Raw genomic sequence first — 115,891 nt, 5'->3', positions numbered from 1 at the left:
GCGTTTACCAAAGACTTCAAAAACAACAGCCGAGTGAAGGCCGTGTCACTCAGTGCAGCGTTCAGATTTTCCTGCTGCTTCGGTTCCACGTTTAAACACTCTTAACAGATTTCACAGTGGGAGTTCACGTTGTGTGCAGATGTACTCATTATTTCTAGCATTGCCATGGGTCTGGCACGAAGGACCTGTAAATTCAGTGAATTGCCAGATTTACTGCTGGGAGCTACAGAAACGGTAAGCACGATACCACTAACACAAACATCGAGCTAAAGCATTTGCTGGAAATTTTACCTGCCTCGGCTACATTGCCTAAGAAAATGTGTTTCTGTTTTACCGAAAGGATGTTTAGAGTCATGGTGGCGTGAACAGCAGAGATAGGAAGGATTTATAGCAATACGTAGGGAAAAAAACCCATCTATTGCCCTATGAAGTGTGCATCACTGTACTGTTCTTAACGTTCAAAACCAGAAAGAGTCAAATAACCCAAAAAAAAGAGCAGGAAAAAAGTCAGTATTACCTCAGTGGAAGGCAAGGAGTATCTGGAAGAGGAGAGTATTCCATACCTAAAAGAAAGAAAAGTATGTTAATACCTGACAGGAATTTAAATTGATTTTGATTAGAGGATGAGTATGGGATACATCCTCCATGGTAGATTCCTTTAATTCTCTTGCCCTTGATAGCTGTATTCTTGGTCTTTGCTTTCCAGCTACTTTGGTCACCTCTCTTGGAGAAATCAATTCCTTGCAAATAACCACACAAAGACATAGTGCACGTGCTGTGTTCTTCCTGCCCATTTAACCTCCAACTTCTCCCTCCACTGTGTTTTCATTTACATCCATTCATACAAATGCTGGCGCTCCTTCCTTTGGTATGAAGAGCGGTTTTGGAGCCTGCTGCTGTGCAGGTCTGCTCTTAAACCTTACATTTTAAATCCTAAATCCTACAAGTTATGATACAGCAGGAACATAGGTTCCTATCTGTCCGTTAGCAGCAGACTGACCTGCAGTTACAAATCCCTGAGCAAACACTGGCCAAGCAAAACCTAAGGTGGTGCAAACACTGGAAGCAGTACAGTCCAAATGTTGGTTGCATCCCCTTAATTTCCCGACCGTCAGGGGGAAAAAGGGATTAAATAAAACATCTAAATGAATTCTATAAGATAACTGCTGTTGCCTCCGAGCTGCCTTTGCAGAGCCGTTTCCAGTGCTTGCCTGCGGGAAGGCTGCAGCAAGTCCAGCAGGATTTACACTTGTCAGTCACAGGACCCGTGGAGTCCCACTCACCTCTTCTTTTCTGAAATGACATTCTCTCCCTCCCGCAGGCTCAGCTGGCTCTTGGTTTGCCTGGGACTCTGCTGTGCAATAGCAAATCTGGAGTACATTTCCCAGCAAACATGACTACCTGAGGTAAGGGAATGGCTTCCTGGGTCAGGAAAGGAGCGTGTGCTCCGACTTCCAAACAATGCGACTCCCTTTGAGCCTTTACAGGTACCCTGAAAAATCTCATGAATATAGCAAAATCCATCACTCATATGTTTAAGACAAGCTTACTCACGCTGATGCTATTCAGACTTCCCGTCCACAGCATCTGTCTCACGCTGCTCTCTGGGCAACAATAGCACCGTTCAGTATGTTCTCTGCTGTCCCTGCAGACCCTCACGCTGCAATTAGCTATTACACTAATGAGAACAACAGAAAACAAGAAAAGAGTTTGGAATAATCCTTTGTGAGATTACACATTGAAGGCTACCAAGTGAACGATTTTATTGTTCTAATGTTTCCTTCCTTATGTGGGGATTTTATTGATGAAGGTTTTAAATTATCTGAGAAAGCTCTGCTCTGTTTCCACTTGATTGCTACCAAGTGTCCCATATCTATTCCAAGTCTTTTATCTCGACCACCATACACCAGCAGAATGCTAAGGGAGTGTAAGCTTGGGACTGTCCTCCTCACTACAAGAGCAGACGTGCAATACGGCATCTGCTGTCATTCAGTTACACACAACCATTGCTATATATTCTCTGGAGAAGAGAAGGCTCCGAGAAGACCTTATAGTGACCTTCCAGTACCTGAAGGGGCTACAGGAAAGCTGGAGAGGGGCTGTTCACAAAGGCGTGTGGGGATAGGACGAGGGGCAATGGGTATAAACTGGAGAGGGGCAGATCCAAACTGGACATAAGGAGGAATTTCGTCACCATGAGGGTGGTGAGGCGCTGGCCCAGGGTGCCCAGAGAAGCTGTGGCTGCCCCATCCCTGGAGGGGTTCCAGGCCAGGTTGGATGGGCCTTGGGCAGCCTGAGCCAGTGGGAGGTGTCCCTGGATATTGCAAGGGGGTGAAACTAGGTGATTTTTAAGGTCCCTTCCAACCCAAACTATTGTATGATTCTATTTCAATCAACGCACTGTGACTGCCAACACGTACAAACTGTCTTCTCTGCAAACAACTATGAAGCCACAACCCTCTTTGTAGGCAAAGAGGACAGAGCAAGCGCTTTGGAGAGAAGGCTGCAGACAAAGGATGGACCCCACACCGCAGAGGGATCCTTCATCCTGCTCTCTGGTGAGCGCTGCTTGCTCATGGCACCCAGCTCCTACATGAACGTCAGGAGCAAGAAACGGCGGCCGAGCCTGGCGGGCTGCCAGCAGCACCCAGTGTGGAACGTGCCCTCGCAGCTGTACGCAGGGGCCGACGCCTTCCACCAGCATCGGGGGGAGGATGGAGTCATCTCCTGCTCCTACAGCTGCTGAAGTGTAGGAACACCCTGAAAACCAAGGGACCTAAGGAGACCAGGATTCCTGGGGTCGGCTTCTTAAATGTCAGTAAACAAATGCTGCAACAAACAAAACACAGCCCTGGTGCATGACTTGGGAGTTATTTCTGCTGAACAGAAACCAGCCTCTCATGAAAAGGGAAAAAAAAAAAATCAAACTCCTCCATTTTCACACGGGAACCAACGTTCTCTGCAGCTTGGTACAAGAAAATTACTTTTAAAAGCAAATATGACTAATCACCTGCTACAAACCCTAGTGAAAAGGAACCAGGCTGCAGCCTCTGCTTTGCTCTCAGACGGGAGCCAGGATTGCGCTTGCAAACACAGATGGAATCCAAGTTAGTCCTGGATTTCCACACATGGGAAGAAATACCGTTATGGTTGTACCTGGAAGCGTTTGAGTCTCATGCCCGCAGGTCCGATGGGCTCCTGTTCCTCGGCAGGGTGAAGGGGCACCTCCAGCATCACCACGACTCCGGCACTGCCCCTCCTGGGGTGGTCCTGTCCCTGCTCCAGGTCAAAGGCAAAATGAGGCTTGAGCCGGTGGGTACCAACACAGCACGGGTCTCTTTGGGATCAGGGATAACGCCTGGGCCAGCCCGGAGAGGGAGGGAGAACAAGCAGGTGGTGACCTCCTTCCCTGCTTGCACCCAGAGCTTCTGGCCCCTCAGTGCCCCCCCAGCGCCCCCCCAGCTCTGACCCTTCCAGAGGTTCGGGGTGCCACAGCACAACCCAAAGCAGCGCCGCAGCCTGCTCTGTTTCCTGGGAGAAGGTCCCCTCCCGGCTGTCTCTCTGTGGGGCAGAGAGAGCCTCCCAGCCCAGCCCTGGGGTCAACGTGCCGCCACCTCCCCATCCAGCAGCAGGATGGACGCTGCTCACCCTGTGAGCCCCCAGGGCTCCGCACACCCGTCGGGATTGCAGTCGGATGGGATTGCAGTCGGACAGAGAGGCCTCCAGGGAGACCCTGAGCTGGGACTGCCGCTTCAGAGAGGAGCAGGCTGGACTCCCCGTGTGTGTTTCTGTCCACTTCAGCCAAGAGAAGAGGAAGAGCAGGAGGGTGTCCTTCATGGGCACTGCTGGGTGAAAGGTCTGCACAGACACTGATATAGATAAACCCGGGTGTGAAAGGCAAAGGAGATCCTGGGCATGGACAAACCTGAGTGTGAAAGGCAGAGGAGATCCTGGGCATGGATAAACCCGGGTGTGAAAGGCAAAGGAGATCCTGGACATGGATATACCCAGCTGTGAAAGGCAGAGGAGATCCTGGGCATGGATAAACCCAGGTGTGAAAGGCAGAGAAGATCCTGGACATGGATATACCCAGCTGTGAAAGGCAGAGGAGATCCTGGGCATGGATAAACCCAGCTGTGAAAGGCAGGGGAAAGTGGGTCTGGAGCCCACAGGGGTAGGAGCACGTAAGTGGAGAGGAGCAGGCTGATATGCTGGTGCCAGACACAAGAGGCAGGAAAAGTGTCTTTCAATTGGGGCTGGAGCAGGGAAGTCTCCTCAAGATAAACTCTGTCCTACAGGCAGGCCTCCTCCCAACGGCTCTGCTCTGTATGCAGTGGAGAGGAACACAGTGACACTCTTGTGTATACTCATATCCTTAAATTTGATTACAAGCATTAAAAGACTATAAACAAGAGACTGGAACAGTTACTGGGAAGCCACACACAGCATCCCCGCACAGATGTACAGGGACTCAGCCCTAAACAAGTGATTGAAACAGCTCTGCAGGGAAAGCCAAGCAGAGGCCATGGTGCAAACTTGGCAACCAACCTCTGAAGCAACAAGAACCCAAATGTTCCCACTTAGCTTTTGTAAATAAAAAGAGGAATAATAAATTAATCAGTTAAAATCATCTTAGATCACAGAAAACATCACCCTATCTGGAAGGAAACAATAGAAACGAAAAGGGCATTGGAAAACTGTGCCCTCCGTAAATGTGTGCAGGTGTGCAGGTCACCTTGGCTGATGGACAACAGGATCTCTGGTGATGCGATACAGCCCTTCAGACCTCACTGGCATCACGCTGTAACAAAGCCAGAGCTCTCTCCAGCGTCACAACAATGCAAATGTCCCACGTACTGCCACAGTCACAGAAAGAATCCACCTCCGTACTTTAATAGCCATGCACCTGAACTTTGGTAGAAATATTAATGTATATGTTTTCTTCCACTCTCAAATCACTACATCTCTCCATTTGAGAGAAAAAAACTTAGCACCCGAGCACTCATTTTTATTTTTCAAGAAGAAAAACCCCTTTGTTACCCCGCGCCCCACTGCCAGCGTGGGACGCTTCAGCAGAGCACTGTATAGTTTCATTGTGCAAAGACACCAGAGTGGGTTGTCTTGAAGGTGGTTACCAAAGGCCACTTGGCAGAGTGGGCAGTGGACTTGAAACAGCGTGTGGGGTGCATACGTCGTTCTTGGAATAATCCTGTTCTCATTACTCTACAAAACTTTTCCTTTGTATATAGCAAGTCAGCTTGACAATACTGAAGCCAACCTAGAAAGTTATTTTGTTTTGCTCTGCCAGATCAGATCGTTCTGCTCTAAAAAATCAGGTAAAGCTGAAACACATTGTAATGTTTACGCCTCAGCTCTGTAACATTTTAATTTGAAACAGTTGATTTCAAATGTTGTTAGATGACAAAACCACTTGGGCCAACTGGATCTTTCAGAATTATTTTCATCAGTGCCTGGTGAATAAGTGTAAAAAAGCATACAAGGTCACCGTGAAGTCACTCCGTACCTCCATGTAATGGAAACCAGATCCAACCAACAAGTAGTGCAGGGTAAGAAACTCCCTGTTTGCCTTCTTGGCTCGCAAAAGGAAGAATGAGTTCATAAAACAAGACATAGACTGGGACTTCATATAACGTCAGTTACTTCGGGTCTCGGCACAGGGTTGTCAGGGAGATTTTTTTTAATACCAGAGAACTGAACTACATTTGCACCTACCTCTGTCTTGAGGGAGCCTGCCCGTTGCCTAGAGTTCAGACAGTCGGAGAGCTACTTACTATCAGTGGTCTCGGTCTTAGGAAATGAGGCATTGGTCCTTAAAATGAGATAATGAGGTACCTGCTTGAAGTACATGTTCAAACCAGCCTCTGAGCTTACCTAGGGTACAAGTGAGTTGGAATGGGTGGTCTCATCTGGAAGTGGGAATGCTGGAGGGTCCTCACACGGAAGCAGCAGCTGCTGCTGAGATGGGGAATCTCCAGCTCTCCAAGCGACCGCACGGCTTATCTCCCGTTTCAGGATGTTTGATGAAGCAGGATTGCACCTTTGCCCACAGTTCATTCAAAGTCACTTGGTGTTAAGACAGTTCCCCACACTGAATGTCACACTTCAGTGCTTCTGCTAATCACAGCTGGAGTTGCAAAGGAATTTTCACGGCTATGCTACGGTCAAATAGGTTTTGTTTCCATTCCTAAAGGACAACAGAAACTGACTGCAGATGGAGACAGGATGCCTGACTGATGTGCCTTCCTCATGGTCTCAAAATGATATAAACCACATGAGCAGGTGTCAAAAAATAGGTTCTTTCTCTATGTAACCCCATCAAGGGTCATTAAGGTTTTTTTCCACACTCCTTTAAACATATATCTTGCTTGGATCTTGAAGATATATCTTCTACCATCAGTTCTCCACTTTAACTAGAGATTGAATTATTAACGACTTGGAGCATTCTGAGAATGAAAAACTTTAAGTATAAAAATTTCAAGCTCAAAATCTCAAAGCTGTCTGTGAAAATGCCAAGTGATCTGATGATCATTTCTGATTTAAATGGAAGGTCTCAAGGCATATTATCAAGCAGGTGACTATAATGATCTCTAATTATAATTAAACCTCAGTTCCCTCTTGCTGCTCTCCCCCAGATTCCTTCCCGTGACCCACAGCAGGTTCCTGTGTTGGCCAAGCCAGAGGCTGCAGGCTGGGGAGGCTTTGCTGTTGCTGCTGGAGCCACAGGATGGTTTCAGCCATCTAGCAAAGACATTTTTTCTGGTATTCATCCCAGGATAATATTTCCCTTTTCCCATCAACATTATGGCATTGCTGACCTGAACTAAGGTTGTGATACATGGCAATTCCCAGGCTCTTCTGAAAATTAGTAGCCAGCCAGCACTTCCCTGTCCCATATCTGTGCTCTTCAACAGCTCCCGTGAGGGGCAGGAATTGAATTTTCACCTATTGCATTGCATTTTTTCCAGACTATTTATTTAGTTCCGTTTTGAATTCTAGCTTTGTTCTCCAGCCTCCCTGGATCCCCCTGGAGGGGGGCTGCTGCCATGCCAAAAAACAGGGATGGAGCTCCAAGGGATCTTGATCCACTTCAGTGCCCACCAGGTCCAGCAGCTTTTAATTTGCCAAGGACTGGATTTGTTGCCAGTGGAAAAATACAGAACGAGGTCCTGAGCATCATATAAACAGTAAAGATCAGCAAGTAATTTGGTATTTATCTACATACTCTTAAATAAAACCTAAATGGATTAGGATTTAGAAATTCCAAGTCATAGATTTCAGGATGCAGTGCTTCCGAGTCACTTTCCCTCTCTGCCTTTCATTTTCTAAAAGGCTTTTTTTGATTTATGTATTAGCATGCTTATATGACTGTTTATTTGCTGTTTTAAAAAGGAAGTTAATGTAGTTTCTAAAAATGTATTTAGACACTGCCACTACAGATCTTGGGACAGGGAGAGGGTATCATGAAATTATTTTAAATTTAATAGTTTATTTTTTACAACAAAACTTACAAGTTTTGTCTTAACTCGGTTAGAACTTTCTCAGATACATCAAGATCCTCCTTCTCCATCTTGGCACATCTCATAAGTGAGCCTAACTCACTTTCTTGTCCACCACTGCATCCCTAACTCTGGGAATACTGTCTCCAGAAATGCTTATATTCGAGGTGGCAACAGCAAAGCAGACAGGAGGACAGGCAGGTATCTGACCTCCCATTGGATTCCAAAACCAGTTCAATCAACTACAAACTGTCTGAAAACTAGGAAATTGGTTTCATGATTATTCCTAATGCTCTAATTAGCATTTCCAACTTCTTTTGTGGAAAAAAAAAAAGTGTACACCACGTTTACAGTGCTGCGATGAAAAATAACTCATTTTATACATATTTTAGGCATTTGAAATTTCAATTTAACTTCCAGGTTCTTCTAATCAACATCATTGTAAATTCTTCTGTCCTGCAAGACAAAGAAAGTTACGTTTAAGAACGTGGCATTGCGAACCAAAGGAAGCATAGATAGCGGGTGATTCTGTACCGTGATACTCACTTCTCTCAAGAGAAGACAATGTAAACCATCAGAGCACAGCCCAGTATCCAGCCAAGCGCGAGGAGGATCGGGACAACGAGACGTGAAAGCGGAAATTGGGCTGAAAGAGAAAATATGGTGTCTTTTAGAAAGGCCACATTACATTGACACCGAATTCACTAAATTGAACACATCAAACCCATGATTACGACCGAGTAAAAAGATACCTGAGAGCTTGGCCTGTGGTATCTATGATTGCTATTTTTAGCACGGAGTCACCGTATCTTGGCAGGCCTTTCCATGGAGAATACATAGCAAAAGCCCAAAGAGATTTCCACTCTACAGCCTCTGCAATCAGATAGGTGCAAGGCTTAGCACTTCCAAAAGAAGCCAAGTATAGGAAATATGGTTCTGTGCTTGGTCTCTGTAGGTCATCAGGAGAACATCTGTACTGGACTTTATGGGCAGTGGCAGATTCAGGATTCAATCCCTGGCATATACAGCACCTTCTAGAAGTTCCATTAAGTTGGCAACAGCAAACTGAAAATACAGCGGGTATTTAACCATGCACACATTGAAGATCAGCCTGCCTGGGGCCACAGCACGAGTTCCCACACCCCACCCAGAGGGGAGTTTGCCGGGAGCTGTGCATCAGGGATTCACAGCTCATCTCTGTGCTTTCTGCGCCCCACTTAGCCCTCTCCCCTCAGCAATACAGGGTAGGTAAGGTTGATGCAATTACCCATCGTAGGGGTATTCCCCACTTTCATGTAAGAAAATAACACAGGAGTTCCCAACATCAATGTCCCGCTTGCCTGGCTGAGTTGGGCCAGGCACAAAAAATGTGACATCCTGCCTGTATTACCCACTAGAACACGCTGGAAAATCGCATGGAGAGGTGGAATCCAACACAGGCGATGATTCTTTAACAGAGGGAGCATGCAGAAAGGAGTAGCACTTTATATAAATGTGTTTCCACACAGAACCAGAATTTCGAAGACTCTTCTATCAGTTCCCTGCAAATAGCAGAGGCTTTCCAGAAAGCAGCATATCAACCTTTGAGGATCATATTACTTACCACTCTATTACATTTTAAAGCACTTCTTCCTGCAGTTAAAAGATTTCCAGCTTTTTGAAGGGATTAATGAATAATGTAAAACTGTTCACAACACCTTGCACAGTTTAGATCAAGCAGACAGACACTGGAGGGATGCTCCATAATTTAAGGCTTTCCACATTGCTCTTAGAGAGCTATGCACAATACAAACATCTCTCACCATGATAGACACGGCGTGTCTACCAAAAGGGAAGGAGTATACATAGAAAATCTATGTGTGCAGCCATCAAAATATAGAACAGATAAGCAATCACATGGCAGAAAGGTAAAATCTTGCTCTGAAGCTGTGTGTCCTTTTGCCACAGGAAAATCCTTTACCTCTCTAATATAAAGACTGTCATTCCTTTGAGGCTTTGTAAGGCAGAGCTACTTCTGTTGGAAATCATTGCTCTTTACTTTCCATTTTTTCTGAAGGTGGTGTTACAAATAAAGGGCTCGATGCTGCTGGGGTACATGGGAGGGCGTTGACGGAGTTGCTGTTGTCTACTGAATATGGTGTTTTGTTATATGAGATCCGGTTTAAAGGCAGTAAGATAAGAGAGGCAGGCAAGTCCTGATGGATCAGCGGGAATGCTGTGCCCAGCATTTGTCATGAGGCAGCACGCAGCTGGCTCTGACAGATAGAGTTTCCTGAGAGGCATTGGGAATAATATGTTTCCTAGAACAGAAATGACCATGACATCATTTGCTCTGATCTATTCTATGTCACAGGACACATACCCTAAGATCTGAGTTAGAGTAAAGCGATTCCTTGGAAGACTGTCTTTTATGCCACAAGCAGGACAGACTGAAGTGCGAGATGTGCACAAACCTCTGGGTTGGCCGAGCGAGACATGTGAGCAGCTCTCCCTCTTGCAAGACCTCAGAATGCAGCGACAAACTCCACGGTCCCAACAGACAGTCCAAGGAAAAACTATCCTGAGTCTAAATCTGAGAAGCAGCGTTTCCCTCGCCATGGAGCAACGGCTGTGCGCACCCACAGCCAGGGAGAGAGCATCTGCATTGTCAGCTGAGGTGGAGATGGGGTGCAGAGGGACCAGCAGCAGAGGAACAAGATGCTTCTGAGCAACTGTGCTTTGGAAAGAAAGAAATCTTTACTGACACCTGCAGGTAACAGGGGCTAAAACATGGGGGTTCATTATAATCACCATTGAAATGACTGCACAGGAAAGCAGAATACCAAGAGAATGTGGGTTATGGCAGTCACAAGCTGTGCTTTCAAACAGACTTGAGGAAACAAATCCTGGCTTCTGGGGTTTGAGCCAGAGCCTGCTGACATCAAAAGGCCAGTTCTGGATAGCAGAAAAAGTAAAAGAATCTTACTGGGACCTGTGTACGTAAGCTGGCATTCCAGCTACAAGTTACTTTATTTTTCCCGATTATAGATATTTTTTCTGCAATTCCAACATGAATTTATCTCAAAATAAATAGAGAGCAATGGTCAGAGCAGCAAACACCCGGCACTTCTGCTGTGCTGCAGCAGGGTTCCTCTGCACGTCATAAACAGGCTCCCGAGCTCTGCACTTCTGCAGGTTGGAAGCCCTGGGAACTACCCACCTTGGGATGCCCGAGCACCACCGTGAGGCCAAGGATCCCTCGACTATAGGATACAGCAGCACAGGTTTCCAAGCTAAATACAGCTTGAATATACAGATAAACTTCATCTGATTGCTATCTTTTTGTTCTGGAGTTTACTCTTTATTAAGAGCTGCAAGCTGGCTTGGTTTTGCCATCTGTAGTTGGTCAAAACTCCTTCCAGCTACCGTGAGCAAAGCATTACCTGTGGTCTCACTGAGGTGCCTTTACCCCTGAAATGTCTCAGTCTGACCACACTGACACAGACACCCCACGATACCAAGTGGAAAAGCTCCCATGTACCTTGAACAGGCAGAGGCTTGGCAGGTAAAGAAAGGAATGTTTCCCTGCCCAAGCCTATCAAGCTTGAACCCACAATCTTATGTCCCCTGCTTCAGAGCACCTCAATTTCATGGATGTTTTCTTTGGTTTGTATCTCATATAGGCTGCACATGCACACCCTCCCTCCCCAAACCACTGACACACGGCTGGGTGGCAGTTTGAACCCCACACTAGTCAACAGGTGAGGAGGGAACTCATGGACATGCCCAGGTGACCACGTCTCCGCATGTCTCCAGCTGCCAGCCCCACAGACAAATTTTTCTCTGTTCCTTATGTGCTGCCAAGGGAGGTGGCGGTGCTCCGAAATCCAATTAAACAACAGAACTGACGCGGACGGGCTTTTGTGTGGATGGCATTTGCCAGTCTCATATTTAGGAACCCCGTGGATCCTGCAGTTCCTCCTTTGAGGGAGGTTGCCCAACCATTTCTAATCTGGGGGCAGGCAGCGGTCAAGCTCGGCTGCCCGGGTGTTACGACTCCCGCTGCCGCTCATGGGCCGGTGCTGGCGCCAGCCTGGTCCGTCTGAGGGGTTGTGGCCACACAGCTTTTATTTATAACAAAACAAAACACAAATACAACACATCGTACCAATGCAGAATATGGTTAAGCACTAATTCCTAGTGGAACACCAGCATCAGTGTAATTTCTGTGGATATCATTGAAAACAAAAATTAAGAAACAGGAGTCAGCATCCTGTTGTGTCCGAGTTCAGGAGAATTCCACTATTCTTCTTAGATACCAGTGGTAATGGTGCAAAAAAAGGGAGATAAAAGTCTAGAAAGCTCTTAATACAGCTATAAAGATGTATAAAAAATTACATTCACAAGGAAAAGTACTACCTGAATGTCTGTGTGCACCGCTAATACCGAATTTAAACTTAGAGTCAATTCACCATCCGAAGCTCTTACAGTGAAGTAAACAGAAAATGACCATGAATATAAAATGCATTTTTATAAAACTCCTTTTCTCCTTGGAGAAAAAGGAAACATGCTTATGATGAAATGGCCATTAGTAAAATTTCATTTTGCTCTGCCGCTTGTGCTTTGTGGGGTTAAAACCTAGATTATTGTATATTCACCTAACACTACACTCCAGTTGCAGCTACACAGGCAGTGCATTTAGAATGCTGTCCGATATAACTAATTTTACACAGTTCCATTTAATTATGTTAGTCGACTTAAAATTACAGCTACAAAACCCCTAAAGACAACAAAAGTGGTAGAATTCAGAAACGTGGGATGAACCCAAGCTACTTCAAACTCCTTGCTGTTAATAGAATTAGCTTTCAACCCACTTACACTTTCTTACACAACAGTAAAATACATACTGGATCATATGAAAATACAGATCACTGACTACTTTCACACCACATTGCTGGGGTTTATGAGTTTTAAGAACACATTGTGACATTGCCACGTAACTGTGCATCTTACCTGGTTCTGCCATTCCCCTCTCTGCTGGTTTTATTGGCAAGGTTTAAGGTTTGCCTCTGCAGTTGTTCTTGTGAGCCTTGGGATGCTTTAAATAGAGCAATATTTGGAACGTGCTGCAGCTGCCTTGCTCACTGATGCCAGTTTTTGGCTCCGTGCATTCGGTTGTCTAAAAAGGCAGGCGTTCAACACAGTTACCTCTTCCTATTCCTGCACATCTGTTTCAGAGAAAGCCGAAGAAAGAAAGAGGGGTCATTTTTTGAAGAGGGAGAGAAACAAGGGTGAAAGCTGCCTTATGGTCTCTTTGCAGCCATGAAAGGCCACACAAGAAGCTCGTGCGGCGTTTATGTGCATCCACGTATTTAGTGAATGACAGGGATGTGGTTCGTGTTTCGTTGCGTGTGTCTTCTCTTGTTGTTCTCCTATCAAAAAGACAAACCAAGTCCTGTGCAGTTATACTTGTATGTGTATTTCTATAGTCATTAGTTACCTCTCAAGCAGCACCGGGTATCTCATACTCAACAAAGCACGGAGTCAGGTTAATCTTCTTCCCTCTGAAAGGTGACAGCGTGCAGTCACAAGTTGTTGTTACTCCTGCGGGTAATTCAAAGGAGGAACATTCCTAAAGTAATCTGAGAATGATTTTTTTCCTATAAACCATTGCAAGCTGCGGTTTCTAATCCAGAAGAGAAAGCACACGGAGAAGAGTGCCAAGTCTGAGTGGAAACTGCACGTTAGCTCGTATCACATAAAAGGAGAACTCCATATAAAGATCCCTCAGAGCGATCCTGGCCACAGATTATGACCAAAAAAAATGTAAAAAGCCACTCAAAGTTCATTATGGAAATGAAGTCTCCAACAGAACATCCAGAGGGGCGCACGGGCACATCACATTATAACAAAAAGTCCCTAGCTAACGCTTTTTTTCAGAGGTCAGAGGACGTTTTATCTAACTTTCAGCAAGCTTACACACAATCCCACTTCAGAGCTGTGCCCAGATACTAAATGAAATGGGGAATCGGTCTGGGAAGGGACACGAATCACTGTTCAGAAGCCATTCAATAAAACAAGCGCACAGGGTGTTTTAAAGAGATCCAATCTGGATGTTCGTGTAGTTCAGAGGAATTGGTTGAGGGCTCCCACAAGACAAGACAGTGCCCAGAAACCCATTGTGCACATCTGCTACAAGAAATCATCCCGTTTGTATGGACTTGTTGAGTAAAAATTAAATATTTTACATTAAAAAAAAAAGTCAATTCTCACCTTTCTTCAGAATTGGTTCCTCTCTTACAGCGGCTGTGGAGATCACATCTTCCTTGAGGATATTACATTAGGCAGCCTGAAGGAAAGGAATTAAGCCAAGGTTGGATTCTATATATTTTCTGTCCTAGATGCTAGAATGGAAACTGTGAGCCCAAGGCTACATAGGACCTGTGGCCATCACTGGAGTACTTTAATCTGGAATGCACAACAACCAAAAAGAATGGCAGAGGGATATCCCAGGGAGGTGGTCGAGTCGCCTTCCCTGGAGGTGTTTAAGGAAAGGGTGGATGAAGTGCTTAGGGACATGGTTTAAGGGAGTGTTAGGAATGGTTGGACTCGATGATCCAATGGGTCCTTTCCAACCTGGTGATTCTATGATATTGTAAATACAATTATTGGTATTGCTGTGACAAGTATCTTAGAAACAACGCTACCACATGCAACGTGACTGAGCAGCATTCAACTCTGGCAAAACTTTTCTGGAAGCAGTTTTACATTGGTGATGAATTTAAGCTTTATAGGGATTGGTTTCATTGCATACTATAAACAGTCCCCATTTTTTGGTCTGTTGAGTTCGGCACACAAATTTTAAGATGACAACAACAGAAAAATAACTGAAGCCAAGCCATGTCAGCTAAAGAAGCTTTCAATTTCTGTAATCGATACCTTGACCAACCTGTTCCTCAGTCAGTTTGTGCTCAGCCTCATAGGTTCCTGTGTTTCTGTTTGTACAAAGAGATACTTCAAAGCAGGTACTTTCAGGCATTATTTCCAGTTCTTTAGACACAACAGAAACATTCAGCTTTGTTGTCTGCCCACTAACACCAGTTCCATACCAATAAATGTCTGATCAGAGCAGGGACTCTGCTGGCTGAAGGCTCAGACTCTTGCTTCCTCTAGCACAGGACTTAAAAGGATTTTGTGGGACTTGAAACTCCTGTCTACCAATTAACAGCAATCATGTCATAGCATTTTTTTTTCATGAATTTTAACATAATCTTAAAACCAGCAGAATTTCTGGGACCTGGTACTTTCAGGAATTCCCCGCTGGTGGCTTCCCAGCAATTCTGACAGCACTTGCAGCTCTCCAGACACGTGCATTTCACAATAAAGGTTCAATGAGTCCCCTCAAAGGTTCATGTTCATCTGCCCGGGGAAACCAGTCAACAGACTTCCACTGGTTTCTAGAGATCAGTTTGATCAAGTGAGTATGACAATATAATAGCTGAAATGGCGAGTTCTCTGACTCCCAAAGTCTTCTGGTACTGGATACACCTCGTATGCCTCCACTGCTGGCTTTTGCCACTCCTCTGCATTCTTGAGCAAGACAGTTCTCCTTAAAAATATGTTTGCTTTTCCCCGAGCACCACGTAGGGAAAGTGATTCCATTGCTGCTGATCCAATATGGGTCAATCCCATTGCTGATCCAATACTCTCAAAATAAAACTCAGGGCTATGTAACATTTTATTATGCTTTGCACAATTCAGTGTCTCCTGTCATTTTGAGACACCAAAATGAAATGTGAGCTTTACATTCTTTGTCTAGCTTTGCTATAGAGCAGACTTTTGGGGATAGGATCCAATTTGTTGTAAAAAGAAATACGATTCTGTCCTCTGTGCAACAGATACATTGAAAAAAAAAAAACCCACTTCTCTGATACAATAATTTCATTGGCTGCATAGCTGGTCTCGTAAGAATCCTTTCTGCTTAGGTTCTGCCAATTATATATATACAGATCTGATCTAATGGAAATAATTTCTATCAGGAATCACATACTCCTAACAAGACAATTTGACCTTCAAAGATTGGGATCTTTCCAGGTCCAGTTGCCTTCAGCAGGAACAGTCATTGCTGTTCACAACAGTTTTTCTAACTGCTAAATCCAATTTAGCTGCAAGCATAGTGTTATTCTGCAAGACATAAGGATATAGAAGTTGTAACTGCAGCGAAGAATAATGTAACAATATAGAAATCATTTTAAACAACACATCTTCTGTTTGGAAGAGAGAACGAACTGCAGACAAAAACTCTCAAATAGACCTCAGTCCAACAGCCAAAAAAAGTAGAGGGATATTTCCAAAATATAAAGAACAAGGAGAGTACACAATGCTTAAGAAAAAACTCCGGAGAATGATTCGTGACAAGAAGCATCTACTTTTTTTCCCTGCTGAAAAGCAATACACAAGAAAACAATTCCTTGATTATTGTTTGTGTTTCAAATGCCATTATATTTTTTTGTATGTTTTCCCTTCTGTGTTTCTGCTGGGATGATGAAATACCTGATATGCAGAGTCAGACTCCAATGGGTGATTGTGGTTAGAAATGAGGTCTCCCTTTTAAGTCTTCAGTTCACTGAGGTACTCAAACATCGCACTTAAAGCAGCCTCGCTGACTTCATTCCCATCAACGGCTCAAAGCTAGGAATGCACTTTAAAAGCTTCAAATGCCTTCAGTACTTTAAGTGAATTAGGGCAAAAATCAGAAGGAGGAACTAAGTAAGCCGGTAGGGCTGCAAATCTTTCTGGAATAGAAAGCAATTTTAAGGGGAAAACCAGTACTGATGATCTAGAGAGTATTAAACTCCCTTCTTCAGATCCATGCAGGGTTTGCCAAAAAAAAATTTAAAAGAAATAAAAAAAGGCAGAGGTTGTGTTGAATTCATTGGGTTGAAGTAACAAATGCCTCTGTTCAAACACCCACTGTTCCCCAGCATGACCGCACACGTCACTGGCTGTGAGGAGGGGCGAGAACCCTCTTTAGGCTCCGCGACTGCTTTTATGCCAAAGCTTTGGTGAAGAGCTGGAAGAAGCAATGACCCTGGATGTGCTCAAGAGCGTCCACCTCATATCACAACTACAAAGCTCCACCAATCGCTCGTTTGCCTATTCCTTCAGTCATACAAAGGAGATGTATGAGCCCGCCATGGGTTGAAAGACCTGACCATCCTTGTCCCACGCTGTTTTACTGCTTCTGCACCAACATCGCCGGGGAAGACCTGGGGAGCCATCGGTGCTGCTGCGTCAGCAGGTGCCTTTGTCACCTGGAACACAGCACGAAGGGGACAGACAGCTGAGTGCTCATGGGCAGTTAACAGGCAAGGAAGCAATTAAAGCCAGAGTCCAATCCAAAAGAAAACACACAAAAAATCAAGCCTACAGTAATAGAAATATACCTGTACAGCTCTTTAATGGGTAGGGGGGTTATACAGAAGCTTTCTTGGTGGCTGACCTAACGCCTGGGCCACGAGGCTTAAAGACACATTGCCTCAAAATGCTGTTGGTAATTTGTTTTCCTATAGCAACAATGGGCACAGATCTAATATCAGGAACTACAGCATCTCCACATCCCTCAACCCACTCCCTGTCTTGTGTCTGCACACACCAGGTATTACGGTCAGCAGGAATATGGGCTCTGTGTGTTTGGAGATCTCCATTTCATGAGCTTCAGGTTTCCTCTCCCTGCGTTGGTCCTGCTTTCTTAGACAATATACGAAGGAAAGGTTTAGCCATAAACAATCGCGTATCACCTCATTAAGAGGCAAACTCTTCCCCTTTTGTACCAGAGAACAGATTTCTTCACGGCACAGTCCCCTCTGAGGAGTGCTGGGAATAGAGGAAAGAAAGCCCATATCAACTGCTTGGTAACAACAACTTGGATGCATTTGCTACGCTGCTGAATTTGAGTGATTTGGTGCCTGATGTTTGGAAAGCAACACTCAGAACACCTCATTAAAATACCACCAATTTTGCAAAGGAAATTGGCAACTTTTATTGTTGGAACAGCTAATAAGTTTGCAGTACATTCTCATCTTTGTAATTTCCCCAGTACCCAGATATCAAATATTAGACTGTCAAATGTGTATTCTTATTAGCCGTACATCAAACACCTGAAACTCGACACCCAGCATTCAGTACACCGGCAAAGAAATGCTTTCGGCTGTACAACTTCTATAGGATTTATATAAATAACTGTAGGCTCACTGCTTTATATTAGATCAGAGGGATAAATCAACTCATCTTCACTAAAGGAATGCTCCAAGTAATAAAATCTTTACAGCTTTGTAGTATCAGTACTGCTTTTTTTAAAAAAAAATTGCATTTCTTTGTTTCAATTGGGCCTTTTCCTTTAAAAAAAAAATCTGATTTACTAGCAAACAAAAAAACATGCTTATGTGCCTTGAATTGCTTTGTTACTTTGCCATTCTCTTGTGGCCTGCAGACTAACATGTGAGAAAGGATCAGATTATTGCATTCACGAAATGGGTATACGTGTGGAAAATTTGTCTAATGAGATGCATTTTATGAGTCACGCCAATCCTAGCATTTGAAAATTGCTAGACATTACTTCCACTCATATTTACATCACGAAAACAAAGACTGATTGTTGATTTATTTGATAACTATGTGACTGAAGACCTGAAAAATTCCATTTATTAAGGCACTAAATATTTAATCCCACACACAATTTCTTAGGTCTGGGGCATACACATCATCGCTCACCAGTCGAATGCTGAGAGATCCGATAGAAAAAGCCGTAAATATACTGGAGAAATGGCACTATCCGTGTATTCATCTCCATGTGCTCTGGGACATGGTTTAGTGGCAGATAGGAATGGTTGGACTCCATGATCCAAGAGGTCCTTTCCAACCTGCTGATTCTATGATTCTATCTGCAATGTCATTTCTGGATTAGTTCCCCACTGGAGCCTCAAACCAATGTTGATAATGATGTGGGGTTTGTCTTTGTACAGTTACACTTCAGTGTAACTGAGTGGTTGGTAGATACCTTTTCTGGCTGCCACAGCAACAATTGCTGTGAATAGATTGTCCTGGTAGATAATTTATGAGTTTAACCTCTGTTGGACTTTTAGTGCTGAGCTTTACGTGACTGGAAGGTGAGCTGCACTGCAAAACCCTGCATGAGAGGCCATGCCAGACAGCAAACCTGTCACTGCAGTGGCTGAAGTCTCCACGAACACCGTAGCCTGACCAGAGTTTCCAGCCTGTCGAGACCCCCTGGGGATGGCAGTGCCCGAACAAAGAGCCAAGAATACATAACCACAGATGTTTGGAGACAGAAAGCAGCTCTGGAGCCCCATCCAACCAAGCGCTGCACACCTTCACCTGCCGCTGCACTGAATGAAGGGCACACAGGATGCTGAGCATCCCCCTGGAACAGCTCAGCAACCGAAGCTGCCCAGCTCAGAGTCAGCGATTCCAAAATTCCAGCCTTACCATGCTGTATTTCCCATGTGATTTTTCTGCTAAGCTTCCTTCTGAGGGTGGATGAGGTGGGGAGGCAGCTGTTCAGGAGGCCAGGAGCAACGTAGGACGCTCCGGCTAGGAGTACCAAGAGCAGCCCAGGAACTGGAGATCATTATTCTCAAGCACTTGGGTTTTATCATGATGCCCTGATTATACCCAGACAAAGAGATGGAAACAGCTGAGCATTAAATTACACTTTTGGTTGTTCTCTTGTTCTAACTCCTAAAAAACAAATAACTGAGCTGCTCAGCTGGGACACGTGTTCCAGTTCTTGGTCCAGCCCTGAATTTCCTGGTTGAAAACAACTTATTCGACTGAAGATATTGCATTCAAAAACAAATGCTGGCTTGTATGATTTCAGCTCATGTGCTGAGCAAAGTCATACACGGGGTGAAAACATTTTTATTTGACCTTACTGTGTCCTCTGAAAGAACATTAGATCATGCCAGCAAGGAATACAATGGCAAAACACACACTGGCTAAAGAAAAAAGAATATATTCATTAACATAAATTGTGAAAGACTTTCTAAAATGCTGTGTTTATCTAAGATTTAAATAAATTATTTCTTGATCTGATCATTCCAGTTAACCATAAACACAGGATAAAATGGAACAAGACGATTCCAATGTCCTCTTCAGAACAAAATTAAGGATTTCTTCAGAATCTTTTATTCTACGTTCATTTTCCTATGTATTAGAAAACTACAAGACAACCGAGTATGAGCCAGCCCTGCAGTTTGTGCCCTGAAGTCACTCACCCTAAACTGCACCTTCCTCAGCAGAAACATCTACACAGATACTGTGTTCTTACCCATACATATGAGTTCTTCTTTTCCTTTTAAACTGGAAAAATCAAGTCTGAACAAGGTTAGCAATTACCGAAAGGGGACAACATTCAACACCAGAAGAAAACAACTTCTGATAAAGCAAAACTATTCTGAGATCATAGAATCATAGAATCACCAGGTTGGAAAGGACCCACTGGATCATCGAGTCCAACCTTTCCTAACACTCCCTAAACTATGCCCCTCAGCACTTCATCCACGGATTCCTTAAACACCTCCAGGGAAGGTGAGTCCACCCCCTCCCTGGGCAGCCTATTCCAGCACCAAATGACCCTTTCCATGAAAAATTTTTTCCTGATGTCCAGCCTGAACCTCCCCTGATGGAGCTTGAGGCCATTATCGGCAGAGACACTGAGCTGTACCCGCTGAGGCTCAGCTGTAAGGAAACAGCCCTGACACGAGCAGCAGAGCGCTCCGCACACTGTGAACTTACCACTTTGAACACAAACTGGATCCACCCCATCTTGAGGCAAGATTTGATGCTGTCCCCCTGCAGGGACTGGTTCAGGGGGTCACCGCGTCCTGCAGACAACTAGTCGAGTCATTTTCTCCCTCCTTTTCCAGGTGACTCCAGCATCAGTTTGCCTGGAATCTCTGCCTCCGTGATGACCACCTTTTACTGTCCATCTGCTTGTGGGAGAACATGAGATGGATCTTCATTCGTTTCCTTTTTAAATGAATCCTTTGTAATGAGGAAAAAAATGCATCTTCAAAATTAGCAGAACAAATAGCTTAATTCAAAAAAAAAGGTTTACAAGCCTTGAAAAGCTGTTAAAAAGCAGGTTTTATCCAACTCAAGTTATCAAAAACATTCAAAAAATGGGCACTTCCATGCACAAATCGATAATCTTACTTCTAAGACCATGGCCAGCTTTACTAGCAACATGTACTGTAAATAGCAAATCCTTAAAGAGGTGAAGAACACTTGTGCTACAGTTCCCTCTGGTGACAAACAGGATAACTTCAGGTTCAGCAAGAGCTTGGAGGATGCTCCGTTGCGTCCCTCCAGTGTGATGTGCACAGAAAAAAAGGAGTGGAGTTGTTTTTAAGACACTAAATATGCTGTACTTAAAACTTTTCCCAGGAAAAATATATATTTAGTGTTTGGGGGCTTTGAAAAAGCCGAGTGTTTCCTCACTCTGGGGCGTCTTGGCCTCTGTTCAAATGAATCCTCCCCGCGAGCCTGGAGATGCCAAAAAGGGATGGAACAATGGCATTTTGGCTCCTCCTCAGATCACTTGAGTAACTGGCACAGTATCTACAGGTAGAAATACAGATTTTGGTGTTCACTTGACTTTAAGCCTCCCCCACCTTTCTCATTTCTGTGAGTTCTTTACTGTGAACGTATTTTGCCCCAGAGCTCACAGCGCTTGCTGGGTTCTACTCTCTGCACCTCAGAAGCCCGTTCTGTTACTGAATCACGAAAATAGGCATCAGCAATTAGCCTCCTCTTTCCCAGAGCAGAATAGAACGTACACACCAGTCAAATGTGGCCACAGCAGCAGGTTCAGGCTGCTTCCTAAGCGGCAGTCGCACAACCGCACATGTTCTCTCACCTCATTTTGTCCACGGTACACAAAATCCATGATGTGTATTTGTTACCACTCAGGTTCGACCGAGCTGTTGGGCTCATAAGAAGTCATCCAACTTTTCCAGGACTTCAGGAGTCAGGTCCCACTCCCCAAAATCTCCTCTCCTGCCACCCTGCTATGACTGCATCAGCGTGTGAGCTCTTGCTCTGGGCTGGGTGGTGGTTGCCAGCAGATGGCAATCCCTTCCTGCAGCGCTGGGCGGACAGACCAGGCGTGTCTCAGGCATACAGAGGGTCTGGAAGACATAGATCCGAATGAAAATTAAGTATTTCAATAATGAATTAATTAATTACGTGTTATTTACATTTGGAGAAATATTCTTTTATGCTGGATTTTTGGACACAAATGAAATCTTAGGATAGGAGCCTACAGATGGAAAATAAACAGCCAGTTCTCCCCTCCTCTCTCATCCATCTAAGTTCACAAATATACACTCTTAGCAAGGTTTTGTTTCTTAAACACAAGAGGAAGGATTCCTTTTCCTTTCTCTCATTAATAAAACAGCTGCAGGCATCGGAAAATGATTTAAAATAATCACTACATGAAAAGAGACCCCAATTTAACCAACACTTGGAAGACAGCTCTTTCTGCAATAGCCCCACCTTGGGAAACATTTCCATAATCTCAGAAACGCACCCCTTTCATTCCTCCGGTTTAAAGTTTATTCATAGAATCGTCGAATCATAGAATCACCAGGTTGGAAAAGACCTCTTGGATCATCGAGTACAACCATTCCTATGTGCCACTAGGTTGGATGGGCCTTGGGCAGCCTGAGCCAGTGGGAGGTGTCCCTGCCCATGGCAGGGGGTGGAACTGGATGGGCTTTGAGGTCCCTTCCAACCCAAACTATTCTATCATTCTGTGATTTACCGATAACAAGTTCACCTTTGGTGAGTGCACCCCAGAATTACTAATGTATTTTCACCTAAGGACTAAACCGTTTGGTCATTCAGCAGCTGCTCTCAACTGGTTAATTTTTCTAATGAAAAGCTTACAAGATCACCAAACATTGAAATATCCCATGTGTTATGTGAACAATTAGAGGCACCACCAACTGCCAGCAATTTAGAGCAAACTAAAATCCCAAATGAAGCACAACTTCACTTACTTTTCCAGAGAAACCGATGCTGATAATTGATTCAAGCACCTTCTGTGAATACCAATATAATCTCCCCAGCAAATAAATTATTCATGGAAAATGAGAATTGTAAACTTCCAACGCCTCTCTTTATACAAGCGTAAACATGGGAATGAAATAGAGGAAATAGTTTAATTAAAAAAATATTTTGAATTTTTCAGATATTCTTTAAGTGGACTTGTTTATTTTTTCTTGGTAGCTATTTCTGAACAAGCAACATGAAGTTTAAACGCTGTCAAACGTCAAAGGATGTTATTTTTCTAAATGAATCCTAATTACATTAGTAGCATAGGTAATTACATTGACTTTGAATTCTCTATATATTATGTGATATTCAAATTAGGGCAATTAATAGTCAGTGTCATGTGTATCTTTATCTTTCTGTATTGATAAATTAATATATATTGCTTAATTATTTAAAGTCATTAGATTAATGATCTATAATGTACCGATCATTTCCTTGATCACTCTTCCTGCAGCTCCTTTGCCCTGTTCCTACTGATTGCAAACCTCACGGCATCAGGTCCTCCTGCATCTAATGCAGACCGGTGGCCACACCCCACATCCCATAACACCACATCATACCTCAGTCAGCAGCGTACAAAGAGTTGGCACGTCAGCGCAGGATTTGGTAGCGTGGCTCTACAGGCTTTTAAAATAAGCTGAGGGGAATTAAATATGATCCCACAGAAATCCCACTAAAACTGTCCTTCACACTCAGCTTTAATTAATCTTCAGACATCACTTCTGTGGCTCCTTGTAGGAGCTGAGAACCACCACAAACCGAGCCACCCTCCTGTCCTTGCCAACACAGCTTCACAGCAGCACCCACAAAAGAACAATTCTGTCCAGAACCCCACATTCTGCAGGTGTAACGGTCTCCTTGTGGAACAAACCACGGCAGCATGAACTATAAAATTCAGATTTTTAGCCACATCACGTCATGGCCTCAAATAGGGCATCGCATATAGCAATGACAGCACAGAAATCCCAAATCAAATAAAGTCAAATAGTCTTAAAAGGCCATTCTTTGGCCTTCGTCCTGAGCCTGACAACCATCTACATGCCAACAGAGAGGAAGGGGGGACCTCAAACTGGCCACGTGTCATCATGTGGAAACAATTCCCAGTCACTATGCGCCTGGACTGCATTTATGGCAGCAACAGGTGAGAAGGGCTATTCCTTTCACTCATTGTCACGGCCACGTGGGCATGAAGCCTCTTGATTGATTTGGAGGGCTAATGACTGACAATGTGTCATGTTCCAGGCTTCTGCCCAAGGCTTGTTGACATGTAGTATATTTTTAGTTGATCTATTTTTAACCTAACTTCTGCATTGCACTTATTGCTATAAAACCCCCGAACTTCATTGCACGCTGCTGTACTGCCAGCTGGCAGCCCCGTCATTCCAGGGATGCTACTCCAAAAGCATAAACTTGTGTATTTATAATCTATATTATAGACACAAGTCGCTAAGATCAGAGTTTTGGTCCTTTTATGCTATTGCCTGGACTCTGAAATTGGAGCGATGACATAAAAATACCATTCACAAGCAAGACAACTAAAGATATTATCCTAGAAAATGTCACGCTGGGTGTGCTGGCACCTTGCGCTCGGTCGCTGGGGCGGCTGCAACGCAAGCTGTGACAGCACAGCATGGCACATCTGTGTTCCTGTCCATCCCATGATGGCACTATGTGATATCGCTGCATGTGAGCAGCTCCGTAGGGCTCCAGTAATGCTCGGTTCCTCTTCTTGAAGCACTGTTGAAATGTCAGTGTAGGATATGATTTATGGACCTGGACGTTTGTAAGACAGCCCAGCCTCATTCCATAGAGGGTAAGAAAAAGCCTGGGGAGGCAACAACCGAGGTTTACATTGCATCGAGACTGCAGAACAAAGTGCGAGATCACCTCTGAGCTGAATGACAACTTTCTGGAGGGTCCTCAGCAAACATGAGCCGTGGCGCTGCACTACCTATGTAGTTCATTTATTGACTTTTTAAAGCTTGTCAGCTATTTGGGGAGGCTAAAGGGAACTTTCTGCTATTAAAATAAAAAAGCTTGGACAATTCACTCCTGACTAGTGAAAAACGCTGACAGAAGGAGCCATTTTCAGAGTTCTTGAATAACTTTTAGCTAGACTTTAAACCACATCTAGTTCATTTTACCTTGGCAACTCATTTATTTGCTTCCTTTTCTGGCTGGGGGAAAGAGCTTTCCCTTCTTCATCTGGGTGCATCCACCAAGCTTATCACAATAGTGGCCGACCACAGTAATAGCCAACCACGGCATAGCAGACTTTTGGCATTCCTACCAATTACAACTCCCAGACACAGGACAGCAAATGATTCCATCAGAGAGGCAGCCTCACCTTTAAATACAGCACCTGGAAGTGTATTTTAAAATTTAGCATGAGAAAATATTAACAAATATCCAGTATTGCACTTATCCCTCATTTAAAAGGCTTAAGATAACATATCCTCTTCTCCTTGCATAAACCAATTCAAGTTATATAATGTATGTGGATTTGCTTTGACCCGATTCCAGATGGCAATATATTATTAAGCCAAGGCTGTACAACTGCAATTTGGTGGAAAACAGGTCAGGATTTTATTACACGTCAAAGCTCTCAAACTGTTCCGAATATTGCAAATTAAAAAGGCAAGTAGAAAATAACCCTTGTGTTGGAGTGATCTTATTGCATTACCTTGCTCATGAATTTATATTGGGTGCATATTTTATCAGTTCTTTTGCTACTTTTCAACATCCGTATGTGCAGTTTGTTCTGAGAAAACATGGGACAAACCAGGGCTGGGATTGCACGGATCCCTGGAGGTGTTCCAGGCCAGGTTGGATGGGCCGTGGGCAGCCTGATCCAATGAGAGTTGTCCCTGCCCATGGCAGGGGGTTGGAACTGGGTGGGCTTTAAGGTCCCTTCCAAGTCAAACCATTCCATGATTCTATGATCCAAGAAGATGGCAGCAGTAGCCTCGTAGCTCCTGCTCTCCTCACAAAGTGAAAGGGCTTCAGCTCAGATCACACAATAAAAAAAGACAGTTTCAGGTGAAGGAGAAGCAGAACGGCAATGGAGGGGTGCAGAGCAAGATCCAACATGCAATGGGCTTGAAGGCTTGCTGGTACCAACCTCGTCCCCAGGCAGGACATAGAAGTCTGACTGTCAGGCGGATATACGGTTCTCAAAATTCATTAAAAAGAAGAGATCAGATCTTTGGAGTAAAACAGGCTTCCTTCCAGCAATCTGAGGAACACTGTTGCCTTTTCACTCTCTATCAACATCTCCTTCGAACCAAAAAGCATGCAGGAAGTCAGACTTAATTTCCCCTGCTAACACAGGGCCAGTCCCCATTAAACCCATTAATTTCCAGTCTCATCCTTCTCTTAACGCATGATGTCAATGCCGCTTGTGAACCACATTACTGGGGTGTTGTTTGGACAGATTTAGTTTGCCTTACGCTATTACATTGCTTGGCTTCTTCCTGGCCTATATGAATCCTCTCTATACTATTTTTATAGCGTAATTAGTGCTGTTAACTAACTTGCTCTTAACAGTAGCTTCCAGCAAACCCAGATCATTTTCTTTCTATTCAAATCTCTCTCTCAACTTGTCTTCTGAATTATTCTTAGCGGCCTAATTTGGAATGGTCCCTCTACACATTTTGATTTTTGTATAACCTACACTTGATTTCTGCCCTACAATATTTGTAGTATTGGGTTTTTAACAAGAAAAAAAAAATGCCATTTTCTTCAATAAGCAGCAAAGTTGATCGTCTAACGTAAAACCAATAATGAAAGCATATAAAACCTGGAATGCTGTCACTCCAGGTCCAGTAGGCAGTGGAATGTACTACTCAAAGTACCCCATTCTCTCATACTGTCTAATAAGGTAAGAAGACACCAAACACTATGCACCCTCTTTTCTGCAAGCCACAAGCAGCACTGCAGTTAATTTTGATGTCTTCTCTTAGAAGCTCCAGTGGGTCCCATGTGAGGGGAACACAGAGACTGAGCTGCTCCGCTACGCAACCCACCTGAAAGTACATCTCTGTCCAAAACAGAAGGAAAGACAAAGCTGCTCAGAATCAAAGGGGTCTGTGTACGTACTGTTTTGGGCTGAGTTCCATGGGAGGGAAGGAAGACAAAGCTCAGCAGCGACAGAGGCACATAAGGAGACAAGAAGCAGCCAGAGAGCAGCTGTGCTTGGCCCTGCGGGAGGAGACTCTGGAGAAGAAGGGCTGGATGAACGAGTGATGAGTAAGAATTGATTGTCACTTTCTTTGTGCTTTCTGGTTAATAGAGAAATGGTATTGCATCACAGATGCATAAATATAACCCGATACCATTGCTGACTTTTATTTTTCAGGGGAAGAGCTTGCTAGCCCTTCTTCCCCCAGTTTTGGCTATAGCTACCCAGCTGAAAAAGGAGAGGTGACTGTCCTAAATGCAGGAGCAAAACAGCACCAACCCATACCTGGCTGCTTCTCAAGGCATGGTGAGAAGAGCCTTTCCACATGGTTTGTGTCTTCTCAGCAATAATGGAACACTTGACTCCCACACCGAGGTTCTGTCAGGCAGAAAAAAAAGTACAAAATATAATACCTCAAGGTAGCAAAAGAAAGGCTTTAGTAGCTCTATCGACACTATCTTAAACAGTAAAGTTGACTTTGGAAAACACTGCTGTGCTGAAGCAGATGGTTTCCCACGGAGAAGAAGCAGAGTGGTAGCACCTCATGGCTTTGTCCAGTTCTAACAAACCATACTTGAAATTGTACAATCGGTGCAGAATCCCACCCTATTTTCAAGTACTGCTGCTTGTTCCTTGGCTTCATAGAAAAGCATTCATAAAAACCTTCCCTCTGCAATTAAAATGCTTGCAGAGTAAGCGTGGCTCAAGTCTGTTTAAACAGTTGTCATTTATTAACTTGTTTTATGGCACTAGCACTATTTCTACAATGAATTAGTCATTTATTTATTCCTGACATTTATTGTGCTGTCATAAAATTCAGCATTCTGTAAAATACAGAGAAAATAAACCAGTTCTTCCGTAGCTACTAAAACTTCACGTGTAGCAATTCTCAGAACTAGGTGATTATTGTGCAGGATGAAATCTTGCAGAACGGTAGTGCTGCAGCGGAACGGATCATCCTTTCCAAATAACCTTAAAAAATCCTGTTCAAACTCCTCCATATTCATCATATTCATTATTTGTGTCTCCTGATATGAGAAAACTCATTGCATCACAAATTAATGGGTTTTTCATTGCCACAAAAGCATTTCCCCCAGTGCACATCTGGAGTATCTCTGCATACACCGCTACAGCAATGAATTAACCCAGCCGGTTAAGGATTGTTTACACCACCTTGTTTGTAGCAATGCTCTCTCTACACACAGTTCAGACTTGCATGTTCTCGTGCGGATTTTTTTTTTTAATGCACCACCAAATAACCTTCTCCAGGAAAAAAATATTCACTGTACAAATTCAGTAAAACATGCTTTGCTATTTAACCATTCCTTCCCTGGCTGGCACAGGGGAAAGGTGCTGCTGCGATTCCCGTGAAGCACAGTCTGAGGAGTGAGTCAGGTGCTGGATAAATTAAACTAAGGATGAGGAGCAGAAATTTTCCTCCTATGGCCTCTGCTTATGGGGCAGATTTAACTGCTGTTTCACAGAGACTACTTGCTCCACCTCCCAGAAACATTTTCTCTTCCCCATTGGCACCTCAGCGACCTGCTTTGCTCCTGCCGCAGCTTTGCTCCAGGATGGGAAGCCCAGGATGGCTGGAGGGGAGCGTTCCTGCTGGCGACTAAAATTACTGACTGCACAGACCTTCAGCTCTTGAGAGGACTCATCAGCAGCTGCCTCGACTGTTTCACAAACACACGATTGATTGAAACTTGGGCTCTCAGTTTGAATTAACAGAAGAGCTGCCATACCTGCTGCTGCGATTGGCACATACCTTTCGTATTCAAAGCAGTGGCTGTGGGAGAGGGGCTTTGGAGAGTTAGCCTGTGTTTTCAAATGCAGATTCATTCCACTGAATGTTAATCGAAAGCATAATATTCTGCATATACCACTCTTTCTTTTTTCTCGTTTCCAGGAAGTTAAATGATTTGACAAGGGGCCAAAAGACACTACCATGTCTGAGGTAGTTCCAGCTACACCTGGAGAGCTTCTGCTTTGCTTTTACGAAGCTCCCGGTCTGTATAGTTATAAAAAAAAGTTGAAAAATAATGATCAGATGTTACCTTAAATGCTCCCATCCAGAATGCAAAAATAAAAATGCTCAGAAACTCCCAGGCTGACAGCCCACTGGAGCGTGACTCCGCTTCTTTCCGCTGCTCGGCGCCGACTCCATCCCTCTGGATTAGGGGATGCTGGACACTCCCCAGCTTGCTGTGGGCAGAGCCAGCATTCGACACATCTCTGTTGCAGCCCAGGATGCAGATTACGCTCTCATGCATGTGCCGATTTTATTAGGTTTTAATAAACTGCTTCCTTTGGCTGCTTCAAACCACACAGCTGGGCGCTGCTTCACGCCTGCCCGCACGCAGGAATCCTGCCCGGGCGCTGTCGTCACCTCCATACTCCTTGCTGCCCTTGCTCCAATCAAGCAGCCACCAGCACCGCCCCAGCAGCCCCGAACCCCCGGCAGCCACCACTTGTGCTGCGCTGGACTAAAAAGCCCCGATAATTCACACCTCTCCGAGGGACAAAATGGGACATAAGCTAAGGCACCAGGTTCAGAGCTCCGGTAAAGCCAGAACTGGAGGCTGTGATCTGATAATGAGGCTGATCAAACTGAAGGTAAAATATATGCCGTGGAAAGCTAAAGCCACCCCGCAGATTTCTCCAATACAGACAAAATTTTGCTTTCATTTATAAAAGGGCAAAGTACAAAATCTCAGACTGAAAAAACCAAGACCCACATGAAAACCAAACCAAACACCAACACCTCAAAACATCCTACCGTGCCTCTGCTGTCCACTTCATCCTGTTCCACTTCCAGTCCTGTCAGCATGGCTTTCAAATACCTGTTAAGCTCATTTGTACCCAAAAAGGCAAGCAGACGGTTTGACAGAACAGCTTCACCACTGTGGAAGAAAACAGCAATAGGATTAATTTTTTACTGAATCGGTTTTAGGATTATTCAAGCCTTTGTTTGTTTGTTTGTTTGTTTCTTTATTGTGAATGAAATTGCACAATAACCGGTTTGGATTCCCCAATTACTTTTCCAGTGGTCTCTCCTCTGCAGGAGGCCCAGGAACACAACCTCTTGCCAGCTCTCATTTTCACACACCCCATCAGAATCTGACTGTGGCCTTTTGGTTTTGTTGAAGAGACCCTTCAGGCAACTATTCTCTTGCCCAGAAACTTTCCTTCAGCCTCTGTGATGGAACAGGATAAGGAAACATAGAATATACTTAGGGATATATATTTATCCCTTGAATTCTCTCTAGCATTTGTTAACTCATCAATACCATCACTTTCAAGAAAGGTATTCCCACTGCACCAGTAGAGATTTTTATGGCAAGCGATCAGGTCATTTTGACTATTTTGGGGAAGAAAAAAATGTTTAAATTCATACCTTCTTACACGCTTTTCTTTTACAGCTTTTCCCAGCAATGTTCTCTCGGCTGCCTCCTCTCTGTATCATATTGTGATGAACCAAGCTGCAGATAACATTTGATCTATGTGGACAACAACAAATTGTGTTTGCAAAGGGCTGGAGAACCAGATTTTTCACACTACACAAGATAAAGCCTGGCTGCTCTCAGCCAAACGCTCAATTATCTAAATTGAGTTCTAACTATTTATTAACAGACCTTCTATTCATCTTTTCGTCTCAATTTCAGAGTTCTCCAAAATCTCTCCCCACGTGTGAGACCGGGCAATCTGTATGCACAGGCTGTGCAATTGAACAGATGGATCTGACAGCAACGGCATATTCTTCCACAAAAATGACAGGATAATAAGTGGGGATCTTGTTAAACTTGGCTACCGTTAACGTATCTGCTTGTTTACCAATATTTCACAGCAAGTCAGACTTACTGACAGGGCTTTACTTGCCAGTCGCCTAAGAGACTGGCAGCTGCTTTTTCTTCAGCTTCGAGAAATAAAGCAACAGGACTTTCTAGAGGTAATCTGGCTTTGTTTTCTTCAATATCGCAGCTGTCATTGATCAGTATATGGACTCAAACACATCGAGAGAAGCAATTCAGAGCAAAACCACAAGGCAAAGCTCTTTCTTAAAGGTAAAAAAACAGTCAAACTTTTTTTTTTTCTTGGGAACAAAAGCATCAACTGTCTTAGCACACATTTGTTTTGAACAGAAGGACGGAGTTCTATTTCAAAAAGAGTAGCAATGCCAAGTTCAAACACAGAGGGATTTAGAGGGCATGGAATCTGATAAACACCACAGCTGAAGGTGTTCCTCCTGACTTGTGCTTTCTGTTTTTCAGAGGAATTGCATTCAAGGATGTCCAAAAGGAGTTTAAAAGCCTTTTGGAACATTCTTCCCCATTGCTTACAGGAATAGCATAAGGCAACACAAATCCTTTTGGATTCTTTAGTGGTTCTGGTCCAGGCTCTCCTTTCTCTGTTATTACCCACTGAAGAGTAGCGCAGCCTCTCCGTTTCTCTGGACCCACCACTCAAGCCACCATCATCACGCACACACAGTGCAGCGTAAGGAGTCCCTTACCTGACTGCAGAAGGGCTGTGCCTCCAAAACAGGAAATTTTCTTCGCGATTCAATGAGATATTGGAGTATTAGAAGCACATTGAGACAATACATTGTCACAAAAGAATGAAGATGAGGATGTAACCTGTTCTTTAGCATCCTGTGCACAGGTGTTGCAGCAGGTAATTCCTGCCCTTAGAGTTTTAATTCCAGTTTTCAAAGTTCAGTCCACATTCAGAGGAAGCCATAAAGGCTTTAATGAACTTACACACTGAGTAATCCTGCTTAATTCAGTGTATTGTGATAAAAATATCCAGTGTGCTTTCTGTTAGGATTATTTTCTTATGTCCAAGTACCAGTCTGTTGTACTCTTATAAAGATAAAAGTCTGTTACTCTTAACCAATGTGCATCTTTAAAAGTACAGGCAAGAAGCACGTTTCCTCCTGTAAACATCCTGAGAGAATAGGAAAGTACAGATGGGTTCTCTCAAGCCTTTCCACACTACTCCATCTCTGGAAATGATACAATTCCAAAATGTATATCCATTCAGCAACTGCAGTCTCTGGACTGTTGCACCTGGCAGGCTTCAATAGATCAAAACCCCAGAACTGCCGTGCTTACAGCACCTTCTCCACAATTCTTTCACTTCAAAAATGAAAATACACTCAATATGTATGGCCAACAACTAAGAATGTTGGTCTATTTTATAGTTATTCCTTGCTTAAAGCTTTACCTTCAGAAGCAGAAGTTGGTTGTTGCTTGTATTTATTCATCTTGCTAAGCATTTAGCATCTCTATTAAGCGCAACAGAAGGTGCTGCCAAAAATGTCACGGAGATAGAAACCATTTAATTTGGCACTGGATTGAATCCCTCCATGCGATTCCTAGCAAAGACCTACAGCAGAGAAGGGCTTGCATCCTACTGGCCTGATAATGTCAGAGTTGGAATTACTGGCAAAAGAAACACACACTTTCACATCTTTTGAGTGAAAAAAAAAGAAGTGCTTTTCAGCAAGGAAATAAAAGGAACATGTGTGCATCACTTTTCCCTTCACTCCTGCTGTCAAGTCTAGCAGTATTCCTGCTGCAAAGCTGGCTCAGTACTCTGCTTGGCACAGAGAGCGTGGAGACCAACCAGAGGCAAAGGAGACTGCTGAGGATTGATCTTTCAAATGAAAAACTATATTAATGAGTAAATCTTGTTTTATCTCATGAAAGCGTGTATTGGCTTCATGAAAATCCAGAAAGATGAATTCCTCCACAACCTTCTGTCATGTTGTGCATGGGGAAGGGTTAGACTGCAAAGCTCCCATGGCTCCACTGTTCCCCCAACTCCAACGTGGGGTAAATTGATGCAGCAGCTTTAACTCACACCTGCCTGGCTTTATTTCTGTGGCCCGGAGATAATTTTCTCCTTGTCTGTTTTCCCTCTTGAAGGATGCTGGCAGCCTTATCCCAAAGTGCTCTTAGATTTAGGTTTTCATTCACAGCAGATTCCCTGCCTGCTTCAACCTTTCTAGTTGAGGACAAGATCTCTGGAGAACAGCAGACATTTCTTCATCCGGTGAGATAGTAGGACAACAGGTTCTCTCCGCTCATGCTTCATAAACATCCTCAATCTCCATGCACTCTGTGCTCCAGCTTGGGAAAGCGAATGACTACCCAGTTAAAACCAGTCGCCTTATGCCCCTGCGCGTTCGGCCAGGGATGGACGCCTCCTCCAGAGGGCAACACGCACCCGAGTGGGCTGAACCATGCCCACCGACTACACAGATCAAACCACAGAATCATAATGATTATCTTCCAGGATTAGGAATTCAGCTGATGAATTCCAAAGCCTCATTTGATGCAAACGCTGTGCATAAGTAGGTTCTCATTCGAGCGATAGGAAAAAAGTGGGAGAGCAGGTCACTGTATTTATTTAAATGAATTCAAAACAGCACATGTGCTCTCACCCTTAGTAAGATAAGGCATATAATTTAAATATTTAACATCCAAGTCCCAAGAAAAAATAAATGCAAGGATCTTGATTACCATCTTCCTTACTCAGCATTACCCCAACTTGAAGATCAGATATGGAAAAGTAAAAGGCTCCTCAAACATGTTTGAAATCAAACTCCCATCTCCAGTGCTAATCTTTTGAACGTCTTTAAATGGATTGACCCTGGATAAGCAGTGAAGAAACTGACTCCCGTGCCAGCATACATCTGGGGAAACACCAACCTCAGCAGTTACACCCCAGATCCACACTGACTTAAAGAACCCAAATCTAGCACTTGACTGTATACCCTTTTCCTACTGACCTTTGGCCTGAAAGAGGATCCACTTAGATGCAACTAAATTTTCATTTTACTGGCAAAAATCTAGTAATGCTGAAAATAAAAGAAGTCAAATTAACATCAGTTGCAGGCACTGTAACTCCTTGCATCCTGTTTTCTCAGCAGTGTTAGTTTTCAGCAGAACTGCTCCACTGAATTTAGAAGTGTAACTTCAGACTAATACATCTTGAACTGAAATAAGATTTTGGCTATAAATGTTTAAGATGTGAAACAATAAATTAAAAGAACGAACCCACTCTTAAAAGCCTGTAAGTAAATGAGTACTTGAAAAACTAAGCATGACTCAATCATCTGCTTCAAGACATCTGTTTCCCTTAAAATGTGCTTCTTTAAGACCATTATTCCTTAAAACAAGATCACGTAAATACTGTCTGACTTTACTGACAAACTTAAGTTGGTATCCAGATGTACTTAAACTACCACGCAGCTAATGCCACTCCAGAATATTGCACGAATCAGGAACGACTGAGCTTCAGGGAAATAACCGTCACACAAAGGCGATGGAGCAGATCTAATTCAGCGTTTTATCTCCAGCACTGATTGTAATAGGGAAACAACACAAAACCCCATGCGATGCTGCATGAATGTTTTGTCCAAGCTGAGGGGACTTCCCTCCTGAAGCCATCTGCTCTCTCGTATCGCTGCACAGGGCAGATGGGACCCAGCGAGGTGCTCTTGGTCATCAGTGGAGCAGCCTCTGGGAAGAACATCATCCTACTCCTATGTTGATTTTAAATGCACCCACCAGGAAAACCAGGATTTATCTTTATTTGCAAGTGCTTAGTAAAGCAACATGCAAAAGTTTATTCCATAGAAGATCTCAAACTCCTTTAGACCATTTCCACTGCTCTTTACTCCCATGTCTTCACCGTTCACACATAGGTGTAAATCGCAGCAGCAAAGGCATGCATTAAATCAAAGTACCTCCACTTGCAGAGACCACGCTCCACAGGCTGAATCTGGACCCTAGAAATACTGTTAGGATTGAGTCAAGTCATATGTAAACTCTAATGAAAATAGGTTTATATATGAAAAAACAACTGTTCCTCAAGTGAAGGTCTAATAAAGCCACTGCAACATCTACCACTGCCCCCTCCTTCTTTTCATAGTCCCTTCTTATACATTCAAATACACACTTGTCCATCTGGCATGAAAGCACTTGTGAACAGACAGCAAGAGAAGGCAAGGCAATACAGCTGTAAGCTGTACCTGGACTGCAAACGCTCCTGGTTGGTCCACTGCTCTACCAGATAGTAAATTCACATATTAGAACACATTTCAGCTTCCATGGCTCTTTAAGCACAACACACAAATTCCAGTGCAGGCGCTGCCTGCTTTCATTTACTTCTGTTTCAATCAACAGGGGACTTTAAAAGATAATCTCTAATAGAAATTCAATTTATTTCTCCTTCTGCATGTCTAAGTAGATCTGTAATCAGTGTAATCACGTTGCCACACTGTCTCGTACGTGTGGACGGATGGTCTTGAACATTGTTGTCTCTGTTGCGAATGGGAACAGCATTAAAACCTTATCAAAACAAATCCAAATGAGCATCAGGCCAAGAATAAAACCAACCAAACATGCTTCTGGGTTTTCTTTCAATAGCTTTCCCTCTTTTTTTTTCTTTCTTCTTTTTAAACCAAATGTTTTACTCTTTTACAACTTAATTTTCTTTAAGATGAGAGTGCGAAACTAATGAAGCCTTCCGACTGAAACATTTTAGTAAACAAAATACAATACAATTATGATCCTGCAAGCAGTAAAATTAGCATAGATGCCTGTCTAGAGTGAGATCAGAGAGACGAAAGGTGTGGTCATCCTTCTGCGAGAGGAGAGCAACAAAACCAGCCTCAGGCTGGTTAGATCCACACAGCATCCACGTGTCACCTCACGCCTGCCCTCACGGTAGGAAACTTCACAGCAGATAATACAAGAACTGCAGTGGAGAAAACCAGAGGGGTTGTTGGTTTTGTGGGTTGGTTTGAACCATCTTGGAACAGCTTAGGCTTCTCTGGAGAGCAATAACCCCAGCTCAAGCGCTGGGCAGCTTTGCCGTCCTCTCAGAGCTCTACAGATGGACTTCATAAAAAAGTGATCTTGAAAATACAGAATTAAAATGTTACTCCTGAGCAATCAATGTGATTTACCACCTCATCCAATCAACCACATCAGACACATCACACCACCTCAGCACTGCTGAAATGCAGCACGAACACCAACACAAAACAAATTCTTTCAAAAATACTGCTCACTATATTTACTTATATTTCTCATGAGTATCTCATTTCTAATGCCTTCCCCATCCCAAATAGCTCCTATACCTACCACTTCATTACTTCTTCGATACATCAGTGGGGAATCTAACTGGGCAATAAACACCTTCTCAACCTGCTACGATGAATAGAAGAAACAAAAGCTTCCTAGCAGATCTTTTCACCTCTTGGCAGCGCGTTTCTGTCAGAGCAGGCTCCTCTGCAGACAGGGAGGAGTGTGAAAATCAGATCCCTAACACCAGGAGTATTTTCTACTGTTCTTAAAAGCAGGGGCTCACATAAGGTTAACTACAGATTCTTTTTGCCTTTGAATTACAAAAAAATAATATCTTAAAAATAATATTCCAGTCTCATTTTTGCTGCTATTAACCGTTTTCTGTGGGTTCTTGAACAGATTACATTTTGCATTCTTTCATAAAGCAGAAATGTAATTCAGCCTGCGAACCTAGGATGTGAACCACTAGCCTTTACAAGGTGGAAACAATTGCTTATTCCCCTCTTCTGATTTTTCCTGCTAGGCAACAAATGTATGCACTAGATGAGAAAGGGTAAAAACACCTTCAGCATTCATAACATATTTTTGCTTCGAGAAATACTTGGCAAGGCACACTAGAATAGTACAGATCCTTAGTGAAGAAAACAAACAGTTTCTTCCAGCTAATTTATAGCTGCCTGCAGTTCAGATGGAAGACAGCTTGAAAAGGAAGTTTTAGAGGATTGCGATTTCAAGCATCTTTGACATCTGCTTCTGGAATGGTTCCTAATTCTGTGAAGACCTTAACCGGATACGTAACAGTAAGCACAGGAATAGCCCCAAAGGCTTTGAGGATTAGCGTACTTTCTGACCTCGTTTTCAAAGAGAAACAGGACTGCACTTAGACTGGACCCTACACCAGTACTATACTGTTCCTCCATGGAAAAATGCTTTATATTTAGAGAATACGCTGTTCTCTTCCAAGTGATCAAAACATCAGGCAGTGGCACCTGTTATATCCTTAATGGAACAAAATAGGAATACGCAGGCAGTTAGACATCCTCAATAACCATGACATCCTCTCCAGGAAAGGGAAAGAGCTCAGCTGCTCATTTCTAGCTGCGAACTGTTACTATCATGTGAAATGATGGATTTTTTTTTCCATTTCTGAAACCTTACTGGAAGCTCATGACGAGACTGATGCCTGCAGTCACTAACCAGGGTTAGTTTAAGCATAACCGTACTTGCTACGGTTTCAGTAAACATGTAACCAGGTGCTTAGAAATCTATTTTAATGACATTTTCAAGAATAATAATACTCTGCATTACAAAAGAAAGAGGTAAAAGTTACATCTTTTACATTTAAGAAAAAACTTACAGTCAAGACAAAGAATATCTTAAAACCAAAATAAAGCTATTTCGTTCCTTATAGGGAAGCTTCAGGTATTTGAAATTACTCACTCAATTCACTTTCAGCATTCATAGAAAAAGATGGACAGTCGAGATACTTACTCTACTATGTCAGTTTTAAATATTCCACTGACTGTCAACAGTTAAGCAATAAAATCAAACACAGAAACGTACTGAAGCTACACACACAACCAATAGCAAAAATACATAGCAAAATATGCAGAAATTAAGTGTTTTCCATTCATAAATGCAGAATTATTCCCACATTCCACTCTGTCCTGAAACGAGCATTCAACACAGTGACCAAAAAGGAAAACAAGTGTCATTACACTTCATTGAGCAGGCAGAAGACAAACCTACACGTTACTCACAAATTTGGACTAACTAATTCTACAAATTGTTCGCTGCAGAATCCTAGTTCACACATGGAAAGACGTAAAATTAATATTAACAATTAAGTACAAGACAGAGAAAACAGTGATGTTAATGAAGGGTCCCACTCTGAAACCACTGCTTGTTGGGCAGCGTGAGTCGGGCAGCAGCCTAATCCCAAGGAGGTTAAAAATACCAGAAAGCACTATGCTCAGTAGAATTTGCACAAAAGGCTGAAAACAATCACTTAAAAATGTTTTTCCAAACAGTAGGAGAGTTCATGGGGAAAACAGAACACTATTGCATCCATCGCATCGGTAGGCTTTTGAGCACAGATGTGCTCGGCTTAAAAATGACATGCATTACAAATACAAAAAGCTACAAATGACGCTTACTGCGTACCAAGTCCCCAGACTACTTCATTTCATAATTTCTAAAGTACATACATTAGGATGGAGCTTGGCTTCTATTTACAAAAGCATTGACAGGAAAGGGAACACTAAATCATGACTGAATCGCTAGCATAAAATCGTATTTCTAAATAATTTAAACTCCCAAAACAGTGTTTCTTGCTAAAAATCCTTCATTTCCATGAAATAGTTTGTAAACATTGAAGATGTACATTTATACAATCTACAGTCTCAGCAGGAAATAAATTTCAGGCTTATCATCACTATTGGGTTCCAGCTGCAGGATGGAATCATGTGTATACAACTGGTCTCTACAGCCATAGTGCAAAGCAGCACACGCACCCTCCGGTATTCCTCGACCCTCCATGTCCTCCCCAGGGAAGCCATTCAAGTACCTGGCTATGTACGAGCCCGTTGAATGCCTGTTGATAACGTGAGGAGATGCCATGGGCTTGTTCCGAAGGACAACGCCTGCTACGCTGTTTGTATTAGGACATTTTTGCTTGGTGGCGGCCTCCTGCCTCTCCTTGGCACGGCTGGCTATATTCCGCACTCTGCTCTGGCTCCTGGATGAGAGTTTTCTAACCAGCGCCCTCGGACAGTCATCGTCGATCTGCTTTGAGTACAGGGTTTGATGGCTGTCCTCCTGGTCCAGGGACACCAGCTTCCTCAGCTGTTCTGTCAGAGCATCTGTAGAATGCGGTCTCATATTCTTCATAGCAGCCAGTTTCTTGTCTCTCATGCCCGACGAGATAAAGCTCCTACTTATGTATTGGTACTTACTTTCAAAATTGCAGGAAATATCCTCTGATGTCAGGTCACCCAGACTCTTGGATTTGCAAGGACTCGTCTGCTTGATGGCTGAAGGAGAAGGAAAAGCCAAAGCATTTTTGAGCACCGGTGAGTGTACATCGAGCCGGGATCTCTCAGAGGCACACATTATGTTTTTCTGATTATCTGAGTGATGATGATACACAAAGCCAATGTTTTCACATGCTGGAAAAGGGAGCCGACTCCCTGCAGTCCTGAAGTTATCTGAGCAGCACAGAGCAGCAGCACAGAGCTCAACAGCTGCGCCGTTCCCAGAGGTCCTCTCACCACCAGGCCCAACATCTTGCTTTTGCCTCAGTTTCAAAGGGGAAGCCAGCTGGCTCATGTCTTCTCTTTTGTACTCACATGCAGTTACCAAGAGCTCTTGAGAATCCCCATCTACTTCTACAAGACTGCTGCTTTCTGAATTTTCACCAGTGGGAGGGTCAACGAGTGTCTCCTCAAAGATGAGGCTATTGGAAGCAAAAGAACTGGCAGACTCAGGGGCTTCCCAGCTCATTCCACATTTTCTTGTGGGATTTGCACTTAGCAAAGAGAGAGGTGAAGGACAAGGACAGCTGGGCGAGTTATTTTCCATACTGTTCAACTTCTTGTTGCAAACTAATTCACTGTGGGTCTTGCATTCCGAAGCTGGGGTAAGAGTAGCCTCATGGATAATCGTGTACACAGAGTAGTCTGCGGTCTCAGGGCTGGAGAACACTGTACTATTTGGAGTTGAGAATAAAGGGGATTTGACAGATTTTGTAGTAGTAAAGTTGTGGTTACAGGGACTGTTCAGATGCGCAGTGAGCGTCTGCGGGTGTGTAGCCACCACACTGAAGGTCTGGCTGTTAGTGCCATGGAGGCTTGAGACTGCGGCAAGATTAATTTGGTCATCTGTGACATCAAACTGTCTGATCAGAGCCGAGAGAGCGCTATCCATTTCACTCTCGTTCGTTAAAGAAACTTCATCGATAAGGCGAGAAATGTCACTGTCGTGCATGGTTAAAGTGGAGTGCAAATCAGGATTGTCAGAGCAAATGGTAGAAGAAATATCTGTCAAAGAAAGAGGGGCTGCAGTGCTTTTCTTGATGTCATAGTTGTGATTTTCCCTCTCTACTTTTGGAGAAAGGGAAGCCCCCCCAAGAGTTTCCTCCTCCTCTTTAAGCCCTTTGATGTCATCTCCCTTTTTATCATCTGCATGGGTTTCGTCATTTGTTTTTCCTATGGAAACTTCAAAATCAGAGCCCTGCACGAGAGGGACAACTTCATCAGAGACATTATTTTCCTGATAGTCTATGAGGTGATTTGTTTCAGCTACATCACTTGCAAAAGCTACATTTTCAGGTTGCTCCTGTAGAGGTGGTACTAAAGAGTCAGTTGTATTCTCCTTCTGGTCATCTTTCTTAAATTGAGATGCTAAATTTGAAGTATTTGCTGTTTTCTCAGAACACGCAAAACCAGATTCTTTGGAGTTTGTTTCCTTCTCATTTGGATTGTCATCACTGTTGGCTAAATTAAATAAGGAACATATTAGTTGCATACAATATCGTGTTCCATGTATCACAACTATTTTGTCCGTAGACAGACAAATGGAGAACGCAAAATTAGGTACAGTTGTGACAGAACTTAATTATGAGGTTGTGTAGGTTTAGTACAAATTATCTGTGTGATATGAATAAATGGAAAAAATACAACTGCAGGCATTTCATTGAAACTTCCTTTGAATGTCTATTACATCAAGCACGTGATGTAATATTGGTTGCAAATAATGATGAGGTACCATATTATAGCTTGCACACAGTATTACCTTCAGCTGTGTTCCTATTCAGATTTGTACTATAAAGAAGCATGGCAATAAAGACAGAACAAAACAGCTCTGTTAAAAAACATAATAGTTCAAAACAAGAGGCATGCTTAAAAGAGCTGAGTGAAAAGCATCAAGTAGATGGACTCCAGACTGTATTTTACACATAGCAATTGTAAAACGTTACCATTTAAAGATTTAATTTTTGACCTACAGGCGTACGGCATTCATGAGAGCAAGATTTTGAATTTTGTTTTCTGCAAAGGTTATTTTGCTGTGAGCGATCGATCTCCAAAAAGTACGGAAGTTTCTTCTAGAATAATTTTGCATCTTTGTAGCATCTTTAAGAAGAACAATCTAAGAAATTATTGTATTAGCATTGTGAAGAAGAGCTGAGTTGTATCATCTTCACAGGCTTATCTAGCAGATTTTTCAATTTCAAACACAGCATTTCGGAATGAACTTCCTTTACTGGGAACATTACTTTTCCTGTCCACGGTTTCTTCTCAGGGTGGCAGAAAATGAATTGTTTCGATTTTGCTTGCTCTTTCTCCTAAGCAACTTATTTTACAGGGCAATGTGCAGATTATTTGTTCCTTCAAAACCGCTACTATGGGCAAGTAGAACAAAAGCGGCTTAACAGCACATTCTTGTCTAGGCCTGGTAGTTCTCTTATTTTAAGGTGGCTCCTATGGTTGGCGAAGCTGCTGCTCCATAGCCGAACATCATCAGAGCAGAGCAGCATTTCTGTCACTCATCTCAGGCCAAGAGAGGTTCTTGGTGTGCTCTCAGCATCTTACCAAGGAGGACAGATGGTGCTTCTGGCTGTCTCGTGCCAGCTGAGGAACAGCCCTGAGGGACACTGCCCAAACGCTGCACTGTCAGAGCAGCTCAGAAGCTGAGGATCCATCTGGCCCTGCAGCCTCACTGCCTGTATGAGTGCATGTGCTCTTCCCAAACAAATAAAATAGCCCCAAAAAGGAGGAGAGACACCTTAGCCTAGGGACAAGCTCAGGGTGGAGACAGCACTTCCACCAGATTCAAAGTTTCCTAGACTTATTTAAATCCTCCAGTAACTCAAATATTAAGCAGGTAAAACACACTAACTTTGCTGTAGTCAAGGAAATAACTAGATTTCAAAACCAGGAGTATTATTGCTGAATACACTTAGGAAAAAAAGCTATTTTAAGAATGAACTTATACCTCAATAAGACTCAATAAGACCAAGATCTGCTATGGAAAGCATATGTTAGGTTAAGTTAATCAAATTACATACTCTGGGGCAAGAGGAAAATATTAAGACTGTTAAATACAAAGTTTGACCTACTTTTACCCTCTTTTACATCTCTTTGAAATTCTGCATCAGTCTTTACACACAGTATTTCCAAAGACATATGCTGCATGCTGTTCTTCCTCCTTGAAAACGGCAAGAGAAAAGCCACTGTGCCAGCAGCTCAGCTTCCATAAGTAAAGGGACAGGAGCAAAGTAGAAACTGAGGAAGCTTTAACTGAAGGGTGGTTCTTAAATTATAAAAAGAATTATGGCAAGTGTCCTTTTACGAGCACTTGTAGAAATTATTGTAATTCCTTTGCCTAATTTGGAGAGTAGACAGCGTTCCAGGGCCTCACTTAAAGAGCGTGAGGAGCTGCAATCTTGAGCATATGTAATTTTGCCCAGTAACTCTTATTTGAGTTATGCAAAACTACTGGCATAGGGACTGCAGAATTAAGCCTTTTAACAGACTACTTCAACTTACTTACATCAGAAGTAATTTTGGGAGCATCTTACCGGATGTGTTTTCTTTTCCTTTGGCATCTTGGGTGGTTTCATCTTCCGGGCATGGCAGCCCTACAAGAAGATATTTGTCCACAGGCATAGAAGCAGGACGTGCTTGCAAACTCCGGCTTGTACGTCTTACAACTCCTTCTTTGTCTTTCAAGTCTATTGGCTCAGATGCACTGTCTTTAATTTCAGTAGCTTCCAGAAAACCCATCTTACTTTTCTTTCTACCTTTTGCTGGTGCACTGGCTGTGCGACGGAGAATTCGATCACCAATAGATCGCTTTCGTACGTAGTGCCCGCTGGTTTCAGCAGAATTGTGCTTGGGGTTCTTGTTAAACAACCCTCTGAGTCCTATCAGTTGCTTGTTCTGAAAGGACAAGAATAAACAGTTTTGAGTGAGTTCAGTCCGTTATATAATGAGCACCATGAAAAGCGCTGCTGTCAGGGTATTTATGAATGATGAAGACAAAGTTAAAAATGCAGCAAAGCAAGAATTCACACCAAGCAATTCACATCTACTCTGACCAAAGAACTATCAGCACAGGTCTCCATGAATTCATGCATGTCCGTATTCCTCCTCATTAGGATGGCAGCCTGCCACAATTACAACAGAGGTTTACTCAAAGACTCCTAATCAGAGACGACAAGACTGCAAGAAGTGTACTGCAGTGACAGGCTACATATTAAGGCAGAATTTTATGCATGGGCTTCATCAAAGCAATATTCAAATGTTTCAGAGTCTGAATGAAGAATGATATAAGCTTGGTAGCTGCAGATCATGCGATTCGGAACCATTCGAGAAATCTGCGCTCAGCAAGTGCAAAGTGCATGCTAAGGAAGTCTACCTTTGTGGCTCCTAGAAAGTGCAATATTGTGTAACTGGGATTGAGGATTAAAGGGCTCCACTGAAAGGCAAAAAAATGCAAATACATTTGGCTAATGTTTTCAAGACTGTCATAATACAAGCAAATAAGGTAACAGTACAACCATCAGCTGTAAACATAATCCCTCTACAGCAAATAATTTAGAACTATTTATCAGTCTAAAGTCAATCAGAAACCTGACCATATACCCTCATTTATAAGGATACAAATGTGCCTTCAGCCTTTGTTTACACATTAGGAACAATAATATAGCCCATCATTAAGGTAAGCATTAGATGAACAGACTGATATGGAGATGGAAACTCAACAGGTCTTTTATTTTCCTCCTCTCTTTTATCATCACTTGGTTCCCCTAAGAAGCTACTTTTTACTATTTTTCTTGACTGTTCTTTGAAGAGCACATGAGCCAAGGACAGCGGCCAAACAGGCTCCCCTACATATTATCCCAAACCTGGACGATTTCACACATATACCCTGATGTGTACAGACCCAGGTATATATTGCAGATGCATTCCAACCTGCTTAATACTGCTTTTTCTTTTTACACTGATTTATGAGTAATGAAGTCTACCTCAAATACTAAAACCTTATCTTTGTGCACAGCACATGTACGAGTTGGACATGGTCAGTGCTGTTCCCTCCACTGCCTCTCCACTGTCCTCGCTGGCAGAAGGAACACTCACAGAGGCAAGAGCAGATGAGCACATTGAAACGCTGGTCCCTGCGCTGAGACAAGGATACCAAGACTAAGACAGACATCTAAGTGGTTTACAGGGCCATCGTTAGATCATTCGGTGACCTAATGAGATCAGTGAGGATAAAGGTAGTGGAGTTAAGCGAGGATCCGGATTATTTGAAATCTCAGCCCCTAGGCCTTGTCTATGTTATTTTCTGTCTCCTTCCACTAAACTTTCCTTGCGTTCCACTGAGCTTTCTTTGATGATCTTGCAGATAAGGAAAATGCATGCACTAGAATCCAAGAGATTTAAAACTTAAATTAGCCTCTAAAAATAGCAGTGTATGTAGATAGCTATTCAGATATCAGTATAAATGAAGACATCAGGTTGAGGGCAACAGAGAATCAGATATTGTGCTTTTTCATTGCTATAGGATATGAATAATTTGTTTAAACGTTATACTGATCAGTGCGAGAACACGCAAGGTACTGCTAATCCAACATCAAAATGCCTGAACCTAAACTGTAAGAATTAATATTAAAGCACACGAATCTTGTAAGGTTCTGTGGTACCTTTAAATCCATTTTTATCACAAGAATTAGACCAAGAGAGAGTCAGAAAAGATGTAAATTTCCAGATAGACCTACCTTTCCATAGATCTCATTAATGGTTATATGAACAAATATGGATGCTTCCGTCAGTCCTTCTAAATACACATGACGATAACCTAGGAAAACAAAAGCATTGCACCACAAAGAATCACCAGCTTGCACCTTAGTCACAACTGGCAATAATTGTCTATAAAAGAGAAGTATATACAGTAAGTCACTTAAGCCTTTAGTAAAAATTATCTATGTTCTCACAGGTTTTCCAAGCCCCTCAGCACAAATTGCCTTCCAGTTATAAATAAGACACCAGCAGCAACTTCCGAAAGCAGACACCCAAACTCCTTCAAGTATTGGTGAATCCACACTCTACGATGCCAGAATTGCCCAAGATCATACACAATATCTCAGAGATAAAAGCACATATCTTATGCTCATAATATCTTTAAGTTCAAAGGGATTAGGTCTCTTAAGTCAAGGAAAACAACCGGGACTGACCAGGCACAAGACTGCTAAAGGCCAGAGTTCTTTGTCCAACAAAATCTCGCCCAATAGGGTCATGGTCCCAAACAAGAAATCGCACCAAAGCTATTTCAGGCATGTGGATGGTAAAAGTGAGTGTTTCCTCCCAAACAGGATTAAACCCTGTAAAACAGAACAGAAATTTGGGGAAACAAGTCCATAGAAAGCGTGAGCTTCAATTTTCATGACACATAGCAAGAGGCATGAGAAACAAGACACATAAGAAACAAGATCAAATACACAAATGAATATTCATTACTTATTGCTTATCTAGATGCTCTCAATCTCCATTAATTGTAAGTGAGAGATCTGTCTCTTGGACTGCTTTTACAAATCAAATGGTTCCGGTTGGGTAGCTGGCAGGGATTCCAAGGTACGGGGAACTACTCCCTTTTTTCCCCATGGTTTTGCAGCTGCCTATAAGAACAGATGGCCATCTCTCCTGCTGCAATAAGCTATCCCCACTCTGCTCTTCATTTCCTTCTCAGGAAGGCTGAGGTGGCAATGGAACTGCCAGGACATGACTTGTTTTCATTTCATTTGAAGTTATACAGATATTTTGTATAAATAAATAAAAATCGGAATTTCTCCATAAAGGAGATTTAAGAACAATCGAAGAGAACGATATTGTATTGAACAGTTCTTTTTCTTCACCTCTTGCTTGTCTGTCTCCCTGTCTAGAAAGGAGAATTAATTTGTTAAAATACAATCATTTGATTCCATCGGATAAGAAGCTTTGCAATTTAGAAAGTAAAACCAGATACTGAATCATCTATAATTACTCAATATTTTACTCTAAGAAGATGAAATCAGGTAGGTCATCTTACCATTGTCGTCAACCACCCGGGTTTGATCTTTACAGCAGTCAACAGGCAACCCAATAATTTCCACCTCAACAAAAGGATCTATTATCTATTGTTTAAAAACAAAGTATTTTAAAAGCAAGCCAATGATACCAGTGAAAGTCAATTTTTAAAGCAAGTCATGCAGAGAGTTAATTTAAATTCATATGACAATTCAAAACCATTGGAATCACGTGGATCTTCAAGCAGCAAACCCATGGTCAATAGCTTCAAGAAATGCAAGCTGATGCATGGTTTGTAGTCTCAAGAGCTATAGCCAGACATGACTAATTTTCAAAAAAAAGTCACTCTTAAAATACCAAATTAACTAGTTCTTAAATATCACACATACGATACAGACTCTGGGAAAACATAGTATTCAGTGATCAAAATCTTGACAACATCTGAAGTTTACTAGTATATTTAAGTAAGCAGGAAGCTCCTCTGAGCCACACACTGCCACGTCACTCCAGGGACCTCTCATGGAAGCATTTGTTGGCATCAAGAGTATCTTACCTCTCCTCTGTCTCCTAACATTGAGTCAGGAGGCTTAGGAAGCTGCTGTCCACTGATGATTTTCAGAATAAGCTGCTTTTTAGGACTGGCAGGAAGTGGATCAGAAGAGTAGGGGTTGAATGTGCCTAAAAGATGGCAAGGAATGAGAAGTGAAAAGAAAAAGATATAGAGAATAAATATTATCCCCTAAGATGCACAGATATAGCCAAAAGTCAGTCACAAGCAAGTAACTTAGGGAGTACGGAGCAGCTGTTAATGAATTTTAAAACTCCATTCCATTTTGTTATAACCTTTACTGAGCTGAGCAGCTCTTGTTTACATGATTACAAGACAGAAAGGACCCCTCTAATAGTAGAGCTTTGCAACATTAAGACTCCTTTTAGAAAAAAAAAAATCCCACTTTATTCTCTAAAGTGGTAGCTTCAAAGAAAAAACACCAATAGTTATAACCCAGATCAGCACTGTGATCAGAAGAGTCAGAAACCAATCGGCTGCCCAGATGTTAATGAGAACAACCAACTAGGGTTGAGTAAGCTGCTTCCCGCAGCCGCAGCACAAACTCCCTCTACCATTTCTCAAGTACCTTTCAAGCAACTCCACTACTTCTTATGGCCCCATTAAGAAAACTATTTAGAGATATAGGGGGACACTCAGATTCCAAGTCCTCAAATTATGGAAGGATTGTCATTGCATTACACTGAAAATCACTGGCTCCTGTTCTAACAGCACTTTGAGGACCAAATTAATTCCTTTTAAAGAGAACAAAACTCTACTGACTTGCTTGAGAGCTGGACCAAGGCCTGGACACCTGGTCCCGGGCCACTGCAAGCCTTGTTCTTATTGCTTGCAGTTGGCTACACTAGAAAGTCCTTTTCATTTTTTAAACACATATTAAGATGGAACCCTCAAAATATATCTATTATAACAGCAAGAGATTATATGCTGGTACTTACATAGTCTGAGACTTTAGCACCTTTTCTGTTCTGAAGTAAAATAAGCTTATGAATTTATGGAGTCTAGAGATTCTACACACGCTCTTATATTTCTTCCTTGTGTCTTGGTAACTTCACCATAAAGACATTTTCTGAAAGACTTGACACTCAGAGTGATAAATGTATAGAGGGACATTACCTTTGCACATCTGCTGAGGTTTGAGGACATAACCGCAGTTGCCGTTTACCCTAAATTTTGCATCATTTAATTGCATCACGCGTCCCTCAGATTGATAGTTTAGTGCCACTGTTGAAAGAGAAGACTCGGGTATAAGATATTTACGTAGCACCATACACAAGAAATGAGAAATAAGTTATCCATGCAATACCTACCTAATTGGCACCCAACATTCCAGTATGGTAAAGGATTGAAATTGCTGGAGTCAATCCGATAGGCTGATGGATAGACCCTTGTAAGCTGCTTCTGGTTGTAAAGCATAAACTGTTCGGCCTTCTGCTGCACTGCCTGGTGGGCTCTCGTTTCACTGAATGATAGCACGTTCCCTGTTGATCCTGTGTGTTTTGTTAAATCAAGAAGAGTCAGAAACCGATCCCAGCACGTGAGACCACAGTTGTACTGGTATTCATCAAGGGAAATATCAGATTTGGTCCAAAGTTACAATGACAGTATCTTTTGTCACATGGAAATCACAGACATTGCATAACTGAAGGGCACCGGCTTCCCCTTCCAGGAGGATCTTCTTTTCTACCCTCAAGTTCGCAGACTTACAAGGAAAGCCAAGCAAGAGCTTATGCTAATTGCTAGGGCCTTTTGCCCCGCAGAACCCCAGACGTGATAGCCATGAAGAATCTATAGAGAAACCTACTAAAGGCGGCATGATCAGGACTATCTGACTGAAGAGCTTACAGGTCAGGGAAAGACGGGCCCAGCAGGGCTCCGATTTTGCTCGTCCCTGTAACACATTAATAGCTGCACTCAACCTGGTTTTCTCTCACAGAGGTTTCTGCAAACTCATTCCTTCTCTAAATAATCCAAGGAATCTTTTCCAATTCTGAAGTCTTCCCTGTGAGCATTTTATCCTCTTAGACAGACCCCCCTTTGATCATGTCTGCCCTCTGGGGAAGAAGACTAACCAGAAGAGCTTCCTAGGCAAGAGTGCCCAACTCCGAGGGAGCAGTTAGACCGACTCAGCTGTACCACCTCTCTATGCCCATGTCTTCAGCTCGGATCAGGAAAGCACAAGATCTAGAGGAAAAGTAGCTGCAGTACCACTCTGACGAGTGGTCTTTCCCTTCTGGAGGGCCACGAGCCATCAAATGGGTTCAGCAGTACCACCTAACCACATCTGGACCTGTGGAAAAAGCTGAGCCGTCTCTCAGCTCAGAACAATGACACTAAAACACTACAAGACTATGTTCTTGTAGGATTTCATGGACTGTTTCTCCCCACTTCTTCATCCTCTCCAATTTCTCCCACTAATTCTATTAAACTAGGAATTAATTGTATAGTATTTCAGAATTCCACACACGGTTTGGTCACATACATTGGCGACCTTTCCCACAAATCCCTCTGCAACTTTCTCAACTTCCATTTTGCCTCTAACTGGTGTAATGAAACCACTGCACATGTTCTGAACAGGTAGCACATCTATTTATCAATAGATAAGTATCTATTCCGAATCTATCATGTTAGTAAGTGCTACTTAAAATTGATCATGTTAAAAGATGATAATAAATTCCATAAAACTGTGAAATCAGGAAAGGGTTCACCTGAAAAAGCTTTGAAATTGCTACTAACACATGAATGTCAGAAGAAGCCAAGGGAAAGGATATTTCCTAGAGAAGGAAAGGGTGGTGCTTTACTCTTTCTACACATTTAAGTAAATGAGACAGGTATCAAACTACTCTGCTTTTTAAAAGTCTTAGGAAAAAAAAGGGAAACCTTAAGAACTCAGGTACGTTTCCTGTCCAAACAGAAAAGTGAAAAAGGCATATTTAGGTCTCATGCCAGCAGCCTTACCATCATCTACTATATCCTGGGCTGCCACAGAGTTCGTGTACACCACGAGGTCAGACAGAGCTCGGCACAGCTTCACCGTTTTCCTTCGACGAGCCAGTCTGCTGAATTATATTTAACACATAAAACAGGGATTTTTCAATATATAAAGTACATTACCATCCCCCTTTCTGTACTTCTCACCAATAAGGAAATAAACAACTGAACAGGGCATGTAATGAGTATAAACTGGAGAGGGGCAGATTTAGACTAGACATTAGGAAGAATTTTTTCACGACGAGAGTGGTGAGGCTCTGGCTCAGGTTGCCCAGGGAAGCCGTGGCTGCCCCATCCCTGGAGGGGTTCAAGGCCAGATTGGATGGGCCTTGGGCAGCCTGAGCCAGTGGGAGGTGTCCCTGCCCACGGCAGAGGGTGTTGGAACTGGATGGGCTTTAAAGTCCCCTCCAATCCTAAGTATTCTACGATTCTATGTGGCAAATCTCCCTAGCAAGGGCTCCGAGATGACTGTTCCTCTTGTACCTCTACAGTGACACGACACAAACAAAATTTTTCATCTACAACATAATGAAATAGCCGCACCACAGCTCTTCTCAACAAAATCAAGACAGACAGCTTTGAGCTGTCTGAAAACGGAATGTTTCAGTGACAACAAATGCATTCTCAATGGCATTTTTTTGATTGCTTTTTCTTGACATTCTCAAATGTAATAAAGTTGGCTGGGCTGTAGCGTACCCTTATTTAGCTTAGACAGGGGTTTTTGAGTGCTGTTTACAGCCTTCAAAATGTAGATTGGCATTTTTCCATTAGAAGAATATTACTGTCATATTTCTTTTCAGTTCAAGGGTAATTGCTATTTGCAGCCTATAAAAATCTACACAATCAAAATATTGAGCTACAGAAGTCACAGCAAAATATACTCGAACAGCAGTGCCATAAATGACCTGCTCTTAAGAACAGACTTCCCTGAGGCAGCACCAAACACACAGTGATAGTAGTGACATGCCTATAGCTTTAACCGGGCTGTAAAACCACAGTGTTTCATAGCTCACCTGTGGAGATGCCCTGTTTCCTTTCCAGAGGAGTTTTGCTGGCTGTCTTCATCATCCGATGTACTATGGTATTTGGACGTTGCCTTGACAGCTTTCTGCCAGGAAAGAATCAAACACAGCTTTGTCAGTTTAAGGGGTGGTTCTATAAATTCACATTACTGTAACTAACACTGGGTGGGTGGGTGAGCTGCAGCAGGTTTACAGCACAAGACCAGTGTCCTACAGGGACACAGAATGGCCCCTGGGAGTTCGACAGCAGAAACCCCTGGGTGGTAGGTCAAGCGTTTCTGTTCATGTGAAGAAGGAAAGACAACACAAAGCATCTGACTTCATCTGACTGCAAGGATCCAAGCCTGCAGCAACGGAGCAGGTTCATCTGCTGGTTAGCAGACAAATCCAACCCTCAAGAAAATTACTTCTACACACTGGCCAAGCCACCGTGTGTTCTGCAGCTTCTCTCCCCCAGTCTCTCCTGATGTGAGGGGATAACATTGCTCTGCTGTCTCCGGTACTATAGCACTGGTCCTGCTGAATTCTTAAAGGATTGTATCCTATTTCAACAGTAACACACAGTAGGATTGACATGTACAGCGCATTGCTTACACCTATCTATGTGCATGTCCCTCCAACTCCAAATTCATTTGTAAACTTAAGAATTCATTTAACAAATTCATTTATAAAGTTGAGAACAGTCAGGGCAAGATTTTCAAGCATCACCTTTCTGCTGCCTTTCAAGCAGCACGTACAAGCATCCAAGCTGTTCTAAATTATTACAGTATACAGCAAAGCAAATAGTTATGATAAAAAGATTAATATCTCAAAAGCACCTTTTTTTCCTAGGCAGATATTATTTAACAGTTTCCAATTTCAACAACATTACATCATTTGTAACAAGATATAACGAAGATAGGATTTGTAGCTTCAAGTGAGAATGTCTTTAATTCCCTTCTCAAGAGGTAATTAACAATGCAACTGAGAGCTCCTTATCCTTTAGATCACATGGCTAATTGAGCACAGATTTCTTTTCTCGGGCTGTGCACCAATAATGCACATTGTTTAGACTGCTGTGTTTAGTGCTGAAATAAAGTTGACTGTATTGGAAATCATTTGCATGGGTCGGTTTTGGAATCCGAAGGCCTGGACTGCAGATATTTCCTGCCGTTAACTTGCAGGAATTGTTAGCCTTTGCACCTTCGTCCCTCCACTGGCAGTTTTTAAAGAATTTATACACGAATACAGTTGGCACTGGAGCTGGCTAAAAACATCAAAAATCAATATCTCCATGAAGAAACTCTGTACCTGCAAAAGTACTGATAGTAACCATCCTTCCCAAGCATCCTTTTAGCTAGAAAGGCATGAGGGAGAAGTTACTGCACAACCCTGCTGCCTCTTAGTCTACAATGCAATCAATAGTTATATACGCTGTCTTTATTTGTCCATCAGAGATGACGGAAATGGGCATTCCAGCCTCCTATCTCCATTAGGATAACTAGCTGAAGTAATTAAATTATTGATATACTTCCCAGCCCTCGGTGTAATCAGCAGGTTTTAGTGGCTAAGTGTTGTCTGCGACACCTCATTCCACAGCATTTGTTTTCCTGTCAGTGAGCACAGGTTACAACACAAAGTGTCCACTACAGTGCAGAACAGGTACTCGCAGATCTTGCCACATACTGACTGAATAATGTGCACTTAGCTAAAGCTGCTGAGAGAAATACAACCACTTTGAACCGATGTAAGCTTATAATCAAAGGGCAAAAATGACTCTTGGTATTGTCTGCCTAGAGAATTTCTGATGACTCCTAGCTGGCTTCAGGACAGAGAGACTGATGGCTGATTGAGTTCTATGAAGTATTTCATAATTGCCGTTTTCCTGCTCAGATTATCAGTTACAGACTCCAGCTTTTACCATGGATAGCACTGAAGAGGAATACAGGCGTCTAGCAGGCCAGGGGCAGAGGAAGCCACTGGTGGCACAGTGACTCGGCTGTGGACCTGCTGAGTGTCTCTTCCCCAACGTGCCTATCTGCTGATCTACTTACTTGGTATTTGCTCATTGGCTGTGGGAGGGAGGAAGCTCTCTGTTGAATCAGCTCATACTGATACTTTATGTTCAATAAATCCAAGCTTTGAGGCATCGTGGGAGCGTGGGAATAGGGAGGAGGAGGACAGGAACACATTTGTCAGGATATGAGAGTGGGGGGAAACGTGGGTGCACTGTCCCTTTCGGTGGCTGCTGTCTGTCCAGCTGTAAAACGACACCTTGTATTTGCTCTTGCTTGGTTCAACAGAGAAGCCACAGTGAAGACCCAGCGAAGCAGATCATTTGACCTAGCAGCTCCACAAACACATAAATACTATATGCAAAAACCACGAAGAGATCAGGGAAGAACACACATTTAACAAAGCAGGAGCCCAAAGCCAGTGCTAAGTCACAGCAGTCCCTTAGAGCAAGTGTGAGGACATTAGCAGCCCACTCTGCGCAGCATTGCTCAGGGCGTGAAACGGTAAAACTGGACCTCGATGGGAACAAACATGGTTGGCTGGGTGGACAGAGGTCTGAAAAACAAGAATATGCCACGGCATTTGTCTAAAATGCTGCTCTGCTGCTGCAAGCTCAATCAGAAAATCAGCAATCTCACATCACTAGTAAAGATGGTCTTTTTGGTGAGAGGAGATTTGGGTTTTTTGAGTTTGCATGACCCTCTTCAAAGGGTTCTCTGTACTGCTGGTAGAACAAGTATATCAAGTGGAAACAGTCTTTCCTCAGTACCTCCATACATGCCATGCTTGTCTCAAGCAATAAAACACATCCTATCTCTCTGTCAGACCTTCAACAGCAAATAGTCTCTCATTGTACTTACTTTGTGTTTACCAAAGTTGCCCATTAATGATCGGCTATGAGACTTTTTTCCACCTTCTTTTGTGTCTAGGTTCTGTGCAAAGAAAATGCAATTAAAAGTGTAACTAGATACCTTCAGATGTATCTTTTAAAGAGTCTGCTACAGTCTCTAAAGTATATAGTTTTAAACTAACATAAGTTCTTGTATGTCACCTTGATTCACTATTAGAAAATCACAGTGAATGCAAGGGAGAATGAAAGCGAGTTAAAGTCTAAACACAAAATACTGATCTGTGAACACAAATTCAAATCTAAAGCCACATTACAGGACTTCTCCAACTTCTTTATACACTTGGTAGCTTAGCAATCCTCTAACATAAGGAAAAATATTAACATTAACACTCAAGACAACAACAAGCCATAAGGAAAAACCAGTCTAGCGAAAGCAGGCAGGCAATAACAAGACACAACATTCGAAAGCATACTTGAAAATAGTCACAAAGGAAAAGGCTGGGAAGAGGAGAATCTCCCAACAAATAAACATAGACTTTCCATAGGCAGCCTGAAGTCCAAGTTTCACATTCATAGCTAGGCCCCTAGACAACCGTTTGATAATTCCTGGCAGTATCTAGTTTTTTCTGTTAGAAAACCACTTCTCTTCATCTTCAAAAGAGCAAACCAAAGACCTAAAGGTGCTGAAGAATATTCCCTCAACATTTCAGCAAGTCCTGTGAACTCCAGTTATTCCCTGTTCAGGGCTGAGTTGGAATTCACTTCTGGCTACCATAACAATGAGGGCACTGCATGGTTTCTTCAGGTCCAAGAAAGTCAATATCTACGTTCAAAGACTTTTTTCCTAGCTAAGGCCGGAAGTCTCTGTAAAACACAGAAGGAAGCCTTAGCAGATAAAGTCCTTTTCTCCTTCAGTTAAGGTTGAGAGCCGACAGTTTCAACAGTAAATCCAAACTAGTATCAAGCCTGACTTGGTACTTACTGAATTAATCAATTACAAGGAATAAACCAGATCAGAAAACATTTGAACACCATACTCTTTATATTTGACCATTCAAGTTCTCTCCTTAGATATTTTCCTGAAATAGTTCTAGCTTTCATTTTGGGTAAACAAAACCTCAGGCGTTTTTCATAAGTTATCAGCTTTCTCATCTGAAAAACGCGCGATACACATCGCACTGTAGTATTCAACAAAGCGTGAGAAGGAGAACCCACATACCTGCTTCAGGTTAACATTTAAACCCTCATGAGTTGCCTTTAGCAGGGCTCTCACAGTGAAGCTGTCAGGATCTTCTTTGTCCCTGATTTGGGATTCTTTTATCAGAGATTCCAGTTTTTTTCTTATAAAAGATTCCACCTGGTGCTCAGTTGCACCATTACTCTGAAAGACATTAAGAAATCCAAATTATTACGCCCATTGCTTCTGGGACAGCCCAAGGGAGCATTACATGCTTCAGGTCACACAGCACTCCCGGCATTTCCTTCCTCTGCACAATTTTCTCATATCTAGGTCTCTTTTCATAATTTTCATCTAGAAACTGTGTAGCAATTCCATCATGCCATTCCTTGGAGTACTACACATTTGTACCTGAAAAATGTCTAGCATGCTTACCTTGCTGGCACCAATTTTACAGTCTAGTGTCCCTAAACTACTTATATTTGTTATTTACATAATTTAAATGACGAAGTGCATGAAAAACACCATTCCATAACTAAGTGTGGAATTACAGAACTTTTGTATCTTAAGAACTGACTAGAAATCAAAGATAAAAGCTCATATCTGCTACCAACTGTAAGTAGGATTACAGAATATGGGAGTAAAGAACATAAGATGTAACAGTTTGGGAAACCACCTATATGCACATACATAGCAGTACTTTAATTTGCAGTCATCTTCAATTTCATCAGCACTATCCTCGTCTGAAACTTCGCCTTCCTCAGCATCTGCTCCAAGAGTGTGCGGTAACTTTTTACCCTAAAATGAGAAAAAAATATTTACAAAAAATGCACACATGGTCAGTGTTATATAACGCAAAGACTAAAATAGCCGATTGCTCAACTATTCCTTATGTAAATTGTGGCCAGAGTTTAGAATTCATTTTCAGAGAGTCTCACGCAAACTGGCTCCAGATTATCACAGGTGATCATTTCAATATTTGGAAGAGTTTGTTACTGAAGGCTATAAACTGGAGAGGGGCAGATTTAGACGAGACATAAGGAGGAATTTCTTCACCATGAGAGTGGTGAGGCCCTGACCCAGGTTGCCCAGGGAAGCTGTGGCTGCCCCATCCCTGGAGGGGTTCCAGGCCAGGTTGGATGGGCCTTGGGCAGCCTGATCCAGTGGGAGGTGTCCCTGCCCATGGCAGGGGGGTTGGAACTAAATGATCTTTAAGGTTCCTTCCAACCTAAACTATTTGATGATTCTATGATCTTTGCAAGCTCTTTAAAAAAAAAAAGCATATCATCTCCCATCTCCAGAGCAAGCCAGCCGGTGTCTAGAAGATTTGCTTGGGTTCACTCCCAGGTATTTCAGGCTTACCCCTAGCAAGCAGACTGCTCTATTCTTAAAATAAAACTCAAAGAAAAATCAAAAGCTGAGGTTTTTTTATAGGCTCATCCTTAGAGCAGAAAATGCAGACATAAACGAACTCACTGCCAGCAGCCATAAACATGAAAGAAGCAGCGAAGTCTATTTAATATCTCATGCTCATACAAGGGTGTAGTTAGCAATCCAAAATCAGTTGCTAACCCAGTGCTGTGAATGGCATATACCTATGTTAGGAAGGAACTACTTTATTCTATGTCTAATTGCCAGCATCTGCTTAGAGTGGTGAGCATCACACAGATGTTATTGGATACTTCTGGTAAGAAAAAAAATAAGCTCCGACATGTCACTGGATCAATTATCCTTCCTAGAACATTCATAGTGAATTCTCCTGTATGACCACCTATAACGAAGTTCAACCACAGAATCTTAGAAATGTTGGCTATGGGACTTCTGAAGGTCTCTGGTCCCATCTGCAACTAACGGAGGATCATCACCACCTATAGATGAGCTTTACTTCGACAAGTCTTGCAAACTTTCAAGGGTGGAGACTCTCCCACGCTCCCCCTCTTCCCACGCTGCACTACTCACAGCTGAAAAAGCTTTTCCTGCCATCCAAACTGCACCTCTCCCAAGCTGTAACCTGTGGCCGTTGCCCCTCGCTTTACCGTCTGCTACTTAATAAATCACCGATTAAACTTTTGGTTTACTACTTTGTCTTCCTCACCGACTGCAGAACTGTCGGCAGGCTACCTGTTTCAGTGACAGAGGTAGATAAGAATTGCACTCAGACTTCTGTAGGAATGAAAAGCATTGATTTACAGGGTGCATTTTGAAATGCATAATGCTGCCCTGCTAATGAGTGGGTCGAACTCACTTCACACAGGCACCTTTATACTGGCTTAAATCCACGAGTATTACTTGAACTATTCTTTATGTACACTAGCAAGATGAAAGTTATGCCATTACTTGAAAATGTTTGGTGAATGAATCAATAGTGTGTTTCAAAGGAAAACGCAGAAAAACAGAGCAAAAATAATAGCAAAAAGATGAGAAATTGGTTTCTCAACAAGAACCTAATTCTGAAACATTTTACCTTTCCCAACAAGGCTTCTTACATTGAGCAGGAGACGGAAGACAGAGCTTTGTGAAGAGGCACTGTGGTACTTGAAATAGTATTCCTCACTCTGAAAACATGAGCTCAGCTCTACACCAACCTGTGCCTGCTCACAGGGTTTCTTACTGTTAGCTGAAGAATCAAACTAAAGTTACAAACCCAAACGTGCTAGGAAGACCAGCTCCAATGTTCAAGTCAGAACAGCACAGCAGCAAACCTCTCTTGCTTTTTTTGTGCGCTGACAGTGTTTCAAGCCAGGTCTGCTGGGTTTTGTTGCATGACTAACTTTACATACTAGTTCATTTTACTCCCTAAAACACCAGCACTCCCTGCTTGCATAGTTGATTAACCAGAAGTCACACAAAAAACCTGATTCAGTGAAATTCAAAATGACAGTTGAGCACTGAAAGGCTTTCTAATACAGGGTCAGCTCTGTACTACACATTTAAAGATGTTCAAACCAACATCAAACCAAAATCGTGAATCCTTGTAGCCAGCTTGATACAGAGGAGGGGGGGGGGAAAAACAGTACCTCAGGAGCTCAAAGCGCAGCAATCGCTCCCATGTGTCAAAGCACATTAGATAATCTAATAAGCCACAACTCTATTAATCATCCTCTCAAAGGTTCGCCTCGCATTTCTTTATTATATCCATCTTGGCCTTTGAAATTCCTTTCAGAGAAAATCCCTTTATACTGAGAGGCTCAAACAATTAATCTTGCACACAACACTAATTACACCACTCAAGGGCCTCCTCTCTTACTGCTCCTCACAGCTACCTTCTGAAGTGCTCTTCCTTCATAAACACAGCTGACGAACCATGACAAGAGCCTCATTTCATGAACTACTGCTCAGAGCAGAGCGAGGGGGGAATGCAAGAAATTTTCAGATGCTTTTAGATTACTCCAAAATACTTTGTCCAAGGAGGGACTGTAGGACAAGCTTTAGATACTACGGGGATATGAACCATACAGAACAAAACCCACCACCAGCAAGTCAGACAGATTTCAGAAAAAAGATAAAGTAACAGGGTCAGGTAACTGTGTGACAGTTCCTCCGATTCCTAATCATGCATTTTATGTCATTTTTCTGGTCTCCTGACTCAGCACCTAGGCTTAAACATAAGCACTTCTCACTTTAAGACCCTCAGATCAGATGCTCTAGGAAGTGAAATTTTCTTTCCACTGCTGTTGCTATCACCTCCCTGCTGAAACTCTTACAGAAGTACTCCGGGATGCTCACCACATGCAAGGTAAGCTCTGTTTCAATATCTCTGAAAAGCTCAGAATTGTAACTCACTCAGTGCCACTGTAGGATTCCACATGGTATTGCTGAAAGGCTCTCCAAAGCCAAAGAAAATCTAGGATGAACATCACATGCTGACTTTTGCTACCTTTTGAACACACTGCCAGTAGCAAGTTACCTTCACTAGGATTTTCCCTTTCAATTCTTGAGGGCTAGGAAGCTGTCTGGAATCTCCAGTGGTTACAGATGACAAGTCGAGTTTGTCACCAAATATATCCTTCAAGTACTGAGCGATCTTCTTTTGCTGTTGAATACTGCAATGGTTTTCAATAGACAGGATCACTGGAAACCTAGAAAGAAAACCCCGAGCCATTGTCATCACTGTGTTTTAAGAGAGAAGGACTGCACAGCTTACCACAAAAACTGCTTTAAGCAGTTTGCTTTTGTATTGTCAGTAGTCTGGAAAAAAACTCAGCCTGGAAGGAAGGACTCGACATGTGAACTCCCAAACCTCTGCTTTGCCAGAATCCCTCTGCCAGTCCCTGCAGGTGACTCTGCCCTCTCCCTCCAGCCCTACCCATCAGCGCACACCAGCAAGCATTTCCCCTATATTCTCTCTAACCATATGCTCGCTCATGATTTGAGACTGTTTTGTATATCTATATATACACCATCAAACTCCATTATTTTCATAATAAACTGTTATTTGCCCAGGGAAGTGGTGGCTGTTCCATCCCTGGAGGTGCTCAAGGCCAGGTTGGATGTGGCTTGGAGCAGCCTGGTCCAGCGGGAGGTGCCCCTGCCCGTGGCAGGGGGTTGGAACTGGATGCAAAGTCCCTCCCAAGCCAAACCATTCTGTGATTCTATGATTCCCCGACATCTCAGTGTTTCCTCATACTATGTATGAGACAGCTTTTCAATTTCCCTGCTGAAATACAGTAGAGTGTACTATAGTATTGATTTTTAAGGGTAATTTCCCTGTGAATGCGAATGGGAAGTTCCGTTCAAACAAAGGGCCAAAATAACCTGTAAACATTCAACAGTTTCAGACTATTCAAAATATTATCGAGTTTACAACACATAAAAGGTTTCTCTACCTTAGATTGACTTTCTAAGTTGATTGATGGGAAGAGCTCATGTATTTAAACCATAAATATGACACAGGCAATAAACGGGAACAGAATCAACATAATTCCTCAAGGTGTTTAAAGGAATATACTCACTTCCCAATATTGGTTGAAAATCAAACCCATTATTCCTCAAGGCGTTTAAAGGAATATACCTACTTCCCAATGTTGGTTGTTGATTTTGACATGGGATTAACTACAGAAAATGGACAAATGTAGCTTCAAAACCGACTCAACACTTACTCATTTTTGACGAAGGCATATTTATTGACAGTTTCTGCCACATCACGGAAGAGTATTTTAGAGGTGAGGGTGTAGCCATGGTGCACAACTGGCTCTCCATCCGGACCATCCCAGCAATCCACTATTAAGACAAGAAAGCTATTATACATTTCTGCTGATCTTGCTTGCCAGCAGAACTCATGAACATTACTCAACCACGCAGGTGTCAGCAATTCTCATCCAGTCCAATATGACCTACCAATTGAGTTAAGGCTAACGAGACAGTCTTTCCTTATATCAAATGAGAAATCTGCAACCTAGAACTAATTTTACCCTTTACATTAAACTGAGTTTCTTTCTTCATATATAAAATTACAAAGGTGTAATAGGTCAAATAGCATTTAGACCTGTCTCTTGGGAAAGCTTCTTCTCAAGACAAACTGTTTAAAATGGTTTAGTCTTTTCCCACTCCCAATTAAACTTGCAATTTTGTAATAGACTATAGTAAGAGTAGCATCAAATTCACCACACATAGAATGGACTAGGACAGTAATATTTTTCCTAATGAATTACTGATTTACACCAGACTTGTAAATACTCTTGCCTGACACAAGAAGTTAAGAACTTCAGCCAGAAGGTGCGATTAACTAGGCTGTACAGTACCTGCAGCAGTTTTTGAGGTTAGGCAGAAGATGCTACCATGCATTGCAGTGAACTTTCCCACAGAAGGCAAAGTACAGTCATCGATCACCCCATTTTCTCAGGTTCACTTTCCCCAATTAATTTTTAATTAACAATTTTTTTTCCAGAGAGGAGTTTTCTAATAGCAGTCATAAAAAATCTATACTGAAGACTTTACTCCACTGATAATATTCTAAAGAAAAATACTAATATGTTGTTACTAAGCCATGTAAAACTTAAACAAGAATTGAACCCAACCTCCGGGCTATCAGACAAACAGCACCTTGTTTTCTTCCACCAGCATCCAGACAATGAAAAAGCATCCTACTGGCAGACCCAAACTGAGTTTCTTGGCCCTAAGATGGTGACAGATGCACAGCTGTGCTGACAGAAGGTACTATTTGCTCACTGTCATCCTCCTACAGGCACTTTCCACCTTTCTCGGCATCCACAGAGGGAACTCCATATGCTAACACCTGCTTTCCCATTCAGTTTATGACACAAAAACGCTCAGCTAGTTTTGAGCAACATGGATTAAGAAGCACTCGTGTGATGCAGTCACCTCCAGCACGGGGGAACCACAAAACAGAACAACCAGGACGGCTCTGTTGTAATTGTGGGGCCACAGGTGCCTCCCATTGCCTTAGTGGGGCTTATGCAACAAAAAAATGCTTCACAGAAACATGGGACAACTGAAAACAAACTAAGAAGAGCACAGCAACACAGCAGCAGGCAGGAGAAAACAGTGCCTATGAATTTTGTCTAAAAAGGTCATTCCCAACAAAAAAAGTCCTGTTCAGACTGACAGAAAACCAGTCAGTGAAGCATTAATGTTTTGAGTTTGCCTCTGACTTTGAGCTTCAAAACATCTGTTGTACTTCTCACAACCAGCAAGTTACACTAAAAACATACCTTCAATACATCGGCAACCGTCTTGCAGCACTCGTGCGTACATTTCCACTCTGGACTGGGACAGCAGTTGGTCTCCGGTGAGGTATGTATTGTGAGATGAAGCAATGAAGTAGTTACAAAGGGGTTGATCCATATCCTGATGCACTTCGCAATGCAGTGGATTAAATATATCACAAGCAGGACTGCGCATGAAGTTGGTGAAACCTTTGAACAAAGAGAAACAGTTTCCCAAAGATATTGCAAAATATCTTACCAAGCAAATGATTTGCATTCTAACACTTTCTTCTGTTAATGCTTGTCAGTGCTAACTCGTGTCTCAAACCACTGGATTAATCACATAGCAATGATTAATCTTCCTAAACCCCGTGTTTCCAGCACATTAACTGCTGTCTGCAGCTCGCCTGGTTCTTTGCAAACGGAAGAGCCTGCACAGACTCAGTCCATTGCTGGCACACACACAGGTATTTCTTTTTGAAGCCTACGGAAGTTCTGGACCTTCAAGAAGTACACATTCCCAAGATCCAATCTCTTGTCCCTAGCCAATTTTCAAACAGCTCTGAACTAGAGAAGGAAATATAATCTAGAAGGACACACTCGGGACTGCCAAAAAAACAACCCAACAAGCATTTGCAAAACATGACGTTGAACTAAGCCTCTTCAGAAATCAATTAACAACTAAAAGTAAAAAAATAAAGTAGGATTCTAAGAGAAATGTAAAAATAATGAATAGCAGCTACAAGGGAAGATTGAAAAAAAACACAGATCAACCCAGCCACTGCCCGGTGTATTTTTGTTGATGTTTCATTCAGACCCCCAAAGAGGCAGATGACAAAACCACACAAGTAAAAACCCTCCGGTATCCTCTACCCCCTCTAGATTCTCATTAAAGCATCAGTGTGACAGAGACAGTAGGACAAATAGTTGGGCAGCCTCGGTCCGCGTTTCCCGGGATGCTGAGTTGTGCCTCAGAGGGCGAGTGATCCACTTAGAGGAATATAGCTGGGTAGGTGGAAGGGAGGGAACCTCAGCTTCACATTCAGTGAGATGCAAAGGACAGAGATCCATACCATATTTCCCACAATGTACCCTTGTGATGGCAACAGGTAAGAGCTATCCCGTTCTGCTCCATCACAAGTCTTGTAAATGAGAGCAGGAAGGGGAAATCCCTCAAACCCTGGGCAGAAATGATACAGGATATGATGCCTGCAGGAGCACAGGTTTGGAATTGGGCAGATCTGCCAGGACTTCATGCCACTGTTGATGCCTCACGGGTCCCAATTTGAGAAGCAATCTTCAGAAGGTAGCAACAGCGTCAGGAACAAAACAACAGAACACACTCCTACCAAAGTTAAAGAAAGATTTGACAACTTATAGAGATCACGGGACAGAAACAGGAGCTCCGCTCACATCCTGACTTGGAATTAAATGTTTTTTCCCCCTAAGTTTACTGCTGACACTGGCTCTCCTAATACCCCTCTTTTGCTGCAAATAAGCATCGCCCACACTGAAGATACTGTGTAGACAAGGTAGCAGGTACCCAAAGGGCTGTGCTGTAGCACAGAGATCAGGGGCCGTGCTAACCAATTCCACTCTCATTTACAGTTTTCCCCCTGCCTTAAGTTCATGTGAGAAGATGGTACTTGGTTTTTCATCCCTATGAACAGAGAAAGTTTTAAAAAAACCCTCATTTGAGAACGAGAAATGGAAAATATTTCCAAAGGGTAGTGCAAACAATACCAGCCCTGGAAGTAACTCAAACATAAAAGCAGCAGCAGTGAAAGGAACAGAAATGCTTTTGGAAGTATTTTTAAAAATGCCGTAGCCTAATCATTTTGATTTCCTTATCTCAGTTGAAGCGCAGTGCCCAGGGTCACACCAGAAGCTTGTTTAAGATCTGGGAGGCCATACTCAGGATTTAACTACCGCCCAAAGGAACGTTTCTCCTCCCTCCCACCCTAAATTCACCATATAAATTATGCTGCTTCACGAAAGCTGTCTTCTAGGCAAATTAACACACCAAGGCATTTAATCTATTTTCTTCCAATTCAGATTTTGATTTAATATTAAGTTGGATTCTACATAAATATACCACCTACAATTGCTCTAGAAAACAAGGTAAGATATTAAAACCCAAAGAAAATGCAACTATCTGCATTTTATTTTACATAAAAGTAAAAGAAAGGATTGTACAGGAGCAATTCCAGATCTACAGGTACAGAGCAAAATGAAAACTTTGCTCTTATTATTGCAGTCAGAACAGATTACAGTATCAAATATACGGTACAGGATGTTTTATGTTTGTGTTTTACATCTACACAGTTAGCAATAAATTCATGCAAGACTAAGACTTTCACATTAGCATGTGATGGCTGTGATGTATGGCTGTATATTCACCCCACCTACTCTTGTCTCTCCCATGTCTCTCAAAAACGCACACACACACTAGTGACGGCTGATGATCTCCTATCTAACTTTCTACTGCAGTCAAATATCACAAGCTACACCAAAATGTTGTTAAAACTTTGCTAATCCACTACGGTATATCAAGACAAAACTCATTTTGAAATCAAAAACTTTACCTTCGATCCCAAGAACATTTTGCTTCTTGTTTTCTTCCGATACTTCAAACTTCTCAATGATGTCAAGACAGTATTCTGGTGTCACGTTATTCATCTGCTCAAAAACATGTCAAAAATCTACTTTAGGCTTCCGGGTCCAGCTGGAAAACCTTATGATCAAATATTGAGTTCAACCAAATATGACTAGGACAGTCAGTAGCGCTGCTGTAAAAGGACTTTAAGACTTTGATTTGAATTGATTTGATTTCTGTCAGTGCCACACAAGCCTCACGGAGAAAAATAGGAGTGAGGTGTAGTGGTCACTTCAAAGCTGTCTCATTTTAGCTTAAAGATGAAAATTTGCTGTTAAGTGTGCTTAATAATAAATGCACTGGGCAACAGCACCAAAATGAGAACTAAGAAGTTATATTCTTTAATATAATCTACTTAAATATGCAAAAAGATTTGACAGGGTTTGATTTCATTTTGATGCATTTTCCAGTTCTATGATTTCATTACTTCCCAGAGAGTTCAATGTAATCTACAGGTTATGAGATAAATAATTAGATTCTGAAATGAACAACAGCATTTCTTTTGAAACAAATTGGAGTTTTGTCACCAGACGCAACTACCCCACAACTGAAGTCCTAACCGACTAGTGGGGCTATCACTAGTCAGTTGGAATATCACAATACAATTATATTACCTCTAAAATTAAAGAAAGAAGTAGCTTCCATCACTCATCTCATCTTATTTAACACCATTGCCCTCCTTATGCTGTAGAGAGCCAAAGCGAGAAGTAAGAGTGGGTGTATTTCATTTCTTCCACTAACAATACGATGACACTAAGGCCTTTGTCTGCTTACTTGAACCATTATTCCATTTACTGTTTGCAGTCTGCATCCTTTGCCAAAGTCAACTGAAACACCTTGACACGCACACCAGTTTGGAAGCAAAGGAACATGCAGTCCCCTCTTAGATAGCGTGTCATCTCCGTTAACACGGCTGCTTCAGGCAAAGGCAGGAGGGAGGTTTCATCCTGCAGATTACACAATATTCATTGCTTAAATCCAAAAAAGGGCCCTCTGTGATCCAACCTCCTACTAATGGACTTCTCTTTCAGATGGCAAAACCAATTCTGTTTACTCCAGTGTTTGCAGCCTTTGATGTATTTGCACTTTCCATTATTTCCCACAGCTCAGTATTCCCAACATCAGCATCCAGCTATACAGAAATCTAAAAGTCGGTTGACTTTCTTGATCTGGTATTCCCTAAGAGCCTGATCCTGTCAAATGCCAAGATCCTCCTTGAAAATGTGAGTGACATGACTGACCTTATAACACCTAAAAGGCTACACCTAAAGTATGAAAAATTACCAAAGGAGGGGAAAAAATAGACAAGTTTGTATTAGAAGTATAATAACAGAAGGCAAGCGAGCAAGCAGTTAAACTCATGTGGTGACTCAAGTTGAAAAACTTGATTTTTTTCAGCCTGCCTTCCTTCACCCTTCTGTCTCTTTTTTTTCTCTTGCACAAGGAAAGCACAGCTCAGCCTATTTCACTCTCCAAACGTTTTATTTCTATCTCCTAGCTAAGCCAACAATCATAAGACGCCTGCAGAAATTACACAGGATAATAGGAATGAGAACAATTCAGTAGAGAAAATAACTGATTATCCTAGCTCAAGTAGTTGTTGCTGTTTGATTGCAAACACTGTTCATAGCAGGCCCCTCTTCAGCACAAGCCGTCTAGAATTAACTTTTTCATTATCCTCGATGGCTGAGTGGCAGGGTACTTGTGTGCTCTAGGAACAAAAATGTCTAATCTACTCCAAAGCTGCATCTGCTACAGAAAAGTGCACTGATTTGTGCTTTTTAACTGTAGCTTAAGAGAGACAACAGCTTTACCTACCGATTTAAATGTGTTTTCATTAAGCTTTGAAGTAGTCCACTAGAAATAATATCAAATAGTAATGATCTCTGTTGATGGCTGAATATTTAAATAAATGCATTACTGAAGATGGGCAATAGTGGAGCTTCCGTTCTCTTAGATACGGGGTTACTTTCTCTACTTGTGTTTAAAAGCTTTAATTTCGATGCAGATATGTCCTTCAAAAAAGCATCAGCCTTTGGATGACCAAGAAGACCTTGGTCTTCAAGCAAATGAACTAATTTTCCTAAAATAAGATCCTACAAAAGTACAAAAAAAAAAAGCAACATTAGCCCTAATCTTCAGTGAAGGGGTAGAACAAAGAAGGAAGAAATCACTTTTTATTTCACCAGTCTACTTGGAAGAAGGTCAGATAAATCTATTGCCGAAAATCTAATGTCCTCTGCGGTGCCAGGAAATGGGAGATCTCCTCTATAAAGACCCACAAGCTAAGAATGGGAACTATTCTCCTTTCCCATTCTCATGGGAAAGGAAATTAGAGAAAGGAATGTGAAGCAGAAGAGAAGATGGGGGAGGAAAAAAAAAAAGAAAGGAGAAGTTAGAGAAGAACACCACCAATGACAGGTGTTCCTAGATGTGATGCCAAACCACCAGTGCAGCAACAGCGCTCTTATGCTTTAGGCTATAGTTGTTCACAGTTAATCATTCTACAAGAAAAGTCAAAACAAATCAATGCAAAGACATTCTTCCAATTTCAGTGCAAGATGTCAGTGTAAAATGTCACAAAGTACTAAGTCATCGCATAAATCTGTGTACTGATCTTCTGCTAAACATGATCTTGTGGATCTGATGGAGGGTAGGGAGGCTTTGCAAAGGGACCTGAACAGGCTGGACTGCTGGGCTGAGACCAATGGCATGAGGTTTAACGAGGCCAAATGCCGGGTCCTGCACTTGGGGCACAACAACCCTATGCAGCGCTACAGACCAGGGGTAGTCTGGCTAGAAAGCTGCCTAGAGGGGAAGGACCTGGGGGTCTTGGTTGACAGCCGACTGAATATGAGCCAGCAGTATGCCCAGGTGGCCAAGAAGGCCAATGGCGTCTTGGCTTAGATCAGAAATGGTATGACCAGCAGATCCAGGGAGGTTATTCTCCCTCTGGACTCAGCACTGGTGAGACCGCACCTCGAATCCTGTGTTCAGTTCTGGGCCCCTCACCACAAGAAGGATGTTGAGGCTCTGGACCATGTCCAGAGAAGAACAACGAAGCTGGTGAGGGACTGGAGAACAAGTCTGACGAGGAGCGGCTGAGAGAGCTGGGGTTGTTTAGCCTGGAGAAGAGGAGGCCAGATAAGAGCAAAAGCAAAATGCTGTTTGTTTGAAGGCACTTAAGAGCTCCATTATGATTTGAAGCATTATCAGCCTTTGAAGGCAATCTTGCCTTACCTCAGGACATTGTATTGTGTTTGTGTTTGGAAAACACTGAAGGGTAAAGCTGTTCTAACATTGTCAGTGCTGGGAAGTGGGAAGACCAAAGGGAGGAGGTCAAGAAAGCACAAGGTACTTCTAAACTACACTGTCAGAGTTTCTTCTACAGGAGATCATGCTTTTACTCTTCTTTATTTTTTTGGGCGGGGGAGGAATATTGTTGAGCAGAGCACTTACAGCCGACAGCCCGGTCTGCATTCAGCGTTTAGAGTAATGTGTAGACACGAAAAGAGGATGCAGTATGCCAGACTTGACAGTCGACTTGATTTTTCTGCTGCATCAGTAGTTTCAGAATACCCCTGTACACCCACAAAGACAGCTCTTCTGCCTCTCTCACTTTTTTTTCTGCTCCACATCCCTGAGTGACCCCTCACACCACTACTCTTCAGCTGTTTCTGGACACTTCAGCATCTCCATGAACATGTCCTCCCTAGAGCATTTCTTTGCTTTCTCATCAGTGTCAACCTTGCTGCTGCTGTCAAGGGCGCTCCACGTTGAAGGACACCCAAGTAGAAGTCAGGGATTAAAAAAGAAAAAGAAACAAAAGAAAAAGCAGTGAGCTGGAAAAACTTAGGACAACAGCATAAAGGGAAAAAGATAAAAACATTTTGTGCTTTAAAGTTGTAACTAGTAGAATTGCCAGGATCAGATTGCTTGTAGGAATCTGTGTGTTGAGGCTATCACAGCAAGATCAGTGTCGTGATAGTGCTTCATGTTCCAAGGGGGCGAAAGGAAGAACTAAGGAGTTGTATGTGCCAGGGAATTGCCACAGCGGCCAACAGGGGGAAATTCCAGAGCAAACCAGCACAGACTATTGATATTTTATGCTACGGATAACTCAGAAAAAGCAGTCAGGACCCCAGAGTGGCACAGGAGATTGTGCAGTGATTGCAGGCAAAACATGACATCTACACCCAGGAAGCTCAAGTAGGTTGGGATGTTAGTAATTTTTGTGAGGTTGTTTTGAATAACACTCCACAAGGACACACAGGTGAGCAAACAACCCAGGAGCAACTGCCAGAAGCAAACGAGAGTCCTAGAGATCACAGGGGTCCTTCTGTGCTCCTCACTGTCCACCACACAAGTTCTCTCCATGGGTTCCACAGTGAGTTTTTGTAGTAGTCCAGTCTCTTTCAAGATGGGCAGGAAATTCTCCACTGGAGCAACAGATCTAGGGATGACTACCGATTTTTGTTCAGCAAGTTTATAAGCTCACTGGGGGAAAGCCTCTGATCTTCACCCAACTTTGCCTCCCGAGTTACTTATGCTTTCTTTTATTATTTTTTTTAATTCCCTATCAGTGTGTCTGTTCCTGTGGTTCCTTGAACTTCACCCCTCTCAACTGCTTCTCCCTGAGGAGCTTCAGATCAAAGAGCAACCTTCAGATGTGAAATTTTCTTTATGTACATTCAACGCATCTGTAAGGAATGACTTGAAAACAGACATTCCTGAAGAAAAATTGGGAAAGAAGGCTGAAGGAAAAGAAAATCGACTCCTGGACATCTCAACCAGATTGATACAAAATCCACCTTTGTATTATATCATGAAAGTATAACCTTCCCTTAAAATTGGGTGGAGATTTAGGCCGCATTCAGGAGGTGGTTCTTCACCAATATTTAAATAGCTGTCTTAATAAAAAAAGCAGTAGTCCTTACAAATTCAGCTACTACTGATCCTTGGGAACTCCTGGTACACAGAACGCTATCGCAGGATTCAACTTTGCTTACAGGAAAGGATATATAAACATAACCATTTCCCTGAATTGTCACCACATTAAGCCCTGCATTGGCAAACCATTTCTAGATAACAGTCAGAAACGGTTTGCTTTTCCTATTTCCTCAAGTGTTTCTAGCTTTAAAACATATTGCATAGCATCCTAGCTTAGAGTACATCTCCCAAGACCTTTACTCATGAAAGCCAACTCCTGGAAATACAAATATTCCCCTCCAACACCAACAAACAATCCAGGCAAGTGATGCCAGAGGAAGCAACCATGCTAAAACACACGATAATCAGCTGTCATTAAGAAGTGTGGATGTTACCTGAAGGCCATTATAAGCAAACAAACATTAACCATATTGCCCTACGCTTGCCTTTCCTCTACCATAGAGTCCAAAGAGGTTCAAATTCTTTCTGGAAGTATTTAAAAAACAATAAAGCCTTTAGATTTCTTTTTCTGTTACAAGGTTTATGCTTTGCCCCTGTCCTGAGCTAAACTTTTCCATAAAATCCTTTCCCTTTACATTAATGTATCTATATGTGTAAATATATACACACGTATACATACGGATGCATAGTATTCCCATACCTTTTGTTCCACCTTTAGAAACTGAGCAAGTTCTTCAACAGTAAGGTGATCTTTCTTGTCACTGTAGCTTAACAGCAGTAAGTAGAGATCTCGACGTAAGGACATCATCTTGTAAAACACTGAAAATTCTTCAAAATTGAGAGTTCCATGGTTCTCGTCCGTGTCTGCTTCCTACGGGGTAGAGACACTCAGATCAGCATGCTAAACACAGGGGAATTCAGGGAACCAAACAGAACAAGATTTATGTAATGAACAAAAATTTAATAAATTCTAGTCTGCAAGATTCTGTTCAGACTCAAATCCCAGTAGGCTAAAATAACTGCAAATTTATTTCATCTATTTGATTTCTTTTGTGAAAACAGTTGCTACTCTAAAGCCACAGGTTCCCAATGAAAGTCTCAATTCCATCTTTAGTTCTGAATTTGTCTCTCATGCAAAGAGGCTCACCATGGGCTTTATTCTGATCTCTGTTCCTCTCCTGCATGCCCTACAGTTATCCTGGATTAAAACATAGCAAGAAACATAATTATTTCACCCTGTGGCTTCCCTTAACAACAGGGTCTGATGTTTCAAAACATTTACAACAGTATCAGTCTTAAATATACGTTAATTCAAACCACAACACTCTCAACCCTTTGTCAGTACTTTGTAGAGGGGACAAGTCTGCAGCAGCAAGACTGCACACCAAAATATATGCCCAACAGCCCTAGTCTTGATGGTAGTTTTTGTTTATCCTCAGATATAGCAAAAGAAAACAGTACTTAAGCATGTTAATACAAGCTTTTTACTGTGAACATCTGCCTAAGAGGATTGCTTTGGATTTTCAAAACAAAGAATATATTCTGGAGAACTGCTGTCAAACATTATGTAGGTCTCCACCAAAAATGAACTTAAGGGAAGCTACAACTCTTGCTAAGTTTGAGGCTGTAAGCAAATAATGGGGACAAAGTGAAATCAACGTGTAGAAATCTGCTGCTGATCCCACAAATAATGCCCTTCGTTCAGAGCTGTATATAATGGTTTTTCCCTGTAGTTAGAAATCCCCTTGCCTTTCCCAAATCATGTGCTGTTAAAAACAGTGCTTCCTTCAGTGCAGGTCAAAACACATTCTGTGCAGAGTCCTTTTACCACTGCTTTGGCCTGGAACCTGTTGGCTTGTCTCTACAGTGGTACAACACATACAAGCTCTTCTCCAGATGGAGAGCATCCTCATGCTGCTATCACTTCTCCCTTCTCAAGAAACATCTTCCAGTTGGTGTCCAACCTTGCTTCTTCTACAGAAGAAAAGCTGGTCTAATAGCAGATGGAATGAACACTGCACCACTCCCCTTATCCTGGAAGTCCATAGGACTGCAGGAAGTCCATAGGACTGCAGACACAAAGCACTGCTTGTGGAGGAAGGCCTTCAGGATGGAGCTCTGAATGACTAAAAGCCAACAAACCTTTAAAACTCCTTTTATATTCTACCTTAACTTTAAACATGTCTGCAAGGTCTAGGACATTAATTCAGGAATAGGTTGGCAGCAAATATAGCAAAATAAAAATAAGCACAGTAGCTTATTTTTAACCAAAAGTTGCTGCTAATTATACAAAGGCTGGTGGTTGCTAGCGTGACCTACTTCATTCCTAGACACTTTAGCTGTGCAGAGGAACATCTTTCCTCTCAGTACATGGCTTCACAACTCTGCCTCTCCTGCAGCAGTCAACAATATCAGCAAAACCCAAGGATCTCATGGAGATGCATTTCATTACACTTTGTTAGTGCTATGCACTCAGATCACAGCAAGTAAGCGAAGAAGAAAATACCTCCCAGCTACCCTGGTGTCAAATGGAATTTAAAATCATTTTATAACTACTATATATCTTAAGTGACATTACTAATTCATAGGAACAGGTACAACCCAAATTCACCTCCATAACACAAGCCCACTGGTTTCCACACTTCTCAGGTCTTTGGGGAGTAACTTATACTCCACAGATATATCTTTAATGTACATTTTATACCAGGCAAATAAAGCATTTTTGATCATAAAAGTCTCTTCAACTTCCCCATGTTCCACTGCAAACCAGCTTTTGGCTGGTACTGTTTCTGAAGAGTTAAGATGATTTTATATTGCTCTCCGTTATGTCCTTGGCTTATCTTTCCCTTCCTACAGTAAACACTAGGGCTGCTAGAAAGAGGAAAATAGTAACTGTTTTCAACCAAGAGAAGTAAAAAAAAAAAAATTATTTTGGCTAAATAAGAAGAAGTTGTTATAAAAAACCTAATTACTTTCATAAAGCTAGTTTCTATTAAATAATTTTCCATAAAGGAAATGAAAAAAATTTTCCAATAGAAACAGAGTATTTCATGGTCCATCAGTGCCAGCATAGAACAATTCCGTTCACAGCACTGAAAACAATAATGCATCTGAAAAAGTAATATTAATATATTGTCTTATATGTGGTTCATGTTGTTAAAACATTGTTCTGATGCATCTTTGTCCACAAAAAACCTAAGACTTGGAAAGAGTCTGTGAAGTGTTGGAAAGGACAGAGTTTTAAGACCCAACTTGCAGATCGTACTCTGGGTCTGTCCAAACACAGCCCCAAACAGGCACTACTTTACTACAACAACTCTGTGTGTTAGAGGCCACCAACCTGAAACATCTGCCGGACCTTCCTGCGGGGCAGGTTAACATTTAGTTTATGCATCAGCTGGTGGATCTCTTCAATATTCAGCAGGCCATCTCCATTCTTGTCTGCCTCCTCAAAGGTCTGTTTGACCCAGCTACAAACACGTCAAGGAAAGGTGCAAGAGGGCAATTTCCTCACAGAGGAGGAAGGCAGAGCAGTGGGCAGGTAAGGTACAAGACAAACCCAGAAGAACAAGACTCTGCCCCAGCTATTCTGGGCAGAAGAGAATTTTAACACCTTCTAGAGAGAAGAATTGAACATTACAAACATGTCTTTTTCAAGTTAGCACATCTGGGCAAAACACTTGAATTAAAACTTCCCACAGCCTTCACTAGAGTTACTGGGGTACATTGTGCAATAAAGTCATTCCTGGCAAAGATCTGATGCTATCTACATGGTTCTCCTCACGCTGATGCCAAAGTAAAGCATTTTTTACTACTATATGCTTTCTGGTATCAACTTGCTATTGTACTTTGTACCTGGTGCAGCTAAGATTGGTGATCTCCATGGAGTTATATCTGAGCGCTGCTGGTTTTGAAACTCGACTCAACAGCCATTTGTATCAGAGATGATGTTAATCTAGCGCAAGAGGATAGAAGGAAGACACTGTGAAATCAGCCAAAGTACATTATTACCAGCCCGTGGTTTCCATAAGAACCTCATTAAAAATTAACCATTCTTATTTTTCCACGCTCTTTCCTCCAAGACCGTCACACAGATCTTTCATCCATATATTTGTAACTCTTCCATCTCCAAACAACTTCTTTACCCACTATTTTCTCTACAATATTTCTGCTCTCACCTTGTGCCACACCTTCCATGGGCAGCAACGACTCCACAGAATCACATAAGTTGCCCAGAGGAAGTGGATAGCACTCATACATTTACTGTCTCTCTCCTCACAAGGACAAAACAGCATCAAATAAAGCAGCAGCCATCAAATTCTGAAAACAAGGGACTATTCTTCACTCAGCATATGGCTCATCTCTAACATAACCTTTTTTGGGGATGTTCTGCATGTTTACATGGGTTTGAGGTGACACGGAACCAGCATTTTCCCCCTGTCCTTGCCACAGTTTCGTTCAAGTGATTAAAGCAGTACTGGTTTACGACAATGATTCACAGGTAGGCTCACAATACCAGTCCTGTTGTGCTCATTTCTGCTAGGAACTTGTTCCCCACAAGTGTAGTCTTGTAGTTTCCAAATACTGCTGGGCTTGCTCAGATACCTCCTTCTACTTCTCCCTCCATTCTACTTGAACTTCTCCACGTCCTAGCCAGTACCTTTCACCCTCTCTTTGCACATATACCCCTACGCAGCTTTTGCCAAGTTCTTACACTCGTTGGAGCTGGTACAGAGTCATATTGTCTTCAGTCTTCCAGCTGGCACATTTGATAACATAAACAAGACTTGAAGTGATGTTTCACCAGTAGAAAACACACAGCAGCTCAGAAAAGTCATGGATAAATATAGCAAGCTGAGTATGTGTGCAACAGAGCATGCAATATAATCCCCCAAATAGATCTGTGCCTATCTTCTATCAGAATTAAACATTGAGAAGATTAATTAAAAATAGCTGAAGTGTGTATATTCTCCAGGAAGAGTATTTACAAGTGACCTCTGCAGATTTCTGCACATCAGAGACAGGTTACAGTGTTAATCAAGATGAGTGTGTGCTGGGGATGAGTTTTTTTGGTTTAGGGAAGGATGTTCTTTGTATCTAACCTACTTGTCAGCACTGGTGTGAAAGAACACACATCAAGAAAACATCCAATGGATGTGATCTTCACAAGTTCATTTTGGTTACTAGGCTACAACAAATATTTAAGGAGCTTTAAAGATTTGTGCTTCTGACAATCAATGGAGGCTGAGAAGCACACAAACATCTGACCAACAGAAACAGAGACAGCCAGGAGTTAATAAACAGTTTAGTGAAAGACTCCCCAAAACCTTTGGGTTTCAACTGTGTAGAAGATAATAAATTCAAGTTTTCAACTAGTAACATCTTGAAAACAGTGTCTTCTAATGGATCTTGCAATTTGTAGAAGAGGAATAAAAGCACAGTTGGGCTAACAGAAGATGACAGCAATCCTGAAATCATGCTGGCGTTAGTATTTATTGACAGAACTAGAAATGACTGTTTTGACCCTTCAATAAGAATTCCATTACAAAATGCAAGTCTATTCCCTGACTTCAATGCAGTTTAAACCAGTCCCCAAGGCACAGCCGATGTTTGATTGAACAGATAAGTGTCCACATCAAACCCATAACTCAAGTTCCCATTGCAATCAACAGCAAGACTTTTGGTCACTTAACAGGAGGTGAAAGGACACTATAAACCATGCCAGAAATATCGAATTAGAAGCCGGAGCTCAGGCGTACAAAAGGATACTGATCATGTGTTCTCTGTCGCTTAGCGAGCGAGTCCTCATCACTTATTCCAGCCATCAAATATTTCAGCCCTGTGATCCAGGTGCGAGCTTCCTCTGGGTTAGACGTAATCAGATCCAGTGACTCCATGTGATTGCCATGGTAAATGGTAAAACAACAGCTTGGGTCAAAGTTCCCCTCCGCATGGCGGTGGAAGATTTCAGACTGTCGCCCTTCGGTGACTTTGTAAATGGAATCAATGATAACTGTGGGGAGAAGGGAAAACAAAAATTGACATGCTTGGATATCCACCTAATTTCTTTACCTTTCTGAGTGATTCTGGATTAGGCTAAAACTCATTAAACATTTTGCAATATAACATCATCACAATCTAAAAGGCTTTTTGATTTCAAGGCTTAAGCTGCAAATGTACCTTCAACAGGTTTTAAAAATAGTGGGCTACGAGGATGATGCGAGGGCTGGAGCACCTCCCATACGAGGACAGGCTGAGAGAGTTGGGGTTGTTCAGCCTGGAGAGGAGACGGCTCTGAGGAGAACTTACAGCGACCTTCCACTACCTGAAGGGGCTACAGGAAAGCTGGAGAGGGGCTGTTCATAAAGGCTTGGAGTGACAGGACGTGGGGCAATGGGTATAAACTGGAGAGGGGCAGATTTAGGCTAGACATGAGGAGGGATTTCTTCACGATGAGGGTGGTGAGGCCCCGGCCCAGGATGCCCAGGGAAGCTGTGGCTGCCCCATCCCTGGAGGTGTTCCAGGCCAGGTTGGATGGGCCTTGGGCAGCCTGAGCCAGTGGTACTTGTCCTCGCCCACCGCAGGGGGTGGAACTGGATGGGTTTTAGGGTCCCTTCCAACCTAAACTATTCTATGACTCGTACCCTCGCTCTGGCCATGCCACGCGCACACTACAGCTGCCTCGCAGGCAGGTCGCTGCAGGTACCGGCAGGTCACAGCAAGGCTCTGAGTGCTTCCTGCTGCATCCGAGGGATGGAGGCTACTTAAAGGGGAGCCTGAGGAGACAGATGCCAAATGGATTCTGTCAATCAGTGAAACACTGTGTGGCTCCAAAGGGACTGCACCCACGATGGCGATGCTTTCTACCGCAGGAAAACAGGGATAGCCAATCGTTGTAATTGGGTGACACAGCTCCCAACACCATAGCTCTAAACAGCTACGCTGTTCAAATCAGCAGCTCTCAGTCACTATACACTGGCCCAGAAACATCAACTGCCACCATCTGTAGCCTTCCCAACTGCTTGTTTTTAATATCAAGCCTCCGTGACATTTATGTGAATTTCTAGTCCTTATTTTCATCAATAAACAACTAATTTGAATTTCCAATTCAAAACAGAGCAGCAGGAACATTTTCAACAAGAAATAATGCTACACAATAACTTTGAGATGTAATAATGCCTAAAGCAAATTATCACAGTTAAGATTAAGAAACCTCAATCTAAGCTCTTCTAGGTTCTGTGTTTACATTTGTGATGTATACATGGAAAAGAATTCAGCATAGTTTGTTATCGAGTCAGTCTTCATTTTGCTCTTAATTCATAACCTATGGAAAACGTTGACATCTGACTGAACTACACCTCCACCCTTCCGTAATCCTGAACTTTTAGGTGGTTAAAGTCTAGTCACACTCTTGAAAACCTTCATGCAAATATAACATCACATTTAAAATAAGCACGAACAAGCATTTATTCAATTGATCCAAAAAATATTGTTCAGTTTTCCTTTTGTAATTCACATTCTATTACTGAATTGCCCAAGAGAGTAAAAGAAATATTAAAAGTTTACTTTTTGCCTTCTCGCTTTTTCTGGACGGTCTCCATCGGATGCAGGTCCTGTGCTCATCCAGGTAGAAGAGACGAACAAGCCCTTTGGTGCCACTCTTCAGCTTAACCATCTGAGTCCCAGACTGCATAACACTCATGCATCTTTCAACTGCGAAGCAGAACAGAATCAATTCAACTTAATGGCCATCTATTTCCACTAAAATGACCCATTGACTCTCCAACAGCTGACAAGCATATGCATATTTTTACCCACACCTTTAACGGCAAGAACAAGTCATTGCTATATAAGAGACATTATTTCTTCTTCTTGTTCACAACTAGTTTCTCCACGTTGGAAACTGAAAAGGTCATCTGTCAAAACACTTTCATGGCAAAGGAGGCAAAGAAAACTTTATCATATATTGAAAGCAAACATTTTATAGTTGTTCCATGCTTACTTCCTTTAAATATTTTTTATTACACACAGTGCAGTAATTTTAAACTGGCACTCTGGAAATTTTGAACGGTCAGACTATCACTCAAACTCGACATTTCTTTGGGCTCCCTAATCCTTTAGCTTAGATCTTGTCCTTTTGACACAGTTAGAACGTTAACGGAACTATAAATACACAATCCCTCCTCCCTACTACACACATTTACACCCTCTCCATCCTGCTACCAAATTTCAAACACATACCCTGATGGCTTCCTTTTATCCACCCATCCCATCCGGGATGATAAGGCTTTGTTTCTCTATGTTTTGACTAAAATACACCCATCTCCTCCATTTCATCTCACATATTCCCTCCTACAGTTTTCCAAACAGTAGGATCAAGATAACATTTCCTCTTGATCTCAGTATATATCCATGCTCTTAAATTACCTTCTCTTGTTTTTATCCATTCACAGTCTCTCCTCACTTGCTGTCACTCCAAATTCACCTCCCAGATGATTTGTTTACACTCTGGCTGGCTCCCAAATGCTATCTGGGTCTATCTTTTTTTCTTCTTATCACACTTCTTCTCTTGACCACTTCTCTCTTCAGTACTCCTGGCTTCACAAGAAAGGCTAACACACCCAAGAAAGGCTAACACTTCTCTAGACCAGAGCTAGGATTTTTCTCAGCTTCTGACAGCTCCTTAGCTCCCACAGCAAGCAGCACAAGCAGCAGCAGACTCAGCGCCAGCTGAAACCCCACAGCGCTCCCATACACCAAAGCACGTTGTGGTGGCCCATCCGTCTCCACAGCGGAAGCACGGCCAGAACACATCTTCCAGCAGAGCCACCCAACCCCAAAGCCATCAATGAAGGAGAACGAGGTTGCTTTTCCTTCCAAAGCTCTCCAGTGCAGCATCCTAACCATTAAACAAACACAGGATGAGCCACCGTCATCACTGGACCAACTTCCCCAGCTTCCTTACACAAAAGCCTTTCAGTTGACAAAGCAAACTCCACATCAAATGACTGCACCAGAAGTGGTGTTTTTGCAGAGTTGTTTTTCTCAGTGGAAAGAGGACTTGGTTTGAGCTGAACAGAACCAAACTCTTCTGAATGCACAAGGAGTGCCCTCAATTTGTCCTTTATTTTGTCCATATATGGCCTTCTCCAAATCATCACACATCCCAAATGAATGCACGGGTTGGGAAGTGCCTTAAGATGAGCCAGAAAAGTGACATAAATCAAGTCAGAAATAGATGTCATACATTATCCACACACTGAAGGTCGCAGTTTTAACTTGTATCTATCTGAAGGTGCACAAAGTGCCAGGAAAGCAAACTTTTACACCACAAGGGATGGAAAACTCAGAACCTTAGAGAAGAAAGAGGAACTCGAGCAAAAATAAAACTTACTACAGATATATATATGTGCGTGTGTGTCCATATACAAACCTTCTCTTGGAGACTGAGCCTTTCACTTTGGAACTGAGTTTAGATCAAACTTGCCCTAGATTCACACCTAACACACAAGCAAGAATTGTCCTCCAGCACAGAAATAAGGGTCTCTATAAGAAAACGTTGTAGTAGTGTGTGTGGATACACAAACTTGAACTGCTGCGTTAGCATGGCATACAAACTGCACGCACGTTTTTACTCCGCTATTAGGGTGATCGATTGCAACAGGCTTTCAGCGCAGGAAGAGGTTTAGCAGCAAGCTACTCAACACACAAAATCTGCTTCTTAGCACCTAAGCCTATCTGTTATTAATAAAAGTCTTACAAAAATAACTAACCCTTTAGTCTTTCTACCACCAGCAGCTCAGTTGGTTTCACTGAGATGTTGGGGAGGACCATTAGGAAAAGGCAGAAGAAAAAGACTACACTTCTTTAATGTAAGAAAAGCAGAAAACGGACCGCAGTCAGGTCATCGCAGCCAACAAAAGTGCAGGGAGGGGTGGGGGGGAAAACCAGAAAAGGCGATCCAGTTTTTCCTTCATGGTTTCAATAGCATGAATGCTTCTACATAAAATTCGTAACCGCTGCAGAGGAATCTCACATACACGCTTTCAGACAGACATCAGAATCAAAGTTCTATGGAATAGATTTTAAAGCACTTTTTTCAAATATTGGTAAGAGTGGAAGAAATCCAGTTCCTACCCAATATCTCAAGTCTCCATTTCTCAGATCGCATCCGCAATGTGCCCGAGTGCCCGAGTAAGCACCACCTTTTCTGCTTGCACTTCTCCAGTTCCAAGAAGATACTAGCAGAACACCAAAATGGAAAGCAAATAAATGTGTAAGAGCTCATTGCATCGTCCCTACGGCATAGGTGTTAATAATAGAAAGAAACCACTTTAAAGAAGAGACTACGGTAACAGAAATGCCACGCCATTCATAGTCCCACTGGATTTCAACTCTGCAAACCATTTATAAGACACATCATCTTCCCCTTTAAGCTATTTATAAAATACAAGCACGCAAAGAAAAAAAGTCTTTTTCAAATCTATTCCTAATATGCTAATTCTAGTCTCTGGCCAGACATTCACCAGAGATAGACATCGCACATTAGCATCTGAATAAGGGAAGTTATTGAACAGAGGCAGTTCAGAATAAAGCTCCAGAAGAGCAATTCAAGAATGCTTTCACTAAAGTATAGGCAAAAAGGTTCCAGAAAACCATTTAATCCTCTAGATAAACCACAAATACTGAGGAAAAGAAGGAACTCCTCAATACAGACATACATTAAAATCTGAGAAAACAAAACATCGCTTCCATTAGACAGCATTTTTCTAACACAAGGAGTAGCTGAGCTTTTTTGCCCAAAGTCTGATAACAAATTAATTTAAACAACATAGTTTATGTGTTACAGGAACAAAGAAAGCTAATGAATCTGGAAAGTCAAATAAACTATTACGCTTATGCATTGCATATTTAAAGTTTTACTTTCAAATCAAAAAAAAAAAACCTGAAAAAGTCACTTCTGTTTCCAGAGTTACACAAATCTATTCTTAACAGTCTAAAATCATCCAAACAGATATCCTGCAGTTTAATGGGTTTTAGTAATATCGAAATGCCAGTCAGCCCCCCCTCAATACCCATTTAAAGCAAAACAGACCTGAATTCAAATGTAATTTTTAAAGCTTTCATTCAAGCAATGATATTCATTCTTAGTATTACACACATCTCCTTTTCCAAAAGAGCTGCTTCTCTATCGAATGGTAAACCAGATACAAACCCATCTGTGCCAGCTGGACTTTTTCTGAGGTGGCCACACTCCCCAGCACACGGTAAACCTCAGAAGCCAGGAGGAAAGCCATCCAAGCTCCCAGTAAGTCCAGATGTTACTTGAAATCTTGCATATTAGGCGGATGCTGTTTATTCTACCTGACAACACTGCTCCTTGCTGCTGAATAAATCGAGCTGCTGCGTGGGAACACTAAGCTGGAACTCTGACCGCTAACCATAGGCGGCCTTACGTTCAAAAACCACTCTAATCCGCCCCAAATCGGGCAACGCTACCTTCAGTCCAACCCTGCTCTAATCTATTCCCATGTGCAATCAGGTCTTAAATAACCAGGGAATGGCTTAGCACCGCGCCCTGCAAGAACCTCTCGCAGGAAGTTCCCGCTGTTCACAGCTATTCCCTCTACGAGTCCTGTTTTTTTCAGTTTTTGCAACTAATTTGGTTTAATTCTCAGCAGTAATAGTCACGACACACACATCTGCCTGCTGTTGTGCTTCACCACAGAGCGATTAAGGCACGTCGGACCCGTTGGGTGATAACAGAAGGAAAACATTTAGGGAATGAAAACATTATCCCTGGTGGCAGCACTTCTATTAAAACAGAAATGCTCGTTGATACCCAGGGCACATCACAGCAGTGAAACAAATATCGGCTCACCAGAAAACACGGTTATCCAAGATTAAACGGATTATGCTGCCACTTCACAACTGGAGCCACCACGCAGGCACCGTGTGGGAGCAGCACCAACACCTGACAGATGCTGGTGGGGATGCTCCTGTGCACCAGCTGCCCCAGCGCCTGCACGCAACAGCCCAGGCTGCACTAAGCTTTTCTGGGTTATCCCAGCTTCTGTACATTCGCTGTGCCCTAAGTCCTCATCAGCTTCTTCAATGCTTCCTTTCAGTCAGGTAACCCTAAAAGCAACAGCAGGAATATGTTTGAGATTTTTGGTACTGTTTGGGGTTTTCTTACTCAAGATAATATTGTTACCTAACTCTTAGAGGCAAAGCTCACTGTTGTGAAGAGCATACAGGAAAACCTTGATGCAATACAAGTTTTTGATGAAGAGGGGTTGATTTAACTTTAATAGCCAATTTCAGTGGGATTTCACTTTAAAAACCACTATTTTTTCCACCACTGCCTTCAAAGAACCACTGTTTGCAAAGAGATGATGTTAACTATGTGAATAACAGAAAGCTCAAGGTTCTGAAGGTTTTACTCTATGGGTCCTGTACAGGAAGTTGCACCCACATGCAAAGTTTCAAGTAAATAATTTCCATGCTTGTCCCAGGTTTACTCCCATCAGCCTGCTGCCACAGCAGCACTCAGCTCACCCTGCACAGAGCTTCATAAAATCAGGGAATCGTCTAGGTTGGGAAAGACCTCCAAGATCATTGAGTCCAACTCTAAACCCAACACTGCCAAGCCCACCACTGAACCATGTCCCTAAGCACCACATCCACATATCTTTGAAATACTTCCAGGGATGGCGACTCCAACACTTCCTTGGGCAGCTTGTTCCAGCACCCGATAACCCTTTCCATGAAGTAATATTCCCTAATATCCAATATAAACCTCCCTGGCACTATTTGAGGTCATCTCCTTTTCCTCAAGGTAACAAGCAATAGGACAAGAGACCAACAGCCGCCGCACCACAACCTCCTTTCAGGGAGCTGTAGAGAGCTGCGAGGTCTCCCCTCAGCCTCCTCTTCTCCATGCTGAACATTCCCAGGTCCCTCAGCCACTCCCCACAGCCCCTGTGCACCAGACCCTTCCCCAGCTCTGCTGCCCTTCTCTGGACAAGCTCCAGCCTCTCAACGTATCTTTGTAGTGAGGGGCCCAAAACCAATCACAGGATTCAAGGCATGGAATTTCTCATCGCCATTCCCTTCAGTTTTCATGAGACAGCGCCAGAAAGCCATTAGACAGTGTACACGGGTCTTTAAAGAATAAGCTATTAATTCCATTTCAGGACAGCCAGTAAAACCTCTTTCGGCAAAGGGCAGCGTGTGCAACGAAGCTGGTGAGGAGCTGCTGAGGGCCCCGGGGGTGTTCAGCCTCGAGAAGAGGAGGCTGAGGGGAGACCTCACTGCTCTCTGCAACTGCCTGGAAGGAGGGTGTGGAGAGGAGGGAGCTGGGCTCTGCTCCCCAGGGGACAGGGGACAGGACAAGGGGGAATGGCCTCAGGCTGCGCCATGGGAAGTTTAGATTGGACATTAGGAAAAATTTCTTCACAGAAAAAGGGTTATCAAGCACTGGCAGAGGCTGCCCAGGGAGGTGGTTGAATCACCATCCCTGGAGGTGTTTAAATGGCAGGCAGATGAGGTGCCCGGGGACATGATTTGTTAGTAGACAGGTACGGTTGGAGTTGATCTCAAAGGTCTTTTCCAACCAAATGATTCTATGAACTGCTACATGGAGACAGCTCCAAGCCTTCCCAGCAAGTTCTAAGTCAATACAGTAGGACGGGAACATATGGAATATATCTAATAGTTTTAGGAAGAGTGTCTTACAACCCAGAATAAAGATTACACCACGCAGGTCATGAGGCAGATTGTGTTTTAAAAAATAAAATAAAATAAAATAAAATAAAATAAAATAAAATAAAATAAAATAAAATAAAATAAAATAAAATAAATAAAAAAATTCACTGCTGCTCACAAAACCAGTTCTTTCTTATCTTCCCCCATTACATTACTATACATTGAGAAATTAATATTTCAAAGCACGCCAAAATAAAATAAAATAAAATAAAATAAAATAAAATAAAATAAAATAAAAAAAAAAATTCACTGCTGCTCACAAAACCAGTTCTTTCTTATCTTCCCCCATTACATTACTATACATTGAGAAATTAATATTTCAAAGCACGCCAAAAGGAAGAAGGTTTAGTCTCATGTCTTGCTTTTATGGACTTAATGTTACAGCTCTCTAAAAAAAACAAAAAGATTAAATAAGGGCTAAAGAGCATTACCAAACAATGAGAGGTGTAATTATGAAAGAGGATATAAGCAGTGTTTCTGAATTACATGCAGCAAGCTGCATTAAGCAACATTAAGCACAAGGAGATAAAAGAAGCCCACAAAATATAGCAGTTTAATTGCATCATGAGCCCTTCTCCCCTGTGTTCAGTATTTTTAGCTTTACTATATACTTTGCAGGTATATTGTTCATTTTGCTCTTCAGAGAGGTAAAAGCTAAAAGGCAGATGGTTGGTGGGCAACAGTGGAGTCACATCATGCTCCCATCACTGGAATCATGTATCTGGATCCAGCTTGGAGTGCATTTTTTACTATATACTTTGCAGTTATATTGTTTGTTTCTCTCTTCAGAGGGGAAAAACCTAAAAGACAACACTCCCCTGATCCCTGGGTGCTGTTCCCACCCACGTGCATCACCAGGACCTCTACAGGCATCTCCTGTAATTCCCTATGCTGTGGTATCCCAAGAACCAGAACAGAATCCTGCATCTTGCCTTCGGGTAACTACTCTTCCCTGCAGAAAGCAGTGTTTCTCTTATTCCAGTTAAACCCCCAAATGCCACGACAGTGATTCTCTCAAGTTTCAGATTTTAAACCCCTAACGTTCCAGAAACCGAGCTCCGAGTGAGGCTGCTACACAAAAGGAAGGTGGTTGGTGGGCGACAGAGGAGTCGCAGCACGCCGCCGCCACTGGAATCGTGTATCTGGATCCAGCCTGGAGTGCTTTTTCTAGTAACAGAGATGCTCATTCCCAGAAGCAGGTAGGGAAGAAATGCACTATGAAAAAAAGACACCACTGAACTATAGACCAACTATAGACAAACTAACGATCCAAGTACCGAGGATACACTACATGCGATCACAAAACCCATTCTTAGCTGTCTCTTCTCATCCTTCTGCTTGGCAGTCGTTCATTCACCACAAACCTACAGTAAGTTTGCCTTTACACTAATGCCATTAAAAGCCATTTCCTCCCTACCTTTGTCCCCCAAAGGGTACATTTTATCTAAATCCCATAAAACAGCACTAATATCCAGCACACCGCACAGCTTAATGCCAATGTCATCAAATCGTGCATTGCCATTTTGTTACATAACTGCCAAAAAGCCCAGGAGAGCAAACAGAACCTCAGAGACCACAGAGGTGAGCCTGGGGGAATCAATCCCTTTTAACAGTCACATCTCATCTTTTATACCAGTTTCTGCTTTGCTTTGCAGCAACTCTTCCTACCCTTCACAGAATTTTACATTAAGCTTCTTGCAGTGGATTTAATCATAATCTTTATGAAGTTCATGGACATGAGAGGGACACCTCTCACTTCTGCAGATCTTGGGAAGTCCTCAAGGAAGCCACCAGCAGGGACACCCAGTCCTGGCAGGTCCCAGCAACAACACCGCGGGAATTTCATGTCAGCCCTCCAGAAGGCAGCAAATCGAATCCAAACGAGTAGAGTAACGAGCAGCACACAAAGCGTGACCACTCCAAACAGTTGCAAATGTCCCACAACCAATGAAAAACATGAAATTTGAAAAAAACTCAGTAAATCTACTAAATAATGTGGATAAAAAGGGGGTGAAACTTAAGAACCAGAATATACCCTACCAAGAAGGAAAATAACCTAAACACAAAACCTAAAACCTACAAGCACAGTTATAACTCTTTGTAGGTCTGGGAACTGTCTGGTGGTGTTTGGGTTTTTTCTCTCTTTTTTAAAACATACCCAAACTAAAATCTTGGAAGCAATAACTCCCAGAAGTTACGAGTAATACACATTTTGTTGTTACTGCTGTTTCAGCCACACAGATCGAGATTGCTGCCCTAACGTTGATGGATGATCAATTTAACTAAGCTTATTTTCACATTACAAGCGAACAGGTTTTGCTATACGCCTTCTCCAAAGCTGATTCTTGATAATTTGTTATTCTTGCTGTGGGATCACCCAGAGTCCATTCCCAGATAGAGTCCCCATCCCATCCCCGCCCTTTGCACTTAGAGATCCCAAAAGAGTTTTGATCATCTGTATTCACAAATTTTGTTCTTACAGTGAGACTATCTTCTACAAAGCAGCGTCCAATACGGAAAATTACTTGCTAGGGCACTGCCTTATTTACAGGGTCTATGATCCCCTCTTTGAGATCCTCAATTCAGTGCAGCAACTGAAATCCAAGACAGCAGCCCCCAGATCTATTGAATAATGCATGTTTTCCACCTCTGCTCAAAGATACCTTGCTTTTGGCTAGCTCAGTGGACGTCTAATTGTTATCTTCAAGAAATTAGCCCAGGTTTCATTCAAGCAGCACTTAGGAAATAGCTTGTAAACAGATCGTTCAGCAGGCTGCTTCTCTGCAGTCGTGCTGGACACTTACACTGCTGAAGCATCGCTAGGTCCTGAGCAGACACGTGGCTTCAGGACTCCAGTCCTCAGCCTCGTCCATAAAGAAGCACCACCTTCAACAAGACACTGCCTGCCAACACAGAGCCAAGAGACTGACAGTGTGACAGCTTACAGGGGATGTTATTGCTGTGGATTCCTGAAATACAATAAATATCTCCGAGATCTCTTCTCACTTCAGAAGCATTGTGTCAAAGCTGCTCCTTATGAGAGCTCTGGTGCCACTGCAACCCAGCATGTCTGAGGACTATAAGTTTTCCAGTAAGACCATGGAATTAGTTCTTTATCGACACTGAAAAGCACAATCATTTCACAACAGATATGGTCAACTGCCAAGGCACGTCGCATCAATATAGTGAACAAGGAACATAGATTTATTAAGCAAACACAACTAACAAGTCTGCACATCCTAATCCTCATTATTGCATGAAGATGCCTCCACGGGGGGGAGGTCACAGCAATTGATTAAGATACTATAGAGCAAGTGGAAGCAGCAGCAGACAGGAAGAAACTCAGAAGGACAGTTTCCACCACAAGCAAAAGTCAGAGAAGCATCTGGCATCTTGAGCAGCATCCTCGTGCTGGCATAGCAATATGCAAGGAGTACGAGACACGGGTCTGTGGCTGCAACTTCAGAAGAAACCGTACAGTCACCTCTTTGCTAGGCAAGTTTTTACTCAGGTACCAGAAAGGATGGCAATAACTCACTTGGAGGTGCTCAGCTGAAGTGCATGCTCCTCAGCTGGGCTAAGATAGGGGTTCCTCCTTTGAGGCCTCACAGCAACTGATAAATAACAGTCTGAAAGCCATCCCAGGAGCTATGCCTCTGGATGCAGAGGTCACAGTGGAAAACAGTAAGCCATAAGCTCTTTCTCTTCCAGAATCCCATGTCTGCCCTCTATGAGTCAGTAAGTAGATAAAAAAGGATCATAAACCCAAGAACAAAGCATGCCTTGCTCTTCTAAGCCTGCCTCTCAATGGCTTTAAATTGGAAAGGGGAAGACATCAGGAAGAAATTCTTCACGATGCGGAAGAGAGGAAGGCTCTCGCCCAGGTTGCTCAGGGAAGTGGTGGCTGCCCCATCCCTGGAGGTGTTCAAGGCCAAGTTGGATGGGTCGAGTGGGAGGTGTCCCTCCCCATAGCAAGGGTGTTGGAACTGGATGATCTTAAGGTCCCTTCCAACCCAAACCATTCTATGCTTCTCTCTTGTACAACATTAAACGTCACCCCTGTTCCTTAATCCTTTGCATACTACCCAGGAATTCCATGAAATACAACTCCCACCACAATGTACTGAGCTGGGTCAGAACCCCTGACCACACCACCTACCAAATATGCTATTCCTTTATATCTCAACCCCATCTTTACTTCTCCAACAACACAAAACCAGTAAAATCCCACGATACCCTTCAGAAAGCCTGCTCCTATACCCACACAGGAGATGTGAGGAGGAGAAACTGTCCCAGCTCCAAGGCAGGGAATTTCAACATCTGTAACTTTGTCAGCAAATAGCAACATGTCCCAGCAATTCTGGCACCTGTACAGCACCACAGCCTGGAGAGGGGAATAAACCACAGGGCACAGGAGCAGCTGGAGCTGCAGGATGAAGTGAGTGGGAGAGGGATCCTGTCCCCAGAACCTGTAGCACATTCGTCACTCTGGGCTGTGACAGTGGCTGGGCTGGAGGCAGCATTGCTTCCCATTCAGGTTGCCAAATAAACCCATATCCCCAGCTCAGCTGGAGAGTAGGAGGGGAAAAAGCACGGGAGAACTGAAGGTGGAGTTAATTAACCTTTAAAAGTAATGAATGAAGACTACAGTGCAACTGATGATATGAACTAATTTATTCACACTCCTCGGAAACAGTCATTTTGCTACAAAACCACATTTATCAATTCTATTCTCAAATTGCCTCGGTACAAGTCACCAACAGTGAGTCATCTGTGGGCAAACAATGAATTGACAGGCTCAAACACCAACATAATTTTATTACTTAAAATAATGGTGTTTCGTGCATCTGAGTTTCATGCTGATCAATGTTTCTATTGGTAACATGTGGAAATATCTCTGAATCGGTTATCTGTTATACTGCTGAGGATACCAATAACTTGACCTAGAAGAGGCACAAGCTCCTCGCCTACACTTGCATGAAAAAACAGCTTACGGTTTCCCATAACTTCAGTTTCAGTCATCCAAGAGGCGCACATACCAGCACAAAACACTGCCTGCATACTAACAGGCTGTGCCCTAAGACATGAGCTTAAGTGACTATTTCAAAACGTGTGGCAAAGAGGAATAATAAGCACACGCATTCCCTCTTGCAGATAAGCTCAGTGCTGGAAAAAACTTTTCTTCCAGCAACCTCCCTTCACCAAGCCACTGCATGGCCATGACACTGGTACCATTAACACTGATCCCAGGAGAGCATTTGGCCGTTTGAGTCTTCAGCAAAGCAGTGAAAAAGCTACTTTAACAATTTAGAGTTTATGCTACACAGTTTCACAAAAGCACAGCTCTCAGAGATCCTTTTCAGTTTCACACAACGATGGTGTTCTATAGATTTATTGAAACAATGGCATAATTAACTAATAGGCACAAAAAATGAAGAACGCAAAGTAGCTAAGCAGTATATAATCTAGTTACTAGATGGTCTCCTGCACCCTTTGCTCTGCAGACACAGATTAGATACCTCTCACGGAGCCATCAGCGCTCGGCACCAGCTCCAGCATCCTCTGAAACCTCAGTGAGGTCATGGAAGGGTCTGGCACCCCAGAGCCACACCACTGCGACACTCCTTTCAGCCTGAAGGGTGAGGGGTTCCGCTTCATGCAGTGTAACACCCTCAGAACACACCAAACAATTCTGAGGCTTTAAACCGTACAAAGCTGCCACGTGAAGACACGAATTTATTGCATGTGCATATAATGCTATGATAGATTTAAGCTATTATTGCAGAAGACCAAGTTCTGCATGGGAGGAGGCTGATACCTTCAATATCCACTCAGAGCCAATTCATTTATATATCACTTATGATGCTGGAATCTATACTCAATGGTTGTTTTACAGATGCTTGGATAGACTTAAAGATTCAAGAGTCCCAAAGAGGCACTAATAATGGCCATAAGAGAGGCTGCTGTGACAGTCCCTGTGAATGGAACGTGATGGAGCTCACTGCTGTTTCTCTGCTTAGCTGTACCAACCACAACCCCAGTGTTGTGCTAAAGCAGTAGGAACAAGATAACCAGGAAGCATCACCACCCATCAGCATCAAAGACCCATACCCAAGGGAAGCCTGTACAGCTCCTCCTGCGCCATCCCGTTAACTGCTGACACCTCTTTGAGCTCAAGCGTCTTTCGCACTCGCAGTAGTCAGCAGTCACACATGAACTTACAGACAAACTGCCGGCAGGTACGGAGCTGCTGCTTCCCACAAGCGCTCATCGCAGAGCCAAGGCAGACAGTCAGCCAGCGACCGCTTGTTCGGTTAGCCCTTTATCCAGGTGCTATCGTATGAGCGCTCCCGTGTGCGTACATGGTGCGAGGGGTGTGATCCTGCCCCTATCAGTATCGGTGCTGGCACATCTGAGGAATAACTGTGCTGAACAAGGGGGAGATCAGGCACTCTGACTTCTTCCACCATCCGAGCACGTGAATACAGAACACGACACCCAAAGCTCGCACGGTGCCCTGTCACCCTCCTGCAGGACAAGCCATGACCCCACACGTGCTGCTGCAACGCCTCCCAAGCGTCTCAACGCCTCCCTCCCGAACACAAGGGACACTGCCTTGTACTCATTGCTTCTGCATCCTTTGACTGCCTCTGCCAGACAGAAAAGTGGTAGGGCTACTAACCGAAAAAATTAACAGTAATTTGGTGGTTGCTATCGTATCTGCCTATGGAAAAGGGGCTACAAAATGACCTCAAAGAGAATTTCACCATCAGCTGAGTGCTTTGGTATGAAACGTGTTTATCTACACATTGCATGAGCTTCAAAAATTAAACCCGACGCATTTCTTCCAGATCTGTTCCACGCACCCCCTTCAAACACGCTAGCTCTGGTAAATTATTGAAGGGGGACATATCCATTACCTCCTGCGTCTCAGAAAGCAGATGGAGTAACACCTGACCTCCTAACCATATGCATCAAAGCTTAATGCAGAGTTGTGAGTAACAGAAGCCTTCAAAATAGAAATACAGCATCTGGAACTATAGGACATCAACTCCAACACAGGACCCTCCCTGAGAGGATATACAAATAACCGATGACTTCTTAAAATAGTCTCAGTTCCCTGTACAATAGCGCTCTCTATTTCCAGTAACTTCCCTCAGTTAAAAAATATTTATCAAATAAATTTATCCATGCTAAACATAAAGAAAAAATATCAATATATATCACCTCTCAGCACTGCCCGTAAATGTTTCAACATGCTTCACAGTGGGTAAGACGATATTTCAAAGTACAATCCATGTCTTTTGGTGGCTTTATCTTAGATTGGTTTGGTTGTTGGTTTTTAAATTGGAGATAAAATAATCTTATTAGAAAATGTCTTCTGACCTGCCCAGTTTTGACAAGGCAGCTCTGTACTAAATGTATTTTGTAAGCTTTTTTCTTTAAAAGCACATAACCCAACATTATTAACAAAACTAAATTGTATCTACCGTGATTTCTGCCTCTCTCTACAGCATTTACTCTATATCCATTTAGAGGCTTAAACTAATCACCACTTTCCATCCAGCACTGACTTAAACCGAACAAATTCAGACTACAAGTTATTAAAGAAAGTTATTCAAGATGTCTTCCTTCTTTGTATCATCCTCCTCCAGTTCTTGAAAACACTTCTTTTTCATCCCATGCTGTTGGATCAGAATTGAACATATCATTTATGGATGTGTTATACTATTTAAAAGTACTACTACCAAAAAAAAAAAAACCCAAAACTCCTTTCCATAGAAAGCTATGCCATAGCAAAATACCAATAGATGAAAAGATCAAGACTGATTTTATTAAAATGAATATGTATTTGCAATAATTTAAGATAACTCACAAGTGCAGTTTGACTATATCATATCCATAGCCAGCAATTCACACACAATCCACATGTTTTCACTGAAAAATGTGCTTTTAAGTCAATACAAAAACATCCAGTTTTCCTCTTAAATATTCAGGAATATATACATACACATTTCTTATACAAATACTGTCCACATAAATATTGCATGTCACTTACCAACCACAAGGATAAAGTTACATTATTTTTCCCTAAGCACTTCCAAAAATGTTATGAGCTCTTTCTACAGTAATTCCAAACTCAAAACATCCTTACCTTTTTCTGGACTTAAATTTTTATATACTTCAAAGTCTGCCATTAAATTTGTAACTCATACATTATTGGCAAGTAGAATGGAAATGCTCACTGCAGGAAAGCCTCGATTTAATCTGTATGTCTCCAGAGCTAAAACATTTGGAAAGCAATCCTTAGAAGGACAGAACATTGCCAGCACTCTTCTTTACGAGGAATGAAGAAATCTTCACAATCCATTACACGGAGAAAGGAAAGCACAAATCCAGAGACAACACTAGGCAACTTTCATCAAAACCAAAAAGCACAGCCCGAGAGGGAAGCTGGAAGCATCTGCTCTGTGCTGCTGCTGGGGGAACGCAGGAGCAGCGACTACTTTTGGTACGAGACGTGCATGCACAGCACGGCGATGAAGACGCTCCAGGCATTAAGAGTGCATAACGCCTGGGAAGAAGAGCTCAATAGGCAAGCGCAAGGAAATCCTGCTGGCAGCCAGGGAGGCTGGTCAGGAGCAGATTACCATACTTCGGTTAAAGAACGGGAGAGTGACGCAGGCTGAATGCAGAAGAGAAAAACCATCCTCACTCCAAAGTAACTCCCAGCATCTGCAGCCACAAGATTTTGCGAGGCAGAAGAGCAGCTCTGTGGACCCTGCTTCTCTTCCCCCGGGTTTTGTGCTCCCTCCTCCTGTCTCTGTCACTAACTGGAAGGGGAACAGCCATTCTGCAGAATCAGGCCAGTCGGAGCACAGAGCATGCAAATGGTTTAGTCTGCGCATCACTGAGCATTTGATTTCGTAAGAACAAGTAGTCCCCTGTGAGATGCTGAGCACTAACTCTCCCAGTAGCTATAAAAAATTACCATGCTACTGGCTAAACACTGTGCTTGGTTAATCCAACTCAACGCTATGGAAATCAGTAGGTTTATAGCCAGCGTGGAACAATGGGCAGAAACACTCAGACTTGCATTAATTGCACTTACTTATAATGGAGCCCAAGGGGACAGAGTGCTGGAAAGCTCAGCAAGAATAAAGTAGGCTCCATATATAATGCTTCACGTCTTTTGATTTATTGCATTTTCTAATTGTTTCACTATTCAGCTGGCTTTCACACAGCAACCTTCACATCAGCACACCAAAGAAACCCCAGCTGTATTCTCAAAGACTGTGACAGCAATAAAAGAGGACAGAATTTGTTTAGCACACGCTAGGAAGAAGTCACACAATAGACAGTGTGACTGGGAGGAGAAAAAAAAAAGACACCACAACATAGTTCTACATGCCTGCAGAACTTTAGTGAGGTGGGAGACAAAATACAAGTGGAGTTGACATGTTTTACTTACTGAAAAATCATTACTTATTAGCTGTTACTAACACAAATAGTGAGACTTCCCACTGCCACCGCACGTCACAACAGAACGCAGCACGCTATGATAGATGTTGACCATGTCTAGTAAACCATAAAATGAAACAACCCCCTAGCCCACTGTAGGATTGTTCTTGGCTGCACTTAAAAGTTTGTGCTTCTCATCACCTTTTCGGCTAAGGATGGCAGAGCATGACAGAAGTCACGCTCTGCAGAGAGCGGCATCACTCGATCTGCTATAACGAGGGAAACGGAACAGCTTCATCATTACCCCACCACTGGTTCACACCTCAGTTCACAGGATTTGTGGATGAAGTCATGACTCTGATGCCTCCAGACAGTTCTCGATACATTTACATCCAAACAAACTGATGTGTTATAGTTGCAATTCAACAACCACAAAAAATAAACTGTCATCATTCTACAGTTTAATTCTTGGTACATCAGATCACACTTGATAATGTGTTAAGTGCAAATTACTCCACATTCCTATCATTCTATTAATTATGACAGGAGCCATACACAAGCCTCTAACACCAAAGCAGCTCTGTAAGAAAGCTGGTACCATCATCAATACTTTCCTTATTAGTTTACCTTCCAAATGAAGTGCATTATAAAACCAGAAGTCTTAAATTTATCTTACAGCTTTAGAAATTAGAGCATGCTATATGGGTTAGCAAAAACATCCCAGCAAACTAATGAAGACCTCTATGTGATCCAGGAGACACATGCACGAAAATACTTGCAGGTTTATTCAACTTCCAAAAACATCACCTCACTGTGACAACTTTTCACTGACAGGCGAGGTTCTGCATCCAATCCCTGGCCCTGTCAGAGTCAAATCTGAAACAGGTGTGCCCTTGAAGACACACTATATCAGAGTTTGACTGTCTGCAGAAGTCGAAAAGCAACTACTTCACTTCATACCTCCGGACGCTGCAGCTACAGCTCATTTAAGCAGTGGCTGCCTGGCCCTCACAGCTTCTCCGTCTGCTTCGCTTCCACATACATCACCCGCTCCCAAGGAATCACAATCACGGGTGGTCTGCCAAGTCATAGCACGCAAAGCGCTAGCAAAGTCTCAGAGTTGATGGGGACGAGCAAGCTTTCTGAATATAAAATTGTTATTCCATTACCTGCATTTGATTAATAGCAATGATCACCCTAAGACAACAGCACATGTTTTCAAGAGGGACTACTGTTTCATAAGACTGCACAGTGCCAAGATGAGGTTTGGCAGGAAAGGTAACAGACTCGCTTGCATGCCTGGTTCTCCCACTTTTTCTGCCCTGTAAGCCCCTCCTTGAGAGACCTTTTTTAATGCCTTCCACAATTTCCAACTTTTAAATCTGGTTTCAAAAAATACATGAACCATCCTCCAAGCCTCATCTCACCGATAGCTTTTGACAATCTCTGCTACAAAAGCACTACAATTTATTCGGAATATGTCCATTCACTCAAAATCCACCTCCCCCAGGCTAATAATATTTTCCAGTTTTCTTAATTTTGCTGTTCAAAGAAATTTCTGTCATTGAACCACCGGAATTATTCCAAGAGAAGATAGCAAGTACCTCCAGGTAAAAAGCAGACAGTGTCAAAGTACTATCCCTGCCGTTTCATTAAAAAGGGGGATTTAAAGCTTTCTTGTAATATCTGCAAACCATAAATCTTCTCTTCTGGGCACAAAGTTACAGATACGTTTTAATTTAAAATACACTGTAGTTCAGCTCGCAGCTTCTGGCTGAGGCGAGGGGAGCGTGGCCTGTTTTGTGCCGAAATCAATGCCAGAGGGATGAAATGGCACTGGCTTGTCTTGGGTTAGAGTTGCCGAATCAACTCCGATATATTTTTAGCTCCTTGGAAGAAGAGAATATATTAAGCCTCTGCTCCCTGGGCAGTTCAAGTTTGCTGGGCTACAAAACCAGCTAAAAACTCCCTTGAAAAGCACAGCAAGATGCCTGTATGCCACGTCAATCTAAATCAGTAATTCCGAGGTAAAAATCCCTGCCTCTTGCTTCCTGCTATGGGTTGGACGGGGCACAGAGAGGCCAGGCAGCGCTGTACCACACGAGCTCACACAGAAGCCCCTACGAGGGCTCATATCTCACAAGGTTTAGATTACCCATCAGAGACACGACAGTACAACTCCTACTGCAAAAACATTTCTTTTCCACTAAAGAAGAATATGATTTGTCTAATTGTTTTGAAATTACAGCACCAGAAGGATGTTAACTTTCTGGCTCATCATTTTTTTCCTTCTTCACTGTCAAAATAGCTGGAAAATGGTACAAGACTAATTCAGCCAAGGAACAAGAAAAGCTGATTAGAGAACTTTTTCCTCTTACAGTAACTAGATAATGAAATAAGAAGATAACAACATCGTCATATTCATCATTCAAATTTAATCTTACACCTAAACTGTAATACAACCTCCTCATGACAAGTCAGCTAGCAATAATAAAACTTCCTATTAGCTGCACAAAAAACTTGCCATTTTTATCAAATTAAAGCTTTTATCAACTCTGCTGATTTGTCCTTAATTAAGACAGTTACTTGGGAAGGTGTCAAATATACAAAGAAGGAAGGGAAAAAAAACACTTGGCATTAGAACTCCAGGGTCTGATACACCCACACAAAACAAACCCCACACGTGAAACTCCTCCTTTCACCAAAGGATGCATCTAGTGATAGACAAGAGCTCTTACAGGCAATCACACATTCAATGAAGCACCAAAAGTTTCTTGAGGCAATTTCTTCAGGCATTTTAGGCACTTCTTTAATGTGCGTGAACATTAAATAAATAAATTCTTTACTGCACTTCTTGTATATACATTTTCAGTTACGTCTGGTTGTCTCAAGGCATGAATTGACGATATTTCACTACATAAGTGAGAGTACAAACCAAAATACAAATTACTGCACTATGTACTTGTCCTGCTTTCCAAAGTATGATTATAAAACTTAAATTGAAGCTATTAAGATGTAAGTCTGGATTCTGCAGTCTACATCTGGCATCTTTAGCGCTGTAGCCTGAAGCACAGGGGCTTGCATGAGGCTTCAGCAGTGTTAATTATAAAGCATTGCCCATCAGTAAACATCAAGCTTAACATCTACATGCAACTTGGCAAAGATTTAAGTATTGTTCCACCAAAACTCTTCTGATCCAATAACCAAAATAGACCATTTTACTGTATAAAAATTAGAACATAAGGCATTTAATGCTCGCATTCATTAGGCACCAAAGTTCATGATCACTGAAGCAAACAAACTCCTACAAGAACTTTGTCCAAAGGCTCAGCTTCTCAGATTGCAATGAATGGAAAAACACTGCGCTAACACCTGCCGTAAGCAACCTCTCGTGAAGCTGCCCAAACCTAGTTGTGTAACAGCGGTAGGTGTTCACCTCAGAAGTGGTGCGCAACCGCATCCACTACACGTGGGAAACCTTTGAGATGATCTCTCAAAATAAGCAATTGTCTTGGATTAAGTCTCCCTGTCCCCTCCTCAACTTAGGATGTATCCCAGTTGGCAATTTGGAAGAACCTTTTGAAGGATAAGCTGGATATTCCTGACAGAAAACACTAGGAGCAGATGCAGGAATCCAGATCAGCGGTCAGCAGTTTCACCTACAAGTTCACTGGTCACTGCACATTGTCCAACAGCAAAATAGTTACTGGAAAATACTGTTTGCTTAGTGCCAGCACGAGACAAATGTTGGAGTGGCCTATCTCAAAGTGCCATTGGAAGTAAATGGAAGTCTCGGTATCCACGGCAGCACTGTACCAAAGCTGCACTGCAGCAGTCCAGAACCTCCACATTGAAGTCTAGAATGAAGCTCTCATTCTTGCCACTTTCCTAGAGGCAGAAGAAAGTGTTATCGCCACAGAGTTCTCCATCCATTTCCTCAGTAAGACTTAAGAAACAGACACACAAAGCTACCAAAACACCTAACACGATTTAAGTATCCTCTACCTACCAGGCTTGGCCCGAGATTCAGAACCTGGTGTCAATGGTCTTTCGAAGGTGAGGTCATTGAGCAACCCAACCTACCCCATCCACTAGAGTCTGAATGTGGCAAGGGTGGGGAAAATATTCAACCAGAAGGTTTACACAAATCAATATAAACTTATGAGTTAATAACCACAGATGGTGAAACGCATGAGTGAATTAAAAAAAAAAAACCCTTCAGATGTAAAGTTAATAAGCGCAACAATCCAGATGCACCTTCTGGCCGGGGAAGTGCGTGTGCTTCTGACTGGCGGCTGCTGAGAGCTGCGCCACAGGAAGGGTGGTTGTTATTTTTTAACTCCCCCTTTATACTTTTAGCCCCAAACATCTATAGTAAAGTAGATGGATGTTTGGTCTAACAACAGAAACATTCCTACATTGTTACTGCCGGCAAACAAAAAAAAATACAATCCCCTTTTACAGCTCTGAACCCCCGAGAAAATAAAGAAGTCTTCTTCCAAGCCTAGAGCCATGATTTACTTTGTGTTTTGGCATTCTTTGCAACAGGAAGGAAAAGAAAGTAGGTTTGTCAAGTCCTCAAGGCTATTCCTAATTCTTTAATTGCTTATCTGCTGTGTTCTATGGAAACCGCTAAAATAGCTTAAACTCGGATCTGTCCATAGTTTGTTATTCTCTGAGTGCACGCACAGTGCTGTATCGCGCTGTTACTGAAGAAAACTGACATTTTTGCTTCTAGGCAGATAAGACTCCCTAGAGAACAAGACACGGCAGCAACCTCCTCTTCTGCAACCAAAAATCTGAGACATAAACAGACAAAAATGTTAATATCCTTCAAATGCACCTTTTCCTAATAAAATTATAAGTTTATGAGAAATCCTCAGGCAATTTTGATGAAGTTCAACATTACATGTATGACTATCCAGTCGTTACTCAAAGACAACCCATTAAAGCCCTGTGGAAAGGCACACAGTTGTGTATCAGCGTTTTTTCTTGCCTAACAACATGCAAGTGTCTCAAAGCATCTTTATAATGTGGTAGAGAGCAGCGTGATCCACATACAGCAGCATTTTCCAAGATGGAATGGAAAACACTGCCGTTTGTATTTCCTGTTCTCTGTACACAGGAATTGAATTGGGACCACTTCAACAGTTCTCCAGCCTTACATTCACATTAGTCAACATATTGCTCACTACTAATTACAACTTCATAGCAACAGCACAGATGCTTTGACAGTTTTTCTATAACTCACCAGTCTCCACCTCAACGTATGCTTATTTCTCCTCTGTCCGTCTACATACTCATCAAAAACTTTCAATTTGCTGTTGTGCCAACCCTCCCCATCAGTTCAAATAAGCCTTCTGCTTCCCTGAGCTTTCCCTTTGCAATGACTTGATAGCCAGCAGTCACATCCTCTCCCAAACTTTGATTTTCCAAGCTAAACAAAGCTGGCTCATGTCTTCTGCACTTCTGTAGTCCTTTTCTCTGCCTGTTCCCCAGCTCCCCTTGCCCAAATACTGCTGAGCAGGACTACATTAGGCTGGGTCTTGCTGCACTAACACCATCATATTCCACAACACTCAAAACCGCATCTGCCTCTAACTAAAGCATCACATGAGCAAGATGCTGTCCTCCTGTTGCCGTATCTCACGTGCTTTGTACTCCACCACCTCCTCGCTTGCCACTGATGGTCTCCCACAGCAGAAACATTTGCTGCTTGTCTTCCAGATGAGGTCCTTGGACACTCATGCAGCAGCCCCGTGCACCCCAACAGGCTATACGTGCAAAGCAGAAACACCCAAAGGAGCCTGCAGCACAAAGTTTCAAGTTCTTTTTCCCGAAAAACAAGATGTTTATACTCCTAATAAACACAGAGCTTCAGCATTCTCATTTATGCAGTCTACAGGAGTTTATTCCATTTATACATCTCAGCTGGAGGTAAGCAAATGGAATACATCTATTCAGGTTCTTAAAGCAGTGCGGGTCCCAGAAGGGTAAGAAGGAAACAAGAGATGAGTGCAATTGGGCCAAGTTCATAGCTTCTGTAGACATTTCCAGTCCTGAAGTCTCTAAGGAGAAAGACGTTCTTATGCTGTTTAAGAACACCAACTGATGCAGTGGGATATTTTTATGACTGGCTTGCTCCTGGGATGCAACAGCTCTTCCAGATTACAGGTTCAATTACCAATAATAAACATGACATAGTAACATGACATTCCAGACAAGCCTGATAAAACTGGATTGGTCCATTGCTCTGAACGGAAGAGAACAGCTTATAGTAATATATAAACAAAACTGAATTAACACGACCTCCTCCCAAGAGCAGTCAAGTTCCTCTTGACATAGGTCTAGAAAGAGGTGGAAAGGCCAGAATATAAAATTCGAAATTAAAAGAGAGAATTAATTACAATGGTGGAAATGCAATTTAAACTAAAAGATTATATTTCTGAGAGAACTTAAGAAGAAAAGATAATTGGCATGAGTAACTGATTATTGAGCCTGAGCAACTACTTTCAGAACTGCTGAGAATAAAGCAGCTATTTGCTAAATGTGTCGCAGCTTCTTTCTGTTTAACACTTACAGAATATTAGCATTCATAAATGTAGAACAATAAGCTAATCAACAGCTCTATGTTCTTGTTCCCTTAAGAGCCATGCTTTTAAATGTCAGAATATGAAACTATGATAGTAATGATTTAAACAAAATCAGGAAAATACTGCATAAACTGGAACAGACACTGGGCACATACAAGCCAAGCACTGAAATGTCAGCAAATCCCCAGGGGCTGGATCACAGCACCTTCCCTTCTAACAAGCCGTACTCTTCCCATGTAGGGTTCACATTAGATTTTCTTTCTTAATTTCCCAGTGGTGTAAAAATGTTTTAAACAAGTACAATTTCCTTATGTCTGCTGGAGAAAATAGTCTCAGATTGGAGAGTCTGGCATTTGCTCAGTCGTGCAAAGCCCAAAGTTCACTGCTCAGTCCCCCCTGAACTCTCTGCGAGAGACTAGGAGGATGGGTCAATCTCAACCACAAGGTTACCAACAGGAACAGAGGTGAGCACCGAGCTGCTCGGCCCCACTGCTCTCTGTCAGGACCTCCAGCATCAGAAGGCTCACCGACAAAAAGCAAAACCTTAAAAAGCTACGTTGACCATCTCCTCTTTATCAGCACAGTCCCATAGGAAATCAGCTTCTCTCAAGCATCAGGAGCAGTGTGCTAATTCTGGGGGACACGCACACATTTTCTTAGGTTATGCTGTTGGGAACTGCCACCTGTGCCACTGTCCAGAAGGGACTTCAGCTCCCTCCACATACCCAGAGCAGAAGAAACTGTCACTGTAGTGTTTTGCTTAGCTTAAAGAGACAAATGGGAAGCCCTGAAGGATTCTGTCAGGGAAAAGTAATTAATCCTGTCTGGTCATGAATGAAAGACAAATAAATCAAGCCATAGAATCTTTCCGGTCTAGGATTCCTGCTAATTATGTCTTCTACTTTAGATGATTAGCACTTTGCAGACTCATCACTTCGATAGCTGTCCACGGATTACTGGACTTTGTGCTAATGGATCATTATCCAGCCTTTGTGCTATTAGTAGGACAAAGACATAGTGCTGCTCTACTGTAAAACACCACCTCGAGTCACAGAGCGCGGATCAGACTTCTCGCTCACTTGATCTGGAATAGCAGAACCTCAAACGCGCATCCAGAAGGCAGCGGGTGCGGTTATACACTCATAGTAGAGAGCACACTGCTCTCTGGAGAGAAGTGCGATTAACAGCCATTTACCAAAACACTGCAAGAGTGCTCAAACTCAGCGAAGGAAGACCTGGGTGAAGACATCTGAGAGACAACTCTTTCCTTCCACAGTATCAGAGAGAACTCAGATGGAGTTACTCAGTAACCTTTATGGCAAGAGACTAAGATATGAGGGGTTGACATAGGACTGATTAGGGATTGCTAGGGATTGCTATTAGGCATCTATTTTGCACAAAATCCCAATCAATATTTGGAACTAAAGCTCTTCCTGATACTTTCAACTCCTCCTCACTAAGAGTTTAAGAGATGCACACCTGCAGATTTCACTGGAGCCGTTCTAGAAATATTTACATGGACCGTAGGGCCAGCCCATGAGACTACAATTAATCCATTTCACACCAAAATGCAATTACCATCCAAACTCAAAGCAACTCTGCCCCCTGCAACTATCCCTCTTCTCCAGGATTTAACTCTTTGGTTAGAGCTTGAGCCGTTTCCCTGCCTCTCAGTGGGTTCCTAAAAGAGGCGGTGGGGAGGAGGGGAGGGCTCTCTGCGCACCGGGTGGTCGCGGGGCAGCAGTCGCGGTTATAACTTACCATGAAATACACCATTGTCCACTAAGAAGTGCCTGCAGTATTGCAGACAGCCCTTCTTATCCAGACTCCAGAAACTCATGGTCAGACGATGTTCTGCTCACCATCAATGGCAGGGACTCTACAAAAGGAAAGAATATAGAAAATTATGAGTTCATTTACAAGATAGACACAGCTACTGCAAGCAATGTAAGAGCATTTCTTTGTGCCCTTTAGGTAAAATAGTTCCTTGGCTTCATACAACGCACTACAACAAACGTAGTCCTTCACTCTCCAAACATGTCCATCTCCAAGGATACACAGGCAAAGAAAGGTAGATCACTTGGACTGAGCCAGAGACGCTGTCAGCGATGCGTACAACTGGCAAGTTGCAGGCTGCTGAAGCCCACCCTCCGCGGCACTCGCTGCACTGGCAATGTCATTACAGCCAACCCCCACAGCCCCTGCAGGCTGCTCTGGGGCCACGGAGAGGATCAATTTAATCCATTTAATGATGTGTCCCATATTTAACAAACTACAGACACACCAGGCAACACCACAAAACTATAAATTCTCCCAAGTGAAGGTTACAAAAAAAATAAAATAAAATAAAATAAAGGTGAATCAAAGGTAATCCCCTCCTGATTTTGTGACCACAGAGTAGCATGATGTGGATGCAGGGCCACCTCAGCAGTGCCCCTCTGCCAACACACTCCTGCCCTTGGCAGACGCTCACCCGTGGGAGCTCAAGACAAACTCCTGGGTACAGGCAGTTCGAGCAGCTCCTTGGAGGAGGCACAGTTACACCTGCAAAACACGTGTCCTCCAGCCCCAAGGGATCCTGGCTTTGCACAGGATAAAGATGCTCTCAACTCAGAACATCAATGCGACCGCGTGCTGAAGCATGGGGTAAGCTTTACCATCTTTTCTGCTTCCCTCACCTCTGTTACACCCCCATCACACAGCTAATCACCAGTGGGATCAAACAGAACAAGTGGGAGCAATACCCTTCCTGGGAAAGGCCACCAGCTGAGGACACCCTCGAGCGCCAGGAAGCCTTGCTGGCTGCCTGAACCAAGCATCTTTATCAGCAAACAGAATCCCACACTGCTGCACAGGAGAAAGACAGGGATTCATCCCTGAACCACTGCACTCTTTTCAGAGGCAGATGGCAGAGAACTTCCCAGGAGAACACAGCAGCTGGGCAGTAACCCCTCCCTCCTTGCCTGCCAAGGCAGAGCCTCCCAGCACTGTCGCAGGATGAGTTTTGCCTCTAACAGCAGCAGAGACAAGCCCAGCACAGTATCCACGGGTAATTTGCTGCAGATGCTATCACCAATAAATGCTGGGAGTGGACGGCAGTCTTTTTGGACATGGGCCCTACAGCTCTGCTAGACCAAGCCCCCAACTGCCAATGTTTCTTGGATCTAGCCAATAATATTTCTAAACCAGTCAAAATGGAAATGCAGAGCAAGCCAGTGCAGAACAAAGCCAAGCCAAGTGAGGGGAGCGCGAGTGGCTGAAGCCAATCGCTGGCAATGAGGCGAGAAACAACCCCCCCTCAGCCCCGGGAGTGTTTCCATCCCAGCCACTCACTGTTCCACTGCTGCAATCTGGGACAATGGGAACAATCGGAACAATTATTTTCAGAGACCTAAACAGTAGAAGTTAACTCATTAATAAGCTGGTGGTTATAACTCAGGACAAGGCTGTATTTGTTTGAGTCATTTCATTCAACTTCCATTCAAAGAAATTCAGCCTTTTGTTTTGCAAGTTGGACCTTACAAAACCCCATCCCACCCAGCAGGACTTGCTATGCACGGTTGTGGTTACAGCCCAACAAACCAGCGTTTCATACTTCTTTGATATTTGCTGCTGGGGATAAAAAATAAAACAAAAAAAAATAATGGGCTCCTTGCTCTCCTGACATCAAATCTTTTCACTGGATCTTCTTTTTCCCTTTGCTGTTTTATCAAGTTCAAGACTCACATTTCAGCAACCCAGATGCCCCTTCCTGCTACAAACCCACTTTGGTCTCACATTTTATCTCACTCGCACCTTCACTCTGGACAACCCAGCTGCTTTCTCGCCTACACATGGCAGGAACAACGTCAACTGTCTTTATACAAGCAAACCACTAGCAGGATGTAAGGACACTGCTGTTCAAGCCTCCTCATAAAATGACCTCCAGGGGGGACCTCATAAGGGCGAGTAAATGCTGTAAATGCCAGACCGCAGTTCTGCTGAGGAATGCACATCTATTTTGCTCAATTGCTTTCAAAACGAAAAGGAAAACAAGGAAAACCTTAAATCATAACCAGCAGGACTGATTCTCAATGGCTAGTTTAGCTCCACTAGTTTCCTGGGGCACACAACTGTATTCAGCTGTAAGAGAAAAGAAGAACCTGAAGAACTTTTCCCCTTCCCCATACATTGGTGCAATAAATGCTGCCTTCTGCAGAGAAAGTGAAGGTGAAGCAGCTGATGATGAAGAGCTCAGATATACACGCCATTCCTGGTCCACCTGGAAACAACCCCAGCCCCATCTACTGCAGTCCCCTGCAACACGCAGACCTCTTCTCTCGCACCATCATCCCTACCACTTCTGTCAGTCCCTAGGTACCTCTCGATTGACTCAACTCACAAACCCAGGAAAAAAGCAGGCTGTTCCTGGAGGGCTAGAAAGCAGAATGAGCTCAGAGAAGGTTTAACAACATTGGCACCATCAAGGGTTAGATGTATCTGCAACCTGGAGGCAAGGTAGAGAGGAGCCGGCTTCCTCCTCTCCTGCCAGCAAGCTGTTGGATCAGATGGGCTCTCACAGACACCTCAGCCAGGGCTGCTTTAGCCTGGAAAGCAGCAAGGTTTTCTTCAGCTAGCATGAGGCTGAAACCAACAACTTGGTGAAAAAGCATAAAGTAATGTTTATTTCCACTGCTGATTAGTGCACGTTTTAAAGACTGATCGGTAAACGCTAATCTGGTATCTACAACATTTCTGAGGAGGCCGTTCAGCTGCAGATGTGGGATTTGCCTCTCCATTGTTGCCTCTGTAGAGAGAGGACACGGTCTGAATGACCCACTGCAGGTGAAAGCCAAAACCACCTGTTGCTGTTTCGCTCTGTCTTAAAACCATCTCAGTCACCATTACACCATGTGTTTGGGTACGGCTCAGGTAGTGTTTACACTAAAGGCACATTTCATTAAGGTTTGGAATGCTAAGCAGTAAATACCCATTACCTGTGCCAGACTTCATCTTCTACATTTCTTGGACTTTTGCCCTTGCCCAGCCATGACCTGTCATCATAGCTTGCTATAACTGGGGCCACTCTTCTAGCAGGAGCAAGGTGGAGGCTGTTGGCCACTTTAAATGTGCACAAATAATTCTACCATCACGGCCAGCCAGGACGTTTGCTTTAGGCTGTAAAAAAAAAAAAATACGAGTGCACCATGTTTTAATTAAGAAAAATCTACCAAATCTTCATCACTAGGAATTTACACAAAATAAAAAGACATCTTATCTCCTGCTCAGCTCCCACACAGAACTCGTGTCACAGGGAAGATTTCAGGAGAAAACCTTGTTATTGATGTATATACACAGGCAGCGCCTCTGAAAGAAACCCTTGGGCCCCCTCCCTTCCATGGCTCATGCTGATACAATACTCCTTTGTTCTCACACAAGGGTTCTCTGCACCACCACAGTGGCCCCTTGGAACAAAAGTTCTTGCTGTCACTTCAGGGATGAAGGCGGAATCCCAAAGCGGCAGCATCAGCTGACACAAACATCCGGAAAGAAACCCTTCGTAAGAAACACCAGCAGTTATTTGAATGACCCTCAAAGTTATTTGCTTTCTCTGTTACAGAGCTCAGGGAGAGCCCCGTTGGCATGATGCCTCACTGTACTGTACCAAGGAAAGCAAACAGAAAGCCAGCCGACCACACCCTCTGGGCCAAATACCATCATTCCAAATGACCGGACATAAGGAGGAATTTCTTCACCATGAGGGTGGGGAGGCCCTGGCCCAGGTTGCCCAGGGAAGCTGTGGCTGCCCCATCCCTGGAGGGGTTCCAGGCCAGGCTGGATGGGCCTTGGGCAGCCTGAGCCCATGGGTGTCCTTGCCATCACAGAGGGTGGAACTGGATGGGCTTTAAGGGCCCTTCCAACCCAAACTATTCTATGATTCTATGTTGCACAGGCTATACTTGCATAACTTATTTCATAGATGTAGACTAGGCTATACAAGTAAAAAGTGCCACTAAGCATATAATTATGTTTAAAGAGAGAGGAACTGTACCACCAAAACTACTTTGGTAAAGTTACTGAAATCCTGAACAGATATAAATCTGAGTCCACAACTGCTTTGTGTGGTTATTTGATAAAGCAACCAATTCAGAAAGAGAACTGGAACCACTCCTATGTCTTCCATTCTGCAGGTTTCTCAGCTTTCATGACAAGCACAATTCCTGCAGGGTCAGCCCTGAGCCTGGCACCTTCATCCCAAAAGGTAAAGCAATCGGTGCTTTGCTTTCCAAGCGTTATTACTCCAGGGCGTCAAGAATTCATCTGCTTTATATCTGGATAAAGTGTACTAACATGTAAGCTGAGCAAGGGAGTCCATTATGTGGTCTGCAAAACCACAGGAACCTGAAGGAACTGTTATCTCCTATTTTAACTGATTAATTCCCATTAGAAGTATCAGCTGTTTTATTTGAGTACTTTGAGTAGTGTTCTACTGGAGATGTCCCTTCAGAGAAGAGGGCCTTGGTAAGTTCTACTGCACTGTACTTTACAAAAGAGTTACTAATGGAAATGGTTTTGCTGAAAGCAATTTGTTGCAAAATAATAAGCTAAGCTTTTGTATGCATGTGTGTATGTTGACACATATGTGTAGAGGCAGATGGATGAGATGAAGAAGCACGATTTTTTGTTGTTGTTCTCAACAAGTGGGCAAAAACCTCACAAGGGAAATTGTTATATGCATGTTTTATGAAATTACTTGATTCTAAAAGCTGTAGAGATGAATGTATAAGATACTTCTGGACTTAGCAGAGGATGCACTACGTTGTGCTTAGGTTGTGACAGATGCTGCTTATTACAAGAGGCTTAGCAGCGAGAACACAACACCCACATGCCCGGCCTCAGAGTATCCTGCAGTTTCCCCTCCTGCACAGAAAACCCAAAAGCTTTAGCGAGTTGGGTGGAGAAGCAGGACTATCAAAAATGTATTCCACCAGGAGCTGGAGAGTGAGCAGCACCTGAGCAACACATGTTCTCAGCTCAGGGCGACTGTTATGATTAGCACTGAACTAGTTTAGAAAGTAGCAGTATAATCTAAACATTTACCTGCACTATTTAACCTGAACACCTTGCAGGTCCTGAATGTGAAGAGTGCATTAAGCCCACATCCATTTAGCACCAGACAACTCTGAGTCTCTGGGCAGCTCTCAGACAGATTAATGGGTAGTTCAGTGAGCAGTAACAGGGTGGAGATGGCTAATCTCACCTTTTCTCAAATACTCCCTCCCCTTCTTGTTTCTGAAGCACTTCAACAGATAACATTATTAAGTCGATCAGATACTGTGAATGGTACCTGCTAACAGGACAGATACTGCAGTTCATTCCTACTTCCCTCTGGTCAATCAACAGCTCCAGTTTCAGAGTTCCTCCAGTGAACACATTTTGAGAGCTTGATTATAAAAAATTTATTCCTTTCCTCAGCACAAAGTGGTGTATGGTAAAATAACCAAAATGAAAAGTTTTAGTGAAGCTAAAGGCAGGCATGTGTGCCTGACCATTCTGCCTCCAACAGAAAAGAAAGTCCAGGAAACACTGAATATTCAGAGGCTCTAGATCTTGGAAGCTTGCATCTATATCAGATCCCTGTTAAAAATCAATTTTACAGTGAAAAAATAGTTCAGAGATGCTGAAAGTGACAGAAGAAAAGTAGAATAAAAAAAAAAAAAGACAAAGGTTAGAAATGAGAAGAGCAATAAGGAGTCAAGAAAAGGGCACGTTAAGTGTATGAGTGGAAATAATACCATATTAGCTCCAGAGAGCACTCTTATAAGCATTAGAGACATCCACATAGAAGGGCGGAGAGACCATCTGGTTGGCACTAAGTAGCAGGAATACACTGTCCAGAGAGAAACACTGCTCTTTAATCCAGCAGCTGTGACTGGGGGGGGGTACCCAGAATCTCTGCTGACTGCCATCACGTGCACCCAGTAAGATTCCAGTTATTGCAAACAGAAAAAACAAACAGCAAATCACAGTACAAATACTACTTTGAACTTGCTTTGGAGAATATTGAGGTAGTATTCAAAACCAAAGGAAGTTTGCTTCACACCAGATCTACACATATTACTAGAAGAGGGGTAGGTTAACCGATTGACCTTAGCTTTGAGAGGGAGGCAAAAGATTTGCTTGCACACCTCAAGAACAGAACGAGGGCTGCCTAGATGGGATCACTGGTCTTTCTGTACCACCCCTTATTCCTATAAAGATACATTCCTGATCAAGCTGTGCATCACTTCGGAGGGTGCCACCAGCACTCAGCACCCTGGCAAACACTGCAGTGGAAATAAGAGAACTGCTCTCGGCAGTCCAACAGCTCAGCCCTTTGTTATACTAATAATATGAAATAACACACACTGAAGAGAGGGAGTGAAGTCATTTGCAACTGTGTTTACACCGCAACACGCAACCAGGAAAATGTATGCTCTGACCGACTTTCTTTCCCAGGCACATGTTGAAATACGCTGCAGGATTCCTCCTTGGTGAGCATGACAGTAGCCATCAACAGGAACTTCTTTCCAGGCTCTATACATTACAAAAAGAGCTGCTGTTCCCAGTTCATGTTTTCACTTTCTAAAGAAAGTATCAACAAATCTGCTGGTGGAACAGCCTTCAAGCGTTCAGAGACCACCTGCCGCCCAACATGGGCTGTATTTCTTTCAACACTATCCACAGAACAAAGTAGCCATCAGATGAAAAGCTTAGCCATAGTTAGACCTGAAAACCAAATCTGAAGAGCTTATAAAATCCCAATATGACAATATTTCATAAGGCCCCCACCCATCTGCAGTCTTGGGCTTCTTATTTTGCTAAGCCACTAACAGTCGCCCAGATATTGCTAAGCATTTAAGCTGGTCTGAATTCACACAGATTTAGACTTAACTGACATACAAACCCAGGCTCTAAGATCCAAACATCTCAGGTTCATCATCTGTGATGATGATTCAACATCATCTGTGCAAATCTCCACTTAAATCGGCATCAAATATCTGCATTCACTCAAAATAAGTTGCATAAACATTGCTAAAGTTATAGATAAAGGAGCCACGCAGAATAGGCAAGACAGAACCAGGGGAGATGGCCTCAAGATGTGCCAGGGGAGATTTAGGTTAGACATTAGAAGGAATTTCTTTGCTGAAAGGGCTGTCAAGCATCGGAAGAGGCTGCCCAGGGAGGTGGTCGAGTCACCATCCCTGGAGGTGTTTAAAAGACAAGCAGATGTACTGTGGGACATGGTCCGGTGGCAGACTCGGGAAGGCTGGACCCAACGATCTTAAAAGGTCTTTTCCAACCAAAACCATTCTGTGATTCTGGGTTAGCTGTACCCAATGGAAGCTCCAGGCTGCTGATACAGATAAATTTTTGCTCAGAAACTAGTGTCACTCAAAAAAGTTTCACCTATGTACAGCATAAACTATTTCATAAATGTATGGATGCTTCTCAGAATTTAAAGTATCTTCTTATATAAACAAAAAGCGTTAAGAAGTACCCCCAAGGATACACTTCCTTTCCAACAGCCAGTATTTATCCATAAATATCTCCAGCATCAAAAACATATTATTGCTAATACTTGGCAATAGAAAAGAAAAATATCTGCTCCTCTTCTCATTTCTCCAGGAATTGGTCTGGAGGATAAAATAAATGGTTTGTTTGGTTTGTTTTTCTGCCAGATCAGCTCCCTGATCTCCTATGCCATGAGGCCACAGACCAGCTGTGCTGGCACAGCAGCGCTGGCAGGAAAGGTGTCAGGGGCTGCCAGCCAGCATGATGGCAAAGAAAAATTTCCTGTGGATTTTACTGGGAGCAACTGGAAACTCTTAGAAATCAGAGTTGACTATTCAAGGGGAAAAGGTCATGAGAGAGTTTGGATTTGGGATACAGATGTTGCACTCCATACCCTTCAGACAGATGAGGTTTCCTAAAAACGCAGATTTTTAGTTCATTTTTCACCCTGGAATTTTGGCCATTGCCCCATTAGAGCATTAAACACTAATCTCAGTCTGACATCGTTCACCAGACAAAGACAGGCTCTGATGTCAGTTTGCTCAAGCGTTTGAAAAAGCTGCTTCTAAATATTTGTTCATTTTACAGCAACTAACAGCCTACATCAGCAAGCCAGAAACAGCATCAGCATCACTGCCATTGCCTCTGCCACAGCAGAGCTCAGCTCTCTTCACTGTGCCATGAGTTGGTCACTTGTCCCAGTACCAGCACCGCTGAGGACACCTGGAAACTGCCCCCAGCTTCACCAAACCAGTGCCAAGGTCTCCCCAGAAGGCACTGGCCTTCTGTGAGGTTCGACCTTGGATTACACTGGAGGGCTAATGCCTACAATTTGCTCCACAAGTGAGACTTTCCAGGCAAGGAGCCCGTGGATCGCACAGCACCATCCGCAGCATCTGGCCGAGAAGTTACCCAGCACCCATCCCTCCCCCCGTTAGCCCACCCAGGGCAGGCAAGAGACCGTTAGGCTGCGTAAGGGACAACTTTCTGATCTGTCCTGCCTGTGGCTAATAAACAGCAAATCTTAATCTTCCCCTGGCTGTTAATACTGATGGAGCTTTCGTTTCAAGTCATTTCTCTGCTCTTTCTGGGACCTCAGGAAAAGCATGTGTCAGCACAACTTGCTGCTGAGGAAAGCATTAGAAAGGATTTGAACTGACTCCCCATGGCAACCGACCCTGAAAAGGAATTAGCATTTGCTCCCCATTCCTCATGAAGCCTAAATGGAATTTGGTTTTCTCCTGTTTAAGGAATTGTTTCCATGTTGCTGCCTCTACTGCTCAGCGAGCACCGCTTCGGAAGACCTCTACCTTACACACTCTGTCACTTACACACAGTCATCCCACTCTGTTCCTTGTATTGGGCAACACTGCCGTGTCGATAGCTGTAACGGCCATTGCTGAACTTACAGCTATTGCTACAACCTATGAAACCCTGGATGTTACTCAGCTGTAGCATAGGATAATTCAAAGCACGTGATAAAATATCAAGATAAAAATAAGATGCCTGGAAAGGACTTGTGCCAACACAGCGAGCCATGTGCATGGATGATCTGCATCTTGTATGATGTATGGCTACTTGTGGATCGACATGTGGTCCCCCGATGAGTGGGCAATTCATAGAAGAACAGCCTTCATGTACGTCATCGTACATCAAACACATACACAGTTTGAGTATGTGATGCAGTTGGTAATTGCCAATATTCTTCCTTTTTTTTTGTGGGGACACTACCAAGTTCACTGCCAATCGTGCACACCTGCTGCTGGAACTAAAAGCAAGCAAAGGATATGGGAAACACATAGATACAAGATGTGATGCCCACCTTAAGCCCACAGTTACAGTCGATAGATCCCATACTCTATCTCAGTGACACACTTGGTCATGCTCAGGACGCCTGGATACACAAACTTTATATCAGGTCCAACAAGCGAAGCCTGTAACAGAGCATGGACTGCTTTACGCTCCAGCTTGCCTCCACTTAAAGGATCTCGCAAGCACCCTTGACTTATTTCAAGTTGATGTCACATGAACACTTCTTGCTGAGAATTATGCGCTGCTTTAACATACGTGGCCAAGCGCCCACGAAGCAGTTTTACATTGTTCAGCCGTGGATCCCGGCCTCCAAGGAGCACACGTTGCATCCCCAGCATCACGAGCCTGGCTTTTTCTAGCACTGCAACAGGCATCTGGTTCCAAATTGCTGTCAGCAGCTCTGCCTGCCTCTCCCTTCTCCTCTGTACTCTCCCGAGAGCCTTACTAAGTGCCTCTCTGCAGCAGTGGATATTTCCTCACCTTCTGGATCTCCCAGCCTGCCTTTCTATCTCTCAAATACATGCTCCACATCATCCTCTGCTTCCCAGGTGTAACTACATTGTGCTCCTGTAATGCCAGATGACCGGCGAAAGGCTCCGTAAACAGAGGGCAAGCTCAGATCTCTGGGGTAATGTCAACGCTCTCAGTGTCCATGGAGACTGGAACAAGAAAGCCACCTTTGTAACAGAAAACAATTCCAGTTTCCTACAATAAACAAGAAAGGGGGGGGGAAACCCACACCAAACAAAAAGAGAGCACACAACCCTCGCTCCTGGGCAGTAGATCAGCCTGCACTAATCAACCAACAGCACACCAATGGAAGCACCTTCCACTTATGAACTTGGAAGCGGAGACAGATTTATCCCTAGCGCAGTGGTTCAAAGCAATTAATCCCTGGTGCGTTGCTCAGCCCTGCTCCGCTGCCCCGGAGGAACCACGCTTTGCTGGTTAGTGACTTTAACACCCAGCCAGTAAAACAGCCGTGATGATGGCTCAGAACACGCTCTGCATCCTGCTACGCCCAGAGGAAACACTTTAATAATACGTTCATAAAGCACCTTCACTTCAATGCATTCAAGTACATCTGAAGCACTAACAAAAGGAGTTTCCTAAGACCCCAGAAGGCAGTTGTGCTCAGCAGTTTCACCTCTGCAGACACAGGCAGGTAAAACTACCCTGTTGAAAACAAGGCAGGTGTCTACCAGACCTGGAAATAGACCTTTGCTCTCAGGATTTGCAGTGTTTGTGATATATTCTAACATTCAGACTTCTTCAAGCTTATTAAAAAACCCAAAATAAACAAACATAAAAATCAAAACAAAAAGAATAATCCACACCACAATGCCCTGCATAGCCATGGCCACAGCTTTGCCATCCAAGTTATCAATTTAAATCAAATTGGATCTTGGGCAACACCTTGAAAAAAGGAAAACTTTATTCAGATTTCATTAAAGGAAAACCATTCTGTTTACAGAAAGGTTACTTTATAGAGCCAGCAGAAATACACAGCTGCAGCGCTAAAGCCTTCCCCAGAAATAAGAGGAAGCTAAATACTAAATCGCAGACTAATTTTCGTTCTGTGATTTGATGTTTATCATAAAATTATTGTACCGGCATGGGTATTTCTTGACAGTGTTTTAAATTACAGATCAACTCACGCAAAACTGGGATCTGTTAATAGCAGGTGGCCTCTCCTTTGCTTTTATGGAGCGAAAATTTTCTTCCTTACAAGTACTGGTGATTTTGATCAAAGTCATCACGGGACACCCGCCTCAAAGGGTGAAAGGACAGAAGCATTAAATCAATTCCCTAGGCAACCTCCCAAGCTGAGCCAGTATTGTTAAAATAATGAGTTGTGCACCACTGGATCCAAAACCACCAGCTGATCCCCATTTTTATAGACAATGGGAAGCATAAAACCAGAAAGCGTCTGCAACTGGTCAGATCATTTTTCACAAATCACGCACCTTTGACTGATAAAATATAACATTTTTTCTGTAAAAGCCTACTGGCATTTTTTAAACCTAGGAAAAAAAAATCATCCTTCAAAGTTGAACAAAGAAAAGTGTTCTCAAACTTATTCTAGGGAGCAAATGTTTAAATGAAAATGAAGATTTTTAACAGCATGCACACATTCCGCTGCCTCTCACCTCCAAAAAAGTCTACATATTCTTTCCACATATCACATAATCTTTAACTTGGGTGTCTTATTGCAGGGCTGAATCCTGTCTGTATTTTCAGTAATGTTACATGCAGGTATTCTTCCATATTTCAGAAGAACAGACACCCAAAGTTTTCTTTCTCTTCCTCCAAGTTGTGTAACATACCCGCCAGGAGACACAAGGACAAGTAAATCAGGAGAGTCCACCGAAAACAGGCAAACCTTGTGCTTTGTAACTTAGGAGTCTTTAAACAAAGAGCCTATGACTGGTTCATCAGATAAGGCTTATATCTTTCTCCCTGGTATTTAATAACACTTCTAAAAACACTTTTCAGCCAGCTGGAGTTGAAGTTCCCAGAATCATACAGTTGCTCAATTACAGCAAAACATAGATGGACTATAACTCTCAGCTCACTGTACTTTCTTTTTTTTTCATGAAGAACAGTTTATGGAGTAGATTATCAGCCCTCAAAGAAGGTAGTTTCGGAAGGAGTCAATCCAGCAAGAGGCTTGGCTTTTCTCCCAGGTATTGCAGCATCTCACGGGGTCAGGACCAGGCTCTATAAGGTTTCTTGGGTGAATTCCTCTGCTCCTGGCACTCGGGTCAAGATTTTATGCTAAAACTCGTTTAACATGGTCTAACCTAAGCCAAAGGCACACCAAGGGGCTGCAGTTCTCTGGTTTCAGCTCATCACCGACTCAGCTTCACAGCAGAACCTGTGAGGTTTTACCCTTAAGAGAGGGGGGCAAAGAGCCCCAGGAGAGGGCTGGGAGCTCATCGGGCACGATTCCTTATAGCCTTATAGGTGACCCCGGGAAGAGCCCCGGGTACCGGCTCTTCCAGCGGGGAGCACGCGATGCTCCCGAGCACCTCGAGGGCACCGCATCCCACCGCATCCCACCGCCCGCAACGCCCTTTTACCCGGACGCACCGAAAAAGCGACACTTTGTAAACCCTCATCGCGACTCCGGGCTGCAAACACCGAGAACACCAGGCGATAAATCCCAGAACCAAAGCCCCGGGGAGGCTCCCGGAGGGGCGGCGGCGCTGCAGGCAGAGACCGATGGGACCGGGGGGCTCGGGGCTGGTCCTGCCCGCACGCACGGGGACCGGGAGCTCGGAGCCGGTCCGGGTCCCGTTCACACTCACGGGTCGGGGGGCTCGGAGCCTCTCTCGCTCGCACTGACGGAGACCGGGGGCTCGGAGGTCGTTCTGCCCGCACTCCGCGCACCGGAGGGCTCGGAGCCTGCAGCCCGGCCCGGTCTCTCTCTCACTCACAGGGACCGGGAGCTCGGGGGCTCGAAGCCCCCTTCGCTCGCACTCACGGAGACCGGGGATCTCAGAGCCTGCAGCCCGGAGCGGATCCCGGTCCCGTTCACACTCAAAGGTCGGGGACTCGGAGCCCCTCGCCCAGGGCTGGTTCTGCTTGCACGCACGGGTCAGGAGCTCGGAACCGCCCGCCCGGAGCCGGTCCCGCTTGCACTCACGGACCGCGGGCTCGGAGCCTCCCGGTCCCGCACTCACTCTCGAGAGCTCAGCGCACCCTCCCGCTCCCGCACTCACCCGGGGGCTCAGCGCACCCTCCCGGCCCCGCACTCACTCCCGGGAGCTCAGCGCACGCTCTCGACCCCGCTCGCAGCCCGGCGCCGCCGCTCCCCTCACCGCAGGACACCGACCCCTCTCCGTCCCTCGCCGCCCTCTGCTCTCCCGTTCAAACGCCCGGCGCTGCCGCCCGGCCCGGCCCCGCCCACCGCCTCGGGGAATAGAGAAAACCAGGAGCGGTGTGGATACGGAGCAGAGCGCTCTCCCGCTCCCCGGCGCTGCAGCCGCGGAGGTTGGAGCCGGAAATCCAGCCCGGGTGTTGCGGCGGCCCCGCGCCCGTTCCCATTCAACCTGCTCCATTGTGTGCTCGCGGGGCCTTGCGGAGCCCCGGGCGGGGCGGGGGGTGCGGGGACCGCGCTGCGACCGCGGGGACGGAGGGACCGTGGAGACGGGGCGGCCTCGCAGCTCAGGGCGCCGGGAACGGCGCAACAGGCACAGCCAGCACAGCACCTGCCCTGCCCTTCGCCTGCCTCGCAGCCTGTCCTTCCCTTGTCTTCCTCACTGCCCTTTGTCTTCCTCACCATAAGAAGGAGATGGAGCTGTTGGAACGGGTCCAGAGGAGGCTCCAAGGATGATCCGAGGGCTGGAGGATAGGCTGAGAGTTGGGGTTGTTCAGCCTGGAGAGGAGAGGGCTTCCAGGAGATCTTATAGCGACCGTCCAGTACCCGAACGGGCTCCAAGAAAGCTGGAGAGGGGCTGTGCACAAAGGCGTGTGGGGACAGGACGAGGGGCAATGGGTATAAACTGGAGAGGGGCAGATTTAGACTGGGCATAAGGAGGAATTTCTTCACCATGAGGTTGGTGAGGCCCTGGCCCAGGTTGCCCAGGGAAGCTGTGGCTGCCCCATCCCTGGAGGGGTTCAAGGCCAGGTTGGATGGGCCTTGGGCAGCCTGAGCCAGTGGGAGGTGTCCCTGCCCGTGGCAGGGGGTGGAACTGGATGGGCTGTAAGGTGCCCTTCAAACCCAAACTATTCTATGATTCCTTACAGCACTCCACCTGTCTTACAGCCCTTCATCCCCCTCATAGCCCATCCTCTCAGCCCCCCAGCCCTTCACCTGCCTTGCTGATCTTCATCTTCATTGCTGCCCTTTTCCTGCTTTGCCACCCTTAGTCTTCATCACAGTCCTTCACCTGCCTCACTGCCCTTCATCTTCCTCAGAGCCCTTCTCCTGCCTCGCTACCCTTCATCTTCATCACAGCCCTTCGCCTGCCTCCCAGCCTGTCCTTTCCTGCCTCACAACTCTTCACCTGTCTTCCAGCCCTTGTCTTCCTCACTGCTTTGTACAGCCCATCCTTTCCTTCCACACCGCCCATCCTTCATTTTCCTCACAGCCCTTACCTTCCTCCCCTTCCTCTCAGTCCTTTGACTGCCTCATCCCTTCATCTTCATTACTGCCCTTCGCCTGCCTCATAGCCCTTGCCTTCCTCACTGCCCATCCTTCATCATCTTCACAGCCCTGCCCTTCCTCACTGTCAATCTTTCCCTTGTCTTCTGCACTGCCCTTTGCTGTCCTTGCAGCCCTTCCCTTCCTAACAGACCATCCTTCCCTTCCTCACTGCCCTTCATCTTCCTCACAGCCCTTTGTTGTCCTTATAGCCCTTCCTTTGCCTTCCTCACAGACCTCCATCCTTCTCACAGCCCGTTCTTCCCTTCTTCATAGCCCCTTGCCTTCCTCACAGCCCCGCCGAGAGCATTCAGGGACCTTTCCCCAAGCAGGCTGGGATCCCTTGCAGGAGGGGAAAGAAATCATCGCATCAGATTGACTTTTTTTGTCTTTTAAATATCTTCCATGAACTCCAAGGGCCGTTCACCTGCACCGACCAAGAGGAGCTAACAGCAGGGAAGTGCTCACTGGTTCTGGCACAGCTCTGATCTCCCTCATGTACAGTGTCCGACAGCCACCGGGATTCCTGGTGTGAGGAACGTGCCTCTCTGCTGAGGAGATTAAGCCTAGAACTCTGTGTTCAAAATGATACCTTTATACCTGATAGTCCCATGGGTGACTGAGGAGAGTTTTGTACCAGGTGTGAGCTCCAACAGACCGGGAAAAGAGCAGGAGTGTTGCAATGGACGGGAGTCTTGACCCAATGGCAGTGCTGTCCCTGGGACCACGGCAGGAGAACCCCCAGAGCCCACTGCTTGCTCCGCGTGCCCAGCCAAGC

General features: G+C 43.3%; 2 protein-coding genes across 11 annotated transcripts; both read right to left on the bottom strand.

The window, feature by feature from the left end:
* Positions 1-25,916: 25,916 nt before the first annotated feature.
* Positions 25,917-29,509, bottom strand: LOC128853014 (uncharacterized). The gene is made up of 3 exons (XM_054074349.1): positions 28,875-29,509; positions 27,100-27,192; positions 25,917-26,673 (listed from the first exon to the last, which is right to left on the bottom strand). The coding sequence occupies exons 1-3, from the start codon at positions 29,088-29,090 to the stop codon at positions 26,647-26,649; spliced, it is 336 nt and encodes a 111-aa protein (XP_053930324.1). The 5' UTR covers positions 29,091-29,509; the 3' UTR covers positions 25,917-26,646.
* A 7,673-nt stretch (positions 29,510-37,182) lies between these two features.
* On the bottom strand, positions 37,183-113,797 carry PLCH1 (phospholipase C eta 1). 10 transcript variants are annotated; one of them, XM_054074891.1, is made up of 24 exons: positions 113,690-113,797; positions 100,380-100,497; positions 76,363-76,509; positions 74,566-74,809; positions 72,137-72,266; positions 69,497-69,667; positions 63,836-63,929; positions 61,257-61,460; positions 59,685-59,805; positions 58,493-58,664; positions 55,276-55,383; positions 54,628-54,789; positions 53,419-53,490; positions 50,555-50,649; positions 49,509-49,606; positions 47,861-48,040; positions 47,667-47,774; positions 46,536-46,660; positions 46,005-46,089; positions 45,154-45,300; positions 44,698-44,777; positions 43,335-43,394; positions 42,496-42,856; positions 37,183-40,411 (listed from the first exon to the last, which is right to left on the bottom strand). In XM_054074891.1, the coding sequence occupies exons 2-24, from the start codon at positions 100,456-100,458 to the stop codon at positions 38,313-38,315; spliced, it is 5,142 nt and encodes a 1,713-aa protein (XP_053930866.1). In that variant the 5' UTR covers positions 100,459-100,497; positions 113,690-113,797; the 3' UTR covers positions 37,183-38,312. The 10 variants fall into 10 exon arrangements, with proteins under 10 accessions (XP_053930866.1, XP_053930861.1, XP_053930859.1 ...); XM_054074886.1 differs by lacking the exon at positions 43,335-43,394 and having other exon boundaries at positions 113,690-113,717; XM_054074884.1 differs by lacking the exon at positions 43,335-43,394 and having other exon boundaries at positions 49,509-49,609; positions 113,690-113,716.
* Positions 113,798-115,891: the final 2,094 nt, after the last annotated feature.

This window comes from Cuculus canorus, chromosome 9 (genome assembly GCF_017976375.1).
Source record: "Cuculus canorus isolate bCucCan1 chromosome 9, bCucCan1.pri, whole genome shotgun sequence".
NCBI lineage: Eukaryota > Metazoa > Chordata > Aves > Cuculiformes > Cuculidae > Cuculus > Cuculus canorus.
The sequence above is the reverse complement of the archived record's forward strand: the minus strand, read 5'-3'. Positions and strand labels throughout refer to the sequence as shown.

Bases quoted from the DNA above. Each gene is read 5' to 3' on its own strand.
- LOC128853014 (XM_054074349.1), bottom strand. From the start codon at position 29,090: ATGCATGAGAGCGTAATCTGCATCCTGGGCTGCAACAGAGATGTGTCG. The intron at 27,193-28,874 runs GTAACATCTGAT...TCTGCCTGACAG, and splicing joins TCTGGATGGGAGCATTTAAG to AACCTCGGTGTGGGAGTCAA. The intron at 26,674-27,099 runs GTATGGGTTGGT...TGTTTTGGACAG, and splicing joins ATGCCTTGAGAAGCAGCCAG to AGATGTACTTTCAGGTGGGT.
- PLCH1 (XM_054074890.1), bottom strand. From the start codon at position 80,093: ATGGCTTTCCTCCTGGCTTCTGAGGTTTACCGTGTGCTGGGGAGTGTG. The intron at 61,461-63,835 runs GTAAAGTTTTTG...CTTTGTTCAAAG, and splicing joins AAATGTTCTTGGGATCGAAG to GTTTCACCAACTTCATGCGC. The intron at 46,661-47,666 runs GTAATGTCCCTC...GCCATCTTTTAG, and splicing joins ACCTCAGCAGATGTGCAAAG to GCACATTCAACCCCTACTCT.